This window comes from Bos indicus x Bos taurus, chromosome 4, assembly GCF_003369695.1.
Source record: "Bos indicus x Bos taurus breed Angus x Brahman F1 hybrid chromosome 4, Bos_hybrid_MaternalHap_v2.0, whole genome shotgun sequence".
Lineage (NCBI taxonomy): Eukaryota > Metazoa > Chordata > Mammalia > Artiodactyla > Bovidae > Bos > Bos indicus x Bos taurus.
In genome coordinates this window covers 90,793,758-90,915,653 of record NC_040079.1, presented here as the reverse complement: position 1 = coordinate 90,915,653, position 121,896 = coordinate 90,793,758, and the positions used below count along the sequence as shown (strand labels likewise).

At 38.1% G+C, this 121,896-nt stretch overlaps 1 protein-coding gene across 2 annotated transcripts; it reads right to left on the bottom strand.

Annotated features, from left to right (window-relative positions):
• Positions 1-6,562: 6,562 nt before the first annotated feature.
• Positions 6,563-99,415, bottom strand: MACC1 (MET transcriptional regulator MACC1). Of its 2 annotated transcripts, XM_027539963.1 has the most exons (6): positions 99,293-99,415; positions 54,033-54,182; positions 33,909-34,031; positions 30,344-32,379; positions 26,475-26,663; positions 6,563-7,430 (listed from the first exon to the last, which is right to left on the bottom strand). In XM_027539963.1, the coding sequence occupies exons 3-6, from the start codon at positions 34,021-34,023 to the stop codon at positions 7,218-7,220; spliced, it is 2,553 nt and encodes an 850-aa protein (XP_027395764.1). In that variant the 5' UTR covers positions 34,024-34,031; positions 54,033-54,182; positions 99,293-99,415; the 3' UTR covers positions 6,563-7,217. The 2 variants fall into 2 exon arrangements, with proteins under 2 accessions (XP_027395764.1, XP_027395765.1); XM_027539964.1 differs by lacking the exon at positions 54,033-54,182.
• Between the last annotated feature and the right edge of the window lie 22,481 nt (positions 99,416-121,896).

The window sequence follows — 121,896 nt, the reverse complement described above, 5'->3', positions numbered from 1 at the left end:
CTGTCGAATGAATTGTTCTAATATACAAAAAAAAAAAAAAAAGAGTTTATAATTTTATTGTGCCATTTAACCTAATAAGTGTAAGGTCAACATCATACCAAACTTGTCAATCACAAATTCTGTTTAAATGACTGACTTTCGCAGAATCAGCTGAAGTAAAACCAGTAATATCATCATGGCTAAGTTTGACTTTCATCTTAAATATAATCATATTTATATAAATACGTTAAATATCTCAGCATATTCCATGGGTTTAAATGTCAACTTACAATATTAGGAACTCTTAAAATCTGCTTCCAAGCCCCCAAAGAGAGTCTCAAATGTCACTCTGTTCAGTTCAGTTCAGTTCAGTCGCTCAGTCGTGTCCGACTCTACAACCCCATGAATCGCAGCACGCCAGGCCTCCCTGTCCATCACCAACTCCCAGAGTTCACTCAAACTCACATCCATCGAGTCGGTGATGCCATCCAGCTATCTCATCCTCTGTCGTCCCCTTTTCCTCCTGTCCCCAATCCCTCCCAGCATCAGGGTCTTTTCCAATGAGTCACCTCTTTGCATGAGGTGGCCAAAGTACTGGAGTTTCAGCTTCACCATCATTCCTTCCAAAGAAATCCCAGGGCTGATCTCCTTCAGAATGGACTGGTTGGATCTCCTTTCAGTCCAAGGGGCTCTCAAGAGTCTTCTCCAACACCACAGTTCAAAAGCATCAATTCTTTGGCACTCAGCCTTCTTCACAGTCCAACTCTCACATCCATACATGACCACAGGAAAAACCATAGCCTTGACTAAACAGACCTTTGTTGGCAAAGTTATGTCTCTGCTTTTGAATATGCTCTCTAGGTTGGACATTACTTTCCTTCCAAGGAGTAAGCTAAGAACAAATTTAAAAAAAAGTAATTAAAAATAAACTTTTAGCAAAGGATGAAATATGATATATTAATGTCAAAGTGAGGTTGCTCGGCTCATCACCTATTGTCAGAGTCACCATCCCTTTAAATGTGAAACTCCTCTTTGGAAAGAGAATATCTATCTACCTTATCAACAATGTTTGTGATCACTTTGTAATTCTACAAAGAGAGTGGGGCATGGAAATGGGTGTGTTGATCACTTTAGAAACATTTATTTTTTCCCAAATGGGGAAAAATTAATTCAGCAAGACATTTAACAAGTGATGGGCTACTAAAAACAAGTAGCTAAAATCCCAAGATGTTTTATAGAAACAAGTGCATATATTTTGCAAAATCACCTTAACACAATAAATTTATCAAATTATTAATTGTTTTATTCAAATGTGATTACATTTTAGATGAGACACAGAGATCTTTAATTAGTTTTCTAATAAAATTCATTTTGAAGCTTTTATGAGTTCATTAGTTTACTTTATATTTATAAATGGAGCCATTATATAATCTGATTTGGTTTTTTTAATTCAAAAACTATTTTTTGATCGAGTGACATAAAAATTTGTTACCCAGAAGTAAGGTTTTCTGGTTTTATAAAGACTCCTTTGTTCTTAGAGATGAAGGATGGGTAACACTGTGGTTCTCAAAGGAGAGTCCTTGGACCAGCAGCATCTCTATCACCTGAGAACTTAGCAGAAATGCAGATTTTCAGGCAGCACCCCAGACCCGCTGAATCAGAATTGTGGGGTGGAGCCCAAAAGTCTATATTCCAACAAGCCCTCCAGGTGATTCTGCAGTTGCTAAAGCTGAAGAACCTCTGCATAGAGGTTGCTTGGTCTAAGGCCTTTGCAATAGGAAGGGAGCCTGTTTGACAGTGTGCTTTCGGTAGCTCCGAGCAAAACAACTGGTGACCTTCTCATACCTCTAATCTAGTTTGTTCTGAATAGTTGATGGTTTTCAACTATTCAAAATAGTGCACATTGTGTAACCTGAAATTGTAGGCTATGTGAGTAATAAGTGAGATAGTATCTGTACAGAGCTTAGTGAGCTTATGTGTGCTATGCCTCACACATGCAGGACTTTATGTTAATGTAGATAATTGATATTCAGACTATAAGTTTTAATTTATATTTTTCCCTCATAGCAAAATAAATCTATAAAACCCATAAAATATCCCATTCATTATACATTCATAAATATTTAAGCCTAAGAGGAGTTTAGAGACTACCCAGTTCGAGCCCCTCATTTTACAGATGAGAAAACCAAAGCCTGGGGAGGCTGAATGATAGGTGAAAAGTCTCTTAGGAAGTGATAGGAAAAACATTAGAAGCCACAGCTACAATCCCTGGACTAGTATCTTATAGAAGAAGCCTTTCATGTTGTACTCACCACTACAACAGCACTGCTTGATCTGGAATTTTCTCCTTTGCCATTACTAATTATCACCCAGTACTAATCTCTCCATCACTCCCTCGTGTGTGTGTGTGTGTGTTAGTTGCTCATTCGCGTCTGACTCTTTGTGACCCTATGGACTGTGGCCTGTCAGGCTCCTCTGTCCATGGAATTCTCCAGGCAAGAATTCTGGAGTGGGTTGCCATACCCGTCTCCAGGAGAACTCCCAACCCGGGATAGAACCTGGGTCTCCTGCGTGCAGGCAGATTCTTTACAATCTGAGCCAATAGGGAAGCCCCCCTTCATGTGTGAACTGACACTATTATTCAGAATTGCAAAGCTATTAGATTTAAAGCTTTCTGGCCTACATAGGCCTCAGTTCAGTTCAGTTCAGTCACTCAGTCGTGTCTGACTCTTTGCGACCCCATGAATCACAGCACGCCAGGCCTCCCTGTCCATCACCAACTCCCGGAGTTCACTCAAATTCACGTCCATCGAGTCAGTGATGCCATCCAACCATCTCATCCTCTGTCATCCCCTTCTCCTCCTGCCCCCAATCCCTCCCAGCATCAGAGTCTTTTCCAATGAGTCAACTCTTCACATGAGGTGGCCAAAGTACTGGAGTTTCAGCATTAGCATCATTCCTTCCAAAGAACACCCAGGACTGATCTCCTTCAGAATGGACTGGTTGGATCTCCTTGCAGTCCAAGGGACTCTCAAGAGTCTTTTACAACACCACAGTTCAAAAGCATCAATTCGTCAGTGCTCAGCTTTATTCACAGTCCAACTCTCACATCCATACATGACCACTGGAAAAACCATAGCCTTGACTAGACGGACCTTTGTTGGCAAAGTAATGTCTCTGCTTTTGAATATGCTATCTAGATTGGTCATAACTTTCCTTCCAAGGAGTAAGCGTCTTTTGATTTCATGGCTGCAATCACCATCTGCAGTCATTTTGGAGCCCAGAAAAATAGTCTGACACTGTTTCCCCATCTATTTGCCAGGAAGTGATGGGACTAGATGCCATGATCTTTGTTTTCTGAATGCTGAGTTTTAAGCCAACTTTTTCACTCTCCTCTTTCACTTTCATCAACAGGCTTTTTAGTTCCTCTTCACTTTCTGCCATAAGGGTGGTGTCATCTGCATATCTGAGGTTATTGATATTTCTCCTGGCAATCTTGATTCCAGCTTGTGCTTCTTCCAGTCCAGTGTTTCTCATGATGTACTCTGCATATAAGTTAAATAAGCAGAGTGACAATATACAGCCCTGACATATTCCTTTTCCTATTTGGAACCAGTCTGTTGTTCTATGTCCAGTTCTAACTGTTGCTTCCTGACCTGCATACAGGTTTCTCAAGAGGCTGGTCAGGTGGTCTGCTAAAAAGAAAAGGTAAAATATGTATGCGCAAAAGCCACAGATTTCTACAACAGTTAGTGAAATACTGAAATACTGTAGTGTATCCATAGTCACTTTTTATTTCATGTTGTGGTCTAGAAAATAAGCATGCAAGAAACCAACTTTCAACAATTATGTTATTCTGAAGAAAGTCTTTGGGTTAACCCCAGCTCTTTATAACTCTGAAATTCACTAAATTATACAGCAGCACGTGAACGAAACTTCATACGGAAGTAAGGGGAAGACGTTTGTAAATATAAAAAGAAAGAAATCTATTTTAACTAGAAAAGCCTTCAGAGACATAATTTTTATTATCTCCTTTTACTTTATAGTGCCTAAAATATTCCTTAGACATGAAAAAAATATAGGAAATAAAATTTACAAAATCACAGTATGAAAATTCATTTTGAAACTTCCAATTATGTATAGTATTGTATGATTTTGAATGTATTTTCTTCATTGTATTTACATATAACATATTCAAAGTTATTTAGCAGTAGCAACATGTCTTAGACAAACACCATCCATTAACGTAGTGCATTCTGCTCCTTCCAGAGACCTAGTTATCCCCAGTTTCAAAACTTCATGTGGTATTTTCTACATTACAGAACATGAAAGTGTGCTGTACTCATGACTGGCATGAACATTAATGACACACCATTACTTGCACCTCCTTAATTGACTTTCATATTAAGGCTTTAACAGAAGGAAGTAGAGGATCTGTGGCTTACATAGAAAAATTACTACATTGTAAGCTGAGCACTGAACAAGAATCTCATCCTAATTCATCATTAGGCGAAAAGCCTGAGGAACTGAAAGAATCAGCTATGCTTTTTCCAGTTTCCAAATGCTTGAAGAAGTTTTACATTAATGGCTTTTGATGCTTTTAATGATGTCAAGGATGGGATTTAATTGCCTTATTAATTCTCTTGATTTGCTGCCAAATGTTAAAGGCAATTTGTGATTACTAAGCTAATCTTTTCTGATTATGAAAATCCATTATAGGAAGAAAAATATAAAATTCAGAAAAGTGGAAATGATTTATAAAAATGTTAGAATATATTTAAAAGAACAGAATGTTTGGACATGGGTTTAAAATTCCTCTGAAAGGATTTGTTATGAGATTGGAAGATATCTTTGTGTATATTAATATTTAAACTGTTGTTTCATCCTTAAATTACAGAGATAGTGCTGTTCATTTTTAAAACTCTTCTCAAACTTCCCAACCACAATCACAACACTCTGATGTGATAAACCTGAGTGATTTATTTAATCTTACTGCCCTAATCAACTCACAAGATCTCTGTTGTCTCAGATCTTAGAGCCTGGAAAAACCCAGTTATTAATTCCTTATTATCCTTTCCCGAAATTCTCTGGTTTGCTGACATGCTAATAAGATTCCAAGAATGTTCTAAAGAAAGCAAAAGCAAAATCACCACTAAAAATGATTGTGTTCCGAACTTACAGATTGTTTCTTTTTTCTCCCTTCTCCCTGAATTCATTTTCAACTGAAATAAATTCTGTCCTTGAATGTGTGTACATAACTCCTTGGGCAGGCTGTATTCACTTATCATCAAATACAAATATTAAAAGCCTTAAAGATCTTAAATCCTAATTCAAATTACCTTTGCCAGCATACCAAATACCTCAGGGTAGGTGTATTAAAAGCTCTAAAATGATTCTGCTTTTACTTTTTAGCCAAATGGACATGTTTTATTCAGGATCCCTAAATAAAATCCTTATTCAGCTCATCCACATTACCTTTGAAGACTTCTCTTTCTTTCCCTCATTCCTTCACCCTTCCCAGCCCTTCACCTTGGGTACATGCATCTCCTGAGCTCCCTTCCGGCTTGAGGGCTTCAGTGCACTGAGGAACTGCCCCGCCACCCTCTCCAGACAAGAAGCAATGTCTGATCCTCCTTCAGGCGCATCATTTCTTTACCAGGGAAAACTTATGCGATCTCCCTGATCCTCATGATTCCCCCCTCCCCTGCCCCGAATCTATATCTCTTGGCATTCCAGCCTTTCCTCTGCAGCTGGTATTGCAGATGCCATTTTAAATTTAATTGTATAATTCTTTATTATTGCCTCTATCACTTCAGCAGTACTGAAGTCAGGGGGATCATGCTGTTTTTTCCCATTATTAACCTCAAACATCTATGCATCTGCCACAAAGTGGGTACACACACTCTGTCAACTGAATGACAATAAATGAGTGACTGTCCAGGGCACATAAACAGAGGCAGGCAGCCAAAGGACTGGACACAGGAGTAAGCACAGACCAGCCCTTATCAACTCTCTAGCAGTTAGCATTCATACTTGCCTAAATTTCTGTACAATCTTTGTATTCCAAAAGATTTATAAGACATTCTGAAATACACACACATACACATGATTACACAAACACCTGAGCATGCACACACACACACAGGTATCAGTGTTTCTGGTAGATAAGATGGCTGCATTCAGCAGCAAGAAATCAGGCTTTTAAAAAATAACCCTTCTTTTCAAAAAATCTTTGAAAGTTAAAAGAATTACTCTGCATTATGATCCTGAATAAAAAGTTGAAGGATTAGCTAGACCTCAAGATGGAGGAAGGTGGTAAAAATTCCAGTTGGTGGACGCAGACAACAGATTTCCAGCCGTATCTTCCTTCTGGCACCTTCATGAGATGGTAGAATAGAGCAGAGAGCTTAATTAAAAGGAAATAATTACCTATAAGTTTTAATATGCATTTTGTTTTTTTTAAACTATATTCCCATGTGCTATGTTTGGGGCTAGTGCACGGGAACAACCCAGAGGGATGGTATGGGGAGGGAGGAGGGAGGAGGGTTCAGGATGGGGAACACATGTATACCTGTAGCGGATTCATTTTGATATTTGGCAAAACTAATACAATTTGTAAAATTTAAAAATAAAATAATATTTAAAAAAAAACAGAGCCAGATTCTGCAAACAGAAAACCTGCTTCACACTGGCTGTATAGCCCTGACTGTCCTCTCCAGCCCTTAGTTTCTCCACATGAAAAATGGGAATAATCCTAGCAAATGCCACTGGAAATAAAAGTGATCAGGTAGAGAAAGTAGGTAGTCTGATGCCTGGCCACAGAGCATTGCTCCCTTCTCCTTTCCCTCTACCTGTCTGCTGGCAAAATTCCAGTGTTTACATTGAGAGCCTCTGGATTATCTGGGTTTCTGTGTGATGTAATTATGCTGGCAGTCATTTGCTTTAACTAAAAGAAATTAAAAGTAACTTTGAAAGGGAGAAAAAGTTTTTTCTTTCCATTCTCAAGAATAAAGCAGCTTAATGTTTGCATGTGAAAGGCAGATACAAAAATACATATTTGATTATAAAACCCATCCTTGGATTTTGTGCTAGGCTATGTTTTCACCGGGAAAAACTTTTTTTTTTCTTTTTCTTAAAAGCAATACTTTTCTGAGATTCTTTTCCTCTCTCTCTCTCTCTCTCTCACACACACCCCTTTCTCCCTCTACTCCTTCCTCTCAAAAACATATCCTTCATTTCTATACTTCCTCAGAAGTGGAGAATGCAGTTGCTCTCAAAACCTCTAAAGAATTCACTAGTATTAAAGCTCCAGTTAAGTCTCGCCACTGTTTGGTCACAGGGTTTTTCATTCTGTCCAAAGCCGATTGTAGGTCTTGTAACACATCTCTGTAGCTGTTTCCATAGTGAGCACTCCAAGTATAAAGAAAATCATAGGCAGGTTTCCACATCATCTATACAGAAAAAAAAATTAGACTAGTTTGTAAATAAGTCAGAGAGGAAAAGAGATGCTTTAAAAAAGGGTTAATAAGGCTCTTAAAATTTGAAAACAGAATACTAATTATATGTAAATATATATATGCATATCTACACACACTTATTTAATGTCATAGATGATGCTCAGTCACACATTCAGGTGCAACTCTTTGTGACCCCACGGACTATAGTCTGCAAGGCTACTCTGTCCCTGGAATTTTCCAGGCAAGAATATTGGAGTGGGCTGCCATTTCCTCATCCAGGGGATTTTCCCAACCCAGGGATCAAACCTGTGTCTACTGTATCTCCTGCACTGGCAGGTGGGTTCCTTACCCCTAGTACCACCTGGCAAGCCCAATACCACAGAAAATATGTTTTAATAACTATCACTCCTCTGTTATATCCCTGTGTTTCTAAAACTATAGATTTAAAAAAAAAAACAGTGACCATAAATAGGGCCTTTTTTTTCTAGATTCATCTAAACACTGCTCATTTTCTTCATGTGAATTCCTTATGCAATTTTTTTACTATAACAAATACTACTGAGATAAACTTTTCACTCTCTGACACATTTTTAAGGTGTAAGTCATAACTTTTTTATTGTTATATATATCTGTGGTGATCTTTACCACACCATATATAACAAGAAGGAGCTAAACAGTATATCTAATGCTTTAAGTCATTGTATTTGAGCAAGTCTCAGTTCAGATCAGTCACTCAGTCATGTCCAACTCTTAGTGACCCCATGGACTGCAGCATGCCAGGCCTCCCTGTCCATCACCAACTCCCAGAGCTTATTCAAACTCATGTCCAGAGTTGGCAACACCATCCAACCATCTCATCCTCTGTCGTCCCCTTCTCCTCCTGCCTTCAAACTCTCCCAGCATGAGGGTCTTTTCCAGTGAGTCAGTTCTTTGCATCAGGTGGCCAAAGTATTGGTGCTTCAGCTTCAGCATCAGTTCTTCCAATGAATATTCAGGACTGATTTCCTTTAGGATAGACTGGTTGGATCTCCTTGCAGTCCAAGGGACTCTCAAGAGTATTCTCCAACACCACAGTTCAAAAGCATCAATTCGTCAGCGCTCAGCTTTCTTTATAGTCCAATTCTTACATCCATACATGACTACTGGAGAAACCATAGTTTTGAGTAGACGTACCTTTGTTGGCAAAGTAATGCCTCTGCTTTTTAATATGCTGTCTAGGTTGATCATAGCTTTTCTTCCAAGGAGCAAGCATCTTTTAATTTCATGGCTGCAGTCACCATCTGCAGTGATTTTGGAGCCCCCCAAAAATTCTCTCCCTGTTTCCATTGTTTCCTCATCTATCTGTCATGAACAAGTCTATAAATAAGTAAAAATGTAGCTTCATGATCAAGTCAAAAGGAACACAGAAATATACTTCTCTAATTAAAAAACAATTTAATGATACATTTTAATAACCAAAAGAAGGAGAGATATTCAATACTTCATTGTGCTTTCTCTAAAGCACCTACCCATACTAATGACCTCATTGTTTCCATAGAAATAAATGTACGTCAAAGAGGAACCTCACAAAACAGCGTGTATATAATGGTAACCAAGGCAACCAGCCTCAGAGAGAATAGAGACAAAGGCTGACCAAATAAGACAAACTGCAGAAAACATACACACAGACACATAGCCACGTTAAAATGCATTTTTTTCTAGGATAATAAAAAAATGAACCCTGTACTTGTAGTGGGAATATTTGGAATATAAACTTTGTTACTTGCTACTTTCTTGGGTTCGCTAAACTAATTCATTTGTGATTTTATCACTTTCAAAGTGCAGGAACACAGACTGTGACATATTATGCAGAGCTGCCCCTTTAAAATAGAGCCTCCAGTAACAGTAATATCACGTGAAGCAGGGCCTTGAGATCTAATTGTCATCCTCCACTGATATCCCCATATACTCTGCATTGAAGCTAACAGAATGAAAGACCTAAATAAGGAGTTCTGCTATGTTTCATTTCAATCTATATATTAATAAAAGAGTAGGCATCAAGACAAAAATATAATTTGATGTTATTTATTCAAATGGCATTCCTGGGAAGCCATGAACACCTGTATTTTCACCTCTCCAGGCAAAGCTTGATTCTTCAGGATACTGAATGGAAGATAATTATCAGTTAAACCATATTGATGTGGTCTTGATGCAGCAACAGAAATCACACCGTATTTCTGTATATAAGATTTATCCTCACCAGGCTGATTTATAAAGAACTGTATCTTCCATCACTGGCAAACTGTGAATGAGGTGTTCTCTCATCTACTTTCCTGAACACTCACACTGAAACCAAACTTCCCAAAGTGTAGGTTCCACTAATACTCTGCCATGCAAGATGAGCTGAGGTACAGTAACAGAGCCTTACTGTCAGATTCAGTCTTGCCTATCACTGCCAAGATGCACAGAAACACTAACTACAGAATAGTTTATTCTGTACTGGGTATATCTCAGTTAAGTTCTGTTCAGTCACTCAGTCGTGTCCGACTCTTTGTGACCCCATGGACTGCAGCACGCCAGGCCTCCCTGTCCATCACCAACTCCCGGAGCTTATTCAAACTCATGTCCTTCGCATTCGTGATGTCATCCAACCATCTCATTCTCTGTTGTCCCCTTCTCCTCCTGCCTTTAATCTTTCCCAGCATCAGGGTCTTTTCAAATGAGTCAGTTCTTTGCATCAGGTGACCAAAGTATTGGAATTTCAGCTTTAGCATCAGTCCTTCCAATGAATATGCAGGACTGATTTCCTTTAGGATGGACAGGTTGGATCTCCTTGCAGTCCAAGGGACTCTCAGGAGTCTTTTCCAACACCACAGCTCAAAAGCATCAATTCTTCAGCATTCAACTTTCTTTATAGTCCAATTCTCACATCCATACATGACTATTGGAAAAACTATAGCTTTGACTAGATAGACCTTTGTTGGTCAAGTAATGCCTCTGCTTTTTAATATGCTGTCTAAGTTGATCAAAGCTTTTCTTCCAAGGAGCAAGCGTCTTTTAATTTCATGGCTGCTGTCACCATCTGCAATGATTTTGGAGCCCCTAGAATTAAAGTCTCTCACTGTTTCCATTGTTTCTCCATCTATTTGCCATGAAGTGATTGGACCAGATGCCATGATCTTAGTTTTCTAAATGTTGAATTTTAAGCCAACTTTTTCACTCTCCTCTTTTACTTTCAACAAGAGGCTCTTTAGTTCTTCTTCACTTTCTGCCATAAGGGCGGTGTCATCTGCATATCTGAGGTATTGGTACTTCTCCTGGCAATCTTGATTCCAGCTTGTGCTTCTTCCAGCCCAGCATTTCTCATGATGTACTCTGCATATAAGTTAAATAAGCAGGATGACAATATACAGCCTTGAAGTACTCCTTTTCCTATTTGGAACCAGTCTGTTGTTCCATGTCCAGATCTAACTGTTGCTTCCTGACCTACATACTGATTTCTCAAGAGGCAGGTTAGGTGGTCTGGTATTCCCATCTCTTTCAGAATTTTCCACAGTTTGTTGTGATGCACACAGTCAAAGGCTTCGGCGTAGTCAATAAAGCAGAATTAGATGTTTTTCTGGAACTCTTGCTTTTTCCATGATCCAGTGGATGTTGGCAATTTGATCTCTGGTTCCTCTGCCTTTTCTAAATCCATATCTAAATCTATATCCTAAACCTCTGTAAAAGCTTTAAATTTGTAATCTATGTCAAATTCATTTAAAATTCCCTGATGTTCAACTAACTGGCACAGTATTTTTCAACTTTTTATATATTGTTTAAAATGCTAATGTTTATAGCTAAAGACATTTAAGATTTTATTTTAAGCCCCCTGGTGACTGAGTCTGATAAAAAGATGTATTTGATGATGTATTTGATGATATGATATATTTGATGTATAAGATGTATTTGATGATATGATAAACAGCAACTCATTTCATTTCAGTACCAAGATAATGACACAGTACCACAGGGAACAGATGCCTCTAAAGGACAGTAAATGGGTAATTTTCAGGTTGTGCACTACGAGGCAGATTCAAAGTATATGCCTTCACTAACTTTCTTGGGTAGAAAAGCTCTGTTTCAAGTATCTTGTCACAGCACAGCAGATTGCTATGTATAGAAAAGGCCTGAGGCATACTCAGTCATAAAGCAGCCCCTTGGTGCTGTCAGAAGCAGGTAATACACCAAGGTGATATGGGAATTAGAAACTACAGATTCAGAAGTCCAATGGTCTATCTACCTACTTAATAAGGCAGCAGCAGCTGCTGCTGCTGCTAAGTCGCTTCAGTCGTGTCCGACTCTGTGCGACCCCATAGACGGCAGCCCACCAGGCTCCCCCACCCCTGGGATTCTCCAGGCAAGAAAACTGGAGTGGGTTGCCATTTCCTTCTCCAATGCATGAAAGTGAAAAATGAAAGTGAAGTCGCTCAGTCGTGTCTGACTCTTTGCGACCCCATGGACTGCAGCCCACCAGGCTCCTCCATCCATGGGATTTTCCAGGCGAGAGTACTGGAGTGGGGTGCCAAAGGCAGAGGGCCATATAATCCCTTCAAGTTTGGTAATTTGTACTCATAGCATAACAGTATGGCCAGTTTTTGCAATTCAGTGGAATGTGGATAGATTGCTGAGTCCCAGACCCTAATTAGGACCTCTGAAGTGGGAAATGACTTCCCAGGAGTCTCCTGTATTTGTCAGAAATACAAGGACGCATATTGCCCCTACACTCATTAGAAATCCCCTGGAGTCTAAACTATAAGCTACCTAGAAATAGGTATAGTGGTTTTGGACTATAAACACATGATTAACTTCATGATTTGTACTAAAACATGAGCACATTTTGCATCCCGTTTTTGCTCCTATTTGCTGCAAACTAAACCTGGATATTCCTTCAGTGGAAAATGTGTTCTGCTATATATAATATCATTGGTGGCTCTCAATACTGATGACACAGAAATACCACTGTGGCACACATTCAATGAAAATGTTTGAAATACATTGTTGTTACTTATTTCACTTTTTAATCAAAATTATTGAGCAACTGCTATAAGGAATTTTGTTACAAAAAGGAATAAAATGAATATAGCAGAGCTCTTGTTTTTAGAAGCTTTATAGCATGGAAGGGAGATTGATTCTTGTAGAAACACTGGCCCAATGTATGAATAGACAAGATTTGGTAGTAAATAATAATTAAGAAAAATTCAAAACTACTTGCATATTGTAATTCAATGTACGACAAAAAAGTGGCAGTTCCATCAACTGAGAAGCACTATGCTGTAATAGAAAGATGAGCATTGATTTCAGAATCCTGGGTTCATATCCAATTTCCTTTTTCTTTTGGAGTATTCTTGCCTGGAATCCCGTGCAGAGAGGAGCCTGATGGGCTACAGTCCATAGGGTCTCAAAGAGTAGGACATGACTAAAGCAACTTAGCACCATATGGCAGACATGGGATAGTTACAGTAAATGTATCAAATTATCAGAGTTTTGAATGTTTATTCTATAAAACTGATAATACTCTCTCTGTCTGTGTCCAAAACACCTCATGAAGTGTCTGGCATATAGGATGCATTTAATACTTATAAATAGGATATGATTGTACTTTTTGGTGACGAAAAGATAAGCAGTATGGTTTTAGCCTTACTGAGTTTGAAGTAAAACAGGGGCTATCTGTTATCCCCAATAAGAAACTGAAATAGAGAGATGACCTCTAGGGAGCAGGCAAGGGTTTAGCATAATTCATGCTAAAGTGATGGTGAAGAGCATGAGAGTAGAGGAAAACACCAAGGTAGAAAATAAAGGTGTAAAAAGTTTAACCCATAATGAAGTCTACAATTGGGTACCACAATTAAGAAACAGAAGCAATAAAAGGGTGGAGAAAAGCTGGTGTTAGAGTAATAGAAAAATGAAACAGATTGCTTCATGCTGCAAAAGTTAAGGCCTGATAGTATCCCCCAAAGGACATTCAGTGGTTGGCTCACACAAATTTATGTTCATGCAGTCTCCCAATTCCATGTTCAGTGACACACTGGAAAGTTAAAGTCATCCATGTTGGAAGAATTTACACCAAGGAAAGTGGTAAAAGCTATAAATTAGGGCTTTTCCTCCCTGGACAAACTTGTAAAACTACCAGCATGGCACTCTCTCACTGAAGGTGTCTCTCTTCTGTTACTTCTGCTACTTGGAACATCAAGTGATGTGGAAACATGAAATAAAATGGAGAAAATTCAGGATTTTGCCAATTAATAGGACTTTGGTAACCTTGGAGGAGGCAGTTTCAAGAGAGTGGTGAAAGGGAGACTGCAGGTATAAGTAGGTGCCAAGGAACTGGAAGCCACAGAACAAATGGGTCGCATCTGGAATTTGGAAGTTAAAGGAAGAGAGACAACACTAGAAGTAGAGGCAGTGGAAGATAAAACTATGTTTCAAGGGACAATAATCTGTAAAAAGTGATATTATATAACTGAAGGGAGAATTTGGTTTGAATCCTAACTTAGCCAGATGGAGAATTTAGGGCTGCTGAGGATTAAAGAGGCAGCAAATATAATATACTCGAGGTGAAAAGTCAATTTTCTTCAGGCAGAAAAGACATAAACACAGACAAACATTAAAATAATTATGGAGTTGGGGCAGGTAGTTAAGGGGGCAAGTATCAAGAATAATTGAGAAGGGATTAGATCAAAAGCGTATGTTGTAGTTATGTACTTGATACACGGATGAGAAATATTAAATTTGGGGATCTATATTTTCCCTCAAAAAGCAAACCTCTGCCAAGCACAGTAAATATAACTTTTTCTATATTAAGATTTGCCTTAACAAAGCATGATAGAAGTCCAGCTTTCATCAATGCAATAGTCTAATCAGTTGTTTGTTGTCCTATATGGTATAGATATATGACAATAGGGCTCAAATTCTTAAATACTTACATTTTTCTTTCTTCAGCACTTTTTATTATCTAAAATATTTCTAGTTTTCTTAGCAAGTGAATATATGTTATCACAGGCAAAGACAGAAAACATAACTTGCATACATTAATTAACTATGGCCTTTATGTCCATCACCAACTCGATGGATATGAGTTTGAGCAAGCTCCGGGAGTTGGTGATGGACAGGAAAGCCTGGCGTGCTGCAGTCCATGGGGTCGCAAAGAGTCAGACACAACTGAGTGACTGAACTGAACTGAAATGGTGGACTTTATGAAATTATATCCAAATATACATACACAGTAAGACAACAAAGGATTCTAAACTTTATAATAAATTAAAGAGAAAACAAAATTATTTTCTCTGGAAAAGTTTGAATGAATAAAATGAGTAGAATAAACAATTTTCTTTCTAGGATGATCTAAGTTAAATCTAAAAAAAAATTGGAAATGAGTTGTAGACTGCCAAGAACTCTTCCAGGTTTATGTTATCTTATATCTATTCAGTGGATTAAAAATAGTTCTTCCTCTCTTGCTCAATGCTATGATTTAAGGAAAGATATTCAGGAACTCTGCACTAAATGCTCTGACTAATCAAAAGGACAACATGCTCTTGAAGGTTTGTTTTTGTTGAATTTTTTCCTAACGACAAAACAATTTCCATCAGCCTTCTCATCTTTATCATAAATATTTGACACAGAATATCATAAATATTTGACATCATTCTCATCTCTTTACTCTTACTTAGACTTTTCATGTTAACTTCATGGTGTTTATGGGTTCATCTTTGAATAGGAAGCATGAGGCTGATGAAAGCCAAGAGTTGTTAATTTCTCATCTCTGTGCTATGATCTCTTTGTATAAAGGGCAGCAGCATCAGTAAAACGTTTAACCTATGAAGTCTGAGCAGTTTCCAAATCCTCAGAATTTTTATAGTAGGAATATGTCTTTGATTTATCTTTCAGATACTAGAAGACAAATAAAAAGGTAAAGGAGCAGTGAAAAAATGGTGTGTGATGCGAAAAGAAATGAAACAGGATAGAGTTTTCCAAATTTAGAGTGCTTGTTCCTAAAAGCCAATCAGACGAATTAGATAATGCACTAGATAATGAAATGCAACATGAACAAAAGCAATTCAAATTGAGCAAAGCATTCTTCATCTTATTTTAGCTCATAAAATATGAATAGTATAAAGAATGCAAGTGGTTTTAACTACGTTGAGATAATTACATTTTGCCACATTAAAGAATTAATAATCCACCTACTTTCCTCATGAAACTATAGAAGCAATGTTTCATTTTAAGCACAATTATCTGACGTATCAAGGCAAATTTGCCTCATTAGTGATTATTATATGCATTCTATCTTCAGTGCATCATTTACAATATCCAGGTGGTCCTTCCATCACCTGTAGTTGGTAAGTACATAAATATTACTAAAGAGGAGGTTGCCATTATCTTCAGAAAAGAAGGGAGACTAACATATCAGGGGTCACTATTTCCTTAGAAAGGAGACAGCACTTGGACTTGGTTAAAATTTGACCTAAGATTCTCTTGGAAAAGTCTCTTTGGGCAGAGACAGCTGTGTTTGCTCTAGAAATAACCTCTTCAAACTTCAGGGATTACGCATGAGCCAGAAGAAGACAGAAGACCCATTCCTTGCTACTACATCAAAATAGTCTAACATCTTAGGAAAACCGAGGTAGGAAAACCTAGGTAGGAAACGAGTCCTGGTCACCTGGCTATAAATATGAGGCCATTTCACTAAAGTATTATCACAAATTTATTTCAGTATTAGATTTTTAATAAATACTAATTTAAGTCTTATAATTAGCTAGGCTTTGGTTTTCTGATTTTTTTTTTGTGATCATTAATAATAAAACTTGATAGAGAAAAATCTAAATTCTAATACAAATATTAGTGTTTATAAATACATTTAAAAATATCTTTGTAATATTTAACCTAATATGACTATGACTTCTATTTGATTTTTAGTGTGGTAATCAGATACATCATTGTTGCTGTTTAGTCACTCAGTTGTATCCAACTCTTTGTGACCCCAGGGACTGTAGCCCTCCAGGCTCATCTGTCTGTGGAATTTCCCAGGCAGGAATACTGGAGTGAGTTGCCATCTCTTATACCAAGGGATCTTCTTGTCCCATGGGTCAAATCCACATTTCCTGCATTGGCAGGTGGATTCTTTACCACTGAGCCACCTGGGAACCCAATTAGATATATAATGCAGAATTAAGCCAAATATCATAGGAATACATTACACTGTGATGTCTTTTTTCTTTATTCTATCATCTAAAAAAGAAGGAGTGTATATTTTTAGAATTACAGATTATAGCACCAAGTATTATAGTACTCTACAAAATAAACCATGATAGTCCACATGCTATGTCACTGTGCCAGATCTCTAGTACAAACAGTGAAGATCTGAGAAATTATTCTACTCACTTTACCACTGGTAGATAAATTTTCATATAATATTTTCTGTTTTTAAACAAACTATTAATATATTTCTTACTGTAAAACAGCAGCAAACCATAGACATAAGCACCAAGGCTAGACCTGAGCCAGGCCGAGATACAAAACCAGGCAATACCACATCCTATAAGCAGAGTCCATATGTTGCAGTGTGAACCAGAAAACCATAAGAGTACAAGGATGTTCCTTTTACTTTTTAAAAAATATATTTTCCAAAGAAAATTAAATGTTGTTAAGCCAGTAATAAAAATCTGATCAGCCAGGTTTTTTTTTCCCTCATTTTTTCCATGCATTACCATTTGCCAGTCTCTCAGAAAAGAAGGTTTACAATCACTGTGGATTTTTCCCTTATCTACATTCTTTCTATGGTTACTCTTGGCTATATTACTTAAAAATTAGTATACTTCATTCCCTTTTTGAAAATCACACATTGTCACACAGTTGTCAAATTCACCTATTCCTCTTAGACAAAATAATAAATAACATGTATTTAGCTATTACAATGTGCAAAGCATTGTCACAAATATTTCACATATTTCAATCCTTCAAACATCTGAAGAATAGGAGAGTATTATTTGCTTCATTTTACAAGAAAAAATGATTCCTAAAAACAGTCAAGTAATGTGTCCAAGGTCTTAGGCTAATAGCTGGTAGAGCTAGAACAGAAACCCAGACAAGGAACTTTAACCAATACTTGGGCAGTCATTCACGACTCTCCAAAATATATATGTCCAGCCATATCTCCTCATAATTATTAAAATGACCTCTCTCCTCAAACACTCATATTCTCCTCAGTGGTCTCTAGAAGTCACTGTATCCAGAGCCCTGAAACCTCCTTCTAGTCCTCACCAGTTATTAACATGTTACCTATCCTTCAGGACTAAGATATGCCCTCTGAAAGCTCCTGATTCTTTGATTTTCTTTTATTTAGTTAACTCTGAAAAAAGTTATCATCAGTAGAGCACAGTGAATAGAACTGTGTGTAAAACAAAGCTAGATTTAAATCCTAGTCCTGTCACTGATCTGCCACGTAATTCTGGAGAGCTGACACAAATGTATTCACTCAGTTTGCATATCTGCAAAAAGAAAATGGTTTAATGTCTGCTTTGAAAAGTTTGTTGAAGTAAAGGAGATATTGTAAAGAAAGCGCTCATAATGATTAGATGACATGCAGTAAACATGCAACAACTATTATTCTCATTATTATTTATATTTGCTTATTTTAGCATCTAATCATATATGTCTTTGAAATATAACAATGCAAATATTAACAGTTTATCCCAATTCCCATGACAAATGAAATGTGACTTCAGAGAGAAAAGAATCATATCTTTCATTCTGTGTTTGCTGTAGTTCCTATGTTCCAATGTTGAGAACTGATAATCACAGAAAACATGTTAATTGTATGGATGATTTATATACCGAATAAGGACACAGAGGTGAGAGTCTAAAAAAGTAGGAATAACTCCATATAGAACTTTCATTCAGCTATAAAAATAATAATAAAATTACCTGTTTAAGGATTCCTACTTTACCATATTGAAGCTAGACTTAGAATAAAGTGCTCTGAACACTACAGCAGCCAGTTGGAGAATGAGGAGGGAAAAGATTGTAACTAGAAGATAAGACAGAGAATTATCTTCTCACTGATTAAGTGCAGACGGCAGAACATATAAATATTGGCTGTTACAACTCTCTATAGGTGGATGGTTTCTGAGATGAGAAAATATTACCATTAGGAATGTTGACTTCACTGGACTTTTCTATGGGATGATGGCCCATTTTGGTAAATCAGATAAGAGATCAGCCTCAGCAGGTTTATTGTTGCCTGTTGAAGTGGAGGTGGAGCCCAGTGGGCACGGCCAGAAGGTAGTTTAAAAGGGGAAGTGAACCTTTAGTGTCCTTGGTGAATAAATGTTCACACTGAATAAGATGGAAAGAGCACAGCCTTTATTGTTAGACAGGGGACCAGTGTGAGACAGTTGCTAAGGAAATCACTTATGTCATAAATGGTAATAATCTCCAGAAGGTTAAATAAAGAATACCTAGTTTAGGCTGGTGAGTATCTTGACCCCGAAATCCCCAGCATTCTACTTGTAAAATACAAATGCTTTTAAATATGGACTCATTTTTTAAATATTTTATTGCTACCTATTTTTTAAAATAAATAGGCTCAGAAAAACTCAGAAAAAAATTTTACTAACATTCACAGGAAATTTTTCTTTGTATAGTGTAAATATACATTTTTCTCAAAAGAAATACTCTGAAAAACACGTTTTGCTTATAATCATATTCTGCTGCTGCTACTGCTGCTAAGTCGCTTCAGTCGTGTCCGACTCTGTGCGACCCCATAGATGGCAGCCCACCAGGCTCCCCCGTCCCTGGGATTCTCCAGGCAAGAGCACTGGAGTGGGTTGCCATTTCCTTCTCCAATGCATGAAAGTGAAAATTGAAACTGAAGTCACTCAGTCGTGTCCTACTCTTGTGACCCCATGGACTGCAGCCTACCAGGCTCCTCCATCCATGGGATTTTCCAGGCAAGAGTACTGGAGTGGGGTGCCATTGCCTTCTCCAAAACAGTACTTGTTTACCTCAAAAGAAGGTGTTAAGGGCGAAACAGAATCAAAAAGATACAAGATGGAGGAAAGAAACAGCAGAAGGGCAGCTACAAATTCAACCACAGCAACAACTGTATGGAATGTGAGGGACCCAAACACCCCAGGGAGAACTGGGAGACTGCCAGGATGAAGCTAAACAGCAAAACCCAGCCACACACCAGGACACAGTGCAATGTACATACAAAGACTAAGACAGATTAAAAGGGAAGAGAGACAGAAAAAGATACACTCTGCCAACGGAATGAAAACTGAGGTAGCTATATCAACATCAGAGGTTGTGTAATTTTGCTTTTTATGTAGGAATTGTGACATCATTAGAAAAATTGAATAACTTTTCTTAAAATTTTACTTGGGGAGATGGTTAATTTAAAATTGTTGTTCTCAGAAATCCCCAGAGAGAAGCTTTTTTCATCTTATAAAAGAATAAAAAGTGGCCAAAAGAAAAAGTGGAGAGTGAAAAAGTTGGCTTAAAGCTCAACATTCAGAAAACGAAGATCATGGCATCTGGTCCCACCACTTCTGGGAAATAGATGGGGAAACAGTGGAAACAGTGTCAGACTTTATTTTTCTGGGCTCCAAAATCACTACAGATGGTGACTGCAGCCATGAAATTAAAAGACGCTTACTCCTTGGAAAGAAAGTTATGACCAACCTAGATAGCATATTCAAAAGCAGAGACATTACTTTGCCAACAAAGGTTCGTCTAGTCAAGGCTATGGTTTTTCCTGTGGTCATGTATGGATGTGAGAGTTGGACTGTGAAGAAAGCTGAGCGCCGAAGAATTGATGCTTTTGAACTGTGGTGTTGGACTCTTGAGAGTCCCTTGGACTGCAAAGAGATCCAACCAGTCCATTCTGAAGGAGATCAGCCCTGGGATTTCTTTGGAAGGAATGATGCTAAAGCTGAAACTCCAGTACGTTGGCCACCTCATGCGAAGAGTTGACTCATTGGAAAAGACTCTGATGCTGGGAGGGATTGGGGGCAGGAGGAGAAGGGGACGACAGAGGATGAGATGGCTGGATGGCATCACTGACTCAATGGATGTGAGTCTGAGTGAACTCCGGGAGTTGGTGATGGACAGGGAGGCCTGGTGTGTTGCGATTCATGGGGTCACAAAGAGTCAGACACGACTGAGCAACTGATCTGATCTGAAAAGAAAAATGTGATACTCTTTTTGATAATCCATTCTTAAATTGGCTGAGGTGTTGAGGCAAATTTTGATAGAATCATGACATGGCTTGAAAAAAAGAAAAAAAATAAAATGAGCTTTTTAAATTCCCCGTCCCAAGCATAACTCCCAGCTCTGCCACTCAGCTACTATACTGTATTTGAACGGGTGGTCAATGCGTAGGGGTTAAAGAATAAGGACTCCAAAGTCAAAGGTCTGTGCTCCAAACTTGGTTCTGTGAGTTTCTAGCTATGCACGTTTGAGCAAGTTACTTAGCCTCCCTACAGCTTAGATAACAGTATCCACCCTACAAGTTTTTTGTTCAAAGGATTAAATAAGTTAATTTTTGAACTGTTACTGGAACAGCGACTGGCACAGAGTAAGTGCCAGATAACTGTTAGATAAAATAAAAATAGAACAAAGGAAAAAGGAAGAAGTTGAACAGCAAGAAAAGTGAGTGAAAAGAAGCTGATTGTAGGCACTGGCACACACAGGAGGAAATTTTTTAAATGTGTGTCCACTGAGGAAGTGAGATAAAGGAAATAAAAAGCAGCATGGGAACCACAAGAATTTGTTATCTCCTTGCCCCAGTTTCAATTCCCTCCCTCTGCATACCCTATCCAGAATTAATAAAAGTATGTTTTGAAATCAACTGCTTAACCTGTAAATTAATCTTATTGAAGAATCATCTCCTCCTTAAGAAAAAAATATTGTACAGGTTTTTTTCTTTTTTCAGAGACCTGGAAACCAGCATACATTTACCCTTTACAGTACGTAGTCTAAAAGGTAAAACTTTTATAGATTATTTGGAATAGTTTCTAAACATTTAACCACATGCACCAAAGTGATGGGGGCTTCCCGGGTAAAGCTCAGCGGTAAAGAAGACACCTGCAATGCAGGAGCCGCAGGAGACGTGGGTTCGATCGCTGGGTCGGGTAGATCCCCTGGAGGAGGGCATGGCAACCCACTCCAGTATTCTTGCCTGGAGAATCCCATGGATAGAGGAGCCTGGCGGGCTACAATCCATACAGCTGCGAAGAGTCAGTCATGACTAAAGCAACTTAGCACGGTAAGCACCAAAGTGAAGATTGTTAGTGCTTATCTCAATAAATTAAACAATAGGCTCTAGAAAGACACACAGAGGTTTTCCTTTCCGGTTCTGAGTATTTATCAGCCTCAGGCATAGACTTAGTCATTCGTGATTTGGGCTGTGCTAAAGTAAATAAAGGAAAAGTAGGCTGTTAGCTGGCCTTTATGAAGATTTGCGGGGAAGACAAACTGAAAACAACCACAATTTGAGACAAGTTGGATATTTAACAAAATTTCTTGATAAACAACTCTAAGTAAAATCTTTTTAAAAACAGAGCTTAATGAGAACAAAAACAAGCCCTGATTTCAACTGGACAACTTTTTTTGGAAAGATTTTTTTTTTTTTACAACTGTTTTAGCTTCACAGCACAGTTGAGAGGAAGATACAAAGATTTCCCATTTATCTCCTGCCTCCACACATGCATAGCCTTCCCCATTATCAACATCCTTCACCACAGTGGTATATTGGATACAACTGATGAATCTACACTGATACATCATAATCACTCAAAGTCCATAGTGTAGGGTTAACATCTATGTACATTCAATTGGTCTGGACAAATATAAAATGATATGTATTCATCACTATGGTGTCATATTGAGTTTTTTCACTGTCGTAAAAATCCTTTGTATTCTGCCTATTTATTCCTCTCTTCCAAACTCTGGCAACCACTGATTTGTCTCCATAGTTTTGACTTTTCCAGAACATCATATATTTGGAATCGTACAGTATATAGCCTTTTCAGATTGGGTTCTTTTCTTTAGTAATGTTATTTGAAGGATCTTCCATGTCTTTTCATGGTTTGATAAGTCATTTTTTTATGTGCTGAATAAAAGTTCATTGTCATGTAATATTCTATTATAGCACAGTGTACTTATCCATTCACATTCACCTACTGAAGGACATCTTGGTTACTTCCAGGTTTTACTAATTACGAATACAGAAGCTGTAAACATTCATGTACAGGTTTTTGTGTGGACAAAAGTTTTCAATGCCTTTGAGTAAATACTAAGGAGCAGGACTGATGGATCATATACCAAGAGTACGTTTCATTTGCCGGAAACAGCCAAGACACTCCAAAGTGACTGTGTAATTCCACGAGCAGTGAATGAGGGTTCCTGTTACTCGTATTCTCAATAGCGTTTGGTGCAGTCAGTGTTCTGGATTTTGGCTACTCTAATAGGTGTGTGAGTGTGTGTGTATGCTCAGTTGTATCTGACTCTTTGAGACCCCATGGACTGTAGGCGGCCAGGCTCCAGTCTGCAGACACACACTGCACACACAGGTGACATAGTTACTTCAAAGTAAGAAAATTTTCTCAAGAAATTAATACCCAGTTCTATGCTCAAAAAGGAAGCAGAGAATATAGATTTTGCCTCCTATCAAGTCATTATCTAACTAGAGAGATAATTTTTCCTTAACTGAAATATCTTGAAAATGTTTGCACTCATGTGAAACAGAGATACAGGCCATTTTATATGTACTCATCACTGGAATATTTTTATTTCAGTTCAGTTCAGTCGCTCATTTGAGACCCCACAAACTGGAGCATGTCAGGCTTCCCTGTCCATCACCAACTCCCAGAGCTTCTCAAACTCATGTCCTTCCAGGCGGTAATGCCATCCAAGCATTCATCATCCATCGTCCCCTTCTCTTCCTGCCTTCAATCTTGCTCAGCATCAAGGTCTTTTCCAATAAGTCAGTTCGCATCAGGTGGCCAAAGTATTGGAGCTTTATCTTCAGCATCAGTCCTTCCAATGAATATTCAGGACTAATTTCCTTTAGGATTGACTGGTTTGATCTTCTTGTGTCCAGGGGACTCTCAAGAGTCTTCTCCAATACCACAGTTCAAAAGCATCAATTCTTCAGTGCTCAGCTTTCTCTATGGTCCAAACCTCACATCCATACATGATTACTGGAAAAACCATAGCTTTGACTAGATGGACCTTTGTTAGCAAAGTAATGTCTCTGCTTTTTAATACACTGTCTAGGTTTCTCATAGCCTTTCTCCAAGGAGCAAGTGTCTTTAATTTCATGGCTGCAGTCACCATCTGAAGTGACTTTGGAATCCAAGAAAATAAAGTCTGTCAGTGTTTCCATTGTTTCCCCATATATTTGCCATGAAGTGATGGGACCAGATGCCATGATCTTAGTTTTTTGAATGTTGAGTTTTAAGGTAGCTTTTTCACTCTCCTCTTTCACTTTCATCAAGAGGCTCTTTAGTTCTTCTTGGCTTTCTGCCATAAGGGTGGTTTCATGTGCGTATCTGAGCTTTTTTGATATTTCTCCCAGCAATCTTGATTCCAGCTTGTGCTTCATCCAGCCTGGCATTTTACATGATGCACTCTGCACCCTGTTAAATAAGTAGGGTGATAATATACAGCCTTGATGTACTTCTTTCCCAATTTGGAACCAGTCCATTGTTCCATGTCCAGTTCTAACTGTTGCTTCTTGACTTGCATACAGATTTCCCAGGAGGCAGGTCAGGTGGTCTGGTATTCCCATCTCTTTAAGAATTTTCCACAGTCTGTTGTGACCCACACAAAGGCTTTAATGGAGTCAATGAAGCAGAAGTAGATGTTTTTCTGGAATTCTCTTGCCTTTTCTGTGATCCAAAGGATGTGATCTCTGGTTCCTCTGCCTTTTCTAAATCCAGTTTGAACATCTGGAAGTTCTAGGTTCATGTACTGTTGAAGACTAGATTGGAGAATTTTGAGCATTACTTTGCCAGCATATGAGATGAGTAGAATTGTACAGTAGTTTGAACGTTCTTTGGCATTGCCTTTCTTTGGGATTGGAATGAAAGCTGACCTTTTCCAGTTCTGTGGCCACTTGTGAGTTTTCCAAATTTGCTGGCATATTGAGTGCAGCAATTTAACAGCATTATTTTCTAGGATTTGAAATAGCTCAGCTGGAATTCCATCACCTCCACTAGCTTTGTTCATAGTGATGCTTCCTATGATCCACTTGACCTCGCACTCCAGGTGGTCTGGCACTAGGTCAGTTATTACACCATCATGGTTATCTGAGTCATTAAGATCTTTTTTGTATAGTTCTTCTGTGTATTCTTGCCACCTCTTAATATTTTCTGCTTCTGTTAGGTTCATACTGTTTCTGTCTTTTATTGTGCCCATCTTTGCATGAAATGTTCCCTTGGTATTTCTAATTTTTTTTTGTATTTCTAAATGTTTCGTTCCCTTGGTATTTCAAATTTCTAGTCTTTCCCATTCTGTTGTTTTCCTCTATTTCTTCGTATCGATCATTTAGGAAGGCTCTCTTGTCTCTCCTTACTATTCTTTGGAACTGTGCATTCAGATGGATATTTACTTTTCTCTTTGCCTTTTGCTTCTCTTTTTTTCTCAGCTCCTTAGACAACCATTTTGCCTTTTTGCATTTCTTTTTCTTGGGGATGGTTTTGATCTCAGCCTCCTGTACAGTGTTACGAACTTCTTCCATAGTTCTTCAGGCACTCTTTCTATCAGATCTAATTCCTTTAATCTATCACTTCTACTGTATAAGCGTAAGGGATTTGATTTAGTCAATAAAAAAATGACTCATATGTCTTTGTGGTAAATAGAGAAAATATTTATATAACTTACACTGAATAGTATACTTTGTTTTAATATTAATAAAAATTTTGAATTTTACGTATTTGCTTTGTTTTACATGCTGTGAGAAATGGAATATTTCCTGCCATACCAGCAAACAAGGATCACAGTCATCAGTGATTCTAGTCCTTCAAATGTGAATTCCTGAGTCCTAAGGGTACCCAGGAAGAGCACCTGAGCTCTCTGGCCCCTTGGGCCACAGTCACTCCCTACAGTGACCATGGAGGAATTCAGGATGTGAAAAATGCAGGATGCTGGGCCCAGATGGCTGAGATGCATATTAAAGGAATGATTTCAGTAAGCCCAGACTCGTATTTTCCCATACACAGAAAAGTGCTACATTCCTTAACTTGAGATATCTGGTTTTCTGTAATTTACCAAATACTTTTGATGTTCAGACTACCTGCCCTTTGTTGCAAACTTCTATATGACCTGACTCTTCCCCCCACTTCCTCAGAGCAGTTCTTTCAGGGATGCTCAAGATGCTGCCTCCCAGGCTTAACTCTGCAAAATTTCCAAATAAAACATAACTCTCAACTTTTAGTTTGTGACTATATTTTAAGTTGACATCTGTCATTCTGTATTTGATGTCTATAGTTACTGTATGCAAAATTGTGAAGGAGATAGATAATGCACACAGATATCTCTAGCTATTGTTACCAACGACCTCACACCATTTACTCTCTTAAATGTTTTTTTTGTCACCAAACATTATTTACCACCAATGACTGATTCTATTTTTGAAGCTGATAAATACTTACTATTGTGTCTCTTTTCCTTGTCCTGACTGGGTCCCAACTCTTTCCTTCAAAGTTTATCTTTTCTCTGCTTCAAGTTCTTATAGCCCTTCATAACAACTGCCTATCTCATTTGGTCAATTTATTTGATAAAAGGCCATATGCAATCCAGTAGGGGAAACATCAATATATCTTAAAGGTTCTTAATACCGTTAAAGAGTGACATGAGTATATTTCAGATAACATCAATGGTTGTAGATTCAGTGATTTCAGTGAGTGGATCCTTTAGGACACTCCCTCAGTCAGTTAGTATATGCAGTGGACTCTTGACTGCATTTGATTTACTTTGTCTGCAGTTTTTTACTACCTAGATGAACAGAAATCTTACCTCTACAGCCAAATCTCCAGATTTTCCTTGGTGAGGAATTTCATATGCCTCCATCTGTCGCTTTGTGAGTCGCACTAACTTTTCAGCTAGTTCCCTCCAGCCTTTCCCAAGCTTGACAGCTGAAGTCAGAATAGCAGCCTCTTGGACAAGATGCACTACTAATCCTTGGCAATCAATCTTCAGCAGAGCCTGCAGCAACAACTACATGTCATAATTTAAAGCAAATAATTTGAACTTTTATCTAGAAATTAAATTTGTTATTACATATTCTGGAAACTGGCATCCTTTTTTTCACCACACATATATTTGAGTTTTCTAAAATTCAAAGAGTTGATTTACTTTTAAGCAAATCCAACAAGCAAAGTACAGAGGATACAAACTAGATCAGAATTAAGGGGAGTTTCAGGGCTAACTTGGTAACTAATTATAGGGCCTTAAGTAAACCACTCAACTAATATGTCTCTTAATATCCTTAATTACCAAAGGGGGAAGTTGAATTAGCCACTTCCAAAGATACCCTGAGGTTTTAGCAGTTAATAATTTATTAACCCATGATTATTCACTATACAAACAGTAATTACTTTCCTTCCAGAGGACTGGCTATAGGATTTCTAGAGTGAGCACACAGCTGTCGGTAAATACTACTTAATTTTTTAATCAAAATATGATTTAAAACTCCCCAGAATTATATGTGTTGCATAAAAATGAGAAACTTAGACAACCTTCAACAAAGCTATTGCTATTAATAACTTAAAAAATTAACTCTCTTCCTTTATCATCAATGTGCTGCTGCTGCTAAGTCGCTTCAAGTCATGTCCGACTCTGTGCGACCCCACAGACGGCAGCCCACCAGGCTCCCCCGTCCCTGGGATTTTCCAGGCAAGAGTACTGGAGTGGGTTGCCATTGCCTTCTCCGTACCATCAATGTAGTTAATGCTAAATTTAAATCACAAGGTATCAAATATAAAACACTTAGGTTTCAACGATGCAAAAGAGAAAACCTTCAGACTCTTTTTTCTTCCTTAATTAAGCACTGAGCTTTGTCAGTCGCCACGCATGTTTCAAACAAGTCTACGAGTTTCTCTTTTGTCTTGAATATATTTCTAAAGTACAAGATGAGATTTATCTATCTTTCTTTTCTGTTCAAATAAAAATGTTCAGTAGTCCCTCATCATTTAATGGCACTTAAAAGCTTTTTACTTATTGTTTCATTATGAAACAATAAGTAAAAATGAATGACTGAGTGAAGCAACTGTTAAAGTCCAAGGAATGTTCATTCTTATGGATGCATTAGGAGAACTACCCATGATCTCTATACATGGACTATATTTATCTGTAAATTTATGGAGAGGAGTTGTGACCTCAGGGAGAAGCAGTGCTGACAGCAGGCCCCTGAGGGTGCCTTTAGTAAACTGTGGAGTGGGTTTAGCTTATCCCAGTTCCTTGTTTTAAGGAAAATAAATTTGCACTTAAAAGTTATAAAACCTAAGTTTAAAATCCAACTCCACAAAGAATAGGAATTTAGATAAATCACAAAATGTCTCTATTTAATGACTTTTAAAATGGATACGATAGTAATACTACCCCATCTAACCCCCTAAAATCATTATGAAAGTTGAATTAGATGCTGAAGTTCTTAGAGTGTCAAATTCCAAAATACATAAAGACAGTCTTAATGTCTAGATATGATTAAGGAAATTGTAACCCACAATCTTTATAAGTTCATTTCCAGCTACTCCAAGCTGGAATCCCAAGTATACAATCCAAGAAAAAGGTACTCCTAATTCCATTGACTGTATAGTCCATGGGGTTGCAAAGAGTTGGAAGCAACTGAATGACTTTCACTTTCACTTTTCACTATACAAATAAAGTTTCAAGAGGTAGCATCTATACCATATGCTTCATCATCTTCTGGTTAGATAACTAGGCCTTAGCTCTTTCCTTTCAGAAATTTTGAAGCCTCCACTGAGGCACAACATGAAATTGTAGGAACTACTCCCTTAAACGAGCTCTCCACCAGCACTGTCTAGTCAGTCACCAAAGTGACTCAACTATCATACACTAACATAGAGTAAGTGTAACCCAGCTTAAACTTTAAGACCATTTGGTCAATATAACCTTTTCTGCCACAAAGAGAAACAAGAAAGCAATTTTCAGTTCAAATTTTCATGGGTCCATGCTGAACACAAGCTATGAGAGGTCATGAGCTATTGCAAAATGCATGTGCAGCTTCAACCAGGTAGATCAGCCAATGACTGTAAATACCCCGGATTAAGTGAGGATGCATCACACCATCATAAAACCACCTATTTAATTGCATATTGGGTTTTAAAAATTTACCCTTCTCAGTATCACTGTAGAATCATAAAAACAATTGAAGAGTATCTGTGTGTGTGTTAGTTAGTCGCTCAGTCATTACTTGACTTTTTGCAACCCCATGAACTATAGCCCACCAGACTCCTCTGTCCATGGAATTTTCCAGGCAAGAATACTGGAGTGGGTTGCCATTCCCTTGTCCAGGGGATCTTCCTGACCCCGGGATTGAACCCAGAGCTCCCACACTGCGGGCAGATTCTTTACCATTTGAGCTACCCAGGAAGCCCATAAGCCCACAAATATATATAGTATATATATACTATACACATATAGTGTGTGTGTGTGTATATATATATATATATGTATACCCTATATCATGTTAGCTATTGTTAACATCACAGAATAAACCCCTTGCCAAAAATGTTTTCTCCCATTTTGCACTTTGATTAAAACTTGACTCCTCTACATGAATCTGCCTCACCTAACATGAACCACTCATCTCTTATAGGCCACCAGTTTCACAGTTATAATGATACTTACTACACACCAATACACATACTTAAATATCTTTATATATATATATATATATGTACATTGTTAAAAACTTTATTTCAGGGAAATATAGTGGTTTTATGTGTGGCTTTGGAACCAAAAAGATTTCAAATCCCATCTTTGATACTAACCAAATGGCAGATCTTGGGCAAGTTGCCCAACCTCCCAAGACTCTGTTTCCTCTATTTGAAGAAGGAGATACTAACTAGACTTATCCTGTATGTTGGTTAAAATGGCCAAGTGAAAGAGTATGTATACAGTGCTGGGCACAGTGCCAAATATATAGAGATCCTTAGGAAAGTGGTATATATCATTATTATTATTTATACAGTCACATTTTAGCCATTTTTAGAAATATGCTCTTGATTTTTTTTAATAAATTACTGAATATCCAAATACAAGGCAAAACAGTTCTTCATGTTTTTTATAGTTCTCTGCTGAGCCTTACACTGGGGTGAATGCTATGTTGAAAAAAACAGGATTCTTAGAGTACTATTAAAACATAAAGATTAAGAAGAGAATTAGCAATATCACTTTTGGATTGTGATGCACCACATACATAAGACAAATGTTAAATTGCTAAAGTTAAGGACATCGGTGATATGTCTTAAAAACACTAAAAAGTGAGTCTACAACAATGCCCAAGTTAAGTAGTTTTGTTTCAGTTTTGTCTTATTTACTTTCATGTAATTGGAACTCCTCTGATATTTTAAGAGCTATCTAAATATTTGAGAGAGAAAAAAAGGATCTCTTAATTGTTATGTTTTAGCACAAACAGAATCTTTAATCTTCCATTAAAGGATGATCCTTGGGGGCCTAGTTTCTGGGAAAATCACAATTGAATGTCAAATCTAAGAAACTAGTTATATGATCTTGTACGCAAAGCTCTGTAGTGACTTCAATTAACTTGAGAAACTACTCTCATATGTTTACTTATAAGTATTGCCAAGTTAATAAAGTTCTCTACAGTAAGTAAATTCCTGTGATCAAGCAATACTCACCACAGTAAGTTCATAAAGAAACTTCCTGGCATTTCTATCTGCATGGCAATCTTCCTTTAACTTCTTTACAACATAAGCAACTTTTTCTGATTCTTTGTCTGCTTGTAGTTGATCAAAGTCTTCTAGTGCCAGATGTGAATAGCCTAGGACATAAGCTAAAACTTTCCAGTCATACACTTTTTCTGATACCAAGGTCAAGACAACTGAGTAGATGTAAGTCAGTTTTTTAAGAGGCAGGGTAATTTGTTCAAGAAGATTCCGGGTTGTGAAGACATTATCTGACATAGACATTACTTGTTCCTTTGCAATCACCCTGATGTTTTTGCAATGTAAAAGTCCAATCTTACCTCTCAGGACTCCCACATACCATTCTTTCACTTTGGACTGTCCAATGGCTTTTACTTTACCTTCTCCAAGAAGAGCTACTGTGTCCCCTTTGAAATATTCAAGTAAGTATTCAATCTTATTTTGTCTTATCACTGTCTTCTGGGTTATTCCATAGCTGGTAAAGTTCAATTTTTTGTCTTGAAATGTAGGATATTTAACATGCACAGTTGGTAATAAGGGAGAAGAGTTGATTTCCTTCTTCTTCTGCAAATCACTTGGCAGATTTGACAGACTTTTTAGGTTCGGAGCTGGATCAGGTGAAGTTATAAAGAACTGTGTAACTGGCCTACCACTGCGAGGCTCCACCTGAACACAGAAAACAAACAAGTGCATTTCTCTGGAGTCAACTAAAGAGAAGAAAAATTGTTGATGAACTGCTTGACCTGATTGCAAGTGCTTTTGCTTAACTTCTTTCCTTTTTCTTTCTGCTTTTACTTCAAAATCAGGATCACAGGATAAGACAGATATATTTAAATCTTGTGGCTTTTCAAGTAAGAAGGAATGCTTCCCCCAGAGCTGAAACACAACTGGAGATGTGTTGGGTTTCCCACCTTTTTTAATATCAGAGATAGTAAGCTTTCCTGGCATATAACTATGTCCACAAACTGTGAAAACAGCAGTGAAACTGGGGTGGATATATTTGGGTCCATAAATTCCAACTGAAATTGTTCTGTGGATATAATCCCAAATGGTGGCAACTGGTGATTGAGTACCTTTAGTTTGTGCGGCAACCACTAGATACATCACTTGACTTAAGTCTACTAGCTTGACCTGGATGGTGTCTTTATAAATGTAGCAGTTGTTTAATGCTTTGAAGGGGCCTTCTTTATCCAGACTCTGTAAACACACTATTTCTGCCATGACTTGGCTGAAAGGATCCCTTTTCACTTCAGCCCCAATTTTCATCTCCAGCAAAATGGCTTCCATTGTGTTAAGGTTGCCTAACATGATTTCCAACAGTGGGCTTATGGTGCATGAAAAGTCATGGTTAAGCTTTTGTGGAGGATCTAGAAAAGCCCTTAGAGATACTTCTTGGAATTCTCCCACAGCTACATGGCCTTGGGGCACATGAACAGTGATATCTGATTCAGGTAATTGTACTGACCCTCCTTGGTGGTTTAATTTGCAAACTACTGTAGTCTCTGCAACTTGTGTTTGGGCCCATCCAGGACTCTGATTAATTGTACTCAAATCTAGACAGGAACGGGCAAGGTGGCGGTGACTTAACCAAGCCATTTTATAAGCCTCTCGATCATTTCGAAGCCATTCTAAGTCTTGTTCTAAGATCTGGTCAAAGTTATGTATATTCTGATGGGCATGTGCTGTGTTATCCAAAATGTCCAAAAGTTCTGAAACACTTTTAGATCTTCCAGATTTCCTTGAGGAAGACTGCCTAAGCAACCGATGCACATCAAGTTCATCACCAGAGGAATCAAAAGAGTTTCCAGTTTCTATTTCTCTAAAAAAAAGAAGAGGATCTTCCTTCAAGATAGAAATATTATCTCTCTTCTGGTTATTTCTTAGCTGAGTTATATCATCCAAAAATGGGTTTGATGCAGACAGTTCATTCCAGAATGGATTTGTAGCACTGGAAGCATTACTGCCATGAAGTGTGAAATCCTCTGGCCAATCAAGAGGCAAACCTGGATCTGGACATTCGTGTTATTTAAACCAAAATAAAGCAAAACAAAGATGAAATGGCATTCTGAGATACAACCAAGATTAATTTTTACTATAGCTTAAAAATTGAAGAATTTTTATTTGTCTTTGATATCCAGTCTAAGTACTACAAAATCAATGTTAATTTCAGTCAAATTTTCATGTTGAGAGGAAAGAGAAATTGTTCGACCAGGTTATTTTGACTCTATGTAACATTATTTTATCTTAAGACACTATGATTTATAAACAAAAATATTTAGAAATTTCAATAATAATCATTTAACACATATTTGTGAAAATGACCCAGACTACATACATTTATGCCTTGTTTAATATATCATTTTCATAAATGAGTACCTCTGAAAAAACAGAATAATTTAGTCTATCATCCAGATTTTTCTAAATATACAGTGGTTGGTCTCATTACATCTAGATTATTTATTTAACATTTTCTTTCCTGATAACATTCAATATGTGAAAAATATCAAATATATCTCTACACAGCTAAAATGTTAAAAAAATAAACTAAAAGTGAACATTTCATGAACATAAGCACTGAAAAAAATAGACCACCATTAGATTTACTACTTGAAGGAATTCACTGAGCTTTTTAAAGTTTAAAATGGCAAAGAACAGGCTTATTACCACCACAAAAGGGAAATACGCTGTTACTTTGGAAAGTGGATATTTTAAGAATCAGCAACACATTCAAATACTTATATATCAACTATAATGAATTTCTATATATCTCAAAAATACTGGAATATTTTTGTTTAGAGCAAATTATATTTGATCACTTTTTCAATAAATATTGATAATGATTCTGTTCGGAGAAGGCAATGGCACCCCACTCCAGTACTTTTGCCTAGAAAATCCCATGGACGGAGGAGCCTGCTAGGCTGCAGTCCATGGGGTCACTAGAGTCAGACACAACTGAGCGACTTCGCTTTTGGACTTTGTAAAATTGTGGCTGCTTTAGAGAAAATGAAAGCTAAAATAGAAAAAATGAGTTCAAGTAAGCTTTCAGACATTTTTGTTTGTTATATATAGAACTATATATTGATTGAAATTAATTTTAAGTGTCATATATTAAAAATGTTAAGATACATTTTAAAAAACAATTGCTGCATTTCTTTTATTTTTACACTTTTCTTCAAATCCAGGACCTTCAAACTCTCTTAAAACCTACATTTCCTCTGAGAATCTATTCAATTCTTTTATACTGGATTTGTTGGCCCACTGCAACCTACAGATGTCTCTTTAACCTCAAAATTCACTGTATTTACTGCATATACTGCTCATTTAATAAAGAACTTTGTCTCCTTATAATACTTATCATTACCTGTTTTATTTTATTTTGACTATTTTATTTTTCTCATCTTTTTAATGATAGTGTATTTCAATGATAAAGTTGTGATTTTACAATTCTCTTAATTGTTTGTAACACTTTTCAGAAGTAGTCCCCCAATAATTAGTCATGACGGGTAAAAATAATTTCAATAATTATAAATTCCTGTACCTGTAATATCACAATTTCTTGAGGATTTTCGGGCTTCCATGTCAAACAGATTTCCTTCAGACATACTTCGTGAAATTCCTCCTGACCAAAAATGGGCTTTTTCACTGGTTAACATTATTCCACCTACAAAGTAAACAATATATAGGCATATATATATATTATATATATGTATGTATATTTCTTATAAGATAATATAAACAGGTTGGCATAGAAACCAGACTCAAAGAAATCCACAGATTTAAATAGAAAACTACATATAAAAATACTCTACATAGATCCTCTACTTCTGGTAGGATGCTTGACTAGATATCCTGATACAGATATTAATACTCCATTGAAAAACACTCATATCCTAGATTAATAGCAACAAACAAACCTAGAAATGCATTAGGGATACTATACTATAAAAAAAGTAATAATGAAAAACCCAAGGATAACAAAAAAATAGTAACGAAATGAAACTCCACTAAATAAGCATTTCTTGTTTGATGACTGAAAAACTAAAAAAATCATTAAACTAGATATTCTCTCCAAATCTTCCTATAAATTCAATGCAGTTCAAGAAAAATCACATATTACATACATGTTTGTAACTTAGGCTGTTTTGAAAATTATGAAGAAAAGCAAAGAACTATTCAAGACAATCCAGAAGGACATGATAGAAGTGATGTGTGATACCAGATATCATAATTTATTAGAAATAAGTGCTAAGTAAGACAATGTGGATTGGAATACAAATATACTAAAGACACACAATATCCCCAGAAGTAGTATCACCCTCAAACAAGAATGTAATATTTATATATGATAGAGATAGGCAGGCAGAGCAGTGTGGAAATAGATAATTCAATAAACAGTGATGGTACAATTGATAGTTCATGCTGAAAAAAAATTACATTGATCATATGCAAAAATTTATTCTAAGAGATTTAAAGACTGAAAAGCAAAATTTTAAAAGTAGAGTCTAAGGATTTATCTTGATGCTGTTTAGAAACAATTTTTAAGCAAAGCACAAACACAAAGCAAACCATAAAAAAAAAGAATGAGATATCCTATATAGCAAAGGACATTGTTCACAAAAAGTAAAAACACAAGCCAAAAACTGGGAGATGATATTTTCATTATATATGACTGAAGACGAAAAAAGGATTGGATTCCAACATATATTGAAGACTTCTACAAATCAATCAGCAAAATAAGACATTACAAAAAAAAATTGAAACAATATCTGAATAAGTATTTCTCACAAAAAGCATAAATAATCAATCCCTAAATATATTAAGATTGAAGGCAAGAGGAGAATGTTGTTCAGTTGCTAAGTTATGTCTGACTCTTTGCAACCCCATGGAGTTTAGCACATCTGGCTTCCTTGTCCATCACCATCTCCCGCAGCTTGCTCAAACTTATGTTCGTTGAGTCAGTGCTGCCATCCAACCATCTCATCCTCTGTCGTTTCCTTTTCTTCATGCCTTCAATCTTTTCCAGCATCAGGGTCTTTTCTAATGAGTCAGTTCTTCACATCAGGTAGCCAAAGTATTGGAGCTTCAGCTTCAGCATCAGTCCTTCCAAAGTATATTCTGAATTGATTTCCTTCAGGATTGACTGGTTTGATCTCCTTGCTGCCCAAGGGACACTCAGGAGTCTTCTCCAACACCACAGTTCAAAAGCATCAATTCTTCGGCACTCAGCTTTCTTTATGGTTCAACTCTCACATCCATACACGACTACTGGAAAAACCATAGCTTTGACTAGATGGGCCTTTGCTGGCAAAGTAATGTCTCTGCTTTTTAATATGCTGTCTAGGTTGGTCACAGCTTTTCTTCCAAGGAGCAAGCGTCTTTTATCATGGCTGCAGTTACCACCTGCAGTGATTTTGGAGCCCAATAAAATAAAGTCTGTCAGTGTTTCCATGTTTCCCATCTAATTTGCCATGAAGTGATGGGACAAGATGCCATGATCTTAGTTTATTAAATACTGAGTTTTAAGCCAGCTTTTTTACTGTCTCCTTTCACCATCATGAAGAGGCTCTTTAGTTCCTCTTCACTTTCTGACATAAGGATGGTGTCATTTGCATATATGAGGTTATTGATATTTTTCCCAACAATCTTGATTCCAGCTTGCAATTCATCCAGTCCAGCATTTTGCATGATGTACTCTGCATGTAAGTTAAATGAGCAGAGTGACAGTATACAGCCTTGACATACTTCTTTCCCATTTTGGAACCAGTCTGTTGTTTCATGTCCAGTTCTAACTGTCACTACTTTTTTATTTATTTATTTTTCATTGAAGGATAATTTCTTTATAGAATTTTGCTGTTTTCTGTGAAACCTCAACATGAATCAGCCATAGATATACATATATCCTCTTCCTTTTGAACCTCCCTTCCATCTCCCTCCCCATCCCACCACTCTTTGTTGACACAGAGTCCCTGTTTGAGTTTCCTGAGCCATATAGCAAATTCCAGTTGGCTATCTATTTTGCATATGGTAATATAAGTTTCCAAGTTACTCTTTACATACATCTCATCCTCTCCTCCCACTTCCCATGTCCATAAGTCTATTCTCTATGTCTGTTTCTCCACTGTTGTCCTGTAAATAAATTCTTCAGTACCATTTTTCTAGATTCCATATATATGCGTTAGAATATGGTATTTCTCTTTCTGACTTACTTCACTCTGTATAATAGGTTCTAGGTTCATCCACCTCACTAAAACTGATTCAGATGCATTCCATTTTATGGCTGAGTAATATTCCATTGTATATATGACCACTACTTCTTTAGCCATTCATTTGTCGATGGACATCTAGGTTGCTTCCATATTCTAGCTATTGTAAATAATGCTGCAATGAACAATAGGATACACGTGTCTTTTTCAATTTTTCTTTCCTCAGGTTAAATGCCTAGGAGTGGGATTGCTGGGTCATATGCTGGTTTTATTGATAGTTTTTTAAGGAATCTCTATACTTCCATAGCGGCTGTATCAATTTACATTTCCACAAACAGTGCAAGAGTGTTCCCGTTTCTCCATACCTTCTCCTGATTTATTGTTTGTAGACTTTTTGATCATGGCCATTCTGACTGGAGTGAAGTGATATCTCACTGTAATTTTGATTTGCATTTCTCTAACAATGAGTGATGTTGAGCATCTTTTCTTTCATGTGTTTGTTAGCTATTTGGATGTCTTCTTTGGAGCAATGCCTGTTTGGGTCTTTATCCCACTTTTTGATTGGGTTGTTTGTTTTTCTGGTATGAGTTGTATGAGCTGCTTGTATATTTTAGATATTAATCCTTTGTCAGTTTTTTCATTTTCTATTATTTTCTCCCATTCTCAGGGTTGTCTTTTCTCCTTGCTTAGAGTTTATTTGCTGTCCAAAAGGTTTTAAGTTAAATCATGTCCCACTTGTTTGCTTTTGTTTTTATTTCCATTACTCTAAGAAGTGGGTCATAGAGGATCTTGCTTTGATTTATGTCATCGACTGTTCTGCCTATGTTTTCCTCTAAGAGTTTTATAGTTTTTGGTTTTACATTTAGGTCTTTAATCCATTCTGATTTTATCTTTGTGTATGGTGTTAGGAAGTGTTCTAATTTCATTCTTTTACATGTAGCTGTTCAGTTTTCCCAGCACCATTTATTGAAGAGGCTGTCTTTGCCCCATTGTATATTCTTGCCTCCTTTGTCAAAAATAAGGTACCCATAGGTGCATGGGTTTATTTTTGGGCTTTCTATCTTGTCCATTGGTGTATATTTCTGTTTTTGGCCAGTGCCATATTGTCTTGATGACTGTAGCTTTGTAGTATAATCTGAAGTCAGGAAGGTTGATTCCTCCAGCTCCATTCTTTCTCAAGATTGCTTTGGCGATTCAGGGTCTTTTGTATTTCCATATGAATTGTGAAATTTTTTGTTCTAGTTCTGTGAAAAATGCCAATGGTAACTTGAAAAGGATCGCATTGAATCTGTAGATTGTGTTTGGTAGCATAGTCATTTTCACAATATTGATTCTTTCTACCCAGGGACATGGAATATCTCTCCATCTGTTTATATCATCTTTGATTTATTTCAATAGTGACTTATACTTTTCTGTGTTCAGTTCTTTTGTCTCCTTAGGTAGGTTTATTCCTAGATATTTAATTCTTTTTGTTGCAGTGGTGAATGGGATTAATTCCTTGATTTCTCTTTCTGATTATTCATTGTTAGTATACAGAATTGCAAGTGATTTCTATGTATTGATTTTGTATCCTGCAACTTTGCCAAATTCACTGATTAGCTCTAGTAATTCTCTGATACTATCTTTAGGGTTTTCTGTGTACAGTATCATGTCATTTGCAAACAGTAAGAGCTTTATTTCTTCTTTTCTGATATGGATTCCTTTTATTTATTTGTCATCACTGTTCGCTGTAGCTAGGAATTCCAGAACTATGTTGAATAATAGTGGCAAAAGTGGACACCCTTGTCTTATTCCTGATCTTAAGGGAAATGCTTTCAGTTTTCACCATTGAGAATAATATTTGCTGAAACTCCAGTACTTTGGCCACCTCATGCGAAGAGTTGACTCATTGGAAAAGACTCTGATGCTGGGAGGGATTGGGGGCAGGAGGAGAAGGGGACGACAGAGGATGAGATGGCTGGATGGCATCACCAACTCGATGGACGTGAGTCTGAGTGAACTCCGGGAGTTGGTGATGGACAGGGAGGCCTGGCGTGCTGCAATTCACAGGGTCGCAAAGCGTCGGACACGACTGAGTGACTGAACTGAACTATCATATATGATCTTTACTATGTTGAGGTAGGTTCCTTCTATGCCCAGTTTTTGAAGAGTTTTCATCATAAATGGGTGCTGAATTTTGTCAAAGACTTTTTCTGCATCTATTGAGATTATCATATGGTTTTTATCTGCCAACTTGTTAATATGGTGTATCACATTGATTGATTTGCATATATTGAAGAATCCTTGCATTCCTGGAATAAACCCAACTTGATCATGGTATACAAGCTTTTTGATGTGTTGCTGAATTCTGTTTGCTAAAATTTTGTTGAGGATTTTTGCATCTATGTTCATCAATGATATTGGCCTGTAGTTTTCTTTTTTGTGTGTTGTTTTTGTCTGGTTTTGGTATCAAGGTGATGGCTTGGAAGCGTTCCTTCCTCTGCAATTTTTTGAAAGAGTTTTAGAAGGATAGGCATTAGCTCTTCTCTAAATGTTTGGCAGAACTCTCCTGTGAAGCCATCTGATCCTGGGCTTTTGTTTTGGGGAGATTTTTGATCACAGCTTCAATTTCAGTGCTTGTAATAGGGTTGTTCATAATTTCTATTTCTTCCTGGTTCAGTCTTGGAAGATTGAACTTTTCTAAGAATCTGTCCATTTCTTACAGTTTATCTATTTTATTGCCATGTAGTTGTTCATAATGGTCTCTTATAAGCCTTTGCATTTCTGCATTGTTTTTTGTAACCTCTGTTTTTTCATTTCTAATGTTGTTGATTTGATTCTTCTCTCTTTTTTTCTTGATGAGTCTGGCTAAAGTTTTGTCAATTTTGTTTATCTTCTCAAATAACCAGCTTTTAGTTTTATTAATCTTTACTTTTGTTTCTTTCATTTCTTTTTCATTTATTTCTCCTTGGATCTTTATGATTTCTTTCCTTCTATTAATTTTTTTTCTTTCTGTTCTTCTTTTCCAGTTGTTTCAGGTTTAAAGTTAGGTTATCTATTTGATGTTTTTCTTTATCCTTGAGGAAGTATTGTATTGTTATAAACTTCCCTCTTTAGCTGTGCTTTTGCTACATCCCATAGGTTTTGAGTTGTTGTTTTTTCATTGTCATTTGTTTCTAGAAATTTTTTGATTTCTCTTTTGATTTCTTCAGTAACCTGTTGGATTATTTAGAAATGTGTTGTTTAATCTCCATGTGTCTGTGTTTCTTACAGTTTTTTTTTCTTGTAATTGATATCTAGTCCCATAGCATTATGGTCTGAGAAGATGCTTGATATGATTTCAATTTTCTTAAATTTCCTGGAGTTTGATTTGTGACCCAAGAAGTGGTCTATCCTGGAGAATGTTCCAGGTGCACTTGAAAAGAAGGTGTATTCTTCTGTACTTGGATAGAATGTCCTGAAGATATCAATGAGATTCACCTCATCCAATGTATCATGTAAGACTTCCGTTTCCTTATTAATTTTCTGTTTTGATGATCCGTCCATTGGTGTGAGTGGGGTGTTAAGGTCTCCTACTATTATTGTGTTACTGTCAATTTCTCCTTTTATGTCTGTTAGTGCTTTTCTTATGTATTGAGGTGCTCCTATGTTGGGTGCATAGTTATTTACAATTGTTATGTCTTCCTCTTGGGTTGATCCCTTGATCATTATACAGTGTCCTTCCTTTTCTCTTGTAATCTTCTTCAAGGTCTATTTTGTCTGCTATGAAGATTGCTACTCCAGCTTTCTTTTGCTTCCTATTTGCATGGAATGTATTTTTCCATCCTCTCACTTTCAGTCTATATGTGTCTTGAGGTCTGAAGTGGGTTTCTTGCAGATGGCATATATATGGGTCTTCTTTTTGTATCCATTCAGCCAACCTGTGTCTTTTGGCTGGAACATTTAATCCATTTAAAGTAATTATTGAGATATATATATATATATATATATATATATATTCCTATTGCCATTTTCTTACTTGTTCAGGGTTGATTCTGTAAATCTTTTTTCTTTTCTTGTATTTCTTGACTATATAAGTCCCTTTAACATTTGCTGTAAAGTTGGTTTGGTGGTACTGAATTCTCTTAACTTTTGCTTGCCTGAAAAACTTTTTATTTCTCCATCAAATTTGAATGAGATTCTTGCCAAGTACATTTTTCCTTGCCAGGTAGATTTTTCCCTTTCAATACTTTAAATATATCCTGCCATTTCCTTCCAGCCTGCAGAGTTTCTGCTGAAAGATCAGCTGTTAAGCATATGGGGTTTCCCTTATGTGTTACTTGTTGCTTTTCCCTTGCTGCTTTTCATATTCTTTCTTTGTGTTTAGTCTTTGTTAGTTTGATTAGTATGTGTCTTGGCATGTTTCTCCTTGGGTTTATCCTGTATGGGACTCTTTGTGCCTCTTGGACTTGATGGACTATTTTCTTTTCCATGTTGTGGACATTTTAACTATAATCTCTTAAAAATTTTCTCATACCCTTTTTATCTTCTTCTTCTTGGACACCTATAATTTGAATGTTGGTGTGTTTGATATTGTCCCAGAGGTCTCTGAGATGGTCCTCAGTTCTTTTCATTCTTTTTACTTTATTTAGTTCTTCAGAAGTTATTTCCACCATTTTATCTTCCACCTCACTGATTCGTTCTTCTGCTTCAGACAGTCTGTTATTGATTCCTGCTAGAGTATTTTTCATTTCAGTAATTGTGCTGTTTGTCTCTGTGTGTTTATTCTTTAATTCTTCTAATTCTTTGTTAATTGATTCTTGCATTTTCTCCATTTTGTTTTCAAGGTGTTTGATCATCTTTACTATCATTATTCTGAATTGTTTTTCAGATAGTTTCCCTATTTCCTCTTCATTTATTTAGATGTCTGTGTTTCTAGTTTGTTCCTTCATTTGTGCAGTATTTGTCTGCCTTTTCTTTTTTTTAATTTAATTTAATTTTTTAACCTTCATTATTTATTTTTTTAAGTTATTGTGTTTGAGGTCTCCTTTTCCTAGGCTTCAAAGAAAATTGAATTCTTTCCTTGAAGAAGGTTGAATTCTTTCTTCCTTTTGGTTTCTGCCCTCCTATGGTTGCTCCAGTGGTTTGTATAAGCTTTGTAAAGGGTGAGATTTGTGCTGAGATTTTGTTTGTTTGTTTGTTTTTCCTCTAATGGGCAAGGCTGAGCAAGGTGGTACTCCTGTCTGTTGATGATTGGGTTTGTATTTTTGTTTTGTGTGTTATTCAGATGAAGTGTCATACACAGGCTGCTACTGGTGGTTGGGTGATGCCAGGTCTTGTATTCAAGTGATTTCCTTTGTGTGAGTTCTCACTATTTGATACTCCCCAGGGTTAGTTCTCTGGCAGTCTAGGGTCTTGGAGTCAGTGCTCCCACTCCAAAGGCTCAGGGCTTGATATCTGCTCAGGAACAAACATTCCACAAGTGGTTTGTTATGGCATTAAGTGAGATTAAAACAAATATCCAAAAACAAGAAACCAATGATGAACTCCAGATAAATGGCAGTTACAAAATCAGGCAAATAATAATTAAAATAATGGGATATACATCTACACCCATGAGCAAAGTCAAAAGAGACCAACAAAAATAAAGTACAGTAGATTGATGCAGAGAACAAAGGAAAGAAAAAATTATATTTACCAGTTAAGAACAAAACTAACTAAAGCACAGATTGGAAAATAAAACTAAAACAAAGTGCTTAGTGGGAAATAAAGAAATGAAAACAAAGCTAAAAAATATGTTGAGAGAAAAGGAAAGAAAGAAAAGAAAGAATAGATATGCAAAATTAAATAGAGGTAGATTTGTATACATTATAGATTAACTGCAAGGGGAAAAGAACAGTAGAAAAGGAAAATAAAGGAATACATCTAGAAAAATATAATAGGTTTAAAAAATTAAAAATTAAAAGTATAAAAAAGAGAAAAAAAATGAGAAGAAAAAGAATAAAGAAAAAAAAAAAGTAAAACTCCACAGAACTGCAAAAACCCAACAAAGAGGCAGAGGTTTATAACAACAATAAAAAGTGTAACTGAATATACACATATAAATATACACCCATAAGCAAAATCAAAACAGTCCAACAAAAATAAAGTACAAATAGATTGACCCAGTGAACAAAGGAAATCAAAAATTATATCTACCAGAACAAAACTAAAGCACAAACTGGAAGACAAAACTAAAGCAAAGTGCCAATTGGGGAATAAAGCAATCAAAATAAAACTAACAAATCTGTTGAGAGGAAAGGAGAGAAGGAAAGGCAAGAGTAGATATACAAAGTTAAATAGAGGTAGATAAAGAAGATTTATATATGTTAAAGATTAACTGCAAGAGGAAAAGAACAGTAGGAAAAGCAAACAAAGGAATAAATGCAGAAAAAAATAATAGGTTTAAAAATTAAAATTTAAAAAAGAGAAAATAAAAAAGGAAACCTCCACAGCTGCAAAAGCCCAACGTACAGGCAGAGGTTTATAACAATAAAAATGTGACTTAAAAAAAAAAAGCTCAAAAGCTTAATTGGATTTCTTAGTACCAATAAAATCGACAATTACAACAGAGAGGGGGGAAAAAGGAAAAAAAGAACAGAAAAGAAAAAAATATCGAGAAGAATCCACAGAACAACTCAAAAAATAAGAATAGTAAATGTTTTTCTTGAGTCTCTGCTGTCAGAGTCCTTTCCCTCGCTGGGAGTCACAGTCCACCTCACCTCCCTAGGATGCCCTCCAACACTGTGCTGATCTCTGGACCTGCTGTGGGGGCAGCTCAGATTTTAATCTGGTCCTACTCCTGTCTGTCTTGCCTTCAAGGTCCACAGCTATCAGAGCTATTGCATTTTCTTTTGTGGGAGCTCTCAATGGCCTTTTATATATTGCATAGACACAAAGTCTGCCTAGTTGATCATGTGGATTTAATCTGCAGCTTGAACAGCTGTTTTGAAGGTTTTGGGTATTCTTCCTTAGCCACACTGCCCCTGAGTTTCAATTGTGGTTTTATTTCTACCTCTGCATGTGGGTTGTCCATTGGTGTTTAGCTCCTGAGGCTTCCCTGAAGGACCTGGGTTTGCCTCTGTGAGGGCCAGGTGCGGAGGTGGTGCAGCTGTTTGGTTCCCAGGGGTTCTGTCAGCACCAGGTACTCAAAGGGGCTGACAGCGAGGGCAGCAGGAAAAATAATGCTCTAGAAGAGTATGGCAACCAGTATTGGCCAATACCCTTTAGTATTCTTGCTTGGAGAACCCCCTCTCTGAAACAGAAGCCTGGCAGGCCACAATCCACAGGTTCGCAAAGAGTCGGACACAACCGAAGCGACCCTGAGTGCATAGACTCAAGAATTTTTTTGCCTGTGGCAGCTCTGCCCCAGTGAGAGTTGAGTGTGAAGGTGGAACAGCTGCTTGGCTTGCAGGGACCCTGGTGGAGCCAAGTGTGCAGGGACATGGACTGCCTCCACCGCAGGAGTTATGGCCCATCAGCGTCTTTTTGAGCCTCTTGTAGCTGGCAATCAGAAAGCCTCTTTGGTCAGTCTTTCTCTATAGCTCCGCCCGTTCAGGCACAAGAGGGGGCCCCCTTGACTGGGGTCTACTCTGTAGATTGGCGCATCAGTCACTTTAAGGAGCACTCTGGGTGGGGTCCTACTCTGTAGTTCAGTGCGTCAGGTGTTTGATGGGCCAGCCTCTCTATTGTTCAGCTGCCAGTGCTGGTGTGTGGAGAGAGAAAGGCTATGGTGATGTTTCTACCTGCTACACATGACTCAGCAGCATCGCCTTGCTTCCGTGGCTGCCTGGATTTCCTCCACAGGCATTTCCCACCATGATCTCCTCCCTCATATCCCCTCAATCTGTCTCTCTGGGGTCAACAGCAGCCCTCGCCCTGGGATTGTCCCACAATCCCTAAACTCCAGCTCCCAGCCACTGTGCCTTCCAGGGGACCAGCATTCCTGTCCAGGGTGCATATGGCTGCAGCAAGGACTGCCTGATTCTCATTCCATTTAGGCTGCCACAGATCAGCTGTTTCACTCTCAGCCTTCAGTGTTTCTCCTCTGACTCAGACAATTGCCCCGACATGGGGATCGGACCTCTGCTTCAGTTCCCCCACCCATGGAGGGCAGGTCCAGTCCTACGAACACTCCTGTTTTTCCCCCTAGTTCCTTCATCCTACCAAGCTTTGCATGATTCTATATATTCTTTTCCACTGGTAGGTACTCCTGTCCCCTCTCACCTGGTGTTCTCCATGCACTTCTATGTCTGAAGGTGTATTCCTATTTGTATCTGTGGAGAGAGATATATTCCACGTCCACCTATTCCTCTACCACCTTGTTCTCTAATTGTTGCTTCTTGACCTGCATGCAGGTTTCTCAGGAGGCAGGTAAGGTGGTCTGGTATTCCCATCTCTTGAAGAAATTTCCACAGTTTGTTGTGATCCACAGAGTCAAAAGCTTTAGCTCAGTCAATGAAGCAGATGTTTTTTCTGGAATTTTATTGCTTTTTCTATGACCCAATGGATGTTGGCAATTTGATCTCTGGTTCTTCTACCTTTTCTAAATCTAGGTTGAATATCTGGAAATTCTCAGTTCAAGTACTGGTGAAGCCTAGCTTGTAGAATTCTGAGCATTATTTTGCTAGTGTGTGAGATAAGTGCAATTGTGCAGTAGTTTGAACATTCTTTGGCATTGTCTTTCTTTGGGATTGAAATAAAAATTGACCTTTTCCAGTCCTGTGGCCATTTGTGAGTTTTCCAAATTTTCTGGCATATTCAGTGCAGCAAGTTAACAGCATCATCTTTTAGGACTTGAAACAGCTCAGATGGAATTCCATCACCTTCTCTAGCTTTGTTTATGGTGATTGTTCCTAAGGCCCACTTGACTTCACACTCCAGGATGTCTGGCTCTAAGTGAATGATCACACCATCATGGTTATCTGGGTCATTATGATCTTTTTTGTATAGTTCTTCTGTGTATTCTTGCCACCTCTTGTTAATATCAAACAAATATATTAAAATATGCTCAATTTATCAGTAATCAGGGAACTGCTAAATGATGCCACATGAGATACAATTTTCAACCATGAAATTTGGAAAAATTTTAAAATCTGGCAACACTAATTATTGGAAAAGATGAGGAGCACAGAGAATTTTTATACACTCCTAGTAGACAAAGGCAATAGCACCCCACTCCAGTACTTTGCCTGGAAAATCCCATGGACGGAGGAGCCTGGTAGGCTGCAGTCCACGGGGTCGCTAAGAGTCGGACACGACTGAGCGACTTCACTTTCACTTTTCACTTTCCTGCATTGGAGAAGGAAATGGCAACCCACTCCAGTGTTCTTGCCTGGAGAATCCCAGGGACAGGGGAGCCTGGTGGCTGCCGTCTATGGGGTCACACAGAGTAGGACACGACTGAAGTGATTTAGCAGCAGTAGACGTGTCAATAAGCACAACCACTTAGAAAGCAATCTAGTATTATCTAGGAAAGATGCTTAGGGTATGTGTGTGTGTGTGTGTGTGTGTGTGTGTGTGTGTGTGTATGCGCGCTCAGTCCTGTCTGACTCTTTGCAGCCCTATAGACTGTAGCCTGCCAGGCTCCTCTGCCCATGGGATTTCCCAGACAAAAATGGGGTGCCATTTTCTATTTCAGGGATCTTTCCCACCTGGGCCTCATGGATTGCAGGTGCATTCTTTACCACTAGCACCACCTGGGATGGTGGTACCTAGCAATTTCAATCCCAGTTATTTGTTTCTAGTAAACCTTGCATATGTGCATTAGAAGAAATATATAAGAATGTTCTTTATATATTTATCAAAAAACTAGAATCAATCAAAATATCCTTTGCTATATAAATTAATAAACTGTGGTGTTATAATACAATGGAGTATCACGCAACTATAAAAACAGACAAATTACAAGTAAAGGTATCCGTATGTACTAACTGTAGACTGGCATTGCTGAGCTTCAGCTTTCTTTACATATATGTTTTCTCTGAAACCTATGACAACACTGAAAAATAGGTATATTAAATCAGATTTCATAGAGTCCAAAAATGAATCTTAGCAACGGGACATAAGTAACCTACAAGATCGAATAGCTGGTGAGTGGCTGACCAGTCATAATTACTCATGCACATTGCAGCTATCCCATACACTCCATAATGCAAGCTGCCATACCCCTTCTCAGACTCAAGGTTCCCAACAATCTATTCTGAGACTATCCTACCTTCCAGTTCCAGTTTCCACTGTTGCTTAATCTTGCTTCCTGTTGTCCATCTGTTAACCACAGCTCCTTCACCTCTCACTTGTCTTTTTTGCCATACATTACTTTCAAGTTCTTGACATTTCACTTCAAAAACTTTTTTTAAGAAATAAAAAAAAAAAGAAATAAAAAGCCTTTTCTGATATAAAAGAAAAAAAATTAAAGAGGAGAAAGAATAGGGGAGGAAGGAAAAGAAAAGAAAAAAGAGGACCTTCCCTGCCAGTCCACTGGTTAAGACTCCCTCCATGTTCCCAATGGAGGTGAAGCAGGTCCAGTCTGACTGGGCAGCTAAGACCCCACACACTGTGTGGCATGGCCAAAGAAAAGGAAGGTGGAGAAAGAAAAGGAACAAGCGGTCATAGTTTCCAAACATGGTGTATAAGCAAATGCAAAAAGTATCTCATTAAAATATGGTGCAATAGCAGTTTTTTTTCTCTAACAGGTGAAGCCACATAGAAAGTTCTGGTGAAAAGCAGAATTATACGTGCATTTTATACTGAACTTTGTTTCCTGGCAGATTCTCAAAATTCTCTGGTTGATTTTGCAAAATGTAATGCCCAATACTAAAATCCTTAGAACACTTTGAAATAGTGTAGCCAAAACTTTAAAACAGGAAAACTAAGTTCACATCCTTCAGTAAAATTAAGCAAATTAAAACGGGGGAAAATACTTAAATATAAAAAGTATTTTTCAAACAGATAAAGTACATTTTAAATGGAAAACCAGTTTAGACAGAAATCTACCTAAACTCTTTAATTTCTTACAGAAAAAAGAAAGGAATAATTTATACCAAGGATTATTTAGCAGCATATAACCCTTGATGTAAAACATAATTATAACCCAATGGAATACAGTGAGAATATCTCAACCATGTAAGAACCAGGAATGGTGCCTATGACATTATGCTCCTGTAGGATCATAACTCCTCACAAAGGGACAAGGTGGTTGTGCTGGAATTCTTTGTGGAGTAGTCCTCTTCTCCAGTCACCTAAGAAGATCTTCACTGTCATTTAAGCCAGTAGTTGTAAAATGCAACCCTACTAGAATGACATGGAAGGCTTGAACAAACACCAAACAAAACAGTTCGCTGGAGCCACCCCATCAGCCCTTCTAATCTGTTAACAGAAGGGCTGGGGTTGCACTTGAGAATTTGCTTTTTTAAGGAAGTGGCCAAGTGATAGGATGCAGTGGTTCTGGTGTAGCGGAGGACACATTTTAAGAATCACGTTCTAAAAACCACCCTGCTGATTTCTTTCCCAATAGATTTCTCCTATCTTCTGGCTGTTCCCACTACCCCTCAGCAGATCTTTCTTTTTGTAATTTTTTTTCTGTATAAACATACACACAGGATAACACACACACACACACACATGCACACACACCTCACTGGACTTTCTTCTAAATCTGGAATTCTTTTCCTATAAATGTAGGGACAGGCAGTATAAGGGAAAAGCTCTTGACTGGAAGGAACATGGTGCCGGCATGCAGAGGGCAGTGCATGTTTACACAGGTGCAAACAGCACTAGGCACATTTATCATTTATTTCCTTGTGTTTTCTTCTAGTTAAACTTTATACTCAGTTGTAATTGCTGTTGGAAATGGGAAAATTTAAACTTCATCTAAAGAAGCATGAAGTCGGTCTTTTTTGGAATGAATAAGTAAGAAAAGAGCAATCTAGTACCTTACTAACTTAACTGGGGACATGCTCTTGCCAGTATGCTTTTACAACACAATTATTCTGATTCAACATGATCTACTTTTATTTTTTTCTTAAAGAACCAATGAGTAAAGTTTTGATCTTCATTTATTTTACTTTTTCAATTAGGCCTTAAGTGACTGAGAAAATTTACCAACTGTATAACTTAGTAAAAGATTGCAGATTTTTTTCAGAAGGGGGCAGTGTTTCCAAGAGTAACCTGGGAAGCAGTACCATTTAAAAGAATTACTCCTTTAAAATGCATTCATTTGAAGTCATTATGTTTATGCTAGTCATTATACAGGGAAGATTGCTATATTTAGCCACCAAGTAGGTTCAAAGTATTTTCCAACTTGTCCTTGAATATCTCAGATCTCCTTTATATTTCTATGATCTGTACTGCATTTAATTCTTTACCTATGTGATATTAAAAATACTTCCATCTAGGCTATTACTCTTATAGGTGACAGTACATGCTAAAATGTCAGAAGAGCAATTATTGGATTAGTGGACTTCATTCCCAAAAGGCCAAACCTACCTAAATAACTTTGCATTTTCCTGAAAATGCAACTGGTATAAAAAGTCTCAAGGGAACACAAAAGAACTATAAGCAAAAGAAATAACTGTGATGATGCTTACCTGCTGTGATTTCACTGGATGTTTTCATCATGTGTATGTCCTCACTGGATATTAGCCCCAGGGCACCTTCTGATTGTATACTGGCAATCTTTTGATTGGTATTGCATATATCCTTACCATTAGTCATTAAACCATGACTAATGATTTAGTGTTTTTTTTTTAAATTTTATTTTATTTTTAAACTTTACATAATTGTATTAGTTTTGCCAAATATCAAAATGAATCCACCACAGGTGGTTTTGAATGTTACCTCTGGTGGCTCAGATGGTAAAGCGTCTGCCTACAATGCGGGAGACCTGGGTTCGATCCCTGGGTAGGGAAGATCCCCTGGAGAAGGAAATGGAAACCCACTCCAGTACTCTTGCCTGGAAAATTCCATGGACAGAGGAGCCTGGTAGGCTACAATCCATAGGGTTGCAAAAAGTCGGACACAACTGAGCAACTGCACTGCGTTTTCTTTCTGGTAATCATGATCAAAGATTTAAAAGACCTGACAGGGAAAATATCAGCAGTCACTTTTCCTAAGACAAATAGCTTTACGCTCTTCTCCAGGGAGGGCAGCAGGGACCCTGGTGCATTAGGCAGTATTAGTAATAGACAATCATTTCTATGATGCCTCAAATTGTTGTGACTCAAAACATTCTATCAATACATCATATTGTTAATATAACCATGTCAAGATTTCCATCATGTCCTTTTTATTTTACCAGCCTTCCATCACTGGCAGAGCTGAAGTTTTGGTAAATTACAATAATTATTCAGGATAACATCATATTAGCAAGTATAAATCAGAGACAGAGAAACAGTAGAGTGGAAATTGTTTTATGTTCAGCTTCATGATGTAGCCAAGAAACCTTCCTAGGAACCGTAGTCTGAAACAGAAAGTGTAAAGGACTCTAAACAAATACACAAAAGGAATACTTCAGACATGAAAAATAATAAAACGTATCCATAATAAGTGGAAAAGGAAATAGTAACCCATTCCAATATCCTTGCCTGGAAAATATCATGGATAGAGGAGCCTGGTGGGTTATATATAGTCCATGGCATCACAAGAGTCAGACATGACTTAGAGACTAAACAACAACAATTCATAATAAGAGCTATTACTATTATCGTCCTCAGTGCCATGCATGAATTTTCTCATTTATAACTAGCAACAACTCTAGAAAGGTGGTTTTAAAGATAAGGAAATCGAGCTTTGGGAGTTTATTTGCCCAAAATTACGTAGGTACTAAACAGCAAAGCCATTGTTTGAACTTAGGGATAAATGATTCCAGAGAATAAGCTTTTGAACCCTACACTATGCTTCCTATCTGCTGGTCAGAACAAGGAAGTAAGATGAGAGGCTATGCCCAGGCTTGTTGCTGGAGAGTATCATCAAGTCACAATCTTGACCCCAAAAGACTGTCACAAGTTAGCAGGACCCACAAGAAGAATGTATGAACCAGGGTCCCATTCTCAGCAGGGTCTCATGCTTGGTCTAATACTCTGCTGTTGCCATCTTGAAGTACTATGTTTGAACAAGGGGTTCCATATTTTCATTTTGCACTGAGCATTGCAAATTATGGAGTGGTCTTGGCTCAGGCAGTTGGCAATTTTTAGCCTTCAGAATTAATTCAAGTGACTGCAGTTACAAGTGACCATGAAGAAAAGAGAAAAGAATTATTTTAGACAAAGAATGTTCATTTTGCAGATGGTAAAACTTAGCTGAAGAGAGGTTAAATGAGTTGCTCAGGATACCAGGATCATCACTGGTAGGTGTAAGAATCAAACTCTCACCTCCTGATCTGAACTCTGTGAGAAGGAGAGTATGAGAATCAGATCAGATCAGTCGCTCAGTCGTGTCCGACTCTTTGTGACCCCATGAATTGCAGCACGCCAGGCCTCCCTGTCCATCACCAGCTCCTGGAGTTCACTCAGACTCACATCCATCGAGCCAGTGATGCCATCCAGCCATCTCATCCTCTGTCATCCCCTTCTCCTCCTGCCTCCAATCCCTCCCAGCATCAGAGTCTTTTCCAATGAGTCAACTCTTCGCATGAGGTGGCCAAAGTACTGGAGTTTCAGCTTTAGCATCATTCCTTCCAAAGAAATCCCAGGCCTGATCTCCTTCAGAATGGACTGGTTGGATCTCCTTGCAGTCCAAGGGACTCTCAAGAGTCTTCTCCAACACCACAGTTCAAAAGCAGCAATTCTTCGGTACTCAGCCTTCTTCACAGTCCAACTCTCACATCCATACATGACCACAGGAAAAACCATAGCCTTGACTAGACGGACCTTTGTTGGCAAAGTAATGTCTCTGCTTTTCAATATGCTATCTAGGTTGGTCATAACTTTCCTTCCAAGGAGTAAGCGTCTTTTAATTTCATGGCTGCAGTCACCATCTGCAGTGATTTTGGAGCCCAGAAAAATAAAGTCTGACACTGTTTCCACTGCTTCTGCATCTATTTCCCATGAAGTGGTGGGACAGGATGCCATGATCTTCGTTTTCTGAATGTTGAGCTTTAAGCCAACTTTTTCACTCTCCACTTTCACTTTCATCAAGAGGCTTTTGAGTTCCTCTTCACTTTTTGCCATAAGGGTGTTGTCATCTGCATATCTGAGGTGATTGATATTTCTCCCGGCAATCTTGATTCCAGTTTGTGTTTCTTCCAGTCCAGCGTTTCTCATGATGTACTCTGCATATAAGTTAAATAAACAGGGTGACAACATACAGCCTTGACGTACTCCTTTTCCTATTTGGAACCAGTCTGTTGTTCCATGTCCAGTTCTAACTGTTGCTTCCTGACCTGCATACAAATTTCTCAAGAGGCAGATTAGGTGGTCTGGTATTCCTATCTCTTGAAGAATTTTCCACAGTTTATTGTGATCCACACAGTCAAAGGCTTTGGCATAGTCAATAAAGCAGAAATAGATGTTTTTCTGGAACTCTCTTGCTTTTTCTATGATCCAGCGGATGTTGGCAATTTGATCTCTGGTTCCTCTGCCTTTTCTAAAACCAGCTTGAACATCAGGAAGTTCACAGTTCACATATTGCTGAAGACTGGCTTGGAGAATTTTGAGCATTACTTTACTAGCGTGTGAGATGAGTGCAATTGTGCGGTAGTTTGAGCATTCTTTGGCATTGTCTTTCTTTGGGATTGGAATGAAAACTGACCTTTTCTAGTCCCATGGCCACTGCTGAGTTTTCCAAATTTGCTGGCATATTGAGTGCAGCACTTTCACAGCATCATCTTTCAGGATTTGGAATAGCTCAACTGGAATTCCATCACCTCCACTAGCTTTGTTCGTAGTGATGGTTTCTAAGGCCCACTTGACTTCACATTCCAGGATGTCTGGCTCGAGGTCAGTGATCACACCATCATGATTATCTGGGTCATGAAGATCTTTTTTGTACAGTTCTTCTGTGTATTCTTGACATCTCTTCTTAATATCTTCTGCTTCTGTTATGTTCATATCATTTCTGTCCTTTATCGAGCTCATCTTTGCATGAAATGTTCCTTTGGTATCTCTAATTTTCTTGAAGAGATCCCTAGTCTTTCCCATTCTGTTGTTTTCCTCTATTTCTTTGCATTGATGGCTGAAGAAGGCTTTCTTATCTCTTCTTGCTATTCTTTGGAACTCTGCATTCAGAGGTTTATATCTTTCCTTTTCTCCTTTGCTTTTTGCTTCTCTTCTTTCCACAGCTATTTGTAAGGCCTCCCCAGACAACCATTTTGCTCTTTTTGCATTTCTTTTCTATGGGAATGGTCTTGATCCCTGTCTCCTGTACAATGTCACGAACCTCATTCCATAGTTCATCAGGCACTCTATCTATCAGATCTAGGCCCTTAAATCTATTTTTCACTTCCACTGCATAATCATAAGGGATTTGATTTAGGTCATACCTGAATGGTCTAGTGGTTTTCCCTACTTTATTCAATTTAAGTCTGAATTTGGCAATAAGGAGTTCATGGTCTGAGCCACAGTCAGCTCCTGGTCTTGTTTTTGCTGACTGTCTAGCCATTTCCATGAGTTCTATAAGAACAACACATGAGATCTTTTAAACTTCTGATGCTATATGATGTCAAAAGTAACAATGGCTTAGATTTTAAGACTTTGAACCAAAAGTAATAAAAAGTTTAATTCAATGAGAATAAAATAAAGTGGTCTCCAGCCTCACGCACTGTACCTCCTACCAAACAAGGACTTTTTAGGTAGGACATTTGGCTAAAGCAAGAGAAGATCACTTCCTTGGCAAAGTTAGTTCTACTCATCCTGATTTTATCTCTTTCTTGCAACATCCTGTCTTTCACTTCAGAGAGCAGAACTATGTAATCAACACTTTAAAAATTGTAAGAAACCTTTCAAAAGTTCAGAGGCTAATCCATGGAGAGAGAAGTGTTTCAGAGTATTATATACTTCTTATAAATATTCATTATAAATCATCAGTATTTAATATTGACCTACGCACATAGTTGATAATCAGTAAACATTTGTTTTATTAATTTGAAGTCCTTTCAGTATGTTCATTTTAAGAGTATTGTGTGTTTGTGTGTGTGCGTGTGTGTATGCATACACACACTTTGGTTTAAAAAAGAATTTGAAAATGCTTACAAACACTCAAATAGCACAATGCAGTTACCCAACAAGTAAGTATGTGTTGATCTTCAGTAAAAAATAAAACATATAAGCAAATAAATTAGAGTGATACTTGCAGAGAGTTGGTAGGAAAATAATAAATAATTTTACCAACATCATGCTGTAAGTTCCAGTATATTATTAGAAATAGACCAAAAATTTGTCTCTTCACTTTCTTATAGAGACCACAATATGGAAAACATTCCTAGTTACAGCTACACAGTGAGCATTTGATACAAACAAATCACTTACCGGAAGCATCAACACCACTGGGAGTGTTGGGGAGCTTGTAACTGCTAGGAAGGCCCACCCTTTAGTGTATGTTGAACAGTGTGAGTCTCCATCATGGAATTCTCTCTTAACATGTGCTGATGGCATCTCTCCCAGGGCAATTCTGTCAAACTGGATAGAGAGCAGGGGTTCCAGCTAAGCAGCTATTTATTTCCCCGTCCTAATAGAAGAATGTTAGGTTACAAAAGGGCAGCACAGATCATCAGGTCCAGTAAAGCCCACTCTACTTAGTTTCTCTCAACTGAGTTTCTGTTTACACATTTCAACCCACACAGATTTATATGCTCCAGTTCTTGATGAGGATCCAGAGAAGCATTATCTCTTGATCCAAACAATCGGCTAAGCTAAAGATGGGATTCACTCCCACTTGTGCAATTAAGAGGAGTGGCTAAATCGCAGACCTGAACAAATCACTCTCCCTCTGCATATTACAGTTAGGACATGGGCTGAAATCTTCCTGAGATCATAGCTGTGTTAATGCTCCCACATAGAAACACGGATACTAACCTTCTGAGTCATAGAACAAAGTTAGTACTTTTACTGTGGAAAACAGTTAATGAAGGTGTTATCAAATGTCTGTTGCTGCCATATAATATTCCTAGTAATATGTCTCTCAAGTTTAACTTTAAGAAATATATCTTCCTTATGCACACACACAATTTTTCTTGATTTCAAAAAAATTGAAGACTGCTTACAAATACTCAAACAATAAAATGCACGTAAACAAGTAAGTATATATCATTCTTCAGTTAAAAAAAAATGAAAACAAAACAAGTGAATAAATTAAGGTGACACTTTCAGAGAGCTGGTAGGTAACTGAACAAGTTTAACTGTAGCATGAGCTCCTGGATATGACTTTGACTGTCTAAATAGTGACCTTAAGCAATACTTTTTTGCATTGTTCAGTGCAAGAGAAGTCTCTCAGCTTGTATTTTTCAAAAGGTACAGAGGTCAAGTACTGATTCTGAAAGGGTGGACCTAGAGTAGAATTTATTGTGATTAAGGGATCTGAACCTGTAGGTCTTTGACTTGCACAGCCCTTTTCAGGACCCTGAGACTAATGCTGTATTAGTTTGCTTTTAAGTTTTACACCCTATAAAACTCTACCACTTTATAGAGTACTTGACATTATGAGATCTCAGGAGTTTTCCCCTATCAGCAGTGTTTGTTTCTGTTTTTATGTGTAAATGCATTTCTTCAAAATACAAAGAATTGAGGCTTTGAAGTTAGAATTCTCTTGTTTTGGACCCCTGGGTATAAACTAAGGAAAGTTACTAAACATCCTGTGACTCTGTTTATCATCTGTAAAAAATGAAGAGTAATAAGAAGTGTTGTTGTTTTTGTTATTAATGAGCCCACATTGCTGGTGCTGCTTTAATAGTCAAAGTACTGTATAAAAGTGGCAGGACCAGCTGATTCTCTTTCTTTCCCTCTGATCCCTCCTTCCTATTATTCCTGTGCATATAGAAATAATTTCTCCAACTAGCCTATTCCAGAAGCTTCTCCTATTATTCAGATGGTTTGAGACCCTGACCTCAGCCCCTAAGGGAAAATAAATAATTGCTGGTCAGTTGTCTTTTGGGACCCTATCTCCTATCCATCATTCTTCGTAGAACATTTTAACAGGTATTTGCATTACTCCTGTCAAAAACAGTGGCAGGCTCATGACAACAGAGGAACTGGGGTGTAAGAGAAAGAATGCAGACCTTGAAATTAGACAGATACAACTTCAAAACAAAGCTTACAAATGTACACACAATGGAGTATTACTCAGCCATTAAGAAGAATACATTTGAATCAGTTCTAATGAGGTGGATGAAACTGGAGCCTATTATGTAGAGTGAAGTAAGCCAGAAAGAAAAACACCAATACAGTATACTAATGCATATATATGGAATTTAGAAAGATGGTAACAATAACCCTTGTATACGAGACAGCAAAAGAGACACTGATGTATAGAACAGTCTTTTGGACTCGGTGGGAGAGGGAGAGGGTGGGATGATTTGGGAGAATGGCATTGAAACATGTATAATATCATATATGAAACGAGTCGCCAGTCCAGGTTCAATGCATGATACTGGATGCTTGGGGCTGGTGCACTGGGATGACCCAGAGGGGTGGTACAGGGAGGGAGGAGGGAAGAGGGTTCAGGATGGGGAACACGTGTATACCTGTGGCGGATTCATTTTGATATATGGCAAAACCAATACAATATTGTAAAGTTAAAAAATAAAATTAAATTAAAAAAACAAAGCTTACAAATGAATTCACTGAGCATAACTTTCTTGACAACAAAGTATAAAAATATTTTTAAAGTTGTTTTAGTGGTATGTGAATTATATATCAATAAGGCTGCAGATTTTTTGGTAGAAAAGTTATTGTAAAGATTAAACTGAATACCATAAATCCTGAATTAATACCAATCACTGCTGAAAATGATAGCTCTTATTTGTTTTATTTTTCTCATATCTGTGAAAAAATCACATCAATTCTGTTGGTCTTAGCATAAGTAATGAGTAGCTACTGACAAAGATACTTAAGAAATATTGGAAAAGAGGAACCAGAAAAAGTACTTTGGAAGTTTAATTGCTCTTTTAACATGATTGATTATTCAACTATGATCTTTTTACCTCTCTAAGGAGGGTAACTGAAAAATTACTGTATTTTTTTCTAACTAGTTTTTCTCAGTCCTTTTGCAACAAAATCTAATGCTTTTTAGCCAATACTTGCCCCATTGTTACTGAATTGAATTAATTATAAGATTCCCCAAATTCTTTGCCAGGAAAGAAAACACCCTCTGACAAATATTTTGTGTATACTCAGTCTTCCTAGGTTTGAACTTAAAATGCTGGTGTAAATCATTCACATATCTAAAGTCTACCTTCTTGACAGAAAGACAGTACAAATGTTCAGCTGCTATTACATGATAACAGCATGAACACTGATGTAAAAAAGGCTTATAGTGGATCACTAATAAGAGACGGTGAGTCCTACTCAAAGGCATAAATAACAGGAAAACACAGGTGCCCAAATAAATACATGGGTTACAAGTAGGGAGACAAACTATTTATGAGGGTTTGCCCAGGACTGTCCTGTTTTGAAACTAAAACCCCTCAGTCCAGGGAAACCAGGATGGTTGTCACTGTAATTACAATATGCTGTTTAGTTGCTGCTGCTGCTAAATCACTTCAGTTGTGTCCGACTCTGTGTGACCCCATAGACAGCAGCCCACCAGGCTCTCCTGCCCCTGGGATTCTCCAGGCAAGAACACTGGAGTGGGTTGCCATTTCCTTCTCCAATGCATGAAAGTGAAAAAGTGAAAGTGAAGTCGCTCAGTCGTGTCCAACTCTTAGCAACCCCATGGACTGCAGCCCACCAGGCTCCTCCATCCATGGGATTTTCCAGGCAAGAGTACTGGAGTGGGGTGCCGCGTGTCTAACTGTTGTGACCCCATGGACCGTAGCCTGCCAGTCTCCTCTGTTCATGGGATTCTCCAGGCAAGAATATTAGAGTGAGTTGCCATTTCCTTCTCCAGTAATTACACTATATTAGAGTAATTACACTATATTAGACAAACACATGGTCCCACGTAGAGGATGTGAAATAGTCAATATACATTCCTTCTATCTGTAAATATTTTTAAATATTTAAAATCATGAACAAAAAAGTAAACATACCCATAACTGAGCCATCAGGAATGGCAAATTTTAATGTTTAAATTAGACTTTGTTGGTTCTATTTTCATGTGTTAAATTCTAATAGAAATAGCAAATTAAATACAAAGGAAACCATCCAGAATGGGATGAATAGACTTATCCATCACTGTCCTTTTTACTTCATTAAATCAGACTGAAAAATTCAACTCTCTCACTTCCCCCAAAAGAAATTCGAACATTTCCAGAAGGAACTCTTCCTTTCCCTTCCTCCGCCTCTCCCCTTTCTTTCAAAGCAGGTGGAATTCTCAAGGTAGAGGGCTGCGTTCCCCTCTCCTGAGACCCTCACTGCTCTGTGACAGTTGGTGGATTCCATGTGTTCAGCTGAGGAAACCGGAAGGAGACTCAGATTTGTGCCCACAGCGCCACCTGGTGCCAGGTCGGAGTCTTCCTGGACTGCTGCTTGGGAGCTTTGTGATGGTCTTGCTTCCAGCCCCCTGACTGACTGCCCTAACTAGTTTAATGTAAAATCGAGATTTGCAGCCATTCTTCTGCATCATCAACCATGAAACTTAAAAACAAATAAACAAAAAAACACTGATGTCCAGAACCTGTTACAAGAGCCTGGAGTAGAACCCAGGTATCATTATTTTTTATAAAAATGTCCCAGAAGATTCTGATGCACAACAAACATTGAGAGCCACTGAATCATAATTAAAGGTGATGAGAATATATTCCTGAATATTAGAATATTCTCATATATATGAGACTACATATGTTGAATATATTTGTTTCATTTTGTTTTGGACAAGCATAAAATATACATCATAAAATATAGGCAGCTCAAGATGCCCATTTCTACAAGTCAAACCTGGGGCAAAACACTTATTGGGACATTATAAGAGACATGGGATTTCAAGGTGATAAAGGAAACATGTAGGAATCTCTCTTCCCTGTAAGTGGCATGGCCCTTCCTGATATAGCCCAGGGATCATTTCTAAGACCAGTGCTACTTTAGGCTTTAAGGACAAATACTCTCTCCCTTATCATGCTTTGTTGGGGTTTATGTATTCCTCTTTTCTTTCTCTTAGTACTATAAGATCTATACGGAGACACTTTTGGATACTAAAATAATATAAAAGCCTGTTTTTAGCATAAATCTTGGTTATGTTTAGGCCAAAAGAGTTTTCTTATGTTCAGGGTAGCATTTTCTAGCTTACCACATACATACAAACATACATATAGATATGTCCCCAAAGAGCATCTCCCTAGTTAACATTTCCCAGTAAAAGCTTTCCAGCTTTTAATACACAGATTTTACATAACATGTGAACCTCTCATTAGGACCTATTGGCAGTCTCTCTAGGAAAAAAATATGTTTATTTCCCCTAAATTCAAAGGAATATTTTTAGCTAAAAACCTAAGGTTTCATGGATCAAAGCCATGTCATGGCAAAGGGGCTTGCATGACTTAATGAAGCTGTAAGACATGCCCTGCAGAGCTATCCAAGATGGATGGGACATAGTGAAGAGCTCTGACAAAACATGGTCCCCTTCATGGACCACAGACTTGTTGTGGCAAAGGGGTTTGCATAACTCAATAAAGCTATGAGCCATGCCATGCAGGGCAAACCAAAATGGACAGGTCATCATGAAGAGTTCTCAAAAACGTGGTCTACTGGAGGAGAGAATGGTAAACCACTCCAGTATTTGTGCCACAAGAACCCCATAAAAAATATGAAAAGGCAAAAAGATATGACACCAGAAGATGAGCCCCCACTGGTTAGAAGATGCCTAATATGCTACAAGGGAAGAGTGGAGAAATAGCTCCAGAAAGAATGAAGAAGCTGGGCCAAAGTGAAAATGACGGCCAGTAGTGGATGTGTCTGGTAGTGAAAGTAAAGTTTTACCCTGGAAAGAACAATATTGAATAAGAAACTGGAATGTTAGGTCTATGAATCAAAGTAAATTGGATGTGGTCAAGGAGATAGCAAGAGTGAACATTGACATCTTAGGAATCAGTAAACTAAAATGGACAGAAAAGAGTGAATATAATTAGATGACCATTATATCTACAGCTGTGGGCAATAATTCCTTAGAAGAAATGGAGTAGGCCTCAAAGTCAATAAAAGAGTCTAAAATGCAGTACTTGGGTGCAATCTCAAAAATGACAGAATGATTTTGGTTTTCTTTCAAGGCAAACCGCTCAGCATCACAGTAATCCAAGTCTATGGCCCAACCACTAATGCTGAAGAAGCTGAAGTTGACCAGTTCTATGATAAGACCTTTGAGAACTAAAACCGAAAAAAAAGTGTACTTTTCATCACAGGGAAATGGAATAGAAAAGTAAGAAGTCAAGAGATACCTGGAGTAATAGGCAAGTTTGCCTTTGGAGTACAAAATGACACAGAGCAAAGGCTAACAAAGTTTGTCAAGAGAATGCATTGGTCACAGCAAACACCGATTTCCAACAACACAAGAGACAACTCTACACAGGGATATCACCAAGTAGTCAATACCAAAATAAGACTGATTGTATTCTTTGCAGCCAAAGATGGAGAAACTCTATACAGTCAGCAAAAACAAGACCTGGAGCCGATTGTGGCTCAGATCATCAGTTCCTTATTCCAAATTCATGCTCAAATTGAAGAAACTAGGGAAAACCACTAGGCCATTAAGGTACGACCTAAGTCAAATTGCTTACGGCCAAATTGAAGAAACTAGGGAAAACCACTAGGCCATTAAGGTATGACCTAAGTCAAATTTTTGCTTACAGGAGGCAGTGACCAAAACCATCCCCAAGAAAAAGAAATGCAAGAAGGCAACATCGTTGTCTGAGGAGTCTTTACAAATAGCTGAGGAAAGAAGAGAAGTGAAAGGCAAGAGAGAAAGGGAAAGATATACCCAACTGAATACAGAGTTCCAGAGAACAGGAAGGCGAGATAGATAAGAAGCCCTTCTTAAATGAACAATGCAAAGAAATAGAGAAAACAATTGCATGGGAAAGACTAGAGATCTCTTCAAGAAAACTGGAGAGATCAAGGGAATATTTACTATAAGGATGGGCTTGATAAAGGACAGAAATGGTCAGGATCTAACAGAAGCAGAAAAGATTAAGAAAAGGTGGCCAGAATACATAGATCAGATCAGATCAGATCAGCACGCCAGGCCTCCCTGTCCATCACCAACTCCCAGAGTTCACTGAGACTCATGTCCATCGAGTCAGTGATGCCATCCAGCCATCTCATCCTCTGTTGTCCCCGTCTCCTCCTGACCCCAATCCCTCCCAGCATCAGAGTCTTTTCCAATGAGTCAACTCTTCGCATGAGGTGGCCAAAGTACTGGAGTTTCAGCATTAGCATCATTCCTTCCAAAGAAATCCCAGGCCTGATCTCCTTCAGAATGGACTGGTTGGATCTCCTTGCAGTCCAAGGGACTCTCAAGAGTCTTCTCCAACACCACAGTTCAAAAGCAGCAATTCTTCGGTGCTCAGCCTTCTTCACAGTCCAACTCTCACATCCATACATGACCACAGGAAAAACCATAGCCTTGACTAGACGGACCTTTGTTGGCAAAGTAATGTCTCTGCTTTTCAATATGCTATCTAGGTTGGTCATAACTTTCCTTTCAAGGAGTAAGCGTCTTTTAATTTCATGGCTGCAGTCACCATCTGCAGTGATTTTGGAGCCCCAAAAAACAAAGTCTGACACTGTTTCCACTGTTTCCCCATCTATTTCCCAGGAAGTGGTGGGACCGGATGCCATGATCTTCGTTTTCTGAATGTTGAGCTTTAAGCCAACTTTTTCACTCTCCACTTTCACTTTCATCAAGAGGCTTTTGAGTTCCTCTTCACTTTTTGCCATAAGGGTGTTGTCATCTGCATATCTGAGGTGATTGATATTTCTCCCGGCAATCAGGATTCCAGCTTGTGTTTCTTCCAGTCCAGCGTTTCTCATGATGTACTCTGCATATAAGTTAAATAAACAGGGTGACAACATACAGCCTTGACGAACTCCTTTTCCTATTTGGAACCAGTCTGTTGTTCCATGTCCAGTTCTAACTGTTGCTTCCTGACCTGTATACATATTTCTCAAGAGGCAGATCAGGTGGTCTGGTATTCCCATCTCTTTAAGAATTTTCCACTATACAAAATAGTTCTTAATTACCCGGATAACTATGATGGTGTGACCACTCACCTAGATCCATACATCCCAGAGTGCAAATTCAAGTGGACCTTAGGAAGCATTATTACAAACAAATCTAGTGGAGGTGATGGAATTCCAGGTGAGCTATTTAAAATGCTAAAAAGATGATGCTGTTAAAGTGCTGCACTGAATATGCCAGCAAATTTGGAAAATTAAGAAGTGGCCACAGGACTGGAAAAGGTCGATTTTCATTCCAGTTTCAAAGAAGGGCAATGACAAAGAATGCTCAAACTACCATACAATTGTGCTTATTTTACATGCTATTAAATATATGCTCAAAATTCTTCAAGCTAGGCTTTGGCAGCACATGAACTAGAACTTCCAGATGTACAAGTTGGATTTAGAAAAGCAAGAGGAACCAGAGATCTAATTGCCAACATTCGTCAGATCATAGAAAAATCAAGAGAATTCCAGAAAAGCATCTACTTCTGCTTCATTGCCTAAGCAAAAGCCTTTGACTGTGTGAATTACATCAAACTGTGGAAAATTCTTAAAGGATAGGAGTACCAGACCACCTTCCCTGTATCCTGAGAAACCTATATATGGGTCAAGAAGCAATAGTTAGAACCAGACATGGAACAACAGACAGGTTCAAAATGGGAAAAGGAGTACAAAAAGGCTATTGCCATCCTGTTTATTTAACTTCTATGCAGAGTACATCATGTGAAATGTGGGCTGGATGAATCACAACTGGAATTAAGATTGCCGGGAGAAATATCATTAACCTCAGATATGCAGATGATACCACTCTAATGGCAGATAGTGAAGAGGAATTATGGAGTCTCTTGATGAAGATGAAAGAGGAGAGTAAAAAATTTGGCTTAAAACTCAACATCAAAGAAACTAAAATCATGGAATCTGGTCCCATCACTGCATGGCAAATAGAAGGAGAAAAAGTGGAAGCAGTGACGGGCTTTATTTTCTCAGGCTCCAAAATCACTGCAGACAGTGACTGCAGCCATGAAATTAAAAATCGTGCTCCTTGGAAGGAAAGTTATGACCAACCTAGACAGCATATTAAAAAGCAGAGACATCACTCTGCCAACAAAAACCCATAGTCAAAGCTATGGTTTTTCAAGTAGTCATGTACAGATGTGAGAGTTGGACCATAAAGAAGGTTGAGTGCTGAAGAATTGATGCTTTCAAACTGTGGAGCTGGAGAACACTCTTGAGAGTCTCCTGAATAGCAAGGAGATCAAACTGATCAATCCTGAAGGAAATCAACCCTGAATATTCATTGGAAGGACTCGTGCTGATGCTGAAGCTCCAATACTTTGGCCACCCGATGTGAAGAGCTGACTCATTGGAAAAAACCCTTACGCTGGGAAAGATTGAGGGCAAGAGGGGAAGGGAGAAGCAGAGCATGAGATCATTAGATAGAATCACTGATTCAATGGACACGAATTTGAGCAAATTTCAGGACATAGTGAAGGACAGGAAAGCTTGGCATGCTGCAGTCCACGGGGTTGGAAAGAATCGGACATGAGTTAGTGACTGAACAACAGCAGCAAGTTTCATTTCAAATTCAACCAGTAGAACATCAGAATCATAAGCAGTCACTGCAAAATAAAGATAGTATAAATAAAGGGGTTATGAATTTTTAAGCTACTAGAACTAAGCAATATTTTTTTATACATCTATATTAACTACATAGTATTTCATGCACATATGTTTTAGTAGTTTTCTGTTACATTTGTAGGAAAGAAGTTCAGGGTTTTGTGTGATATATAATACATTTTAATTTTTTTCATTTTAAAATTTGGAAATACACAAACAATATTTGAAATTAAAGGACAAATTACTAACATTATGCATGAAATTGTTCTATCCAGTTTTACTTATTAGATGAAATTATTAAGCTACATTGTTCAAGCTTACTCTATCCTTACAGTTATTTTATACCTGTTTGATTTATAAATTTCTGCTGGAAAGTGAAAGTGAAGTTGCTCAGTTGTGTCCAACTCTTTGTGACCCCATGGACTGTAGCCTACAGGCTCCTCCCTCCATGGGATTCTCCAGGCAAGAGTACTGGAGTGGGTTGCCATTTCCTTCTCCAGGGGATCTTCCCAACCCAGGAACTGAACCAATGACTCTTTTATCACAGGCAGATTGTTTACCACTGTGTCACCAGGGAAGCAGTAGTTATGTTTCTTTAATGGATTTTCTCTTTATTTTTCTCTAGCATTTCTCTTTATCACTATGAATGTTTTTGACCTAAATTTTTCTTTGGGTGTGTTTTAAAATGGAATGATGCCTGAAACTCAAGGAAATTCAGTATTTGTGTGATATCTTTTTCTCTTTATTTCAACACTTTTGATTGGTTATTAGGTATGCTACCATAAACAGCTAACAGCTGGATTTTTAAGAATTCATTTTGATTATTAATCTCTGTCTTTAAATAGTTGAATTCTATCATTTTATAATCATTTAAAAGTCATCAAATGTCATGATTTTTACTTATTTCTACCACTTCATATTGTATTTTTACTTATTTTTCTTTCTTTTATTGGTTTGATAAAATTTTCAATATTCCTTTTATTCCCTATTCCAAGTTTCTAAACATATATCATGAGTCTCTTTAGCCTCCTGGTGAGACTATGGAGGAGGAGTCTCAGTCTTAAGAAGTAAAAAGCTGAACTTGAGTTACTAACAAATTGTTATTTGTATAGAGATTTAAATTTTTCTCTTTTAAGAATTAATAAGAGACTGACAAATTGCTCTTTAAAATTCCACCTCTATCTATCTATAATATCTATTGTAAGTTCTTATAAGACTGTAATATCTATTTTACATTATTATATTATCATTATTACAATATATATCTTACAATATCTATTGCAAGCTTTCATAAGACTATATAAAAACATGTATTATTCTAAAATATATATTCTGATATTCAAACAATAACCAAAATGAACATTCCAACTTAACCAAAGAGACAAATTGACTGAAAATGACATGTAATCATGGAAGAAAGACAAGAATATAAGGAAGTTTCTTTGGATAAGGTTGGATGTCCAAGCTAAAAATGAGATGGCACTTAGAAAATATATGGAAGAAAATAGAAACATTCTTTTAAGTAGATTATAATCTATGAAGAAAATTTTTAAAGAATACCTAATCTGCTTAGTTACAAAGGGAAAAGGGTAAAAACAGAGAATACAGTAAATATTACTATTAATATTTAAAAATCATTGTGAATAAAATAATAGAAAATAGAGAGACTGGAAATAAGGGAAATCTGACAGAAGTAAGAGTTTGTCTAATATAGGTTAACTTAAACTTGCAGTAACTAATAACACCTAAGGATTACTAGGTATACTCTGTGCTAGGTAGTGTTCTAAGTACTTTACATCTGTTATCTCCTCTAACCTGCATAGTGAAGTGAAAGTGAAGGCACTCAGTCCTGTCCAACTCTTAGCGACCCCATGGACTACAACCCATCAGGCTCCTCTGTCCATGGGATGTTCCAGGCAAAAGTATCGGAGTGGGGTGCCATTGCCTTCTCCGAATCTGCATCATAGGTAAGTGATATTATTATCTCCATTTTGCAGTGAGGGAAACTGAGGTATGTAGAGATTAGTTTACTTACCTAATGTCATATAGCAAAGAAGTAAAAGAGTCAAGAGCCAAAGTGCAAAAATATTGCTCTGGGGTCCACACTGTCATAGAGTAAAACCAGAGTAATCTGTAGGTAATGTCCCTGAAAATCCTAAAGTAGAAGGCCTTGAGTAGCTCCCCTGAAGGACCAACTACAACTGCCACTACATGGCCAGAGCGCCGGTTACATCCGTAATTGTACTCCAGGTCAGTAATGCCCTGCTCGTTGGTTTCTCATGTTGTTTTTCTTCCTAACATCCTCATGTTGCCTCTCCAGGACCCCTTGTAATCTAAATGCATCTTTGATTCTTATAAACTCAAAGGGACCTACTAACTGGGATGTTTTTGAGTTTTACAATATAAATGAGATGAAGCATTTATCAACATTCTAAATGGATCTGGAAACTTTCAACATAAAAACTGGTCCATAAGTATAAAATATTTAATGCCAAACTAAGTAACTAGAAGTTAGAATAAATCATTATCTTAATCACAAAAACAACAGGACATGTGAATTTACAGCTGTGGTCAGGATGGAGCACCATAAAAATGTAGTATCATATTGAAAAGTGGGTAAGATAATAAAATAAATAAAAGGAACCTAAAATACTGAAAATGAAAGAATTATCTGTTCTATTTAAATTCACTGGAAAAGGTTTCAAAATACTATCTGGAAATTTTGAGAGGATTCACTTGAAGAAAATAAAAGTGTCTAAGGACTGGTGTGGCGGATTCATTTTGATATTTGGCAAAACTAATACAATTATGTAAAGTTTAAAAATAAAATAAAATTAAAAAAATAAAAAAAGGAAGAATGAACATATAAAATTCCTTAGGAGATCTAAACAATAATTTTAAAATCATTCATAAAAACATTCATCGCCACACAATTTTAATGCCAAAGTAAATTATTATAAATATCCCATAATGTAGAAAAAAATGGATTACAATGGATTCATTGTAATGGATTCATTAGAACATTATACAGTCATTAAAGGTAATCTTGGTGGAAGTATGTAACAGCATGAAGGTTTTTTTTTTTTTCTGTTTAATAAGTTATGCTTGGATGCACTGAAATGGAGAGGAGTTGGGGGCAGACAGGTAGGCCTGCACTGGAAGGAGCTGAAATGAAAGGTCAGAGATGCACTTTTTAATTTTTTTAAGAATAATTGCTTTACAGAATTTTGTTGTTTTCTGTCATAAATCAACAAGAAGCAGCCATAGATACCCCCATATCCCCTCCCTCCTGAACCTCCCTTCCATATCCCTCCCCATCCCACTCTTCTAGATTGTCACAGAGACCCTGTTTGAGTTCCCTGATTCATACAGCAAATTCCTGTTGGCTTTCTATTTTACATATGGTATTGTAAATTTCCATGTTACTCTCCTCATACATCTCACCATCTCCTTCTTCCCCTCCCACCATGTCCATAAGTCAGTTCTCTATGTCTGTTCTCCATTGCTGCCCTGAAAATTATTTCATCAGTACCATCTTTTAGATTTAACATATATGCATCAGTATACACTATTTACATTTCTCTTTCTGTCTTACTTCAATCTGTATAATAGGCTCTAGGTTCATCCACCACAATAGAACTGACTCAAACGTGTTCCTTTTTATAGCTGAATAGTATTCCATTGTATTTATGTATCACAGCTGTCGATAGACATCTAGGTTGCTTCCACGTTCTAGCTATTGTAAATAGCACTGCAATGAATATTGGGATAAATGTGTCTTTTTCAATTTTGATTTCCTCTGAGTATATGCCTTGGAGGTCATATGGTGGTTTTATTCCTAGCTTTTTAAAGAATCTCCATTCCGTCTTCCATAGTAGCTGCATCAATGTACATTCCCACCAGCAATGCAAGAGGGCTCCCTTTTTTCCACACCCTCTCCAGCATTTATTGTTTGTAGACTTTTTCATGATGGCCATTCTGACTGGTGTGAGGTGGTATCTCATTGTAGTTTTGATTTGGATTTCTCTAACAATGAGAGGTGTTGAGCATATTTTCATGTGTTTCTTAACCATCTGTATGTCTTCTTTGGAGAAATGACTTTTTAGGTCTTTTTTCCCACTTTTTGATTGGGTTGTTTGTTTTTCTGGAATTGAGTTGTATGAGCTGCTTGCATATTTTAGAAATTAATTCTTTGTCAGTTGTTTCTTTTGCTATTTTTTTCTCCCATTCTGAGGGTTGTTCTTTCACCTTGTTTGTAGTTTCCTTTGCTGTGCAAAAGATTTTAAATTTAAATAGGCCCCAATTGTTTATTTTTTTTAATTTAATTTTATTTTTTAACTTTACAATATTGTATTGGTTTTGCCATATATCGAAATGAATCCGCCACAGGTATACATGTGTTCCCCATCCTGAACCCTCCTCCCTCCTCCCTCCCCATATTTCCTTTACTCTAGGAGGTGGGTCATAGAAGACCTCACTTTGATTTACGTCATCAAGTGTTCTGCCTATGTTTTCCTCTAAGAGTTTTATAGTTTCTGGTCTTACATTTAGGTCTTTAATCCATTTTGACTTGGAATATCTCTCCATTTCTTAGTGTGTGGCATTAGGAAGAGTTCTAATTCCATTCTTTTCCATGCAGCTGTCCAGTTTTTCCAGTACCATTTATTGAAGAGGCTGTCTTTGCCCCATTGTATATTCTTGCCTCCTTTGTCAAAAAATAACGTACCCATAGTTCCATGCGTTACCTCTGGGCTCTCTATCTTATTCCATTGGTCTATATTTCTGTTTTTGTGTCAGTGCCATACTGCCTTGATGACTATAGCTTTGTAGTATACTCTCAAGTCAGGAAGATTGATTCCTCCAGTCCCATTCTTTCTCAAGACTGCTTTAGCTATTCGGGGTCTTTTGTGTTTCCATATGAATTGTGAAACATTTTGTTCTAGTTATGTGAAAAATGCCATTGGTAATTTGCTAGAGATGGCACTGAATCTGTAAATTGCATTTGGTAGTATAGTCCTTTTCACAATATTGATTCTTCCTACCAGGATCATGGAATATCTCTCCATCTATTTATGTCATCTTTGATTTCTTTCATCAGTGTCTTATAATTTTCTGTGTCCAGTTTTTTTTGTCTCCTTATGTAGATTTATTCCTGGATATTTTATTCTTTTTGTTGCAATGGTGAATGGGATTCATTCCTTAATTTCTCTTTCCTATTTTTCATTGTTTATATAGGAATCAGTTCAGTTCAGTTCAGCCACTCAGTCATGTCCAGCTCTTTGTGACCCCATGAACCACAGCACGCCAGGCTTCCCTGTCCATCACCAACTCCCAGTCCACCCAAATCCATGTCCATTGAGTCGGTAATGCCATCCAACCATCTCATCCTCTGTCGTCTCCTTCTCCTCTGGCCCTCAATCTTTTCCAGCATCAGGGTCTTTTCAAATGAGTCAGCTCTTTGCATCAGGTGGCCAAAGTATTGGAGTTTCACCTTCAACATCAGTCCTACCAATGAACACCCAGGACTTATCTCCTTTAGGATTGGCAGTAAGTATTTTTATAAGACTATGTTGAAATGAAAAAACTTAAACATGGTAGAAAATCATGAAACGTCATGAAGAGAAACAGGACAGAGATATTAAAAACCTAACATACACAATAATACTACCAATACATTTGTTTAAGTGGTAAGACTCTTTCAGTGATTTTCATTTTCCTTTTCTCTATTTTTTAAATTTCAATGAGTGTATATTATTTTATTATGAAAATATTATTTGACATAGAGAGGACAGTAGTAATTAAATCATACCTAATGTCTCCAAAATCACTGCAGATGGTGACTGCAGCCATGAAATTAAAAGACGCTTACTCCTTGGAAGGAAAGTTATGACCAACCTAGATAGCATATTGAAAAGTAGAGACATTACTTTGCCAACAAAGGTCCGTCTAGTCAAGGCTATGGTTTTTCCAGTGGTCATGTATGGATATAAGAGTTGGACTGTGAAGAAAGCTGAGTGCCGAAGAATTGATGCTTTTGAACGGTGGTGTTGGCGAAGACTCTTGAGAGTCTCTTGGATTGCAACGAGATCCAACCAGTCCATTCTGAAGGAGATCAATCCTGGGTGTTCATTGGAAGGACTGATGCTAAAGCTGAAACTCCAATACTTTGGTCACCTGATGTGAAGAGTTGACTCATTGGAAAAGACTCTGATGCTGGGAGGGACTGGGGGCAGGAGGAGAAGGGGATGACAGAGGATGAGACGGCTGGATGGCATCATTGACTCGATGGACTTGAGTTTGAGTGAACTCTGGGGGTTGGTGATCGACAGGGAGGCCTGGCATGCTGCAATTCATGGGGTCGCAAAGAGTCAGACACGACTGAGTGACTGAACTGAACTGAATGTCTAAAGATGGATATGTTTAAAGGAAAAACAAGATGAAGGATAAACCACATGGGAACAAAGAAAAATTCTTAAAATTGATATGAACTCTAATATGAATTAATATTTCATGGCAATTCCTTGATTTCTTTACCCTATTGGACCAGCAACCTACTGATTGTATCACTGTTTCACTGCCTGTCACCTGTTTCCTCTTCAAATAGTTCTTCCTCTATTCACAGTTTAAATGACAAGAATGGTCACTACAACCACCTTCCTGCCTTCCTCCTTAACTCTCCAAATGTTTCTACAAGTTCTATCAATACTAACCATTGGAACCGTACCTTGGTGAAACCCAACACTGAACCTATTAACCATAATCCAGAAAGTGCTCATAGATGAAGAAAAGCACACACACTAATGCCAGGTGGTTAGTTCCTAAAGTTGCCAGGCAATCTTACTTAAATTCCCAGGCACATACATGCCCCTCTCCTTTCTTGTTGAATCTCTAACACCCTCCTTGGTTTTCATTTTTAGCTGATAATCTTCCTTCGTATTTTACTGAGGATAAAAAAAAAAAAAAAAAAAAAAAAGCGTTTAGAGAGAATTTCCACCTGTTCTTACCAACACATCTTTTGAACTACCTATCTTTGGATCATGTGCTTGGGTTTCTTTCCCATTACTGAGGATGAACTGTTGGTACTGCCAGCCAAGTATCCCTGGCTCTACAGATATGCAGGTTCCATACCTAGTAATCTATTCAAAGAAATGCATCAAAACTCTCTTTCCAGCATCACAAGTGTATTCCCTTCTGTTGCATCTTTCCTATATGCATAAAAACATGCTGATACTCTGGACATCTTTTTAAAAAGTCAACCAAACCATCTTGACCTTACTATACCCTCTAGGTTCCACCCATTTCCCATCTTCCCTTTATAGCAAAAACAGACACACAAAAATACCTTCTCTATTCATCCATAATTATTTTTTTCTTATTCTCAGTGCCCTTCCATCATTTTTACCTACTGTCCACTCCATCAGAAATGCTTTTGTCAAGGTCACCTATGAGTTCCCGTTGCCAATTTCAATGGTAAATTCTCATTCAATGTCTTTAATCCATCAACATCATGCAATGTAGCTTATTACTCTCTCCTCCTTGAACAGTCAGGTCACTCAGATCATAACATTCATTTATTCAAAACCTTGCAATGGCTTCCAACCAAGTAAAAGACAACATCATATGATCTGTAGGAACTTAGTCCAAAACACCTGACCCTATACCCAGTCTGAGGTCATCTTCTATACCCTCTCCTTCATCACGTGACTCCATTCACACTGGCCTTACTGTGCTTCAAACACAATAGGCACATTCCTGCCTCATGGCCTTTATGTTTATTGATTTCTCTGCCTAAAAATCTCCTTCCCCAGATATCTGTGGTGACTTCATCAGCATCTTTATATACCTACCAAAATATCACCTCATAAATGACACTTTCCTTGGCCCCTTGACTAAAATTATTAATTCAATACACATCCTTCATTGCATTTGTCTATCTTCTTTTTCTCCATGCCGCCTATAACCTCTAATATGCAATACATAAGACTAATTTATTTTATGTCCTATATTCCCTACACTAGAATATAAGCACCACAGACTTATTTATTTGTCTGTTTTGTTCACTGTTGTATCCCTAGGATCTAGATAAGTTTCTAGTGTATAGGAGGTACTCAGTAAAATATGCAGCAAAATGAAAGAATGAACTTCTAATTGAGAGCTGAGAAAGTAAAGACCTGGATTCAGTTCAGTTCAGTCGCTCAGTCGTGTCCGACTCTTTGCGACCCCATGAATGGCAGCACACCAGGCCTCCCTGTCCATCACCAACTCCCAGAGTTCACTCAGACTCACATCCATCGAGTCAGTGATGCCATCCAGCTATCTCATCCTCTGTCATCCCCTTCTCCTCCTGCCCCCAATCCCTCCCAGCATCAGAGTCTTTTCCAATGAGTCAACTCTTTGCATGAGGTGGCCAAAGTACTGGAGTTTCAGCTTTAGTATCATTCCTTCCAAAGAAATCCCAGGGCTGATCTCCTTCAGAATGGACTGGTTGGATCTCCTTGTAGTCCAAGGGACTCTCAAGAATCTTATCCAACACCACAGTTCAAAAGCAGCAATTCTTTGGCGCTCAGCTTTCTTCACAGTCCAACTCTCACATCCATATGACCACTGGAAAAACCATAGCCTTGACTAGATGGACCTTTTTTGGCAAAGTAATGTCTCTGCTTTTCAATATGGTATCTAGGTTGGTCATAACTTTCCTTCCAAGGAGTAAGCGTCTTTTAATTTCATGGCTGCAGTTACCATCTGCAGTGATTTTGGAGCCCCCAAAAATAAAGTCTGACACTGTTTCCACTGTTTCCCCATCTATTTCCCATGAAGTAATGGGACCAGATGCCATGATCTTCATTTTCTGAATGTTGAGTTTTAAGCCAACATTTTCACTCTCCTCTTTCACCTTCATCAACAGGCTTTTGAGTTCCTCTTCACTTTCTGCCATAAGGGTGGTGTCATCTGCATATCTGAGGTAATTGATATTTCTCCTGGCAATCTTGATTCCAGCTTGTGTTTCTTCCAACCCAGCGTTTCTCATGATGTACTCTGCACAGAAGTTAAATAAGCAGGGTGACAATATACAGCCTTGACGTACTCATTTTCCTATTTGGAACCAGTCTGTTGTTCCATGTCCAGTTCTAACTGTTGCTTCCTGACCTGCATACAGATTTCTCAAGAGGCAGATCAGGTGGTCTGGTATTCCCATCTCTTTCAGAATTTTCCACAGTTTATTGTGATCCACATAGTCAAAGGCTTTGGCATAGTCAATAAAGCAGAAATAGATGTTTTTCTGGAACTCTCTTGCTTTTTCTATGATCCAGCGGATGTTGGCAATTTGATCTCTGGTTCCTCTGCCTTTTCTAAAACCAGCTTTTTTCTAAAAAGAGCTGGATTAACAGACCAAAAATTACATGTAATAAATTGATGGAACTTTGTGAAGGTTGTCTAGGTGGTTTGCAAATGTGGCATATAGGTAGTTTACATGAATGGTTTTCTTGAAAGAAATGCCCACCATAGTGTGAAAGCTCTGGGAAGACTAACCAAGAAATGGCATAAGTTCCACTATCTACTGGTTCTAGACCAAAGTGAGAAAGGCTGCCAGCTAATATGAGAAGGTGAGAGAGACAGAGACAGAGACAAAGAGTCAGACACAAACACAGAGAGATGAACAAAAAAGGGAGAATGAGAGAAAGATTCAGGAAAGTATATGAGACTCCATTTTCTAACCTACCTTATAATCTATTATTATCTATGCTACCTGTGAGAATTAACATGTCTCATTGTAAATGAGTAGACCAGACAATCACAAATATCTTCATTCTCCTAATTGCTACTGCTATTGCTAAGTCACTTCAGTTGTGTCCAACTCTGTGCGACCCCATAGACGGCAGCCCACCAGGCTCCCCTGTCCCTGGGACTCTCCAGGCAAGAACACTGGAGTGGGTTGCCATTTCCTTCTCCAATGCATGAAAGTGAAAAGTGAAAGGGAAGTCATTCAGTCGTGTCCAACTCTTAGCAACCCCATGGACTGAGCCTACCAGGCTCCTCCATCCATGGGATTATCTACATATTTATATAGTTGGTAACTAGTAAACATCTGTATTCTCTTTAGCCTTTACAGCTATCCTAAAAGTCCTCCTTCTGTGAAGATCTGAATAGGTAATCTCGATCTAGACTGTTTATCAATTTGAAGTATTTGTTCTCCATGCAGCACAAAGATAGTCACATGAAATGATATTCTAAATAAGCCCCACTGGCTATAATAAATAAACTTAGCTTGACTTTTGTATTCCAAAGTAACTTAATCCTAAAAGAAGGATATCTATGATACAAAATAACTATAAATGCATCATGCTATAAAGATAGAAAGATAATTATCCATTTTGGCATTTGATAACCATCAGTTCAGTCCAGTCACTCAGTTGTGTCCAACTCTTTACAACTCCATGGGCTGCAGCACACCAGGCCTCCCTGTCCATTACCAACTCCCAGAGCTTACTTAAACTCATGTCCATTGCGTCAGTGATGCCATCCAACCATCTCATCTCTGTTGTCCCATTCTCCTCCTGCCTTCAATCTTTCCCAACATCAGGGTTTTTTTCCCATGAGTTGGATCTTCACATCAGGTGGCCAAAGTACTGGAGTTTCAGCTTTAGCATCAATAGTTATTGTTCCAATAACTATTCAGGACTGATTTCCTTTAGGATGGACAGGTTGGATCTCCTTGCAGTCCAAGGGACTTTCAAGAGTCTTCTCCAACACCACAGGTCAAAAGCATAAATTCTTTGGCGCTCAGCTTTCTTTACAGTCCGACTCTCACATCCATACATAACTACTGGAAAAACCATAGCTTTGACTAGATGGACATTTGTTGGTAAAGTAATGTCTCTGCTTTTTAATATGCTATCTAGGTTGGTTATAGCTTTTCTTCCAAGGAGCAAGCGTCCTTTAATTTCATGACTTTGGTCACCATCTGCAGTGATGACCATCTGCATCTGCAGTGATTTTAGAGCCCATCTGCCCTGATTTTGGAGCCCCCAAAAATAAAGTTGCTCACTGTTTCCATTGTTTCCCCATCTCTTTGCCATAAAGTGAAGGGACTGGATGCCATGATCTTCATTTTCTAAATGTTGAGTTTTAAGCTAACTTTCATCAAGAGGCTCTTTAGTTCTTCTTCACTTTCTGCCATAAGAGTGGTATCATCTGCATATCCGAGGTTATTGATATTTCTCCTGGCATTCTTGATTCCAGCTTGTGCTTCCTCCAGCCCAGTGTTTCTCATGATGTACTCTGCACAGAAGTTAAATAAGCAGAGTGACAGTATATAGCCTTGACGTACTCCTTTCCTGATTTAGAACCAGTCTGTTGTTCCATGTCCAGTTCTAACTGTTGCTTCTTTACCTGCATACAGATTTCTCAAGAGGCAGGTTAGATGGTTTGGTATTCCCATCTCTTTAAGAATTTTCCAGTTTGTGTGATCCACACAGTCAAAGGCTTTGGCATAGTCAATAAAGCAAAAGTAGATGTTTTTATGGAATCCTCTTGCTTTTTTGATGAGCCAGCAGAAGTTGGCAATTTGATCTCTGATTCCTCTGCCTTTTACAAATCCAGTTTGAATATCTGGAAGTTTATGGTTCACATACTGTTGAAGCCTGGTTAAAGAATTTTGAGCATTAGTTTGCTAGCGTACAGTTTGCTAGAGATGAGTACAATTGTGCAGTAGTTAGAGCATTCTTTGGCATTGCCTTTCTTAGGGATTGGAATGAAAACTGATCTTTTCCAGTACTGTGGCCACTGCTGAGTATTCCAGATTTGCTGGCATAGTGAGTGCAGCACTTTAATAGCATCATCTTTTAGGATTTGAAATAGCTCAACTGGAATTCCATCACCTCCACTAACTTTGTTTGTAGTGATGCTTCCTAAGGCCCACTTGACTTCACATTCCAGGATGTCTGGCTCTAAGTGAGTGATCACACCATTGTAGTTATCTGGGTCATGAAGATCTTTTTTTGTATAGTTCTTCTGTGTATTCTTGCCACTTCATCTTAATATCTTCTGCTTCTGTTAGGTCCTTACCATTTCTGTCGTTTATTGTGCTCATCTTTGCATGAAATGTTCCCTTGGTATCTCTAATTTTCTTGAAGAGATCTCTAGTCTTTCCCATTCTATTGTTTTCCTCTATTTCTTTGCTCTGATCACTGAAGAAGGCTTTCTTATCTCTCCTTGCTATTCTTTGGAACTCGGCATTCAAATGGGTGCATCTTTCATTTTCTCCTTTGCCTTTAGCTTCCCTTCTTTCCACATCTATTTGTAAGGCCTCGTCAGACAACCATTTTGCTTTCTGCATGTCTTTTTCTTGGGAATTGTCTTGATCACTGCCTTCTGTACAATATCATGAATCTCCATCCATAGTTCTTCAGGCACTCTATCAGATCTAATCCTTTGAATCTATTTGTCACTTCCACTGTATAACAACCATAATACCAGGCTTAAGGTATATTGAAAAGCAGAGACATTACTTTGCCAACAAAGGTCCATCTAGTCAAGGTTATGGTTATTCCAGTAGTCATGTATGGATGTGAGAGTTGGACTGTGAAGAAAGCTGAGCACCTAAGAATCAATGCTTTTGAACTGTGGTGTTGGAGAAGACTCTTGAGAGTCTCTTGGACTGCAAGGAGATCCAACCAGTCCATCCTAAAGGAGATCAGCCCTGGGTGTTCTTTGGAAGGAATGATGCTAAAGCTGAAACTCCAGTACTTTGGCCACCTCATGCGAAGAGTTGACTCTTTGGAAAAGACTCTGATGCTGGGAGGGACTGGAGGAGAAGGGGACAACAGAGGATGAGATGGCTGGATGGCATCACTGACTCGATGGACCTGAGTTTGAGTGAACTCTGGGAGTTGGTGATGGACAGGGAGGCCTGGCATGCTGTGATTCATGGCATTGCAAAGAGTTGGACATGACTGAGCAACTGAACTGAACTGAAGGTATTAATAAATAAATCAGGACTATTTTATATGTTTGTCCAGTATACAATATCATTTTTGTCCTCTGAATATAAAAGATACTTACATTCATGCTAAATTAAATGCTTAATTGTGAGCAGTTTTCTGCTTCACTTTCTTTATTTGAAACATTTTGATTCTACTACTTTATTATTTAATATTTGTATAATAATTAAGGCCATACATTAACTAATAAATTGTTACTGGATCTTGATATTAAAGAAAATTTTTTTCTCAATACAAATTTTTCAGAACTGACAAATGAATTTAAGAGTCAAGGCATAATAAATAAACATCCCTCTTTTTTTCAAAAAGGAATTGGCAGTGCCTTTTTCCATTCCCACAGCCTGCACAGATAATTCTAAACATGAAAAATCTGGAACAGTTCATGGCTTCAAAACAGCAACAAAGCCAAAATCTGTTAGTTTTTGTCAAACCAATAAAAACTGAAAGGTTTTCAATGCAAGCTTTTTTTCCCCCCTATAATAACCCACTCTTTCATTTTTGAGAGGCTTCCTACGAACTGTCAATGACAGAATAATCACTGCACCTATTCCTGTGACTTATGCTGTTACAAAATTCAATTTGACAATGACAAGAAAAATGAGTACTACCCCCAATAATGTTTGCTTTCTGTTTTGCGAAAAGACAGTATTTTCCTGCAAAACACAACTGGTACTGTGATACAAAGCCCATAAACAAGGGTGGCGTTAAAAACTCAGGTAACAAAGCACCAATATTTTATGGATGGCTTGCTCACCTTTCTCTTGCTCCAGCTGCTCTGATCTGAATATTCTCCCTTAGTAGATACTTTATCCACATCTGCAAATGACTAGCAATAATACAGCTCCTACTGTATCACTCAGGGTCCAGTAAAAAAAATAATAATAAATCATATGAGATCTTTCAAGCATAGAAGTCTGAAAGAGTAAAAATTCAGAATGTGAACTAACCTAGATATTGACACCTGCAGGAAGGAGCTATTATTCCCAGACCAAGGAAACAAAAGGGAGGATGAGAGTGTAGAATCCAGTTGCCCACTTGCTAGTACATTTTTGAGGTCCTTCAAGAGACCCTGGAAACACCAAGTAGGGGTCCCGTGTCAATACTTGGACCACAAATAAGGTGCTGGAGAGAGCTGGGTGGCTGGAAATATAACTGGGCCTTGTATAACTGGTGCTCAACTGCTGAGGAGGTAGTACTCAACTGGAGCCAAGGTTACTGAAGATCTCTACTGCAGGTTCTGGTGCTGGTATAGCCAAGGAGTACACCAAAAGGCAGGTGTGTGAATTAGGGAATAATTTTGTAGCATGTTATTGAAATGGTCAGAGGATGCTTAGAGTTCATAACTTTTTGCTGCTGCAGATGGAGGCCCAGAAGCTGAAATCAGGAAGTGAGTCACTTTCCCCCTCCTTCATTTCTCAGTCTCTTGGCAGGACCTCCCATTGGCAAGACCTAACTGGAATCTTGCTGGCAATAAAAACCGAAAGGCAATCTGTGGGGTATCACAAACCTACAATACACAGAGGAGCAGAGAAGGACAGAAATGGAGGCTAAGGGCAAACAGGCAAAGGGCTCACATGTCCTTTCTTCTATGCTAATTTTCCTGTAGCATTTATTTAACATGCTGCTGCTGCTGTGTACTTGCAAACTGTATCTGTCTCTTTGTGACCCTATGGACTTTAGTCTGCCAGGCTCGCTGTCCATAGAACTTCCTGGGCAAGAATACTGGAGTGGGTTTCCATTTCTTTTTCTAAAGGATCTTCCTGACCCAGGGATTGAACCCATGTCTCCTGCTTAGCAGGCGGATTCTTTAGCACTGAGCCACTTAGGAAGCCCATTTATTTGACATGACTATACCTAAATGTGCCGTCTTTATCATCTTACTAAAGGAATAAAATAAATAAATATGAAAGAAAGAAATGGAAGATAAGGATATAATATATACAATATGTAACATATAACCATAAACTAGTGACCTTATTTAAGTTGGCTATTGAAGTAATTCTGACTTTTCAACTCTATTAAAGGCACATTTAATAGATTTATGCAGGTTACAAAATTTCTCTTTCCTTACTATCATAAAGTCATTTAATATTCTATTTAAACCTTCATAATTATGTTGACAATATAAGATGTTATTTAACAGGTAATTTATATAAGAAGTACACAAGCAAGAAAAATGTGTTACCCTGTGGTAGATTAAAAATAATTTCCAGTTCAACTGTATAATCGTCTCACTGAAATTCCACTTGAATCCAAATGGGCCTTAGAGATTTGCTTGACTTAGAGTGTGGAAAAAGCAATGTTTTGAGATTTCTAAATCTCCATCATAGAAGTCTTGGAGGCTCTGTCCAATTCTCTTTGAAAACTTGCTCTGAGTGAAGTCAGCTGCCACGTCATAAGTCTGACTGCTCCGAGGCCATCGTGCTGGATAGCCTACATACAGGTACTCTGGTCAACAAGCCCAGTTGAGTCCCAACTTCTGGTCACATTTGCAAAATTCCAGGTGAGAATATGAAGTCATCATGAGCCCTCTAGACCAGTCCACCTGCAACCTTAGAGCCATAATCCATATTATGAAGGCCAAGGTTTGGGATAGTTTGCTATATAGCAAGAGGCAATGAAACAAGATCTTTCTAGTAAGTAAAACAAGTACACTAAAGCAAATTATCCATGTTAAATGTAGCCAGGTTATTATAGTACTAAAGTAATTAAGTCACAGTACTCATGAGGTTTCAGAGATGAAGTATTTCATATCTTACTGATGAAATTGCAATTATTACAGTATTTGAGCATTTACCACTTTGACAATTTGAGGCTGTTACAAGTTGAGGCTGTTACAAGGCTGTTACAATTTGAGGCTGTTACAAGGCTCACTGTGATGAGCCTTCATGGCACTGAGAGGAATCCTAACAATTTATATTTGTAGGTTTATACTCTTTTTCTCAAAGATCCCCTTTCCCCAAATTATATAAATTTCATGCCTCACAAAAGTCTGTCCTTGGGGAATGTACATGTGTGTGCATGGTGAGTTGCTTCAGTCACATACTACTCTTTGCAACCTTGTGGACTGTAGTCCACCAGGCTTCTCTGTCCATGGAATTCTCCAGGCAAGAATACTGGAGTGGGTTGCCATGCCCTCCTCCAGGGGATCATCCCAACCCAGGGATTTGAACCCGCATCTCTTATGTCTCCTGCATTGGCAGGAGGATTCTTTACCACTAGCACCACCTGGGAAGCCCACCTTGGGGAATTAAAATAATTATTTTAATCCTTCTAAATAATCTTTATTTTCCCTAAGAAAGTAATTTAAAAGTAAGAGGGATAGCTATGTTTATAAAATTCTCTATCATAGCATTATATGTAATAAAAAGATAAACTGAAAATGACCCAAATGTTCTTCAATAGATGAATAATTAAATATATTATAAGCTATGAACTTAGAACATAATGTCCTCTTTTAGCAAAATAGTTGCAGAACCTCTAACATGAGACATAGTATATCTAAGTGAAAAGGCTAATCTTGAAAGTTTATATAAACTATGATTGAAAGTATAAAAATGTACATATTACAGATTAAAAACTGAGAAGAAATTTGGAGAAGTGAAAAAAAGAGTTATATCAAGGTGATGGCTATAAGGTGCAACTTTGTCTTCAATTTTTTTTATTGCCATTTCTCTTCTAAGTCGCATCCTATTACAGTCACTGATGCAAGTGCTCTAAGAAACCAGCTTCTGAGGTTTTATGAGCTATCTTGTAAAAGATGCAGCTAAACTAAGGAAGTTATTGTAACGTCAAAAACTACGGAAAGCAGGCCAGGTTGCGGAGGCCCACTTCTCACTTCTTTGCAAAATGTGACGTGGAAAAATAAACGTGTCATTAAGAAGGTAAACTCAGACTCTTGGGGAAGTTTGACTTCTTTCTATTCCCTTTTTGTCTCATGAACAGCAAAGTAAAACCATCAGGCGCCAGAAATCAAAAGGCCAACACTGTTCTCCATCCCCGTATCTATCATCTTTACACAATAGGGATGTGTCTGCACACACAAATACATACTCACACACACAGTTTCAAGTAGATATATTTAAATAAAACATTGACTATTGTAACATAATCATTTCTTTGGACACTGTGGAGTGGTAGAATAGAAAGAGTGAGACCTGGAGGCTAGTTCTGGGTTTGTGACCAGCTGGTTATGTGACCTGCAGTGACTCATCGCTTGCTGATAGTCTCATGTCTCCATCTGTTAAATGAGAGGATCTTCATGATGTGACCATCAAGATCTCATCTCCTGTCACCATCATCTGACTATTCACAAATGACATGGAATCCATTTTAAAACCAGTGAAATTAGGAAGTCATGGTGCTCTGAGGGGTTTTATCTTTCTTTTATATCATAACCTTAGATCATAGAATTTTAGATGATAAAATTTTCAGTGATAGAACTAAAAAGAAAGCCAGGTTCTGACAATGGTGGCAGAGGCAAGGAACCCAACTTTTTTTCTCTTCTCCAAACTTAGAAAATAGTACAGCCAAGTGATGCCCCCTTCTATGTTCGTTCTTTTTAGTTTTCCTTAGAGACCCACTCCAGTACTCTTGCCTGGAAAATCCCATGGGTGGAGGAGCCTGGTGGGCTGCAGTCCATGGAGTTGCCAAGAGTCGGACACAACTGAGCGACTTCCCTTTCACTTTTCATTTTCATGCATTGGAGAAGGAAATGGCAACCCACTGCAGCGTTCTTGCCTGGAAAATCCCAGGGACGGGGGAGCCTGGTGGGCTGCTGTCTATGGGGTCGCACAGAGTCAGACACGACTGAAGCGACTTAGCAGCAGCAGCAGCAGAGATAAACACAAGGGGAAGCATTTTAATCTGGTCCCATGGCAGAGGAATAAAGAGCCTGTTAGTAGGCCTCATTCCTTTTACTGTACCCTTAAAAGCTCACACCTAAGTCACTCAGGTGCTGGCTGAAAGCCAGCTCAACCTCTGGGTTCTGCTGGCTGAGGTCCAACAGAAAACTAAGAAAACAAGACCATGTCAGGAATTTTATTTCCACACAAAACATCATTTTGCTGTATTCACAAACAACAAAAGAAATCTGCCTTTTAGACATGTTCTCACAATGTGAAATTAAAATTGTCCATCACGTAGATTCTATTAAAAGCCATGCCAATCTTAGAAGAGGGTATATGAACCATTCACAGCACCCCAATTCTAGTCTTATCCCTAAATCAATTCCAATAAGTGGGCAGCTTTAAAAGTAAAGCATATTATTCTAGCCTGTTATCAAAATGGTCTTTACAGAGTGACGGCTTAGCACTACTTCCTTGGTTTTTACTCCTGGTAAAGATAAGATATGACCATACATGTAATTTCCCTATATTTCTGTAAAACTGTAATCAGGAAACTTGCCCATTATGTTTCATATAAAGCCATGTATGACAAATTATTCTCCAATGTGGGGGATAGAAAAAATTTCTTCCCCTGAATTTTAATATTTTCTCTTATTAAAAGACTAGTTTCATCTACCTCATGAATCTAGGGCCTGTTATACAGAGTGAAATCAGAAACAGAAAAACAAATATTGTATATTAATGCATATATATGGAATCTAGAAAAGTGGTACAACCTATTTGCAGGGCAGAAATAGAGATTTAGACATAGAGAACAGACTTATGGACCCAGTGGGGGAAAGAGAGGGTGGGATGAATCGAGAGAGCTGCAGTGGAATATATACATTACATATGTAAAACATAGCTAATGGGAAGTTCTGTGTAACACAGAGAGCTCAACCTGGTGCTCTGTGACACCTAGAGGGGTGAGATGGGGTGGAAGTGGGAGGGAGGGGACATATGTGTATCTATGGCTGATTTATGTTGATATATGGCAGAAACCAATACAACATTATAAAGCAATTATCTTCCAATTAAAAATAAAGATTTTTTTAAAAAACAGATTAGTATTGCCTCATGCTTTGGGTTTTACCTTAGCTAGGGAAGATTAGACTGAGATTTTGTACATTAAAATAGATTCTCACACCCCTGATATTTTTGTTTAATATAATTAATCTCTTCACCCAACCTACTATACCTTGCCATTATTTTATGAGGCTTAACTTTCATTGTTAATGGTTTTCAATTTTACTATGTATGTATATTTTGTGATTTGGTACTTTAAGTCCCATTGGGGAAAGGTAGTGTATAAATATATAACAATGTATGTTGGTATACATATATAGAAAACATGTCTTTAGAAATGAAAGCACCTTAGCAATAACTGAATGTTTTCAAACATAATTCTCTCATGCATAGAGGAACAATTCCCGAAAACGGAATATTGGGCAAAACCTAGAGAAATAAGTTTTGGAAAGTGATAAAAGAAACACTCATCTGGTTGACAGGTAAGGGGAGGATAGCCCACAACCCTCACCTTGCTAGCCACCACTTTCACTGCAGTGGGAGCTCTGAAATCACTCCATAGACCTTCTAGTTCCCATGATATATATCTGAAAAGTACCAATCAAATTCAGTTGTCATTTCTTATAAATATGGAAACTGTTGTTGTTTATCTAAAAACACTTACAGAGGTGGTGATGAGGTCCACATCAGTTCTCAGGTTCCGTGAATGCCAGATGTTTATGTTTATCACAACAGAAAGTTTAATCCCAAAATGAGCTTTGCATTAAAATTGTGGTATTTGAAAAGGATTGAATAATTTTTAATTTTGTTAAAAATTAAAGAGAGTCTAAGGTTTTCTTAACAAGACAGCAATCGTTATTTTCTTTTTTGCTCCTCCTAGGCCCTCCCGGGGGAAGACAAGCAATCTCTTCTTTTCAGGTCTGCTTTCAATTGGTTCTGCGCCTTGCCTATTGCCTAAGTGAAACTAACAGATGTAAATTTTTTGACCTTCTTGAGTAAAAATCATGTGGCTCTGCATTTTTTTGTGTATTAAATAAGCAGAGCTAAGATAAAGATTCTGTGGAATCTTAATGACAACTTATTTTTCTTTCTTGGACATTTCAAAATGTTGAGCTGACTCTGATTTTTCACATAATATATATCAAATTCTTTTGTCTGCCAGTAAATCTGTACATGTCCTTGTGTTCCCACTATCAATAAATTGAGGACTGAAAAAACTTGAGAGCATGGTTTATTTCACAAATGCCTCCAGATAAAAATTAAGAAAGTAGAATGTAATTGTATGATGTACAAAGATTTCAGACAAACTTTATCTTGTAAAGTTTTAAAAAGCCATATTTGAAAAATGAAGTTTAAAGTCATTATTCTTCATACTCAACTTCAGATGAAACAGAAAAGTTTAAAACAAATTTTGATCAGCTAATAGTAGACTTAACATTTTGGTTTCTAAGAGAAATGCTTCCAAAGCTACCATTTATTCTTTGCTTTCATCCTTAAAATATATAGGCTTCCTTTGTCCACTAGAATATATATGTGATTTCATTTATAGAAATATTTATTAAATAAAAACCATTTCAACATAAACGATTTCAAGGATCATAAGAAGAAAATAGCACTCTCTAGTGATGAAACCCTGAAACACCAAAGTCATGAGGCAGACTGCCTTCCAGTTACTAGACTGACTCATCCAGGTAGAGAAAGAAAGAAGGGGAAGTTCTGAAGTCTGGGTATTAGTAAAGAAACCTCATGAAGACTACATACCTCTGGATGTCCTGGAGAACACAGGATACCTGGGGCATGAAGGAAAATGGTGGGAAGAGAAGCAAACTGTTGCCAAAAAGATATTAGATCAAAGCAATGCCTGATCCCCTTTCATGAGTGATGGAAAAAACCTGGCACTAATTAAACTAGTGCTTGGGTAAAGCCCCAGGGACTTTTCTGAACCAGAATCAAGCACTGGATCCAAAGGCAACATGGGAGATCGAGAGGGATAAAGAGCCAAGTGTATCCAGACAGTTTCAGGGTGTAAACAATGAACAAAGCTGTACAGCCAAGGAATCAATTTAATGAACGCTGGTCTCGCAGTGGGCGGAGGGGATGAAAGGAAATCAACTGCCCAAGGTAAACACTGAAGGCTTATTTGGACAAGTGAACATTCTGTCCAGGCTCCACCCTTTGATAATTCAATCATGATTTGATAAGCTCCTGAAGTCTGACCCTGGTCCAAGCCTCCATTCTGGAGTTCTCAATACAGATCTCAGCCTCAATTTTAATCTCTTCATTTCCATTCTAATGAAGCAATATTTTAATAAAGGTTACCAATTTATAAGTCAAATTATATTTATATTATCCAAATAATTCAATTAGAAGAATAAATCTCATACCCCCCAAGAAGCCTTGATATATAACAAATCCTTCAAGGATAAGACAAAATAGGATTGAAAAATTATAATCTGAATCAGCAAAACAATGAATGAGTTCATGAAAAAGATCTTTATGAATCCTTTTTTCAATAGAAGCATGATGCTGAGACTGTGCAGGGAGAGGCTTTTCTAAGTTATTAAAGATTACAAAATACTTCTTAAAATGCAAAGCCCTTTATAAATAACTAGATCCCATTTGAGTTACTATTCTCCTGGCAATAAAAGGGAGGATAGTAATAATTGTAATTTGAATTTATGGAGGGCCTATCATCTCAGACACTTGTGCTTTTGAAAGTCAGTTCATTAATCCTCAGGACTATCTTAGCAGAAAAAGTAGCCAGAGTACGAGCTCCTTTTGCAGATAAGAAATTGAGACACAGACAGATTATGTGATTTATACAATACACGCACAAAGAAGCTAGAAGTAGAAGAGAAAAGCATTAGTTACAAAGGTGGAAATGTGGTCCACAGATAAAGAGTTGGTAGATTTGACTTTCTCCTGCTTAGGCACATCAGGGAAAAAAAAAAAAAGCACCATCCCAGCCAAAGCTATCAGGGCAAAGGGGATTTACACATATAAGGGATTTGAGAGTATATGGCAGAGAATGTGGCAGCAGCTCAACCCAGGACATACCACTGAAGTTACAGGTAAAGGGCTTGGCCTGCCTTGCCCAGCACAATGGACACTCTGGCACCCTCTTGACCTGTGCTCTAGCACTATCCTCCCCACCACACCCTCCAGCAACGTGAAGATCATTGCATAAACATGAAGAAATAACCACTTAGAACCACGCTCTAAAATAAGGATTAGAACGAGGGGATAGGAATCCACTTGCAATTCTTATCACCCGGTTTAAATAAAAAATAGATTTTATTTCAAAATAATTTTGTTTATATTGAAATGCTTAGATTTTAAAATGAATAAAATTAATGTTCTATAAAATTAATCAATATGAAATTTGTGAATTAAATGTATTTTCATAAAAGAAAAAGGTCTTCTGAACAGTTTTAAAGCAACTGTGAGTTAACTATTGCTGGTGTGGTTTAGTCCCTAAGTCATGTCCAACTCCTTTGCAACTCCTGCCAAGTTCCTCTGTCTATGGAATTTCCCAGGCAAGAAGACTGGAGTGGGTTGCCATTTTCTTCTTCGGGGGATCTTCCTGACTCAGGGACTGAAACCATACCTCCAGCATCACATGTGAACTCTTTACCACTGGGGAAGCCACTAGGGAAGCTGAGTAAACCGTGTGCATGTGTGCTCAGTCACGTCTGATCCTTTGGGGTCCCATGAACTGTAGCCCACCAGGCTCATTGCTTCATGGAATTTTCCAGGCAATAATACTGGAGTGGGTTGCCACTTCCTACTCCAGAGGATCTTCCTGCACCAGCAACGAAACCTGCATCTCTTGCACCTCCTGCATTGGCAGGGAGATTCTTTACCACTTGCACCACCTTGGAAACCCATATTATTCTACAATTATTAGCAAGATAGAGAATAAAGAAAAACAAGTGGCTATATCATTCTATACGCATACTCGCACATACACACGCTCTTTAAAAGATTACTAGAAACAGAGAGCTACAATTAAACATAAAAATGTCTCTCTCAGAAACAACCATTACTAAGTTATATTTCAAAATGATAAGAATAAAAATGGAAGAAAATCATGACACCCACGAAAGAAAACAGGTCACTGAGAGACTTCTGGTATCAACATTCTCAACCAACTTACTGATCATAACAACAAATCCTAAAAGAGAAAATAAATTGCTGTCAAACCTCAACAAGCAAGAGAGCATAGTTTAAGAATAGGGAATTTCAACTTCAGTAAACAGCCAAACTCAACTCAAGGCATGAGAGATCAAGCAATGTAATTAGATAAAAGGGGAGCCAAGCAATGCTCTCAACCGTCAGAACCTCATTTACTCTTTGCTTGAACCAAGAGAAACATCCTCATAGTTAGGCTCCCAAGATATCCCATGCCACCCAAGACTGGAAACATGAGTGTTATCTAATATTGGAAGCTTATAAAAGCCAGGCAATATTTTCATGACTATCCATGCTTCTAGGCAGAGTGGATACTCAGTGAGAACACCGGGTACTATATGCTGACCAGCATCCATTCTGATAAGTTAGCATCCATGCCATAGCCATTGCTGAGTGTTTTTCATATTACTCAGTACCCAGGAAAGTGTCACCCTAAACCAACCCAGATAGTTGTACATCTTTCTTTTTTTTCCCCAAGGACTGACAAGTTTATTTCTGCAGTCAAGCCTTTTTATAGAAGCAGGAACAAAGAGCTTAAAGTATACGGCCAGCAGAGCGTATACGGGGTTAACACATAATCAGTAAAAACATTTCAAGGACAGCGCGCTCTAAGTGATCATGTGCTTATAGCACAACCCGTTTTCTCAAGTAACATCCCTATTTATTATTAAATCTTGGTGCCGAGCATAACCAAAGGCAGGAGATGTTTTTCTGTCCACAGTACAAAGCTGGGTACTTCTGGCCCTTCGCCATTTTCCCAAGGACTTTCTGCTTTTACGGCTATTTTGTACTATGCTTCCCAACAAGGAGGAGGAACAAAATCTCCACAAGGAAAAACTCTACAATGAAAATGAAGGAGAGCTGAGAGCAGGGAAAGACTGAAGATGAAGGAAAGTCGGATGAGGCAGCTGAGGAAGGGAAACCAGTACATGAGGTGGGGAGCAGGGTGAGGGGAAGGCGGTTGGTGAGGGGCAGCAAGATGAGGCAAAGTAAGGAAAGCACAGAGGATCTGAAGGTGAGGGAACTTCACCAGGTGAGGGCTGGTGGGAATCTGAGGCCAGCAGGGACCCAGTGTGGGCTGCCAGATAGCAGCAGGCTGAGAGCTGTATGGCAGGAGAGCAAACAAAAAAACAGGCAGGGAAATGGGGAGTGGGGGATTCTTTGGAGCTCTTTTTAGGACTTCCAGGGGAGGCCTTTGTGCACTGAAGAGATGGTGAGAGAATATGGAGCCATGTCAAAGATTCAGGAAGAGCTAAGGACCTTCTGTTTCTGTTTTGCATATAGGGTCAATTGTATGGCTTTATTTTTATTTTAGATTTTATATATGAGTGATATCACATGGAATTTGTCTTTCTCTGTCTGGCTTACTACATCTTTCTTTTGTAAAGTCTTCAAATAACTGGGTATTATTTGGCAGGATAAATTTCTGTTTTTATGTTTCTTTATTTAAAAGCATATATTTTAAAGGAAAGAAGTGACACTATATCATCTGAATTTAAGAGTCAAATATAAAGATGACCTTAACTGGTGCTGGTAGGGCTTCCCTTTTGACTCAGCTGGTAAAGAATCTGCCTGCAGTACAGGAGACCTGGGTTCAATCCCTGGGTTGGGAAGATTCCCTGGAGAAGGGAAAGACTACCCACTCCAGTATTCTGGCCTGGAAAATTCCATGGACTGTATAGTCCATGGGATTGCAAAGAGCGGGACACAACAGGTGAGACCCAGAGGAAGGGGTACACAGTCTGTAGCAGTAACAACAGAGAGGGATGAAAGGAATAGCTGGGATCAGGAGATACAAGAGTGAGCCCCATTGTATCATGAAGTGTTTATGAAAAGAACTCAAGGCTGAGCCATCTGGATTCATATTTTCTCCAATAAAACAGTTACATGTTCACACCATTAGATGTTTAGTGTGAAGCAATGGTTTTATTATGAATTTTGTATATTTATTTTGTAAAAACAATGGAAAGTAAACCTGGTCTTAAAACAACCTATGCATAACCAAGTCACTGAGTAGTTTCTCAGAGAACCATACAAAAGTGAAGGTGAAATATTAGTTAAGTGTAGTTATTTAGTATTTCACTATTGCTGTTAATGGAGAAGGAAATGGCAACCCACTCCAGTATTCTTGCCTGGAGAATCCCATGGACAGAGGAGCTTGGTGGACTACAGTCCATGGGGTCACAAGGAGTAGAACGCAACTGAACGGCTAAACCAACAACATTGCTACTAAAATATTCCCCATTCATTAAAACAGTCTTTTAGTTGAATCTACATCTATAGGAATAAATTTTATAGATTGCAAAACAGGCTGTATTAGAAACTAGAAATGCCAGCAAATTTGAAAACTCAACAGTGGCCAAAGGACTGGAAAAGGCCAGTTTACATTCCAATCCCTAAGAAAGGCAATGCCAAAGAATCCTAAAACTACCACACAATTGTACTCATCTCACACACTAGCAAAGTAATGCTCAAAATTCTCCAAGCCAGTCTACAACAGTACATGAACTGTGAACTTCAAGATGTTCAATCTGGATTTAGAAAAGGCAGAGGAACCAGAGATCAAATTGCCAACATCTGTTGGATCATTGAAAAAGCACGAGAGTTCCAGAAAAACATCTACTTCTGCTTTATTGACTATGCCAAAGCCTTTGACTGTGTGGATCACAATAAACTGTGGAAAATTCTTAAAATAATTGGAATACCAGACTGCCTGATGTGGCTCCTGAGAAATCTGTTTGCAGGTCAGGAAGCAACAGTTACAACTGAACATAGAACAGACTGATTCTAAATCAAGAAGGGCGTATGTCAAGGCTGTATATTGTTACCCTGCTTATTTAACTTATATGCAGAGTACATCATGAGAAATGCTGGGCTGGAGGAAGCACAAGCTGGAATCAAGATTGCCGGGAGAAATATCAATAACCTCAGATATGCAGATGACACCACCCTTATGGGAAAAAGTAAAGAACTAAAAAGCCTCTTGATGAAAGTGAAAGAAGAGAGTGAAAAAGTTGGCTTAAAGCTCAACATTTAGAAAACAAAGATCATGGCATCCGGCCCCTTCATTTCATGGCAAAGAGATGGGGAAAACAATGGAAACAGTAAGCGACTTTATTTTATGGGGCTCCAAAATCACTACAGACGGTGACTGAAGTCATGAAATTAAAGGACACTTGCTCCTTGGAAGGAAAGCTATGACCAACCTAGACAGCATATTAAAAAAGCAGAGACATTACTTTACCAACAATGGTCCATCTAGTCAAGGCTATGGTTTTTCCAGTAGTCATGTATGGATGTGAGAGTTGGACTGTGAAGAAAACTGAGCACAGAAGAATTGATGCTTTTGAACTGTGGTGTTGGAGAAGACTCTTGAGAGTCCCTTGGACTGTAAGGAGATCCAATCAGTCCATCCTAAAGGAAATCAGTCCTGAATATTCATTGGAAGGACTGATGCTAAAGCTGAAACTTTGGCCAACTGATGCGAAGAACTGACTCATTGGAAAAGACCCTTATGCTGGGAAAGATTGATGCAGGAGGATAAAGGGATAATAGAGGACGAGGTGGTTGGATGACATCACTGACTCAATGGACACAAGTTTGAGTAAACTCCAGGAGTTGGTGATGGACAGGGGAAGCCTGATGTACTGTAGTCCGTGGGTTCGCAGAGTCTGGCATGATTGAGCGACTGAACTGAACTTAACTGACTGAGAAACTAGAAATAAGACTTGTTCCCCACCAATCCAGTAGCACTGAGATGAGCAACTCTTCCTTCCCTTAGGGATTTCTAGATTTTAGGATATCCCCCATTGCATTCTGAAAGTAGAGTGAAACTAATTTTTTTTATCTTCTTGCCTTGAGGGTAAACCAGTGTGGTTTAGAGGAAAGATCAGGGGACCTGGAATCAAAGAAATTCAAGATTCTAAACCTCTTTGATTCTAGATTTTCATATTTACTAAGTGGGAACAATAACTATAATTTTCCCCCTATGTTTCATGAGAATTAAACAGTTTAATGTCTGTAATAGGGAACAAAAATTCTGTGATTTGGGGAATATTCTATATCTGCTTTGTCAAATCACATAATCAATAGTTACTTGTAGCTACTGAATATTTGAAATAAGGCTAATGCAAATGAGAAACTGAATTTTTCATTTTTGCTAATTTTAATTAGCCTAAAATTTAATTAGTTTAATTAATTTAAATTTTAAAAGACACATTACCATACCAAATTCAGTTCAGTTCATTTCAGTCGCTCAGTCGTGTCCGACTCTTTGTGACCCCACAAACCGTAGCACACCAGGCCTCCCTGTCCATCACCAACTCCCGGAGTTCACCCAAACCCATGTCCATCGAGTCAGTGATGCCATCCAGCCATCTCATCCTCTGTTGTCCCCTTCTCCTCCTGCCCCCAATCCTTCCCTGCATCAGGGTCTTTTCCAATGAGTCAACTCTTCGCATGAGGTGGCCAAAGTACTGGAGTTTCAGCTTCAACATCAGTCCTTCCAATGAACACCCAGGACTGATCTCCTTTAGGATGGACTGGTTGGATCTCCTTGCAGTCCAAGGGACTCTCAAGAGTCTTCTAGAAATACTCTCTATACTCTGTCTACAGTAGTTTTAATTTCAGTTATTCTTACTGCAAGTTAATTACTCTGTTCTGGAAATTCATAGATACATTGTCTTTGTTTAAGAATGAGAGTTTTGCTTACATATAGGCAAAGATACACATGTAACCATTTGAAACAATTTGTGAGATGAATCAGAATGCAATTGTATTTTTGTCCACCACTTTCCTTTTAAAAACGTATTCACTGGGGGAAGTTTTTCCCAATACCACTGACGAAAATTCCCCAATTGGCCCCATGTATCTTTTGGTTACTCTGAGATTTAAAGAAAATTCTGTGGTTATTTAAGGTTGCAAAATACAGTTTTGATTCACGAATTAGAATGCCCCATCCAATATTTCCATCAGCATACCAACATTTTGGTGTAAGACCGATCTCCCTGCTCTCGTGCCCTACAAGTCTACAGGCTTCTGGAAAAGGAGTGCTGTGCACACCTTCTCTTTTTCTACCTCACTTCCTCTGTCACCCAACTTGCAAGCTCCTGTTACTGAAGCCTCCAAAATTGGAGAATAAGGAAGAAAAAGGAGAAATAAACAGAACATTTTTACTCTATTAGTGTGATTGAAAGTTGGCTTTGGCTCTGCAGTGTTTATTACTGACACTGTGTATGGGGGTGAGTGTGTGCACATGTACATGAGTGAGCTTTGGGGAATCCTCAGAAGCTTATAACTGTATCACCTGTGAACTGAGCAATGCATCTAATTCTTCTCTTAGTGATGTCCCCCTTAGCTCTGCGTTTCTAGAGGAAAACACATTAAACTTTCCAGGAGTATATAGCAAAGCCACTTCCTCTATGTTTGAGATAAAAAAGACCATCCCTCACTTCTACCTCTCCACACTGGGTTAGCTCTTCAAAAATCATTCTTATAAAATCCTCTCAGTGTTTTATCCTCCCTTTATTTTTCCTTATAACCTGGAGGTGGGTGAGGAGTCAATACTTGTGAAAATATTCCCAACTTGGGATTTTAGTCAGAAAACAGTTATCTTAGAATCTTGGCCAAATTTTCCAATTTAACCTCCTTGACCACTCTTGCTCTGTTAATTGTAGCCAAAATCTAGAAATTACATAAAAATCAACAATATGAGACCAATAAAAATCTTTGGCATATCCACAGCCATTGCAGGAAAAAAATAATGTGGTTTTCTCATATGCAATGATATGGGTCAATCACTGAGATATATTAAGTAAAAAAAGGAAAGGCACTAGACATTCCATATGTTTACAATATTTCTTACTGGAAAGAGTTGGAAAAAATTGAAAGCTGCCATGTCGTGCTTATGAGGAGAGAATTCGCAGACGAGAAATCTGAAACCTGGAGTTTCAGCTTACTTCACATTCTATATGCTAACATATTATTTGCATTTTCTTATTGTGGCAAGAATTACTTTACATTTTTTCTTTAATATCTTTGTAAATATATTTACATACACAGTAAGGCCTCTATTCATTGCTTAATTTTTTTAAGTTTTTCTATTTGGCACAAAGTCTCCAACATCTTTTTTCAGCCCTGACATTCTGACACAGTTGTGTCTATACCCAAGTGAAATGCCCTTTCCAAATAACTGACCAAGTCATTTATAAATAAGATTTAGAAACTTGAATGAAATACCATGGACTGAATAAATGAGTCTATATTTTTCCATAAATAGGTGAGCTATAACATACTTTTTTTTTTGCACATGATAATACAGAAAAATAGGCTGGATTACAGGCAGAACATAAAAATGCATCCATACTGTATGCTTGCAATCTACATGTAAATACTGAGGAATTAACCTTTACAACTAGAAAACAATGTTCAGTTATTGATATTCAAAAACAAGTAATGTTTTTATTGAATTTTCAGTTTATTAAAACCATCCAAAAAGAGAATGGTTTAGTAAGCAGAGATTGTTTACTTTGCTTAAAACCTGCTATTTTTCAAATAGCAAAGGATAAAAAGGTTTCTCCTAGCACTCTAGTTTGAGGATTGAGAATTATATTTCTGTATAGGTATTGAGGAGAAAGTTTCAGAAAATTAAAAAGTTTGATATATGAAATGATATGTCAGTTAATAAAATTTATTTTCTTTTGAATATTAAAAAATTGGAAGGGAAACACACCTAAAGTTTTACTCTGATAAATTTTCATTAGGTCAAAACTGGCTACTTTCTAGGATCTCCTACCATGGTCCCCCTCTTCTCACCACACACTCCAGCCTCTGTTAGGCTTTCCTATGCTTTGCAACTCCCACCTTATTTCTTACATAGCATTATCAACTGTATACACATGCTTATCACTCCCTCAATCTTCGTATCCCCAGGACCAAGTAAAGCTCAGGTTGAATTAATGTTTGTGTGCTCAGTCGCTTCAGTCATGTCCAACTCTGTATGATGCTATGTCACCTGCCAGGCTCCTCTGTCCATGGGATTCTTCAGGCAAAAATACTGGAGTGGTTGCCATGCCCTCCTCCAGGGGATCTTCCTGACCCAGGGATTGAACCCTGTCCTTTATGTCTCCTGCATTGGCAGGCGGGGTTTTACCACTAGAGCCACCTGGGAAGCCCGCTGAATTAATGTTTACTGAATAAATAATTGAATAATGCCACTCACCCCACAGTGACTCACACTGATTCCTCACTGCCTTCAGAATAAAGTGCATAATTCTTAGGCTGATATTTGAAAATGCTTCATAATTATAAGCAATCTATCTTTCCAATCTTATTTCCTTCATCTTTTGCCCCCAATTCCCCGAATACTACATCACCAACCACACTTACCTATGGAGAGAGATGGGGTCTTTTTTGTTCACTGCTGTGTCCCACAGTTTAGGTCAGTGCCTCACACACAACAGATGTTCAGAAATTATTTGTTGAGTCAATGGCTGGATAAATTAATTTTACCAAATATATTTTGTACTTTCTATTTCCTTATATTTTATAAGTAGCTACTCCCTTTGTTTTTGCCTCTTTAACTTCCTTTCTCTAATTTCCAAGGCTCAGTAAAGTTTGATCATTTATGAAAATCATTTCCAGGTTTCCTAGGCAAAATTAAATTTTCTCCATACAAATATAGACTTATTTGACACTTCTCATCACTTCATTATGCTCTTTTTATCTTATTAAATAGTGGCTAGATTTTAAACTTTTGGAAGTTTAGGACTATGCTACTTTGATGTCTCTTTTTCCAGTCTGCTCCCACCTACCTTTTATCACTTGTCTTAGCTGGAATAGTCTGAGTAGATACAAATTTCACCAGCTCTTACTATTGACATGGTATTTCTGTGAATCAGTTTCTTTATCTCTAAAATGGCAGAACATCATTATCTTAACCCTCAAATTAATTAAGTCATATATTTCACTTAAAGGACTTAAGACAGTATTTGGTACATGGTATCATTATTATTATTAATACAAAAGTGAAAAGGCTGGCTTAAAACTCAACATTCAAAAAATGAAGATGATGGCATCTGGTCCCATCTTCGTTGCAAATAGTTGGGGGAAAAGTGGAAACAGTGGCAGATTTAATTTTCTTGGGCTTGAAAATCACTGTGAACAGTGACTGCAGCCATGAAATTAAGACTTGCTCCTTGGAAGGAAAGTTATGACAAACCTAGACAGAATATTAAAAAGCAGATATATCACTTGACCAACAAAGGTCCAATAGTCATATACGGATGTGAGAGTTGGACCATAAAAAAGGCTGAGCACCAAAGAATTGATGCTTTCAAATTGTGGTGCTGGAGAAGACTCTTGAGAGTCCCTTGGACAGCAAGGAGATCAAACCAGTCAATCCTAAAGGAACTCAACCCTGAATATTCTTTGGAAGGACTGATGCTGAAGCTCAAACTTCAATACTTTGCCAACCTGTTTCAAAGAACTGACTCACTGGAAAAGACCCTGATGCTGGTAAAGATTGAAGGCACAAGGAGAAGGGGGTGGCAGAGGAAAAGATGGTTAGATAGCATCACTGATTCAATGGACATGAATTTGAGCAAATTGTGGGAGATAGTGAAGGCCAGGGAAGCCCACTGTGCACGGAATAACAGAGTCGGGCATGACTTAGTGATTGAGCAACAACAATGTCTACTAAATAGAAAATTCAGTTGCTCTCTCACACCATAGGTTGAGAAACAAGGAAGTTGATTTAAGATCAAATTTTGCACTATATTTTAGAGATTACAATGCTACAAACATATCTGAGTCTCCAAGATGCCAAAAGTATCTGGTTTTCAGTTACATCTGGAGAGATTATTTATGTAGAGCATTTAAGATAAATAAGTGTCTTGAGATTAGGGAGAAACAGGAATTCTCCTTCATTGTGTATGAACAAAATATGGGATAAATATTTTAGAAGGCAATTCATCAGTATCTCATAAATTTGAAGATATACATGACTATGGTTCAGCAAATCTATGAAATATTCACTAAAATAAATCTTACATTTGTATACAACTGGCATGTATAAGATTATTTATAATTCTACTTATGATAGCAAAATACCATGCTGCTATGAAAACTAATAAGTTGTACTACAAAAATCAATATGGATTATCCTCAAAAGTACGAGGTTAAAAGAACAGAGCAAGTTGCAGTTGAACACTGTATACACTAGGGTTTTTATAAAATCTTTCAACTTTAAAACAAGCTTATATAATATTTATGGATATGTTCAATGGCAGTAGAAATAGTAAAATATAAAAATAAAGGTAGACAAAAGAATAAAAGCATACAACAGAGAGAAAATCTACAAAGACTGAAAAGCAGTAACTGCTGAAGTAGCAAAGGGAGAAACAGAACCAGGTAGAGCACTTGATTTTTTTTAATTTCTAAATTTTTTTTTTTTTTTTGCTAGACTGGAAGGTGAGTGTGCAAGGCTTTATGATATCTGTCTATCTTTAAATGGAAATCTACTATGTATTGTATTTTTTAGGAAAACTTCCAAATTAAGTGCTCTTCCCAATGGAAACAGAAGACAAAAACTCCCCTCTACCATTCCTGGAAAGTAAACCCAGTGGTCAGTCTCCTGGCTAGAGATGATGTTTCTGTTTTTTCCCAGGAAGGCTCTTACAAAGAAGCGTCATCACTGAGCAAGTAGTGACTATAGTAATCAAGAGAGAAACCCTGAGACAAAATAAAGCTGTGGAAGCAGTCAATCTAGTCTTCTTTCCCCTCTCCATCCCTAGATACCTGGAGATTCTCTTTCTTCAGCAAGCCTCTATGAGTGAGGCATGAGGAAGAACAGAACTGCTTCATCTTACTGAAAGAGGTGCTTGCTTGCTGTCTCTATTTCTCTGGCCAGTTCTGATGGCTCTCCAGAATTCCAATTCCACATGATTAACAATGCAGTTTCCCTTTCCACTGAAAGGTCAGCTTAGCTCCGATTTCAAATTGCCTGAAGCACATTTCCCCCCAAAGAACTAGCTCCCCTCTCTTTTGCTTCAGTATTACTGTTATTCTCTCAGGCCCAAGCTTAAAAACTCAAAAGCATTTTGACTGTTATCATTTATTATTATTATAAATTATTATTATTGTTGTTTTGCTATTGAATTCCCATCCCCCTCTTCCATTTTCATTCCCAGCACCTGTTATTTATTCCAGACACTATGAACTCCCCTTCCTCTGAGATTCTGGGTATGTATTTCTTCCATGTTCAGGGAAGTCATTCCACTTTGTTTTTGACCCACTCACATTCAAGTTTTCAAATTTATTTTTTTCTGTCCTCTAATTATTACAGTTCAAGCAAAGACTTATGGAAACTTCTTTAATCTCATGATCCTGAGCACCGTATACTCTAAACAGTAGGAATGAACCAACAGTGAGGCCAGGAATGACTTGAGTGTCATGAATTAGCACTTTCTGCCTTTAGCTATTTATAAGTACATACCTCCTCTAGTAGAATAGGATCCCCTCAAGGGCTATGCCTCAGTCACTCTAACCCCAAAGCCCAGCCCAGTGGGAGGACATTGTAGGACTGTTAGAAGTAATTGTTAAGTGAATAAATGGCATGTCCTAGAGAGAGTAGACTATAAATGACATTCAACAGCAAAAGTAATGCCCTTTTAGATAGTATACTATATTTATCAACTGATTCTGCAGCTTTCCTTCTCCTTTGTTTTCACTTTAATCCTACCCGGGATTTCCTGACATAGTTCCTGAGAGAGTTTACATTTAAATGATATATCCCATGCAAAACTTTACACACTTGTCACAAATACCAGTTACTATCACCTTCTGCTGCTGCTAAGTCGCTTCAGTCGTGTCTGACTCTGTGCGACCCCACAGACGGCAGCCCACCAGGCTCCCCCGTCCCTGGGATTCTCCAGGCAAGAACACTGGAGTGGGTTGCCATTTCCTTCTCTAATGCATAAAAGTGAAAAGTGAAAGTGAAGTCGTTCAGTTGTGTCTGACTCTTCGCGACCCCATGGACTGCAGCCTACCAGGCTCCTCCACCCATGGGATTTTTCAGGCAAGAGTACTGGAGTGGGTTGCCATTGCCTTTTCAGTTATCACCAAATACCATAGAAGACACATAGCTTTAATAGACAGCTAGGCATTGGTGTAGTCTTTCAAGAGATTTTCCAAAAATTTAACAATGACATACTTTCATTGTATGTTATTAAATCTAAAATCAATTTCACTTCAAATTGCCTTTTGTCCTCCAAATTAGCTAATACATTTTAAGACAGGATCTGTTAAACACCATCCTGTCTTAAAATGTATTAGCTAAACACCATCCTGTCTTAATAGTCTTTATTATCTCTAAGACAGACACATAAAATTATCTGTTTATAAATTAGGTCCAGGGAAGGTGAGAACACCAAAATAAATAAAACATTTAAGCTGTTTCTAAAGTTTTTAAGTAAGTTGTAACCAAACTATGACTTCACAATTCCTATATTCTGTACAGTAATGATGAAATCTCACTATTATAAATTAATCACATAATTAAGTTATGGAGGATATAAAAGGATCTCCACAAAAATAGTGATGACTTTAAGAATACAGCAAAATTGCATTATCCTCTCTGCTAATTATTATTATGTAAAAACCAGAGATTAACACAGGTGATCCAATATCAACCCTAAAATCAGACCCACTGAAAATGGATTTAGACATGTTTTAAGAAGTCAGAGATACTTTCATAAATAAGAGGCACCAGTATTCTAACTACGCACTCCTTGATCTGGTTTTTTTAAATTGTGGTAAAAACACATGATGTAAAACTTACCATCTTAACCATTTGTAAGTGTAGAGCACGGCACTGTTAAGTATATGTACATTATTGTGCAATCAATCTTTAGAACATTTTCAAATTGCAAAACTGAAACTCGTTACCTACTAAATACTTCCTATTTCCCCCTCTCCCTAACCCCTGGCAACCACAATTCTACTTTCTGTTTCCATGAATTTGACTACTCTTTAATACCTCATATAAGTGGAATCCTACAATAAATTATCCCTTTAATCTGTTTTTGAAGCTGAATTGAAACTTCATTATGAAGAAAGTCCACCCTCCAGTAGCTATTGTCTAGGCATCTATTCAGCATAATGCACAACACTCATTTATACTATTAATCCAGTGAAGCAGGTTTTATACCCACCGTACAAGTGTGGAAATGGGGGCTCCACAAGGTGAAATATTGTGCCAAAGTTCACACATCTAAGAAGTAGGGCCACTGAATCTAACTTTATCTGACTTTAACATCCACAGTCTTTTCAACACAGCTGTTGCCTTTTGAAATATTTTAAAGTTTCAAAGGATTTCAACCATCCACATGTTTGAAGTCAGTCAAAGTGGGGTTCTATTGTTGTTGTTGTTTATACCTGACTTTGAAGGTAGCATGTCTTATTGTTCTTTTCATAAGTTATTTCATCCTATGCCATGTCTCAGGTATTTATTTTATGTGTTAAAATTTATTCTAAACCATGTCCCACAAACCCACAGAGTGTCAATTACCTTCTCTTTTTCTTTCCCAAGGAGGCCTTGGGAAGGAAGAAATATTTACTTTATTCAATTGTTCTGGAAATGACACAATTTCCTATTTGTACCATATATCAATAGTGAAAAGAATTAATTTTTAAAAGCAGCACTTACAATTGCAGAAATGAACCCCAGTCTCTTCAGTTCAGGAACATTATTTGGTAGAGTGAATGGAAGTCTTTCTACCCAAAACCAAGGACTCCTTACAAACGTGCCTTGCTCTGTATGTGGCGCCTGAACTATTACTTACTGAGCCACCTGGGACTAGGAGTCCTTGTGGTATGACTCCAGGCTGCTCAACCGGAAACCCTAACAGAGAGAAGAACTACAATACCCACAATTCAAATTTCTCACCTGAAACCGGGAGAAGAGGGTGCAGCTTTGCTCTGGGAAGGTGGAAAAGCAAAGCAAAAAGTAAACATGTATGTATTGGGTGGGTATATTTAAGAACAATTTGTAAATACGAAATTATATCTATAAAAGGAAACAAAAAAAAGGTTTGATGTTTGCCAACAAGAAGGTGCCCTCACTGTTGGAACGAAAAAGACTTTATGCAAACAAATCCTCATTCAGCTGTGCAACCTGCCACACCAGATTCTCTTTCAGTGATTCAGGGCAGAGATGCCTCATTACCTTGTGCAACAGATGAATGAGAACTTCCCAGGTAAATCCTGAAAGCCTCTAGCTAATCCTGCATCAGCATTGTGATTGTCACTCACAGGTGCTAAAAGGTATAATAGAAACATTTTACCCTTCAATTTGTAAATGCCCTGGATTACTTTAAATGTGATTTTAAAATGTGAACAAGATGAAACTTGTTGATATTTTCTATCATTTTCCTTTCCATTCCCTGATTTTGTGTTTTCCTTCTGTGCATTCCAACATTACCTCTGATTGCTCAAAACTCAAAAATAAGAAAATTGGAAGGATAAATAGAAATTTTAAAACTTGGGTAAAAGTAAAGGTGCAATAATTGTTTCACGTCTTTGCAACACTGGGAAAGTGTTAGAAACAAACAAAACCTAAAAAATGTATTTTCTCCTTTTATTCATACAGCATCTGTCTCTAGCCTTTCCTTTCTCATTAGAAACAAACCATAAAATGGTTATAGACAAGTTCTGGTCTGAACCCAAAACCTAATGGAAAGATTCAGCTAAAGTAAGCAGATGGCAGAATGGTGACAAAATAATTTTTTTTTTTTTTTCCATTTTCTGCACTTTCTCTCTCCCTGCCTCCCTACTAAGGAAATGGGTTTCATGTGGTCAAATCTACTTGATCCACTCAGAGCTCTTTTGAAGTTTCCCCTTGGGTCATTCCACAATTCAAATTGAGTCATTCTATTTCCTTTGCCACAGATCTCCCAATCTCCTGACCAGAACCTAACTTGCCCTTATGTCATTTATATTATTTCCAAAACAAACAGTTTTCTGTTTCCCTAAACCCTACAGATTTTGTTCTCCATGCTGTTTCTTCTCTCTGAAATACTATTTTCCCAACTTTAAATGTTCAGATCCTTCCTTTCTTTCAAAGCTCAGTGAAACAAAACATTCTTTTCTAAGAAGCCCTTGCCAGTCTGTCCTAATCTGAATTATTTTCTCTCTCCTAACAAACTTCATATATTATCTAGCCCTCTCATAACAGGCTTTATACCTTATTTCATTGGTGTGTGTATATATATGTGGTCTTATCTTCCAATGTGAAGGTAAGATCTGATTTTATTCCCACTCACTAACTCAATGATTTACATGTAAATATTTCTGATAAAACAACCAATGAATGAAATAACTGAGATATTTACTCCAATCTGGATAATACTATCTTTATCTCTCCCAGGAAATATTTGCATTTAAAGAAGCCTTTAAATACCTAGGAGGAATACTGATCTCAGCATGCTCCTGTGGTCTAGTCTGGTGCAGCTTCCACGCCCTCTATTTGCAGAATGGTATGGTACTAAGTCTATCAATTTAACCCCTGTCAGTACCTGAAATGAACACTTTACTGGATCAGAATTAATTGTTTCACCAGTTCTGCTCCATGCTGTGCACTTGGCTTGTTAACAGCTTCCCAAAGACTGGCCCTCATTCCCATAATTGCATCTTGATTGGAGACGTGGCCCTGCCACCATCTACAATTTTGATCAGCTCCAGTGTTTGTGGTTCCCTTCCCCTACAATCTAATCTCTGAAGTGAAAACTCTGCCCTTCAGACTTCTTTAAATAATTCTTAATCACTGATCTCTCCCACCCAAGAAGGGAATTGTTCCAGTAGTTGTTAGTTCCTTACATGTCTACTTCTATAGAATTCTCCCAGTCTTCACACAGTCTGCTATGTAGTCTAGCTGTCAGCCACTGCGGAGGAAGTGAACCTTCTAGATTCCGCTGACACACAGTGAGATATCTGTGCATCATCAGACACAAAGGCAGGTTAGTGAAGGTGACTGCTGGTCAGGAGAGTCTTCCCAACTGTCCTCTAATATATCTTAAGGACTTCTAGCCCCTCATTCTGCCTGTGTGCATACAAGCTATCTAAAAGTGGGCAGGGAGTTCATCCCCAACACAGTTCAGAGTTGCTTCCTTAAGAATGTCTTTTCTGACCCCTTTACCCCATTCTTAACCCCTTATATGTTTCTTGTACTGATTTACACAAATGTCTGGCTGAATTGATATTTTGTTAATGTTAAACCAAGTTGTTTTCATTTCTACCCTGAAATCGTGATCACTTGCAGCCACAAGATTTGTTGCACCTACAAATTAAGTAGAATATGGATATCTGTTATTTCCTGACAGATAGTATAAAAGTATAGGAAGCCAGGCCTTTCTAGCCCAGGGTGTAGAAAGAAGAAAGCCAGAGTGTAAGTGGAACTCTAAGAGGGCTTCAGTTGAAACAGTAGATAAAGTAGATAAAGAATTGCCCGTGATGCAGGAGATGCAGGAGACACAGTTTCAACCCCTGGGTTGGGACGATTCCCCCAGAGAAGGGCATGGCAACCCACTCCAATATTCTTGCCTGGAGAATCCCATGGACACAGCAGCCTGGGCATGCCACAGCCCATGGGGTTCCAGAGAGTTGGACACAACTGAAGCGACTGAGCATGGACACACATGCACCCTAGGTAGTGAAAAGTGAAATTTATCAGGTGCAGGGCCTCCATGTTCAATCACACAGCTGACACAATTGTATTCTTTGCCCAGCTAGGACAGCTGTTCAGGGAATAACACCATATTCTTCATTGTGGGAACATGAAGGTGCCAAGTGAGCAAGTGGACATGCAGATACTAGGGAGTTAGGACAAAGAGGCTATATTATGCTTTGTGACCCAAGAAAAATGGTAAGGATCATATAATGGATGTCATGCTTGCACAACACTTCAGAAAGACCTGTTGGTCAAGCACTAGAGTCAAAGCAAACTCCTCTATAGCAGGTGACTAGCCAGGACCCGGACAATATGACATGGCTTCAGATCCCCTTCTTTCCCCATAACATAATGTTATGTCTGTCTTACTATATACACTTAGGGACCATCTTAAAGAAAACTGAAGACGGAGGAGGAGAAACTGACAGGCTGAGAGCAAAAAAAGGAGTTATCCAAAAGATTATTTAAGCTAAAAGAGACAGTGATGTATTAAACTGTGAGTTTAAAACCTGCTACACTCCATCCATACTTTAATGGTGACAACAACATGGAAGCCAAAATGCCAGTGACTCACTGTCCCAGCTAGCCTGGTAGATTAGGGAAAGCACTTAGAGTGGCTAATCAGACACAGTTATCTGGCACCTGGAATTGGGAACTGGAGACACAAAGCAGCAGAGACAGAGGAGAATCCAGTCTTGAGGTGAACAGAGGCAGCTGTGCAAACAACGTTCTGTCTTGGATGTGTCTGTCACAGCCATGGAGTGTAGAACCTAGAACTCTCAGTAATGATTCTGCAAACTGGTCTCTAGGGCTTAGCAGAAAAAAACTAACTTATTCAATAACATAACGGTGGCTGTTGCTTTGTCCTCACAAGCCATGTGCCTGATTCTCTAGCCTTCAGCAATTGTGGGACTAGAATTTGATGCATCCTTCTTCAATTTCCATCAGCCAAATTAAATTTCTATTGTTTGGAACTAAGAACATTGACCGATACATACATTTAATGTAGTTCTTACCTCACCATAACAGATATTACCTCTGCCCACCCAACTTTATTAAGACTCTATCTGATCATGACTGGGTCCTATTCAATCCCTAAATATCCAAAAGCTCCACAGTATCTGGAAATAGTAGATATTCGTTGACCTAACTGAACTGATCTGTAAAATGAGGAAGGCTTGCTTAAAGTTTTTTAAACTTAAAAATTTTCTGACCACATGGAAACTGTCGATTGCTCATTAATGCAGAGGTAGCTTTTTTCTCCTAATACCACATCTGATAGAGAATTTAGACCTTACTGCCTCTCTGTACCTCGTAGGAAGCAGAGCTAGGGATGCCTGGCACCCATAGGGGGAAATCAAACACAAAAAGTGGTTTGAATATGTCCACGGTGTTACTTAATAATTAAAAGGGGATTTTCTTGGTATCCTTTAATGACCTATATTAAATATCACTCATGTTTCATCCCTATGTTTGGAACAAATATACTAGAAAGAGCGATAGGCAAAAGCCATATGCCTCCCCACTCCCCCCAGCCAACATGATCAGATTCTTCCCCATATGAGGCTGTCTTGGAAAGGGAAAGGCCATTTTTGCAAGCTTATAAGAAAGATCCCCCTGGAGTTTTTTCTCTGTCCTGTTTCGGTATGCCACTGACTCTTACACCACTGGGCTGCCTATGACATCTGTTTTCTGGATCACTTTGTCCCTGAGTCATGATCATACTACAACTTTCCCAAAACAGTTAATACTGTGCCATTTACCAGTTAATTTCAGTGAGTATCTCAAATCATAGAAAAATGTTAAGTAGGTCAGTCAGCCAGTCATGTCTGACTCTTTGTGACCCCATTGACTGTAGCCCACCAGACTCCTCTGTCCTGGAATTCTCCAGGCAAGAATACTGGATTGGGTTGCCATTTCCTTCTCCAGGGGATCTTCCCAACTCAGGGATCAAACACAGTTCTCCTGCATTGCAGGCAGACTCTACCGATTGAGCCACCAGGGAAGCCCTTAAATGTTAGGGCCAAAGTTAATTTAGGTCACATCAATCCTAATTTCTCTAGATTAAGAAAGTGAGCCAAGTTGTGCTTACAATTTCATAGTTTCCTTCATTACATCTTTCTGGCTCTTTACTCAAGCATAAGATGAATCATTCATAAATTGACCCCTGCCAAGCTGTAGTTTAGAAATTCACTGCTGTTTTCTTTCACTTGTTGCTTGCAGGATAGCACATAATGGAATATATGCCAACTCTTCACATGATCAAAAGATGTTTCCATGCTGTCCTTTTTCTACTAATCAACAACAGAGAATCCCCTGTGAAGTTTTTGCTGGAACGTCTATGGATTACTTGCCTCGTAACAGTAACCTAAATAATAGTCCATTTGTTGACTCCTCTGTATTTTTATTGGTATAACTGCCATTGTCATACCAAGATCACTCTGGAAAAACCTTCAGCTGTCTTTACATCAATTTCCCTGGAACTTTTGATTTTCCAGAAATTTTCCAAAGTATATATTTATCATTAAGTCCTAGAAAAGTGTTGAATTTTGTGTCCCTTGATTAAAATAGTGATTTTTTTGCACTCCATTAACAGATGTCTTTATGTGTATGTGTGTGTACAAGCATACAGATTACCTCACTCACTTTCAGGGGAAATAAGAGTTTATTCTGAGTCCCTGATATACCATATTGCAAGTTATTTGAGAAAAAAATATCAACTTTTAATTGTACTCCATAAAGTTCACAATCTGTAAGTCAAGAAAAAAGGGAATGGCAAATATTCCTAATTCATCTGCTAATATAGTTTACATAACATGTTTTGCTATCTATATCTATCTATATACCTATATCTATATATGGGGTTCCCAGGTGGCACAGTGGTAAAGAATCCATCTGCCAATGCAGGAGACATGAGTTCGATCCCTGAGTCAGGAAGATTCCCTGGAGAAGGAAATGGCAACCCACTCCAGTATTCTTGCCTGGAGAATTCCATGGACAGAGGAGCCTGGTGGGCTACGGTCCACGGGGTGACAAAGAGTTGATGCAAATGAGCATGCACACATGTCTGTATGTGTGTGTGTGTTTCTTGAATATTTAAACACTTTTGCACAAGAAGACACAAAACATTTTTTAATGTTAACACTGGAGAAGGAAATGGCAACCCACTCCAGTACTCTTGCCTGGAAAATTCCGTGGATGGAGAACCCTGATAGGCTACAGTCCATGGCGTCTCAAAGAGTCTGACACAACTGAGCAATTTCACTTTCTTTCTTCTTTCACTTCCATTCACATACTGCTATGTGCTGTGGGCACAATTACTGGGATTTTTCAGAAGTAATTTTTCTGTCAATTTGAATCTCTAAAGAAAGTAGCAGTATATTTCATATCCTGTCTCTTAGTTTGCATATTCTTGACAAATTTTCAAGCACAGCAAGTTCTATTCTCTACCTTGGGGATTAAGAGAAGAAACTTCATAGAGACCGGTTTCTTACAAAGTCTGAAAGCTCAATGTTCTCTTGCATAGAAGAAAAGGAGTGCCTTATGTCACCTATCCACTACCCTTAAACAACATGTTTGGGATGTCAGAATCTAGATGAGGTTCTGCTTTTATTTCTACACATTCTCCTGGTGCTGGCAAATTCATTCTGAATGTATTTGTTTTCCATTGCTGCTGTAACAATGTACCCACAAATATAGTGGTTTAAACAACAAAAATTTATTATTATACAATTCTGAAAGTCAGGAGGCTGACATGGGTCGCACTGGGCTAAAATCAAGGTGTTAGCAGAAGCACATGCCTTTTGGGATGCTCTGGGCAGAGTCCATTTTCTTGCATTTTTCAACTTTAGAGGCCATCCCCTTCCTTAGCTCAGATCCCTTCCTTATCTTGAAGGTCAGCAATAATAGATGGAATCCTCTTAAGTCACATCTTTCTGATCCTGTCATCACATCTTGCCCCTAACTCCCTCCCTCCACCACCCACAGGTTAACCTACCCATATCTCAGTGAAAAGGCCCTTAACCACATTTGCAAAGCCCTCTTTACCATGTCAGGTAACATATTCACAGATTCCAGGGATTAGGGTGTGAACATCTTGAAGAGGCCATTATTCTGCATGTTGCTTCATGTTAACATCTCAGGAAATTCCGCAGCATTGACAAAAAGCCCTGGTTCCCCCAAATATCACCTGCTTCTGCACTGTCACCCTTTATTTCATAACGAGTGACCCAGGATTCTGTTTTAAAAATGGTGTGCTCTCAAGAGTGATTAAATTACATTAACTAAATACGACCATACTAAAATTAAAATGCATCTTAAGAGGGGTTCTCATTGCAAGACTCTATCAACCAACATTTTAGTAGGGGTTAATTTAAGAAATGGGCAGAGTGAGGAAAGGATAGGGCTGCACTAGAATGAGAGATGGTCTCTATCATAGAGACCATATTAAGTACTTCTCACATCCACATGAAAAAAAAAAAAAGGGACTACCTTTTCTGCAAAATACATCATGAGAAAAACTGGGCTGGAAGAAGCACAAGCTGGAATCAAGATTGCTGGGGGGAATATCAATAATCTCAGATATGCAGATGATACCACCCTTATGGCAGAAAGTGAAGAAGAACTAAAGAGCTTCTTGATGAAAGTGAAAGAAGAGAGTGAAAAAGTTGGCTAAAAGCTCAACACTTAGAAAACGAAGATCATGGCATCCGGTCCCATCACTTCATGGCAAATAGATGGGGAAACAGTGGAAACAGTGGCTGGCTTTATTTTGAGGGGCTCCAAAATCACTGCAAAATCACTGCAGATGGTGATTGCAGCCATTAAATTAAAAGACACTTATTCTGACATTACTTTTTCAACAAAGGTCCATCTAGTCAAGGCTGTGGTTTTTCCATTGGTCATGTATGGATGTGAGAGTTGGACTGTGAAGAAAGCTGAGCACCGAAGATTGATGCTTTTGAACTGTGGTGTTGGAGAAGACTCTTGAGAGTGCCTTGGACTGCAAGGAGGTCCAACCAGTCCATCCTAAAGGAGATCAGTTCTGGGTGTTCACTGGAAGGACTTAGGTTGAAGCTGAAACTCCAGTACTTGGCCACCTGATGAGAAGAGCTGACTCATTTGAATAGACCCTGATGCTGGGAAAGATTGAGGGCAGGAAGAGAAGGGGACCACAGAGGATGAGATGGTTGGATGGCATCACCAACTCAATGGACATGAGTTTGGGTGAACTCTGGGAGGTGGTAATGGACAGGGAGGCCTGGCATGTTACGGTTCATGGGGTCGCAAAGAGTCTGACACGACTGAGTGATTGAACTAAACTGAACCTCTTCCTTCTCATGAAAGAACTTAGCCAAAGATATAATCTTTCATTGCTTGCAACATATGACTCCACTGGCTGCCCTGGCTAACCACAAATGGTTGATCCCAGATGACCAGGTTAAAAACTGATATCTAAACCAAAGTTGGCCATATGCAACTTAGACTAAGATTTTTCATACTGTATGTTTGACCTGTTTGTGGGCCATGAATCAATTCATAACATTTTTAAGTGAAATAGAATAAATGGAGATGGAACAGAACAGAATTAATGGAATGGAATCAATAAAATAAAATATACTAGACTAAACTACAATGTAACAGAGTATATTGAACGAAAAAGGATCAGTTCTGTTTCATGAAGTATTATTTCCATGTGTATGTGTGTGTGTTAACAATGTGTTTGTGCGAGTGTTGGGTCAAATGGAAAATATTTTCCTTGATGTGGACAAATTTGAAAGCTACAGACTTATATAGTGGTCTTATGAGGTCTTCTGAAATGAGAGCTATGCCCTATCTTATATATATATATATATATATATATATATATACACACACACACACATACATGAGAGAGAGAGCAGTAAATAACTAACTAAACAATCATACCATCTCTCTTATGGCATGAAAATGAAAAACTTCAAATAGAGTTACAGTCTCTGGAGTATTACAAAACTAAGATAAATACCTTGACAAGACGGAAAATAGAAACCACAAACTAGTCAAAAGCTTGAGTAATATACAGAAACCGTGGGAGTAAGAGAGGAGCAGGGTGGAGTGTTGGTGATTGGTAGTGACAGAAGAAACAGAGAAAGAAGCAGAGTAAGATAAAGGCAGGAGTGGCAGAATCAGAGTTCGGAAGTATTAGACATTTATAAGGGCAAGGCAAGCTGTTAGTCATTCTCACATTCAACAAATACTTCCTGAGTGCTTACTATGCACCGTGGACTAGTCTAAGACCTGGTGATACTGATAAGGTCTACTGAGAGAAGAAAATAAAAATAAATCCATGCTTTCACAAACCCTACATTCTAGTGGATGTGTACTGAGTTACATCTTAAACAATATTTGAGTTCTTCCTGATTGTTTAAGTGTCATAGTGACTTCCTGTGCTTCTTAATTTTATTCTCTCTCCTTTCAACACACCCTCTTCATTGTATTTCTTGCAACATGAAAGAGTGGCCTAAATTAAAAGTTAATTACTTACAGTTTTGCTCAGGACTGGTTCTAAACATACACAGGTCTCATTCTAAAGTGGTGAGGTAATAACTGTCTCTTCTGATATATAACATCGGGACCAAAAAAAAAAAAAAAGAGGAAAATATAAAGGTTTCATCTTTGTTTATTCTTTACTCATTACAGAACATTTATTTATCTAGTCATTCATTCATTCAATTTTGTTCCAATAAGTGATTCTTTTTGTAAAGAGCCAAGAATTACTTAGTCAAAATTTGCCTCTGTTAGCAGTTCTCAAGACATTTCCCTCCTACCTTTTCAAGAAACTGTCAGTATCAATCATCTCTTATTTTCATTTATATTTTCTTTCATATTCTACCTCATTTCCCATCAGAATTCTTTCTATCCACATGTTTCTCATTTTATAAAAACAACAAATTTTACACCTCTCTCAAGCACCCATGATAACCTTTCCTCCTCATCACTGATGTTGTCAACCATCTCTCTATATAAACTTGCTGTCAGTTTACTTATCTTCTCAGGCCTCAACTCTTTCTGACTTCTACTTCCATTAAATTCCCCTTATGATCACTTTCCTAAATTCAATGGAATTTTTTCAACTCTTTAATTTTCTTGATCTTTCAGAAGATTTTAACACTAATGTCATTTAGAAGGGTCTATATGATACTAAAGTAAAAAACAACTCCAATCCCTTAGGCTCACCATAACACAGGTCTCTTTCTTGCTCTCTCTGTAGGTCCATTGAGGGTTAGCTGGAGGCCTTTGTTCAACTCAATCACTCAGGAACTTGGACCTCCAGAGCAGCCTCTAATTTGGACACTGCTTGTTATCCTGGTAGAGGGAGACCTCTGGTGAACTTCATACAGGCAATTATAGACTATGCCCAGAATCAACACACATTCTGTTTGCTTATAACTCTTTAGCCAGAACTAACGCATGGCCACACCCACCCACCACAAGCCAGGAAGGAGAGCCATCTACGATGTGCCTGTAGACAGAGCTGGAAAATTCTGATGAGTTGGACACAATTCCTACTGTGAGGTTCCCTGATCCCTTCTTGGTACTTACTCTCCCTTGGCATCTGTGAGACTCTTTTGATGCTTTTCCTGTCTCTAGCTGCTCTTTTTCAAAGCAAATGAGTCTTTGCTGACTCATTCCCCTCTACTGTTTGTCCTAGCAGTTCATCTCTTTCCCCAGGCAATCTCATCTTTGCCACTCTTTACACTATCTGCTATACATTAATGGTATAAAATTTATATCAGGACTCTCCTCTGAGCGCTAAACCCAGATAACTAGCTCTCAAGCTCTTCCCTCTTCTTCATTTCTACTCATGCTGCTGCTGCTGCTCCTGCTACTGCTTTGTCGCTTCAGTCATGTCTGACCCTGTACGACTCTATGAACTACACCCTGCCAGGCTCCTCTGTCCATGGGATTCTCCAAGTAAGAAAACTGGAGTGGTTTTCTGCCCTCCTCCAGAGTATCTTCCCCAACCAGGGATCAAAGCCGAGTCTTCTGCATTGCTGGCAGATTCTTTACTGCTGATCCACCAGAGAAGTCCTTCTACCCATGCAATTCAATCAAAAAACAAAAAAACATGAACTTGTCCCTAAATGGTTTCCTTGCCTGTATTTCCCACCTCAGGAAGTGGCACCATGAGCAGTCCAATTTTGAAGGCCAACCTCCCCAAATCACCTACTTCATCCATTCCGTATCTAATTCATCACTAGCCCTTGCCAGGCATATCTCCTAAATATAATTCATCCCATATCCCTCTTTCCCACTTCACTGTCATGACTCTCCTCCGAACAACCCACTTCCCTTGCCTCAAATACAACAGCAGCTTAAGTGGCCTCTTTTTTTTTTTTATCTATGTTTGATGCTCTTCAGTCAATTCTTTTTTATTAAAAATGAAAGAAAACACAATGGTTTTTCCAGAATGTAAATACAATGTTCCAGCCTTCAAATTAAATAGCTTTCCCTTCCTCTCAGTGTAAAGCTGAAATCCCCATTTGGCCAGGAAGGCCCTCCATGCTCTCTTGTGTCCCTTCTTATCTGCCAACTTTAATAATATTACTCTTAATGATTAATCCTGTTCTGGAGGAGATTTCTTCTAATTTCTAGATTTTCCAAGATTTCTTCCATCAGAGTCTTCCACATTTCTTCCAACTGGAATACTGTCCTCTCTCTTTCCGTTTAGATCTGGGCTACTCAAAGGAAAGCCTTCATTTGAGTATCTATAGAAAATTTTACATTCCATGATAATTTTTGTAAATAATTCCTGTTCATTGTTCAGATAAGCTCCATGAGGCCAAGGCCTATGTTTTTGTTTCTTCACTTTTATTTCCCAGCTGCTAGCATGTTGCCTGGGTTATAGAAGAGGCTTGCTAAACATAGTTTGAATGTGTGAATTTCATATTCCTTTTTGATTTTAGGGGAAACAAAATTTGCATGCTTGTTTAAAGTTGCTCCAGAAAAAAAAGAGTGAGTTAGGTCCTTGTCACTAGGGACACTTACAAAGAAATATTTTTTTAAGTGTGATGAGGATTTTGCTGTAATGTACTTGTTTATGAGATTATTAGTGATAACCTCATTACAAAAGAAGCACAGTTGCTTATCTTTTCCCAGTTAAATCTTATGGACATCCTCCTAACACGATACTTGGGGTAGAGACTACCTACACGTTCAGATGGCATTGATAAAAAAGAACAATTAACTGGAACATTGTTACAGTGATTTCCCCTATTTTCATTTCAGAAGAAATTTATAAATTTCCAAAGCTAGAGTTTAAAGTTCTGGATGCCATATTAAATAAATACAGGTCTACCGGTATCACTAAATTTCTGGAAATTAAATTGGCCCCATCAAGTGATTAAGGCAATGTGTCACCTTAGAGTCCACACTGATAATTTTAGATAGCTATCCTAAGTAGTATCTCAAGAAGAAGCTCTCTCTCTTCCAACAACACAAGAGAAGACTCTACACATGGACATCACCAGATGGTCAACACCGAAATCAGATTGATTATATTCTTTGCAGCCAAAGATGGAGAAGCTCTATACAGTCAACAAAAACAAGACCAGGAGCTGACTGTGGCTCAGATCATGAACTCCTTATTACCAAATTCAGAGGTAAATTGAAGAAAGTACGGAAAACCACTAGACCATTCAGGTATGACCTCAATCAAATCCCTTATAATTATACAGTGGAAGTGAGAATAGATTTAAGGGACTAGATCTGATAGGTAGAGTGCCTGATGAACTATGGATGGAGTTTCATGACACTGTACAGGAGACAGGGATCAAGACCATCCCCATGGAAAAGAAATGCAAAAAAGCAAAATGGCTGTCTGAGGAGGCCTTACAAATAGCTGTGAGAAGAAGAGAAGTGAAAAGCAAAGGAGAAAAGGAAAGATATAAGCATCTGAATGCAGAGTTCCAAAGAATAGCAAGGAGAAGAAAGCCTTCCTCAGCGATCAATGCAAAGAAATAGAGGAAAACAACAGAATGGGGAAGACTAGAGATGCCTTCAAGAAAATTAGAGATACCAAGGGAACATTACATGCAAAGATGGGCTCAATAAAGGACAGAAATGGTATGGACCTAACAGAAGCAGAAGATATTAAGAAGAGGTGGCAGGAATACACAGAGAACTGTATAAAAAAGATCTTCACGACCCAGATAATCATGATGGTGTAATCACTCACCTAGAGCCAGACATCCTGGAATATGAAGTCAAGTGGGCCTTAGAAACCCTCACTACGAACAAAGCTAGTGGAGGTGATGGAATTCCAGTTGAGCTATTTCAGATCCTGAAAGATGATGCTGTGAAAGTGCTGCCCTCAATATGCCAGCAAATTTGGAAAACTCAGCAGTGGCCACAGGACTGGAAAAGGTCAGTTTTCATTCCAATCCCAAAGAAAGGCAATGCCAAAGAATGCTCAAACTACCACACAATTGCAGTCATCTCACATGCTAGTAAAGTAATGTTCAAAATTCTCCAAGCCAGGCTTCAGCAATATGTGAACCATGAACTTCCAGATGTCCAAGCTGGTTTTAGAAATGGCAGAGGAACCAGAGATCAAATTGCCAACATCCACTGGATCATGGAAAAAGCAAGAGAGTTCCAGAAAAACATCTGTTTCTGCTTTATTGACTATGCCAAAGCCTTTGACTGTGTGGATCACAATCAACTGTGGAAAATTCTGAAAGAGATGGGAATACCAGACCACCTGACCTGCCTCCAGAGAAACCTATATGCAGGTCAGGAAGCAACAGTTAGAACTGGACATGGAACAATAGACTGGTTCCAAATAGGAAAAGGAGTACATCAAGGCTGTATATTGTCACCCTGCTTATTTAACTTCTATGCAGAGTACATCATGAGAAATGCTGGGCTGGAAGAAACACAAGCTGGAATCAAGATTGCCAGGAAAAATATCAATAACCTCAGATATGCAGATGACACCACCCTTATGGCAGAAAGTGAAGAGGAGCTAAAAAGCCTCTTGATGAGAGTGAAAGAGGAGAGTGAAAAAGTTGGCTTAAAGCTCAGCATTCAGAAAACGAAGATCATGACATCTGGTCCCATCACTTCATGGGAAATAGATGGGGAAACAGTGGAAACAGTGTCAGACTTTATTTTTTGGGGCTTCAAAATCACTGCAGATGGTGACTGAGGCCATGATATTAAAAGACGCTTACTCCTTGGAAGGAAAGTTATGACCAACCTAGATAGCATATTCAAAAGCAGAGACATACTTGCCAACAAAGGTCTGTCTAGTCAAGGCTATGGTTTTTCCTGTGGTCATGTATGGATGTGAGAGTTGGACTGTGAAGAAAGCTGAGTGCCGAAGAATTGATGCTTTTGAACTGTGGTGTTGGAGAAGACTCTTGAGAGTCCCTTGGACTGCAAGGAGATCCGACCAGTCCATTCTGAAGGAGATCAGCCCTGGGATTTCTTTGGAAGGAATGATGCTAAAGCTGAAACTCCAGTACTTTGGCCACCTCATGTGAAGAGTTGACTCATTGGAAAAGACTCTGATGCTGGGAGGGATTGGGGGCAGGAGGAGAAGGGGATGACAGAGAATGAGATGGCTGGATGGCATCACTGACTCGATGGACGTGAGTCTGAGGGAACTCCAGGAGTTGGTGATTACAGGGAGGCCTGGCGTGCTGCGATTCATGGGGTCGCAAAGAGTCGGACACGACTGAGCGACTGAACTGAACTGATCCTAAGTACTAATGCTGTCAATAAGCAGGAAAACCTTTGTCTCAATTTGGACAAATACTATTGCTCTTAAGTTACTTAGGTTCCTCTGGTGCAATTTTAAATGCTGTTCAATAAATAGGTTTCTTCTCACCTAAAGGTCATAATTTGCATTTGAAATATAGTAATGAATTTCTCAATAATGGACTAGGCACCAGAAATTTTACATTCTTAAGATTGAAATCTATGTTTAAAGTCCATGTGTAATCAAGAGACACTTAAAATGGGCATGATTTAAAGAATATCAATCAGTATATGTAAGAAAGACAAATACCAAATACGTTTGAGACTAAGATCAGAGGGCTATTATTTACATTAGTTACTGGGCACATTGAAAGTATTCAGAACTTACGTTAACATGTAGAGCATTACTTTCTTAGAGACACCTAATTAGTGAATTTTGGTGCTACTGTAAGAAAATTATCTGCTTCTATTTTCTATACCTATAAAACAGATGCTATCTAAATTTATAAGATAGATTTGTTCCTAGTCTATTTATCTTTGCAGAGAATAACAGTTTACTAATTATTTAGGAAAGGCCTGCTGAACAAGATTTTAATGAAAGTTATTAGAAAGACATGAGGGTAAAAGACATTCTTACCATTGAAAAGTTATTTAGAAATTTTCAAGTTCAAGACTAGTTTTATTTTGAAAATTCATACAACATTATTTATTCATACAACACACAACAATGTATCAGGCACTGCAACAAAGTGAGAATCGAAGGATTTAAATAAATCTTAGTGGATGAACCAGAATGGACCCTGGGTCTCTGAGCTGTTTATTCAGTGTTATTTTCACTTTACCAAGATGACATTTCAGAAAATCTTTTTTCTGGAATCACCAATGTTTCAACACTCTGGAAACCATAATATTGCATATTTTAAAATAATATTTTGTGTAAGTGGTTGAAAGTAACTATTTCATAAAAGGGAAAAAAGTATTTGAGGATTGAAACATTTTAGGGAAATGCTTTAGGATTCCAAAGAAGAAATTAAACAGAGAAAAGTCCCTTTCATATTCACCGATGAGGAGCTGAAAGTAAAAGTTCGAAAATATGAGAAAAGCCTTGGGACTCATTTGGGTACATTTGCCTGTATTTCCAAAAGGTAAACCACATAACTCAAAAGAATGTTTTTGGCCAGTTTAATAGCCTTAGGAGAATAATTTGTGGTGACACCATACAACTTCCTTTTATATTCATGCTCCTAATATTGATTTACCTATTGGTCTCTCTCCTGACCGACTTTTCCAATATCTCTGAGAATGTCAGCAGTCAACTTTATCTGTAGAGTAACAATATATTTTAGGTCTAGATTTGTATTCCCAACTACTCCTAGGGACTTTACCTAGATGTTTATTGGGAAATGTAGAAACATTATTAAAAAATTAACTTTTTCCTCAAAAATGTGCCCTCCTTTCTGTCTTCTGTTCTGGTAAATGCTATCATTACTCATTCTGCTGTGTGGCTACCACCCAAGCATCAACAATAACATCTTTTTTTTCTCACTCTACACGCAAAGTTTTTCAAATCCTCTTGATTTCATCCCCAAAATAAATCTAGCATTTGTCCTTTGTTTTCCTGTGCTTAGTTGCTCAGTTGTGTCCAACTCTTTGCAACCTCATGGACTATATAGCCTGCCAGGCTCCTCTATCCACGGAATTATCCAAGCAAGAATACTGGAGAGAGTTGCCATGCCCTCCTGTAGGGGATCTTCCCAACCCAGGGATCAAACCCTGGTCTCCCACATTGCAGGTGGATTCTTTACCATTTGAGCCACCAGGGAAGCCTTTGTTTTCCAGTCCCTCTCTTTCTCAGATTAGGTTTTTATGGCCATATGTGGACTGTTGCAATTACTCGCCTAGCCAGCTACCTGCCTCCGACATACTACGATCTGATTATACCACCTCCCTACTCAAAACCTTTGGAAGCTCCCTTCATCCTTGGTATAATGCCAAAGTTCCTTCTTAGCATAGCATCCGGGGACCTTCACAATCTGAATCAGCACATACTTCCGTCTCTTCTATACTACCCGCTCCATGCACTCTCCACTCCAGTCACATGGGACCCTTTATTCTTTGCATACAAGTTTGCATTTGTCCATATAACTTTGCTGTCTCTTAATTTGTTCTTTCTGCCTTCCTTACCCATCTTTATTTTTTTAATTTGTTTTTTAATTGAAGGATAATTGCTTTACAGAATTTTGTTGTTTTCTGTCAAACTTCAGCATGAATCAGCCATAGCTATACATATATCCTCATCTTACCCATCTTTAAAATCCTTCAAAAACTCTATTTGTCCTTCAAAAAAAATCTCCTCAGGGAAGCCTGCCCGACATTTCCTTCCTTTTTTCAAGGAATATGCTCCTGGTTCTTCTGTGTTTCCATGGCAATAAAAAGCATTACTACATTGTTTTAAAGTTGCTGTTAAAATATTTATGTTTATTAAGCTTATTTATCAGCTTATTATGGACAAATGGTTTTATTGCTTTTAGTCGCTAGATCCCTATAAAACAGTACCTAAGGCAATGCTTACCTACTAACATTTTATTGGAGAATAGAATCCCAGGAAAGCAAGAGTGGAAAAGAAAGTGAAGTGATGTAAGAAAAGAGTGAAGCAAATGTTAGATGATTGCTGCTGAACTGACCACTTGGAATCACAGTATCTCAGATCAGGCTATCTAGAAAAGAAAGGTAAGTAGCTTATCCATTTATTCTTCCTTTCCCTCTTTGACTAGTCAAGTGTCACCCCACAGGGAATTACCTCTCATAGCTCCAAAATGTGTTGTCCAGTCCTTTGGGCAGCCACCAGACAAGGCTGTGCCTCTGTAGGACCAGTAACCCTGGATGTAGGTACTGGAGATGAGCTATAATAGTTCCCTTCAGTTCAGGTCTTGTGTCATCTCAAGAGGGCAGCAATAACTCATGTTGGTCAGAAATGAGGTGATGCCTATAATGGCTTTGATGACTCTAGTAAAGATGTAAGCCATAAAAAGACAGATGATGCCAAGCAAAGTTAAGTGGTGGGGACACAAAAACTGGGTCCAGTGTAATTCTCCCTGGTGCATAGCATGGTTAATGTGTTTCGTATATGGGGCATAGCTTGGCCATCATCTTCATCGTTATCAAATGTAACATGAGGCAAAGCCAGCTTTCTTACATCTCACTTGGGAGTACAACTGCAAGGCAGTTACATGTATTGGATACCACTAAGGCTAAGTGCAACATGAAGCCCTTCACCTTCCTCATACAAATCTACTATTTTGATCCTCCCAATATCCTATAAGACAGGTATTTCTTACATTCATTTTATAGGTGAAGAAACTGAGCCAGTGAATTTCTCACCCAAGGTCACATGACTCCTAAGTTACAGACTCAAGATTCTGTCCTAGGTAGCCTAACTCCAGAGTCTGAGCTTTCCTAAATGTGCTACATGGCTTCCCCAAATATCCGCTAATCAGTGTGCAAGTCTGTTCTGAATAAGAAAGGCAGAACTCAAGTGGAAGATGAGCATAGCTTGCATCATTGTTTATTTCAAAAATGCACAATTACCCCCCGCAACCTCCTTCATAATACCTGCAACAACGCAGAGCTTCACAATCACCCTCAGATCCAAGGTGGTGCCTATGCGCTGTGACATTTACAGTCACAAGAGTTCACCACTACAGGGTTCAACTATTCTCCACTCTCAGATTAAGAGGGGACAAACAACAGATGAAAACTACTTCATAAATCAAAACTGTTGCAATAGCTGTGGGCTGACTTGCTGTTGAAGTCAAAATTGGCTGTTTACCTCTTCCTGAGATGGAGGGTGGAATGTACTGTACTTGTGGGTTAGTTTGTCTCATAATTTCTGTAGTGATCAAGTATTGCCTGACTGCCTTTCTCCTCACAGGGAAGCCTCTGTGATGCCCTCATCTAAGCCCCTAACCTATCTTCAGGGGAGGAACATATTATGCTTCTCTCTAAGTATTTACTCATCCAAGGAATCTGCTTGCTGTCACATTTTAGGGGTAGCATCTTTAATCTCAAAAACACTGTCAAGAAGAAGCCATGTGGTGTATCTGAAACCTGATGATAGCTTTGTTTGATTTATAGAATGTACCTCTCTGAGGAGACTAAATTAATTCCAATTTCTACCCCTTAAATTATATAGTAAAAATATGCCACATGACTGAGTCCTAGTCTTGCCTTTTCCAATAGTACAAATGTTTTGGTGTATGTAAGAAGCACAAAGTACTGTGGATATAGTCAGAAAAAAAAAAAAAAAATATATATATATATATATATATATATATATATAATTGCTTGTTTATGAGACAGAACAAGATAGTAAAAGGCTAGAAACAAATCCCAGTCACTAAATGACTGCATAAATTAAAAACCTATTGCATTCCTGGCTTTCCTTGAAAGACAGCCACAGAATGATCTATTAAGGAGGCACAGAATTTTCATAAAATTCTTAATGTTTAAGCCACATGTGTGGTTTATGTGTCCTATATGTCCTTCCAGCCTACTGGTTGAATGTTGAATCAGATATGTGTGATTTGGAATCCAGACTTCAGCTCTGATGGTAGCTGAGAGCAAATGCACAATCTCTCTGAGCCCTGTCTGACCCATCTGTAAAATGGAGGTAATAAAATTCCCTACTTTATAAGACCTTTGTGAAGGTTAAATGACTAACTGTAAAGCGCTTAGCATGTCTGACTCAAAGCTATCTGACAATTTGTCATATATGTAAATATCAAGGATTCCTTGAAAATACACTTTGATTTTTATGTATGCTATCTCAGTATTTTTCCTCTCTCAATAATATTTAAAATCTTAATGACATGGAACTGAATGTCAACTAAATGAATATGAATCTGAATAAATAATTTTTAAAGAAAACATTAGCATCTTATTGAAGATAAAAAATTTTTAAATCAACACAGAAATGGTTGTTGAATTTCAGCAAATTCAAGGGATCTCTGAACTAGAAGGCTGTGAGTCTTCATCCCTAGAAAGTCCTAAAGATTTGATGGGAAATAAAAAAAGAAAGAAAAGCCCACTAAGAAAAAAAAAAAAAAAAGGAACTCACAGAGTTTTTGAAAAGAATTAGAAATGAGTGGCATGGGGATTTGAAAAGATGAGAGATTTTCAAAAGAAAGTTTCCTTCATCCATTTAGATATTCATTTAGTGTGTAAGAGATGCAATAAAAAGGTGATAAAACATGTCTCTGCTGTTAAGTGAGTCTCAATACCATAACAGCATTATTATAGAAGAAATTCAAGCAAGGAAAGAGAGTATGAGGAGAGAGCACCTCCATCTGCTTGGCAAGGAGATAGCAGTCAAAGCAGCCTCAACACAGGAGGCAGGTAACAGACTGTTAGTGGCTGCTTCTCTTTTCATCCCCAGCTCCACATAGCACCACCAGGGGATTCTCACCCACTTGTATGAACACACAGCCTATAGGAGCAAGCTTTGTCCACACCCTTCAAATAAATATTCTCCTGTTCATCCTTCACACCAAGTACACATACCAGCAGCAGCAAAATGCAATTCATGAGACAGCTCAAGAATGCATGAAACTTTCCTTTTTGTATAAGACTTAGAAGCAGGATCAGGGGTCAACTGGACAGTGAATTCCAGAGTCCTTGGTTCCTGGATAAGGGGGTGTCATGGGTTTTACCTGGTCCATCCCTATGGCCTTGGAGATTCTATGGCCAGTAGGATGAAGCCTGGCTGGAAGAGGACCAGAACAAGGTGTTGAGAGCAGAGGACACTTCTACCTGAGTCTAAAGGCAGGATGGGTTGCAAGAGGAACTCCAGAATTTGTATCTTGTCAGCTTGGAACCTTACAGAAATAAAATTAAGAAGGCTTCCTCCCCATCCACTCATTGTGGACAAAAATCACCTTAGCCAGGAGGAATGTGGTTGACTATTTAACTTAATCTGGTTACATGCTGCACCCTGCAGGAGGGGTGGTGAACCCCACAGTCTGAGGAGGGAGAAGTGGAGGATGCTCCATGAGATAAGGTGAAAGGATGGTGAGGAGCAATGATTCTTACATGTATACTACAGATCAACACGAAGTCAGGTTCCAGGGAGTTATGGAGTGGAAAGCAAGAAGGAATCGGAATACATGAAGCAGCACATGGAAGTCTGGCCATGACAGAGATGAAAAATATAACAAAGATCTGCTGATCGCTTTTCCAGACAGGGAAAACCTGTGCATGTTTGAATGCAGAAGAGAGCTTCCAACTTTAATGTATATATAAGGCTTGCTGTTAAAAATGCAGGTTCTGATTCAACAGGTCTAGGGGTGAGGTTTGAAATTCTGCATTTCAAACAAGCTCCCAGGTGATGCTGCAGGTTTGTGGACTTCACCTTGAGAAGCAAAAATACAGAGAATTAGGTGTCAGGAAAAGAATGAGGTCAAAGGTGTGGGAAAAAAGTAAAGATGAAAACTAGAGAGTCCCAGGCAGTGCCCTTCTTTGGCCCCCTATATTAGGCCATTTCTCAGCAGAGAGGCTCTAGGCAGTATTATGCAGTAACCTGGGACAATCCAATGATCTTTGAAGAATACTTGAAGAATATTCTGACCAGAAGCTCATCTAGTGTAAGAATGAAGCAGGAAGGTCGAGTCTGTTACCTTCTTGTTCTTTCTACGCCTGTGTTCTGTAAAAACATGGCTTTTGCCTGTGAGAGAGTCTGCACGCGCATGTGGGCATGTGTGCGTACACCGTGTGTACGTGCTGGATTCTTTTGACAAACTAGCCGCTGACCACAGAGTTTCAGTCACATTGTTAGTGGTTCCTTCCTGACTTAATTTTTAATCAGTCATATACATAATGAAACTGAGTGAATTAGGGCTTCGTAATGTATTCTTTCTGTAACTCAGAGATCTGAGAAACATATAAATTTGCCAAGTAATGAGGTGTCAGTACCTTGGGGTGACAATACTAAAAAGTACCTCATTAAAATAAGGAAGTAATCATCAGTGAAATTGTATTTCTTCAGCTTTTGACCTCAAACAAATATTGTCGTTTTTTCCATAGATACTGACCTCAGCAATGACTAAACATCAAGTGGGGTACTGTCATGACAAATAGTTTCAATAAAGCCTTTTAATTCATGTTTTAAAATGCTTTTTTATAATAAATCTACCATTGTCATTGTCTCAATTTACTGCTGGGGGAAAAAAAAACATATTTTCGCAAGTATAGAATTTATATCCTAAGATTTTACCTTGAAATATCATTCCATGGAGAGTTATTAATTCTCTGGAAATATAATTTGTCCCTTAGTATCTTGAAGACCTGCTAAAATTTGAGTAGAATTTTTCCTCTGGCCTCCTCATGGCTCTTTAGTCCATTTAATGCTCATCTCACTGTCTTGGAAATAGGAAAGTATAACAGAAATCAGAAGAATCAGTCTCTGAAAAAATGGTTTGCTTGGCTCTGCAAGGAACAAGTTTTTTAAAAAAATCTATATTAAGTCACTAAATCCCCCTCCTCCAATTTCTCCCACTTCCCATATTAAGTCTTTCATTTCCTTTGTCTGGACTTCTTTCTGACTGACTTTTTCCATGATTGTCTCCACCTCAAATTTCCCTTCCAATTTATGTCACGTCTTTGCAGAGGTTTTCTTAATCTCCCTTCCACAAAGTGGGACATTCTGTCATTCTTTCTCACAACACCCTGTTTAATCCCTTCATAGCAGTAAACATAATTTGTCTGTATTTGTTTACTTGATTATCTTCTGTCTCTTTTTTTAGAATGCCTAATGCTTAAGCTCAGGTATATATTCTTCCTTGTTTTGG

What these genes read in the sequence shown, in the direction of transcription:
- MACC1 (XM_027539963.1), bottom strand. Translation starts at nt 34,023, where the DNA reads ATGTTAACCAGTGAAAAAGCCCATTTTTGGTCAGGAGGAATTTCACGA. An exon ending in AAGAAATTGTGATATTACAG is followed by an intron (nt 32,380 to 33,908) that starts GTACAGGAATTT and finishes ACGAATGTCCAG; the next exon opens with ATCCAGGTTTGCCTCTTGAT. An exon ending in CTGGAGATTTGGCTGTAGAG is followed by an intron (nt 7,431 to 26,474) that starts GTAAGATTTCTG and finishes TTTTCTGTATAG; the next exon opens with ATGATGTGGAAACCTGCCTA.